The sequence below is a fragment of the Ranitomeya variabilis genome, chromosome 4 (genome assembly GCF_051348905.1).
Source record: "Ranitomeya variabilis isolate aRanVar5 chromosome 4, aRanVar5.hap1, whole genome shotgun sequence".
In the NCBI taxonomy this organism is placed as follows: domain Eukaryota; kingdom Metazoa; phylum Chordata; class Amphibia; order Anura; family Dendrobatidae; genus Ranitomeya; species Ranitomeya variabilis.
In genome coordinates, this window is record NC_135235.1 from 662,428,063 (window position 1) to 662,572,241 (window position 144,179).

General features: G+C 45.1%; 1 pseudogene across 1 annotated transcript; it reads right to left on the reverse strand.

The window, feature by feature from the left end:
• Window positions 1-34,822: 34,822 nt before the first annotated feature.
• Window positions 34,823-113,573, reverse strand: LOC143766232 (uncharacterized; annotated as a pseudogene). The gene is made up of 7 exons (XR_013213547.1): window positions 113,499-113,573; window positions 113,190-113,369; window positions 112,989-113,112; window positions 112,808-112,905; window positions 112,519-112,609; window positions 82,439-83,350; window positions 34,823-38,937 (listed from the first exon to the last, which is right to left on the reverse strand). The product of XR_013213547.1 is annotated as an uncharacterized LOC143766232 (transcript).
• Between the last annotated feature and the right edge of the window lie 30,606 nt (window positions 113,574-144,179).

Here is a 144,179-nt window from a genome sequence, read left to right on the forward strand (position 1 = left end):
TAAACAACAACCCCAAGACTGATTTCTTCAACCCAGGTATCATTTTCATTTTCAGCATAACAGCACCAACCTGACAATGCCTGTTGTCAGGTTGGTGACCTCTGTAACTTTATACGGACTTATAAACTGGAGTCCAAACTTCAACGAAGGTACTTTAAAGCAAACCTGCCAGCAGTTTTGGCCAATATAAGACACGGCCACTGCCTTTCAGGGCTTATCTACAGCATTCTATAATGCTGTAGATAAGTCCCCGGTCTGACCTGAAAGATAAGAAACATAAGTTTTATTATACTCATCTAGGGGGTGGTCCGGTGTGATCCGATGGATGTCACAGGTCTGGTGCCTCCCACTATCTTGCATAGCCATCCTCCAGTTGCTTGATTGCTCCCCGGCATCACGCTCCTGCACAGACATACTTATCTGCCCTGTTGAGGGCAGAGTAAAGTACTGCAGTGCGCAGGCGCTGGGCCTCTCTGACCTTTCCCGGCACCTGCGAGCTGCTGTACTTTCCTCTGCCCTCAACAGGGCAGATAAGTACGCCTGCGCCGGAGCGTGATGCTGGGGAGCGATAAAGTAACAGTAGGACGGCTATGCAAGAAGATGGGAGGTGCCGGACCCGGACTAGCGACACCCATCGGACCAGACGGCACCAGACCGCCCCATGAGTATAATAAAACTTATTTTTCTTATCTCTCAGGTCAGACCGGGGGCTTATCTACAGCATTATAGAATAAACCCTGAAAGGCAGTGGCCGCAGCTTATTATATCAGCCAAAACTGCTGACAGGTTTTCTTTAAAATACCTTCGTTGAAGTTTGGACTCCAGTCTATTAGTCTGTATAAAGTTACAGAGGTCTTTAAACCTGTTGCTTTTCCTCTGGCAATACTTGTATCCTTTAAAATTCGTAATGTTTTTCACAGGTCTCTTTTAAAAAAATATATGGCTTTTGAAACCTCTCTTCCCTTACCACCACCTCTCGTCCTAGTCGATGGGTCATTAGTTTCAGGTATCCAAAATTGTCGATTTTTATTTCATTGCAGTATTTGGTTCATTGGCAGGTTATGGTCCTGAGGAGAGGACTTGGGTACCAGCCTCTGAAATCCATGCTGAACATCTGCTTAGGTCCCTTCATCGTCTTAATCTGGATAAACCGTGTCCTGAGGTTACAGGGGCCCCTCTTAAAGGTAGGAGTACTGTCACAATGAGGTTTTTTCGCAAGTGTCATCGACTGTCATGGTGGCATCATGGTCTGTGGAATCCACGGATTCTTACACCCTTCCTTTTAACTCCTTTTTATGGCTATGATCAGCACAGGGTGACTTGGGCGTCGACTCAAAGACATGTCGCTCCTAGGCAGGTTAGCAAGAGTTAAATATTTGCTGGGCTACGTTGTTAATCTCTTTTAGGCTGGTTTCACAAGTCAGTGGCTCCGGTACGTGTGGTGACAGTTTTCTCGCGTACCGGAGACACTGACTCACGTAGACACATTAAAATCAATGTGTCTCTGCACATGTCAGCGTGTTTTCACGGACCGTGTGTCCGTTTGAAAAACACGGAGACATGTCAGTGTTCGTGGGAGCGCACGGATCACACGGACCCATTAACGTCAATGGGTCCGTGTAAAACAGGTACCGCACATGGATGCTGTCCGTGTGCCGTGCCGTCCGTGTGCCGTGCAGGAGACAGCGCTACAGTAAGCGCTGTCCCCCCAGCTTGTGGTGCTGAAGCTGCCATTCATATCTTCTCTCCAGCAGCGTTCGCTGGAGAGAAGAAATTAAAAATCATTGTTTTTTATTTTTTTTGTGTTTGAAATAAAGATCCTTGTCACCACCCCCCTCCCACCCCCTGTGCGCCTGCCCGCTGGAAATAAAATACTCACCCGACTCCCTCGATGCTTCCTCTCAGCGCCACAGCTTGTCCTGTATGAGCGGTCACGTGGTGCCGCTCTTTACAGTGATGTATATGCGGCTCGACCTCCCATAGGGGTGGAGCCGCATATTCATCACTGTAATGAGCGGTACCACGTGACCGCTCATACAGGAAGAAGCTGAGACGCTGAGAGGATAGTTATCAGTAGTTCATAGAATAAAAGAACAATTTACATTTTACTGAAAAATCAGACAAACTGAAAATTTTGCAGTGGTCTCTCATTTTTGCCAGAGCTGTATAACGATGTGAAATATTCAGTGCAGATAGAATTTTGCTTTTTATTTGCCTATTACATGAAAGGTATTAACAACTGCAGATATTTTTAATTCTAATTATACAGTTCTATGTCTGTATTTTTCGGACAATAAGACGCACCCCAGGTTTATACAGTAGAAAATAGAAAAACATTATTTCTACTAATTAAATCTTCCCTGGTGTAAAGTGGAGGGGTCAATATCACTAATTGTAATGCATTGGGGTAAAATAAGGAAGTAATAAATCTATTGCTAGTGTTTCTCTGCACCATGTGTTATATTTACATACAGATCACAGCACGGATATTAACCCCTTCAAGACCCAGCCTGTTTTCACCTTTCTGACCCTGCCAATTTTTTACACTTCTGACCACTGTCACATTATGAGGTAATAACTCTGGAACGCTTCAACGGATCCCGATGATTCTGACATTGTTTTCTCATGACATATTGTACTTCATGTTAGTGGTAAAATTTCTTTGATATGACTTGCGTTTATTTGTGAAAAAAATGGAAATTTGGCAAAAATTTTGAAAATTTTGCAATTTTCAAACTTTTAATTTTTATGCCCTTAAATCAGAGAGTCATATCACACAAAATAGTTAATAAATAATGTTTCCCATATGTCTACTTTACATCAGCACAATTTTGGAACCAACATTTTTTTTCGTTAGAAAGTTACAAGGGTTAAAAGTTGACCAGCAATTTCTAATTTTTTCAACAAATTTTACAAAACCATTTTTTTTAGTGACCACATCACATTTGAAGTCACTTTGAGGGGTCAATATGAAAGAAAATACCCAAAAGTGACACCATTCTAAAAACTGCACCCCTCAAGCTGATCAAAACCACATTCAAGAAGTTTATTAACCCTTCAGGTGCTTCACAGCAGCTAAAGGAACGTGGCAGGAAAAAATGAACATTTAACTTTTTAGTCACAAAAATGATCTTTCAGCAACAATTTTTTTATTTTCACAATTGTAAAAGGAGAAAATGGACCCCAAACATTGTTGTGCAATTTCTCCTGAGTACGCCAATACCCCATATATGGGGGAAAACCACTGTTAGGGCGCACGGCAGGGCTCGGAAGGGAAGGAGCACCTTTTGACTTTTTGAACGCAAAATTGGTTGGAATTGATAGCGGACGCCATGTTGCATTTGAAGAGCCCCTGATGTGCCTAAACATTGGAAAACCCCCACAAGTGACCCCATTTTGAAAACTAGACCCTTCAATGAACTTATATAGCTGTGTGGTAAACACGTTAAACCCCAAGGTGCTTCACAGAAATTTAGAATGTAGAGCCGTGAAAAAAAAAAATCATATTTTTTCCACAAAAATGATTTTTCAGCAATGATTTTTTTATTTTCACAAGTGTAAAAGGAGAAAATTGACCACAAAAGTTGTTGTGCAATTTCTCATGAGTACGCCGATACCCCATATGTGGGGGAAAACCACTGTTTGGGCGCGCAGCAGGGCTCGGAATGGAAGGAGTGATGTTTTGGATTGCAGATTTTGATGGAATGGTCTGCAGGCGTCATGTTGTGTGTGCAGAGCCCCTGATGTACCTAAACAGTGGAAACCCCTCACAAGTGACCCCATTTTGGAAACTAGACCCTTCACGGAACTTATCTAGCTGTGTGGTGAGCACTTTGAACTGCCAGGTGCTTCACAGAGGTTTAGAACATAGAGCCGTAAAAATAAAAAAATCACATTTTTTCCACAAAAATGATTTTTCAGCAATGATTTTTTTTTTATTTTCACAAGTGTTAAAGGAGAAAATGGACCACAACAGTGGAAACCCCTCACAAGTGACCCCATTTTGGAATCTACACCCCTGAATGAATTTATCTAGAGGCATAGTTTTATAGTATTGATTATAATGCTTTTTGTTTTAATGGTGTATGAATTTATAATGTGGTGTTATATGTAAGCTGTGCGGGGTACATCAGATTTATAATAGTGTGTTGTGTCAACAGGGTATAAACAAATTTTATTAATTTGCGGACGTGTGGTATGCTTTAAAGCAATCCTTAATGCAAAGGCCAGGTTTCTCAGGGCAGGTTTCACAATGGTAAATTGTGTCCTTTCGGATACCCCTCTTGGAGCATACTGGGCAGCACGGTGGCACAGTGGTTAGCACAGCAGCCTTGCAGCGCTGGAGTCCTGGGTTCAAATCCCACCAAGGACAACATCTGCAAAGAGTTTGTATGTTCTCTCTGATTGCGTGGGTTTCCTCCGGGTACTCTGGTTTCCTCCCACATTCCAAAGACATACTGATAGGGAGTTTAGATTGTGAGCCCCCAACAGGGACAGCGATGATAATGTGTAAAGTGCTGCGGAATATAGCGCTATATAAAAAATAAATATTATTATTATACTCTGCACAGTTTTTGTGATCGTCGTGTCCTCGCTGTTTGGGGAACCTGTCCTGGGAAATGTTGACCTGGGACAATACGGGCACTATCAGATTCAGAAGTACTGGGAAGGGTGCTGTTGTCACGGTGTATGGTGGTCAGGATAAGGACATCCCTTTTGTCCTTATACTTGACTACTTGACCACCAGCATGTTGTCGCTGCACTGGGCTCTGCTTTCCCCTTTTCTCAGCATTTTCCCAATTAGCGGCTTAGGGAGGCCTCGCTGATTTTTCGCACGGTGCCACATGCAGCTGTACCTCTGGTAGAGAGGGCCTTGAAGAGTGGGACGCTGGTGTAAAAGTTATCAATGTAGAGGTGATAACCCTTATCCAGCAGTGGGTGCAGCAATTCCCACACAATTTTCCCACTCACCCCCAGGACGGGGGGCATTCAGGGGGGTTAATTTGGGTGTCTTTCCCCTCGTAGACCCTAAATCTGTGGGTGTACCCTGAGGTACTCTCGCATAGTTTGTACAGCTTTATTCTGTACCTGGACCTCTTACTGGGCAGGTATTGTCGGAATTTTAGCCTCGCTTTGAAGTGAACGAGAGATTCATCAATAGCGATGTCCCTCTGGGGTATGTAATCCTCAGCAAATTTTCTGCTGAAGTGTTCAACCACTGGCCGAATTTTATATAGACGATCAAAGTTAGGATTGTCTCGGGGAGGACACTGCGCATTATCATTATAATGCAAAAATGTATGGATCCCTTCAAATCGTGTCCTTGTCATGGCCATGCGGAATACCGGTGTACTGTAGAGAATATCAGTACTCCAGTATTGACAAATCTCTGTTTTTTTTTATTATGCTCATATGCAGCAAAATTCCCCAAAATGTCATCATCTCTGCTGCATTTACGGGGGTCCATCTGGCGTATGATGACGTGGGATTTTGGGTGAAAAATTGCTGGGCATACAGGTTCGTCTGGGCCACCATAAGATTTATTGTTTCATCACTGAAAAATAATTTGAAGAAGTCAATTTCAGTGAGGCCAGTGGTGTCAAACTGGATTCCTGAGCTGCTGCTGAAATCCGGAATGACGGGATGAAAATTTTCAGGGGGTGCAATCCATATGGGATCGATTGCTGCAGGAGTTGCCTGGGTCCTAGGGCGCCTTGTTGGGGGTCCTTCCTCACCAGATGGGGAAGAGAAGGAATAGAAGAATGTGGGATCTTCCTCACTGGCTGAATCCGTGTCGGACGCAAGGATGGCGTAAGCCTCCTCTGGTGAATAGCGCCTTGTTGACGAATGGGCCATGTTTATTTTTTTTCCCAAACCCTGGGGATGTGGGTGTAAGTGGTGCTTTTACACGTGTAATGTGTGGGGCTTGTGTAATAGGGTACTCTTCATTATAACTAAAAGGAGAGAAAAAAGTAGAGAGATAAAATGTAGAAAAGAAAAAAATGAAAGGAAAAATCAGATGTTAAAAAAAAAAGTTTGTAAAAAAAAAAATTAGATGTTCACTACACTAATGCCCTCCCTATAAATTTACCCACCGCAAATAATTATTTTTACAAAAGAAAAACGGACGACAGCAACAATGTGACGTACGCTCCCCTAATGCATTCACTAAAAAGTTAATCGACGCAAATAATTCTTTTTTTTTTTACAAAAGAAAAACGGACGTCAGCAACAATGTGACGTACGCTCTCCTAATGCACTAGAAATTACCCAGCGATAGCAACAAACACTGACGCCGGCAAAACCTAACACACTACCTATAAAACTCCTTTTTTTTTTCTGTAAAAGATCGACCATCACTAACGCTGTGACGCTACCTTGCTACATCTAAAACTATGCTGCACTAACTACTATAATTATCTTTTTCTAAAAAAAAAAATCGGACGTCACTTAGACTGTGATGTCCCTACACTAACTAGCTAAACAGAGAAAAATCCCTGTGGCGCAGTCTCTGATCAGGAAAAACCAAACCAAATAAATTCGGAGCATATAATTATTTAACAACCAAAAAAGACCAAAATATGCCCCTAAAATATAACTTTTATTTAATCAGGTAAAAATGACCTGTTAGGGTCAGGAGACAGTAATTACTTAACCATATAACTAAATACTAAAAAAGGATAGAGGTAATAGGTGAGGGGGTGCTCTCTTCCTACCTCACCCTACCTTACCGCGGAGGTTGGCACCCTAAGTTCGACATGGCGCCCCCACTCAACGACGGCTCTCCCTTAAGACCCTACCGGGGACTTACCAAAGAAACACCACCACCGACACCAGTATTGATAATTAAAGTGCTAATGTGCTAAAAAAGTGCTTAAATAACACCTGCAAGGTATCTATTAGTTTTGTCATATACCAGATGTTTTTATTATTATTTCAGGATTCATTAATAAGAGTCCTGATGCTTAATAACTCGGGTGCAGTTTGTGAGCAGAGATCGATGGTTTTATGATATGTGCCTGATATTAAGATAGGTATTAAGATGAAAACTGATACATCCTATCTAAAACCAGTTGAAGGCTAATACATCTTATCAGATATAGATGTTAGACAACATACAAGGAAAGATATTCCCAATATATGGCAGTGGCACCTTTAAATTCTCAGAAAATAAAGAGATATATTCATAAATGTCAAAAACACCATCTTGTTCGAGGATGCTTATAAGTTATTCCTATACATCATAATAGTTAGTATACCATAATGTGAATATATAATGGCCAGCCAATAATTCAATGCATCATAATAGTTAGTATACCATAATGTGACTATATAATAGCCAGCTAATGATTCAATACATAATCACACTGCCTAGTGTCATAAATCAGAATATAGTCCTAGCTATAGAAGGCACAAAAACCGCTCACAAAAGCTCAATCAAGGATAACAATAGATACCCAGTTATATGGCACACTGCAGGGATTTCAGGTGATCCATAGTTAGATCATGGTCATAGAAAAATAGTACAAATAGTACTTATCGGTTTGTTGCCCATCCCGACGCGTTTCCCCCCGGGGTATAGACCAGGGTTCATCAGGGGACCAAAAAAGGGCTTGTTTCCCGAACCGGGGGCTGCTACGATGTGCTGCACCTCGTCCTGACCGCTCACTATGAAGGGTTACCTGATCCTCGCTGTCCTGTTTAAATAACATCCGCCGCCATATTCAGCGTGTCCTCCCGCCGGACATGACGTATCGCTAGTACAGGCAGTAAGCCGGTCCTGCGGTGGGAGGTGCTTAGGCGTGCCTGTCGCGAGGAAAGCTTTTTCAGTAACACTCGGCATTGGAACGCAATGCATACCACCTCGCGCAGGCGCATTGGATATATGACGTATCGCAAGTGTACAGCCTTGCAGAGAGGGAAGCATAAATATACCTGCTTGAGAAAAGTATTTCAGATCCCTCGGTAAAGATAAACTCTGCATGCTAATTTGCACAATAAAAGGGAAGATGTCCATAGCTAATTTTAAGGACTAGAAATTCTTACAGATGCGATCTCAAGTAAGATACCCCCAAACAACCCTTAGGGGACACATTTAATAAGTCATATATACCATCGAACAAGATGGTGTTTTTGACATTTATGAATATATCTCTTTATTTTCTGAGAATTTAAAGGTGCCACTGCCATATATTGGGAATATCTTTCCTTGTATGTTGTCTAACATCTATATCTGATAAGATGTATTAGCCTTCAACTGGTTTTAGATAGGATGTATCAGTTTTCATCTTAATACCTATCTTAATATCAGGCACATATCATAAAACCATCGATCTCTGCTCACAAACTGCACCCGAGTTATTAAGCATCAGGACTCTTATTAATGAATCCTGAAATAATAATAAAAACATCTGGTATATGACAAAACTAATATATACCTTGCAGGTGTTATTTAAGCACTTTTTTAGCACATTAGCACTTTAATTATCAATACTGGTGTCGGTGGTGGTGTTTCTTTGGTAAGTCCCCGGTAGGGTCTTAAGGGAGAGCCGTCGTTGAGTGGGGGCGCCATGTCGAACTTAGGGTGCCAACCTCCGCGGTAAGGTAGGGTGAGGTAGGGAGCAGTCTCTGATCAGCAGCGATACTGATCAGAGCGCTGCGGACACAGAAGAGCACAAATGCTCTGTGCAGGACGCAGCGCACACAAAAAAAGCGCAAAAAAGTGCGCTAAAAATTCAATTGGAGGTGGGGAAGGGGGTACTGGACAGGGAGGGGGGATGGGAAAGGGGACGTCACCAAACACTGACGCCGGCTACACTACGTCTAAAACTACACTGTACTAACTACTATTATTATTTTCTAAAAAAAAAAAAAAAAATCGGACTGCGAAGTCCGCTATGCTAACTATCTAAAAAAAGAAAAATTCCCGTGGCGCAGTCTTTGATCAGCAGTGATACTGGTCAGAGCGCTGCGGACATGGGGATGAATGCTCTGCGCGGGACGCTGCGCACAGGAAAAAAGCGCAAAAAAGTGCGCTAAAAAAATCACTTGGAGGGTGGGGGAGGGGAGGTGGGTACTGGAACAGGGATAGGGGATGGGAAAGGGGTGGGAGAGGTGCTGCTGCTCTGCTGTGATCACAGGCCTCACAGCAGGCAGATGGCAGCAGAGAGCACACAGCAAAGAGAACAAGATAGAGCAGGACGCTGCAGAAGGAGGCAGGAGATCGCCGGGTTGACCACACTGGCCACCAATGGATTCTCTCTCTCAAGGTACACAGAGGGGCTTAGACCACCGCTCCGCACGCCAAATCTGAGGTAAAGATGGCGTGCAGGGCAGTGATTGGCTAGAAGCTATTGTTCAGCCAATCAGCGCCCTAGGGGTTAATCAGGTGAGGTGACGTGGGGATCACCCCACCCACTGTGATGGCTGTGATTGGTGCTACGTCACTCAGCACAGATCACAGCCGGTCACATGCTTTTTTTTTTTTTTAGTAACTTTATTGTTTTATTGCTGTGATTGGCTGGTCAAAATTGACCAGCCAATCACAGCGATCGCCGATGTGGGGGGGCGGTGCAGCCCCCCGGGGCTACGTGCGGTGATGGTCTGCTGTCATGGACAGCAGCCATCGGAACCCGGTCACCGCGCGATGCCGCGTGGTGACCGGAAAATGGCGGTGCCGTACTAGTACTGCGCTGGTCAGAAATGCACCTCCAGCAGCGCAGTACTAGTACGGCGGAGGTCAGGAAGGGGTTAATGATCACCCTGGCCACCAATGGATTCTCTCTCTCAAGGTACACAGAGGGGCTTAGACCACCGCTCCGCACGCCAAATCTGAGGTAAAGATGGCGTGCAGGGCAGTGATTGGCTAGAAGCTATTGTTCAGCCAATCAGCGCCCTAGGGGTTAATCAGGTGAGGTGACGTGGGGATCACCCCACCCACTGTGATGGCTGTGATTGGTGCTACGTCACTCAGCACAGATCACAGCCGGTCACATGCTTTTTTTTTTTTTTAGTAACTTTATTGTTTTATTGCTGTGATTGGCTGGTCAAAATTGACCAGCCAATCACAGCGATCGCCGATGTGGGGGGGCGGTGCAGCCCCCCGGGGCTACGTGCGGTGATGGTCTGCTGTCATGGACAGCAGCCATCGGAACCCGGTCACCGCGCGATGCCGCGTGGTGACCGGAAAATGGCGGTGCCGTACTAGTACTGCGCTGGTCAGAAATGCACCTCCAGCAGCGCAGTACTAGTACGGCGGAGGTCAGGAAGGGGTTAATGATCACCCTGCAGCGCACATATACACACAACAAAGTACATTTACAAGCACGCTCAGCTCTGCTTCATATGCACATCTACCAACACACAGCTTTGTTACATATACACATTTAGGCCGGTTTCACACGTCAGTGGCTCCGGTACGTGAGGTGACAGTTTCCTTACGTACCGGAGACACTGACACACGTAGACCCATAAAAATCAATGCATCTGTTCAGATGTCATTGATTTTTTGCGGACCGTGTCTCCGTGTGCCAAACACGGAGACATGTCAGTGTTCGTGGGAGCGCACGGATTACACGGACCCAATAGAGTCAATGGGTCCGTGTAAAACACGGACCTCACACAGACGTTCTCCGTCTGGGGTCCGTGTGCGTGCAGGAGACAGCGCTACAGTAAGCGCTGTCCCCCCCACATGGTGCTGAAGCCGCGATTCATATGTTCCCTGCAGCAGCGTTTGCTGCAGAGAAAATATGAATAATAGTGTTTAAAATAAAGATCTATGTGTCCGCCGCCCTCCCACCCCCTGTGCGCCCCCTCCGCTGTCCTGAAAATACTCACCCGCTCCCACGTTGGCTGTCACTCCTTCCTCTCTGCCCCGCGCCTCCTACTGTATGCGGTCACGTGGGGCCGTTCATTTACAATCATGAATAGTCGGCTCCGCCCCTATGGGAGGTGGAGCCACATATTCATGACTGTAAATGATCGGCCCCACGTGACCGCATACACTAGAAGCCGCGGCCAGACCAGGAAGCAGCGAGGGAGGCGGGTAAGTATTTTCAGAACAGCGGGGGGGCGCACAGGGGGTGGGAGGGCGGCGGACACATAGATCTTTATTTTAAACACTGTTATTCATATTTTCTCTGCAGCAAGCGCTGCTGCAGGGAACATATGAATCGCGGCTTCAGCATGATGCAGAGTGGGTACCACACGCTCTGTGTGGTACCCACTCGCCATACGGGCGGCACACGTGTGCCGCACGTATGGCCTCCGTGAGTTCCCAGGCACACGGACACGGATAATTCCGGTACCGATTTATTCCGGTACCGGAATTATCTGGACGTGTGGGACAGCCCTGAGGGGGGATGGCGGTACTGAGGGAACATTATACTGTGTGTGGGGGGATGGAAATACTGTGGAAACATTATACTGTGTGTAGGGGGGATGGTGGTACTGTGAGAACATTATACTGTGTGTGGGGGGATGGCGGTACTGTGGGAACATTATACTGTGTGGGGGGATGGCGGTACTGTGGGAACATTATACTGTGTGTGGGGGGATGGCGGTACTGTGGAAATATTATCTGCGGTTTTGTAGAGAAAACCTGCTTTAACTTTCCAAACAAAACGGATGTGATTTCAAGAATACTTATGACCATGGCCATACAGGCGGCACACGTGTGCCGCACGTATGGCCTACGTGAGTTCCCAGGCACACGGACACGGATAACTCCGGTACCGATTTATTCCGGTACCGGAATTATCTGGACGTGTGGGACAGCCCTTACATACACACAGTTCTGCTACTAACATATATTTACATACAGTCATAGATATAATTGTAAAATCTATAATGTTCTCATATTAACATTGAAACATGGATTAAATGGAGCAAAATCTAGCTCTATGACCTCCACATGACCCCTATATTCAGCTGAGACCCTTTAAGGGTATGTGCACATGTCAGGATTTCTTGCAGAAATTTTCCTGACAAAAACCAGACATTTCTGCCAGAAATCCGCATGCGTTTTTTCGCGTTTTTTGACGCTTTTTTTGTGCGTTTTTTCCCAAATGCATAGAATTGCGGGAAAAGCGGAAAATCCGCAAAATTAATGAACATGCTCATTTTTTACCATGGAAAAAAAACGCACCATGTGCACAAAACATGCAGAATGCATTCTAAATGATAGGATGCATAATGTATGCATTTTTACTGAGTTTTTATATCGTTGTGTATGACACGCAGCAGCGATCAGGATCCTGCTGTGATATCGCTGGTCGTTGATTAAAGTCCAGAACTTTATTTGGTCGTCAGATCGGCGTGTATCGTCGTATTTGACACCAAAAGCAACGATGCCAGCGATGTTTTACAGAGGTAACCAGGGTAAATATCGGGTTACTAAGCGCAGGGCCGCGCTTAGTAACCCGATGTTTACCCTGGTTACCAGTGTAAAATGTAAAAAAACAAACAGTACTTACTCACCTTCGCGTCCCCCGGCGTCCGCTTCCTGCACTGACTGAGCTCCGGCCGTAAAGTGAAAGCACAGCACAGCGGTGACGTAAGTCAGTATGTACTGTTTGTTTTTTTACATTTTACACTGGTAACCAGGGTAAACATCGGGTTACTAAGCGCGGCCCTGCGCTTAGCAACCCGATGTTTACCCTGGTTACCCAGGGACCTCGGCATCGTTGGTCGCTGGAGAGCTGTCTGTGTGACAGCTCTCCAGCGACCAAACAGCGACGCTGCAGCGATCGGAATCGTTGTCTGTATCGCTGCAGCGTCGCTTAGTGTGACGGTACCTTAAACGACTTTGCAGCGAGAATGACAACAATCCGTGACGTTGCAGCATCCTGGATAGCGATATCGTTGAGTTTGACACGCAACAGCGATCTGGATCCTGCTGAGATGTCGCTAGTCGTTGCTGAAAGTTCAGAACTTTATTTGGTCGTCAGATCGGCGTGTATCGTCGTGTTTGACATCAAAAGCAACGACGCCAGCAACGAGCATAGGGGCCATCGCAGCGTCTCGTTCGGGCCATGTAGGCGTTGTACATTACAAAAGGAGACGCCTTTAAACAGCAATGTCGCTCGTAATAGATTTTCATGTGTGGTTGCTGACAGAACTATAAAAACATATTTTAAAAAGTGCAATAGAAAAATATAAATGTATCTTGATCGCTTAAAACTACCATGCTATGACAGCAAAATTCCAACACATATAGACTGATTATTAATACAATAAAATATGACAAATAGCACAATACTATTACCAAAAAATATCACCGCCCTGTTACCGAACAATACTGAAATGCAATGACTGAAAGGATAGAGAACCGCACAGTGATAAAGTATTTCATTAAAAAAAAAAACCAAAAAAAAAAAAACTGCAATAACATTTCTAAAGGAGACCCTATTACATTACTTTACAAAAGGAGAAGCCCTCTGTCGCGACCGCCTGGGAGGTGGTGTGAACATTCCATGAAGGGCTGTCCCACACGTCCAGATAATTCCGGTACCGGAATAAATCGGTACCGGAGTTATCCGTGTCCGTGTGCCTGGGAACTCACGTAGGCCATACGTGCGGCACACGTGTGCCACCCGTATGATGAGTGGGTACCACACGGAGCGTGTGGTACCCACGCGTGTGGTACTCTGCATCGTGCTGAAGCCGCGATTCATATGTTCCCTGCAGCAGCGTTTGCTGCAGAGAAAATATGAATAATAGTGTTTAAAATAAAGATCTATGTGTCCGCCGCCCTCCCACCCCCTGAGCGCCCCCCCGCTGTTCAGAAAATACTTACCTGCCTCCCTCGCTGCTTCCTGCTCTGGCCGCGGCTTCTAGTGTATGCGGTCACGTGGGGCCGATCATTTACAGTCATGAATATGTGGCTCCACCTCCCATAGGGGCAGAGCCGACTATTCATGATTGTAAATGAGCGGCCCCACGTGACCGCATACAGTAGGAGGCGCGGGGCAGAGAGGAAGGAGTGACAGCCAACGTGGGAGCGGGTATTTTCAGAACAGCGGGGGGGCGCACAGGGGGTGGGGGGGCGGCGGACACATAGATCTTTATTTTAAACACTATTATTCATATTTTCTCTGCAGCAAACGCTGCTACAGGGAACATATGAATCGCGGCTTCAGCACCATGTGGTGGGGACAGCGCTTACTGTAGCGCTGTCTCCTGCACGCACACGGTTCCCAGACGGAGAACGTCCGTGTGAGGTCTGTGTTTTACACGGACCCATTGACTCTATTGGGTCCGTGTAATCCGTGCGCTCCCACGAACACTGACATGTCTCCGTGTTTGGCACACGGAGACACGGTCCGCAAAAAATCAATGACATCTGAACAGATGCATTGATTTTTATGGGTCTACGTGTGTCAGTGTCTCCGGTACGTGAGGAAACTGTCACCTCACGTACCGGAGCCACTGACGTGTGAAACCGGCCGAAGGGGGTATTTACAATGCATTACAAATTACAAAAGGAGATGCCTTAATTACATTATTACATTAAAAAAGGACACCCCTTTACATTCCATTACAAAAGGAGAAGCCCTCTGTCGCGACAGCCTGGGAGGTAATGTGTACATTACAATATGGGGGTCTTTACATTTCATTACATTACAAAAGGTGACGCTATAACGTTATACATTCCATTACAAATAGTGGTTGTGACATCGTCTCACTGTGAACGCTGATAGGTCACAGCAGGGTCATCTATAGCTGCGTTCCGAAATATAAACCGCGACTCTACTGCATGTTCGTTCTCCATCATCCATCACGTTAGCGTCCTGGTTGGAAATCAAGATCTTTGCAACGTCTGCGTTCTGTAAACCTCTCGTGAGCGTCTTGTTTGGAGATCCTGAACTTTGCAGCGTTCTCTATTAGTTCATCAACGGTAAGTATATCTTTGTGCTGAACTCATTGCCATGCAGCAATACTAATTTATGTGTATAGAAAATGGATGTATACTACATCTCTGCAGTCATTTGTTAGAGCTTTCAAGTTTGTAAACAAATACGCTTTAGCGCTGTAGTATTGCCCGTTAGTGGTAATTACAATGATTTGGTGATGTGGTGTGTTAACATGTTCACAAACAAATTGGCCACCGCCAAATTATAATTAGCCATCCACAAAATAGCTACCATTAGAATTTACACCTTTTCAACGCACAAAATGGCTGCTAGCAATAGGGAAAAGCACACGGCCCCCATCCCATCCCCAAAATGCTGGCTAACAATAGGAAATTGCCCACAGCCCATCCCATACAAGAAATGACTGCTAACAATAGGAACGGCATACGGCCCATCACTTTCTTGCTTGCTGTTGCTTAACTTTTTTTTTTCTTTTTTCCAGATGTCTACAAATGAGCAGGACTGTGTTCGGGCACTCATAGAGAAGTACCGCTCCCTGCCCTGCTTGTGGAAGATAAAGTCGGCGGATTACAGTAACCGCAACAAAAAGAAAGATGCGTATGAGAAGCTGGTGGCCATCTACAGGGAGCATCATCCCACAGAGACAGTGGATGAAAATATTGTGCGGAAAAAGATCCAGGCTCTACGCACAGTGTTCAAAAAAGAGGTCAACAAGGTAGAAAAGTCGCTGAAGTCTGGGGCTGGAACTGACGACGTCTATGTGCCCAAGTTGTGGTACTACGACCTGCTGGCATTCACTAGAGACCAGGAAATCCCTCGCCCATGCCAGACTGTCACAAGCATTTGTGCACCATCGCCTGAAGAGAACCTGCCCGAGTCTCCTGACGAGCATGTAAGTACTCCCAAGCTTCCCTTCTTGTAGCATGCCGTGTGTCTTGTATGTTTAGGAGACTGCACGGTTTACAATAATAATGAGTCACGTTTTTCATGTTTAATCCCCCCGATAATAACAGTTGCCACTTCCTGTTCAGATAAGTATGTCCAAACCATCCGTCCCCTCCGTAAAATGCTGTTTTACTATTGCAAAAGTCTATAACATAAAGATAAATAAAATTACATATTGTGTCTTCTGCACATTCGTACAGTATTGCTGGCCAATGTAGTTCAGCACAGCTCTGAAAGCTCTGTAACCCCTGTGGTTTGCTACCAAGGTAACTGTTCCTCATAGCTTCCCATGGACGGGCATAGAGGTGTAGGGTAGGTGGGGGCTCTCTAGGGCTGTGTGGAAGAATCGTTTGTATGTTATTGATTTTTAATTTTTCTTTTCCTGGTATCGCAGGTGCCTCTGCAACAGCGGGAAACAACGGAAGGTAACGATGTCCAATCCCCTCAGTCCTCCAGAAGCCCGTCTCTCGAGGAGCAGACACGTTCACTGCGGCCATCTCTCAAAAGAAAGTCAACAGCGGGAACACCTGGGGATCTCCTGGCATTGGCCAACACCATCTTGTCCAAGCATGCCACAACCAAACTCTCCCCATTCACATCCTTGGTTGAGGAACGGTTCAACCGATTGGACGATACCCAACGATCTCACGCGGAGAGAATAATGTTTGACGTTATAACAGCGGCAGCCGCAGAAAAACTGAGCGACACATCAACATTGAACATCGGCGACTGTCAGCCCAGTGCCCAGTTTTATTGGGGACACCAACAGGAGCCCATGCACAGCACTCCTGTCCGCAGACCTGGCCAACATCATTCTCACTTCCGGACACCACCTGCACCCCCTTCTTTTGGTGACTTTTCACAAGGACCTCCTACGGCCACGCACCAGTACAGTGAGATGGACACCTACTACCAAAATTTGTAGGGATCTTGTCTTTCAAATAATAGAGACTTGTGTTTTATATGCTCCATAATCCCCTATGCCTACGCCCCTGCAGGCATCGGCCCGGCACCCGGTCATTAATCCCCTATGCCTCATCAACATTAAAAATGTCTTGTAAAAAATAACAATAAAATTTTTTGTATTTACATTTGTCTCTATACTGCGTGGTTTCTGTGGCTGGGCAATAAACGACGTCGCTGGGCAATATACTACGTGGCTGGGCAATATGCTACGTGGACATGCAAATTCTAGAATACCCGATGCGTTATAATAGGGTCACCATTAGGGTTGAGCGACTTTTATTTTTATAGGATCGGGTCGGGTTTCACGAAACCCGACTTTCTCAAAAGTCGGGTCGAGTGAAATCGGCCGATCCTATAAAAAGTCGGGGTCGGCCGAAACACGAAACCCAATGCAGTGCAATGGGATACTATGGTTCCCAGGGTCTGAAGGAGAGGAAACTCTCCTTCAGGCCCTGGGATCCATATTAATGTGTAAAATAAAGAATTAAAATAAAAAATATTGACTCACCTCTCCGACGCAGCCTGGACCTTACCGCTGGTAACCGGCAGCCTTCTTTGCTTAAAATGAGCGCGTTCAGGGCCTTCCATCACGTCACGGCTTCTGATTGGTCGCGTGCCACTCATGTGACCGCCACGCGACCAATCACAAGCCGTGACGTAATTCTCAGGTCCAAAATTCCTAGAATTAGGAATTTAGGACCTGAGAATTACGTCACGGCTTGTGATTGGTCACGTGGCGGTCACATGAGCGGCACGCGACCAATCAGAAGCCGTGACGTCATGGAAGGCCGTAAACGCGCTCATTTTAAGCAAAGAAGGCTGCCGGTTACCAGCGGCGATGTCCAGGGGCCTCCGGAGAGGTGAGTATATCAATATTTTTTATTTTAATTCTTTATTTTACACTTAAATGTGGATTCCGATACCGATTTCCGATATCGCAAACATATCGGAACTCGGTATCGGAATTCCGATACCAGATTCAGAAGATCGCCGACCTCATGGCCGACCCCACACAGGGGTCGGGTTTCATGAAACCCGACTTTGCCAAAAGTCGGCGACTTCTGAAAATGGCCGACCCGTTTCGCTCGACCCTAGTCAAAATCTACTATATATATATGATCATCAGGAAAGCGCTAGTGCAGAGGATGCTGCCGACTCACAGGTTTCATATGTTTGATACAGAAGTAGAGTATGTTCATAGATAGATATATTTATTGGTATGTATGAAAAATAACAAGAGAATGTACATAAATAGATATATCGTTATGTAGACATTTGTTACAGATAAAGGAATTGCATGGGTCATCCAAAAAATGTTACACAAGAGCACTTGAACCCCCCAAAAAATGTAATCCTTAATACATGGTAAAAGTTATGGCTACAGTTACGCTACTGCTGTTGATGCTGCCATGGGACAGCCCCTGGCCAATTGAAAAAGTCACAGTACTTCTCCCTGCTATTCGTCGCATCATCATAGTTCCTTCCGGATCCTAGACTTTCCAAGCCTGAAACCCTGTGCTCGTCGAGACGCCATTCGCCCTGGGTTACATCTCCGTTAACAGGGTCAACAGAGTCAACATATTGTGGAGGGCTGTATGCACTGGCATCACGGCGGCGTAGATAGTTGTGGAGGATGCAACAAGCAAGCACCACAGAGTCAATAGACGATAGTTTCATGTTCAGTGCAGTGTGGAGAACCCGAAATCGGTTTGCCATAATTCCAAAAGCATTCTCCACAACGCGTCTAGCTCTGGAAAGTCTGTAATTAAAAATGCGTCGCTCCGGTGTCAGAGTTTTCTGGGAGAAGGGCTTCAGAAGGTTGGGATGGAGTGGGAATGCCTCATCTCCGACAAACACAAAGTTCATGTTTTCAGTTGTGTCGCTGTTGGGCAGCAAGGCAAGTTTATTTTCCTTCAAGCGTTCCCCAAAATCTGTGTGCTCCAAAACTCCGCCATCAGATACTCTCCCGTTGATCCCTACAGCCACACTTACGAATTCATAGTTAGCATTAACGAGGGCCATGAGAATAACGCTGAAATAACCCTTAACTTGTAAAAAAAAGAGCCAGAGTGTGGTGGTTGGGTGATGCGGACATGTTTCCTGTTGTGAAATTGGATTCTGGGCTCCCCCGGTGGCCACTTGTGGAATTGAACTTGTGTGCATCATCCCCTCTGTTCACCTGCTCCTATCAGGATGTGGGAGTTGCTATATAACCTTGCTCCTCTGTCAGTTTCTTGCCGGTCAACAATGTAATCAGAAGCCTTCTGTGCTTGTTCCTGCTACTAGACAACTCCCAGCTAAGTTGGACTTTTGTCCTTGTGTGTTTTTGCATTTTGTTCCTGTTCACAGCTGCTGTTTCGTTACTGTGTCTGGAAAGCTCTTGTGATCGGAAATTGCCACTCTGGTGTTATGAGTTAATGCTAGAGTCTTAAAGGAATTTCTGGATGGTGTTTTGATAGGGTTTTTCTGCTGACCATGAAAGTGTCCTTTCTGTCTTCCTGCTATCTAGAAAGCGGACCTCGATTTTGCTAAACCTATTTTCATACTACGTTTGTCATTTCGTCTAAAATCACCGCCAATATATGTGGGGGCCTCTGTCTGCCTTTTGGGAAAATTTCTCTAGAGGTGAGCCAGGACTGTCTTTTCCTCTGCTAGGATTAGGTAGTTCTCCGGCTGGCGCTGGGCATCTAGGGTTAAAAAACGTAGGCATGCTACCCGGCCACTTCTAGTTGTGCGGCAGGTTTAGTTCATGGTCAGTATAGTTTCCATCTTCCAAGAGCTAGTTCTCATATATGCTGGGCTATGTTCTCTCGCCATTGAGAATCATGACAGTTTGACCGGCCCAAAAAAGGGTTAAATTTCTGGCTGAGAAAGGAGAGAAAAAAGAAGTCTGCTACAATTTTTTTTTTTTTTCCTCTAGTTCTGAGTGTGCTCTTAATTGAATCACTTGCTAGTCTGCCTATACTGCAGCCTTCCTCTCTTTCTCTCCTTCTAATCCTTGAATGGCTCTGTGTTCACCTGTTTCAAATGGATCTTCAGAGTGTAGCTACAGGTTTGAATAATCTCGCCACAAAGGTACAAAATTTGCAAGATTTTGTTGTTCATGCACCTATGTCTGAGCCTAGAATTCCTTTGCCTGAATTCTTCTCGGGGATAGACCTGATCGTTGCCCACCTGGTAGACTGTTTGTTCCTGATGATTGGACCAGTAGAGCCATCTCTGAGGTTCATTCTTCTGCGTTGGCAGGTCATCCTGGAATCTTTGGTACCAGGGATTTGGTGGCAAGGTCCTTCTGGTGGCCTTCCCTGTCACGAGATGTGCGAGGTTTTGTGCAGTCTTGTGACGTTTGTGCTCGGGCCAAGCCTTGTTGTTCTCGGGCTAGTGGATTGTTGTTGCCCTTGCCTATCCCGAAGAGGCCTTGGACGCACATCTCGATGGATTTTATTTCGGATCTGCCTGTTTCTCAGAAGATGTCTGTCATCTGGGTGGTGTGTGACCGTTTCTCTAAGATGGTCCATCTGGTTCCCTTGCCTAAGTTGCCTTCTTCTTCCGAGTTGGTTCCTCTGTTTTTTCAAAATGTTGTTCGTTTGCATGGTATTCCTGAGAATATCGTTTCTGACAGAGGGACCCAATTTGTGTCTAGATTTTGGCGGGCATTCTGTGCTAGGATGGGCATAGATTTGTCTTTTTCGTCTGCTTTCCATCCTCAGACTAATGGCCAGACCGAGCGGACTAATCAGACCTTGGAGAAATATTTGAGGTGTTTTGTGTCTGCGGATCAGGATGATTGGGTTGCTTTTTTGCCTTTGGCGGAGTTCACCCTCAATAATCGGGCCAGCTCTGCCACCTTGGTGTCCCCGTTTTTCTGTAATTTGGGGTTTCATCCTCGATTTTCCTCCGGTCAAGTGGAATCTTCGGATTGTCCTGGAGTGGATGCTGTGGTGGAGAGGTTGCATCAGATTTGGGGGCAGGTGGTGGACAATTTGAAGTTGTCCCAGGAGAAGACTCAGCTTTTTGCCAACCGCCGTCGTCGTGTTGGTCCTCGGCTTTGTGTTGGGGACTTGGTGTGGTTGTCTTCTCGTTTTGTCCCTATGAGGGTTTCTTCTCCTAAGTTTAAGCCTCGGTTCATCGGCCCGTACAAGATATTGGAGATTCTTAACCCTGTGTCCTTCCGTTTGGACCTCCCTGCATCCTTTTCGATTCATAATGTTTTTCATCGGTCATTGTTGCGCAGGTATGAGGTACCGGTTGTGCCTTCCGTTGAGCCTCCTGCTCCGGTGTTGGTTGAGGGTGAGTTGGAGTACGTTGTGGAAAAGATCTTAGACTCTCGTGTTTCCAGACGGAGACTCCAGTATCTGGTCAAATGGAAGGGATACGGTCAGGAGGATAATTCTTGGGTCACTGCCTCTGATGTTCATGCCTCCGATCTTGTCCGTGCCTTTCATAGGGCTCATTCTGATCGCCCTGGTGGTTCTGGTGAGGGTTCGGTGCCCCCTCCTTGAGGGGGGGGTACTGTTGTGAAATTGGATTCTGGGCTCCCCCGGTGGCCACTTGTGGAATTGAACTTGTGTGCATCATCCCCTCTGTTCACCTGCTCCTATCAGGATGTGGGAGTCGCTATATAACCTTGCTCCTCTGTCAGTTTCTTGCCGGTCAACAATGTAATCAGAAGCCTTCTGTGCTTGTTCCTGCTACTAGACAACTCCCAGCTAAGTTGGACTTTTGTCCTTGTGTGTTTTTGCATTTTGTTCCTGTTCACAGCTGCTGTTTCGTTACTGTGTCTGGAAAGCTCTTGTGATCGGAAATTGCCACTCTGGTGTTATGAGTTAATGCTAGAGTCTTAAAGGAATTTCTGGATGGTGTTTTGATAGGGTTTTTCTGCTGACCATGAAAGTGTCCTTTCTGTCTTCCTGCTATCTAGAAAGCGGACCTCGATTTTGCTAAACCTATTTTCATACTACGTTTGTCATTTCGTCTAAAATCACCGCCAATATATGTGGGGGCCTCTGTCTGCCTTTTGGGAAAATTTCTCTAGAGGTGAGCCAGGACTGTCTTTTCCTCTGCTAGGATTAGGTAGTTCTCCGGCTGGCGCTGGGCATCTAGGGTTAAAAAACGTAGGCATGCTACCCGGCCACTTCTAGTTGTGCGGCAGGTTTAGTTCATGGTCAGTATAGTTTCCATCTTCCAAGAGCTAGTTCTCATATATGCTGGGCTATGTTCTCTCGCCATTGAGAATCATGACAGTTTCCCATCCAAGGCCCCACCGCAATTTGGGAACTGCCACTGCTGCTCAAATCCCTGGGAAATCTGTTTCCAATCATCCGGGGTCTCCGGGAAAGGCATGTAAGTGTGGTGTAAAGCAGAGATAATTGCTTTACATGTCTCTGGGATGAGGACGCTGAGCAGGGTTCGGGAAATAGCTGCGCAGTAATGCAAGTCTTGCATAGGCCTGCCAGTCGCCAGGAACCGCAGCGTGACAGCCAGTCTCTCATCCACAGGGATAGCAGCTCTCATCTTGGTATTTTGCCGCCTGATATAAGGTTCCACACCTGCAAGCAGCACATTAAATGAATCCTCAGACATTCGCAGGTAGTTCCGGAAATCATGCGGGTTGTTCTCCTGCAGTTCCCTTATAAGGCCCATATGGGACAATTGATTCCTCTTCTGCAGCCACTGTCTGGTCCACATGCGGCCCTGTCGCTTTGCACGATTGTTTCGCGCTTGAGCCTCCAGCAGGTTGTGAGCTTCTACCAACAACGCAGCCGCAACAATCACAGGTACATCCGAAAGAGACATGGCAACCTGAGAAAGGAAAAAAATAAAAATAAAAAATTAGTACATATGATTTGCTAAACTGACACAAGACATTCAATACTGTAATGTAGCGTTCACACATATTTTTTTTGCCGCTTATAAGGCAAAGGTAACATTAGCGTTGCGTTTGGCGCTTCCGCGGCGATGCATGTGTCATGCGCCCCTATATTAAAGATGGGGGCCGCATGGACATGTGTTGCCCTAGCGTTTTGTGATGCATGCGTCAGGGCGCAGAGGACGCCGCATGATGCAGTTTTTTGGTGCCCCTAAAACCATTTCAAAGTGAATGCATGTGTCACAAAACGCTGCATTGGTAATGCGTTTACATTTGCATTCTGCGTTGCGTGTCCGACGCTGCACCGCTCAACAAAAAATGTTAACATAAGATTAAAGGTACAATACATATACATGGCTAATAAACAGCGTTGACACAAAAGCCGTACCCCATGGATACCCAAGCCACTGAAACAAGGACGATGAGCGCTGCGGCTTGATAACAAGAACGCCAAAAAGGTATTTCTGGAGCCGGCGTCACAACCGCGACGCTGTGCAGAAACGGAGACGCTATAGCGATGCGGATCGCGCGCCATCACGCCTGACTCCCTCCTCTGGGCGTGGTTAGGTGGTTCAGCGTCGTTACAGGCAAAATGGCGGCGCGCCAACGTTCAGCTCCTCTGAGGCGGCCTGAACTTGTATTTTTTGTGCAAAAAATGTATGCCCTGGATTATGAGGGCCTGGAGACTGGACCTGCCCACCCGAACCTCCACAAGCAGGAGGTGCTGCGCCGCATTGGGCATATGATGGAGAGGAGGTTCGGCATCCGCCACAGTGCGCTGCAGCTGCGGAAGAAGTGGGCTGACCTCCGCTACAAGACCCCACAGCTTCTGGCAGAGTTGCGGGCGGAGACAAGGCGTGGTAAGTACCAGTATGGGGGAATCGGGAGCGGCGCGGTGTGTACGTCGTAGTGTGTGCGGCGCGGTGTGTACGTCGTAGTGTGTGCGGCGCGGTGTGTACGTCGTAGTGTGTGCGGCGCGGTGAGTACGTCGTGTGTGCGGCGCGGTGTGTGCTCCGTATTGTGTGTGACGCGGCGCTGTGTGTGCTCCATATTGTGCACGGCGCGGTGTGTGCTCCATATTGTGTGTGGCGCGGTGTGTGCTCCATATTGTGTGCGGCGCGGTGTGTATGCCGTAGTACTGTGTGCGGCGCGGTGTGTGTGTGTGTGTGTGTGGGGGGGGGGGGGGCGCCGAAATGAATTCTTGCCCCGGGTGCCAGAAACGCTAGATACACCTCTGGGTTGGAATGTGAAAAATGGTCAGGTCAGGGGTTACAGAATCTCCACCAAGATATTAAATTTTGGGATGTCCGCAATTGCCGTGCGGGGGGAATCAGGAGACGCGCGCTGCCGTGAGGCGCTTCCTAGTTATGCAATAATACGTGTCTCAGGCCAGGCAGACCATTCAACACCAGAGCCCCCAGACAATGCAGAGTCTAGCATCACTGGGAAGAGTGATCTCTATTTTCTATATATGTACGTACATTTGGCGACTAAAAAATTCATTTGGCTCCTAACTTTTGCCGCCAATGGCGCCTAGGTATTTTTTTTAATTCTGGAGCCCTGCACTTTTGGTGTCTAAATATTGCGGTTCTTTCATGTTTGTGTAGAGAGACATCGCAGGCAACAGGCACCAGCACCGGCCAGCACGCCTCCATCCATCACCAGCGGCGGCCCACAGCCCGGGACATCACGTATGTTAACCATCATTCATTGTAATTTTATTACTGCATACGGGACATTAGAGGGGAGCATTTCATTTGGCTCCTAACTTTTGCCGCCAATGGCGCCTAGGTATTTTTTTAAATTCTGGAGGCCTGTACTTTTGGTGTCTAAATATTGCGGTTCTTTCATGTTTGTGTAGAGAGACATCGCAGGCAACAGGCACCAGCACCGGCCAGCACGCCTCCATCCGCCACCAGCGGCGGCCCACAGCCCAGGACATCACGTATGTTAACCATCATTCATTGCAATTTTATTACTGCATACGGGACATTAGAGGGGAGCATTTCATTTGGCTCCTAACTTTTGCCGCCAATGGCGTCTAGGTATTTTTATTGATTCTGGAGCCCTGTACTTTTGGTGTCAAAATATTGCGCTTCTTTAATGTTTGTTTAGAGAGACGGCGCCGGCAACAACCAGCCAGCACCAACCAACCAGCGGCAGCCCACAGCCCGGGACATCACGTATGTTAACCATCATTCTTTGCAATTTAATTAATGCATACGGGACATTAGAGGGGAGCTGAAATATTGTATACATTACAGACGCAGTAAGGACCAGGCGCGATAGCACCCCACTGCAGGCCACAGCACCACCCTTCCGCCACTCATCATCCTCCCCCGGGTCGGCAGCATTCTCCCCAGAGGCCACCATTCGTAAGTGACCAAAACTGCGAGCGCTTCACCACAGCGTGTTCAATTGTTAACCAGATATGTATTTGCTTCCTTTTAGCTGCGGCAGCTGTGGCACGAGCGAGGGGATGGGAGGTGAGCAGCTCTTCCACCTCTTCCGGGGATGAACAGCCGGTGTCCCTTCTCCGTAAGTATACAGAGTGGGAGGGGTTATCGGTGGGATGTCACATTTGACTAGTGTTGAGCATTCCGATACCACAAGTATCGGGTATGGTATCGGCCGATACTTGCGGTATCGGAATTGCGATACCGAGTTCCTATACTTTTGTGGTATCGGGAATTGGTATCGGATCCATATTCATGTGTAAAATAAAGAATTAAAATAAAAAATATGGATATACTCACCTCTCCGGAGGCCCCTGGACCTTACCTATGTAACCGGGAGCCTCGGTTCCTAAGAATGAGCCCGTGAAGGACCTGCGATGACGTCGCAGCTTCTGATTGGTCACGTGAGCAGTCACATGAGCGGTCACGCGACCAATCAGAAGCCACGACGTCATCGAAGGCCCTTCACGCGCTCATTCTTAGGAACGGAGACTCCCGGTTACATCGGTAAGGTCCAGGGGCCTCCAGCGAGGTGAGTATATCCATATTTTTTATTTTTTTATTTTACACATGAATATGGATCCCAGTGCCTGAAGGAGAGTTTCCTCTCCTTCAGACCCTGGGAACCATTCCGATACTTTGCGTCCCATTGAAATGCATTGGTATCGGGTATCGGTATCGGCGAGATCCGATATTTTGCCGGTATCGGCCGATACTATCCGATACTGATACCAATGCATATCGGAAGGTATTGCTCAACACTACATTTGACAACGACAAGAACGATAAAAAAATAAAAAAAACGTTCTCGCCCTCTGGGACAGGACCAAATTGAGTGTGTAGTAAATCTCAGGGTATGTTCACACATGCCGTATTTGCAGCGTAATCACCGTCCGTTCTCCGACCTCTTTTATCCACAGAATCGACGACCGTGAGAGAGCTGCTGGCCAAGCAGAAGCGGCTGGAGGGGAGAGCAGCGCGCCTGCTGAAGCAGGTGAAACAGCAGGGACGCACGCTGCGACACCTGTTAGCCCACCGCCGTGGGAGGATGTAGTTTTTTTTGTTTAAAAAAAAAAAATTGTTTAAAAAGTTGTCTTAAAAAAAAAAAGTTATTATTACCTTTATTTTGTGTGCTGTTTTAATTTACTAGCGGAGCAGGCCAGGGCCAGGCAAGCCAAAGCAGACACAAAAGAGTTGGTTTACCTTTCCATAAAGTGTGCAAAAAAAAATGTCAGACAGCGCAAAAGAGTTTGCAAACAACATCCTAAAGTGCCTCCATCTTGTGCGTCCGCTTGCCAGATGCACAAGATGGCTGCCAGAGATGTTTTATACATCATTATACCGTGTACGTAGATAAGCATTGCTGCATAGCCATAACTATACACAGAAGAAACAAACAACAACTCAAAGATTTTTCATACCGTTGATGTGCAAGAAGAGAACCGATGAAGACGCTGGCAGTATAGAGTACGGTGTTCCGGACAGAACGTTCACGGGAGAAGAGGATCGTAGCTGGCGAAGGACGCTGGAAAGGCAGAAGAACGTGAAGACGCAGCTCTCAAACAATATGAATCAGTCGCTGTACAGTCGCGGTTTATATTCCGGGACGCCGGAACGTCACATCCTGGGTGTCTCCCAGTGGAAAAACACACCTATCTGGCTACGTTGGCAATCTGTCAGATCGTTACCACTGCTGTTTGACATGGAGCAGACAACCAGCGAGAACGATCCGTGAGTCGCTGTTACGTCACTGTATCGCTCCTGCATCGTTCGGAAGTTGGTGTGTTTGACGTCTCTACAGCGATCTAAACAGCGACGCTCCAGCGATCAAGTTTCAGACGTATCGTTGTCTATATCGCTGCAGCGTCGTTTAGTGTGACGGTACCTTAAGTCCCCTTTCTGCAAACAGGTAATTCAAGTTGGTCATTGGATGAATCACAGACAGAAATTCCAATCCCAGCTTGTAGAACAATAGGGGAGGTGACAGATTTATGGCCAGTAGAGATAACTCCTCACCTTTATCCTCAGAATGACAGGAAAGGGAAGCAGATTATGTTGAGCTCCTTTGTTCCATTCCCGTTATATTGTTTTTTTTTATACACAGCAGGGATCCAAAAGAGTCTCAGTGGGCCTTGATAACACATACCATGATTCATGATGCACAGATACGGCAGAGAAATATAGGGATAGTACAATGCGAAAGATTTCACTTACTTCTTACATTACATGAGTGATATCTACTGTAAATTCTACAATAGCTCACAATGCGCACAATGTATGCTCCAGGGGTATTCAAAAGTCTGAAGTTACACATAACGACTGCAGACTTTTCATTTTAGACCAGACAGTATAGTCCTATATACATTATTATGGGCATTACATAGTCCTCCATACAGTATTATGGGCCTCACATATCATTCCATACAGTATAATGGTTCCTCATAGTGCTCCAAACAGTATAACGGGCTCCATATATTGCTCCCTGCAGTATAATGGGCCCCATATATTGCTCTATACAGTATAATGGGCCATATATATTGCTCCATACAGTATAATGGCCCCACATAGTGCTCCATATGGTATAATGAACCGCATACATTGCTCCATACAGTATAATGTGCCCCACATAGTGCTCATACAGTATAATGGTAAAAACATAATGCATAAAGTAAAATGGGTCATTTTGCTACATACAGAATAAGGGGCCCCATATATTCCTACATACAGTATAATGGGCGCCATATATTGCTACATACAGTATAATGGGCTACATATACTGCATGGGACAATATAAAGGCCCCATATATTGCTCCATACAGTATAATGGGACCCATATAATGCTCCATTCATAAAAAAATAAATAATTACTCACCTCTACCAGTTCCCCACTGCTTCGGTCTCCTCTGTGTCTTCTGACTCGCTGCAAAGAAATACGTGGATTTTGTCCGCGCTGCCCAAATGATGAGATTCCAGAAAGTTATTAAAGTTTGACAGTGGTTTATTCTACGCGTTTCAAGGTTTTCTGCAACCTCTTCTTCAGGAAATACCACATGAAACGTAAATAGGTGGAGCATTAAAAACACACAGATTTTAAAAAAACGGGAGCCAGGCAGTCAGATTACAGTCAGATGATACATGTCAAAGTGTAAAGTTAGCTGACAGTATGCTATTATTTGCATCAAAGTTCATAGTAATAGATAGAAGCTGTTCTTATATTAACATGTCTATTTTAAACACAAGGAGAAAAAAATATAAGAAAAATTAAAAAACACATATACTGAGCAAGAAAATTACATCTTTGACACGAACTCCAAAAGATATGCCTCAGCTTTCTCAAGATCCGCCGCCCGACAATTAGACCACTCAGCTATACTAACAAGTTCCTACAAGTGTACCAATGCGAAAGAGACACATGTTGAAATAAACCATTAGTTAAAAAAATTAAATTGTATGGATCTAAATTTTAATCAAGTAAAAATAATTATCTTATTAATATAATATATCAACCTGGGGATTGCAAATCATGTCTTTAGAACAAAGGAATGATTGGTTGTATAAGATTATTTCAAAGAGGAATATTAACAAACTTAACAAGAATATATAGATCTTAAAAATACCCCAGTAATTATTTATATAATTATACTGGGGTCCAGGGACCGTCCGGAAAAGAGAAGACGAAATGATGCTCTGTAGAACTACTGTTTCTCCGAGTAGAGATAGAATAGAAAAATTGAAAAAAAAGGGGTTTAGTGATTTCCCTCACCCGCTCTGCGGGAATGAAGTTATATTTATAATTATGGTGTAAATTGTATCAGGGAAAACCAAGAACACCTAACAAGGGGTACCATTACCTAGCTTGCGTTACTCATTCAAACCGCAGCACCGACAATTTAATCCTATTACTGTAGAGCGCTTAAAAATTTCTACATTTAAAAAGCCTATTGGACATAAAGGAGTATAAGAAATATATTTAAAATACATGAAAATGCTTCCCTTATGAATCATGAAAAAGATATTTTTCAACAATTAAATAATCAACCCATCAAGTATTCCTGGTGGAATTCTTAAAAAACTCCCATAGAAAAAATATATTAAATATTAAAGACACCCATAATTATAAAAATTATTAACAAAATATCAATAAATACATACAATGCCTACAAGTAGTATTCAACCCCCTGCAGATTTAGCAGGTTTAATAAGATGCAAATAAGTTAGAGCCTTCAAACTTCAAACAAGAGCAGGATTTATTAACAGATGCATAAATCTTACAAACCAAAAAGTTTTGTTGCTCAGTTAAATTTTTATAAATTTTAAACATAAAAGTGTGGGTCAATTATTATTCAACCCCTCGGTTTAATATTTTGTGGAATAACCTTTGTTTGCAATTACAGCTAATAATCGTCTTTTATAAGACCTGATCAGGCCGGCACAGATCTCTGGAGTTATCTTGGCCCACTCCTCCATGCAGATCTTCTCCAAGTTATCTAGGTTCTTTGGGTGTCTCATGTGGACTTTAATCTTGAGCTTCTTCCACAAGTTTTCAATTGGGTTAAGGTCAGGAGACTGACTAGGCCACTGCAACACCTTGATTTTTTGCCTCTTGAACCAGGCCTTGGTTTTCTTGGCTGTGTGCTTTGGGTCGTTGTCTTGTTGGAAGAGGAAATGACGACCCATCTTAAGATCCTTGATGGAGGAGCGGAGGTTCTTGGCCAAAATCTCCAGGTAGGCCGTGCTATCCATCTTCCCATGGATGCGGACCAGATGGCCAGGCCCCTTGGCTGAGAAACAGCCCCACAGCATGATGCTGCCACCACCATGCTTGACTGTAGGGATGGTATTCTTGGGGTCGTATGCAGTGCCATCCAGTCTCCAAACGTCACGTGTGTGGTTGGCACCAAAGATCCCGATCTTGGTCTCATCAGACCAGAGAACGTTGAACCAGTCAGTCTCAGAGTCCTCCAAGTAATCATGAGCAAACTGTAGACGGGCCTTGACATGACGCTTTGAAAGTAAAGGTACCTTACGGGCTCGTCTGGAATGGAGACCATTGCGGTGGAGTACGTTACTTATGGTATTGACTGAAACCAATGTCCCCACTGCCATGAGATCTTCCCGGAGCTCCTTCCTTGTTGTCCTTGGGTTAGCCTTGACTCTTCGGACAAGCCTGGCCTCGGCACGGGAGGAAACTTTCAAAGGCTGTCCAGGCCGTAGAAGGCTAACAGTAGTTCCATAAGCCTTCCACTTCCGGATGATGCTCCCAACAGTGGAGACAGGTAGGCCCAACTCCTTGGAAAGGGTTTTGTACCCCTTGCCAGCCTTGTGACCCTCCATGATCTTGTCTCTGATGGCCTTGGAATGCTCCTTTGTCTTTCCCATGTTGACCATGTATGAGTGCTGTTCACAAGTTTGGGGAGGGTCTTAAATAGTCAGAAAAGGCTGGAAAAAGAGATAATTAATCCAAACATGTGAAGCTCATTGTTCTTTGTGCCTGAACTACTTCTTAATACTTTAGGGGAACCAAACAGAATTCTGGTGAGTTGAGGGGTTGAATAATAAATGACCCTCTGAAAATACTTTTCACAATTTAAAAAAAAAAATAAACAAAGAAATAACATTCTTTTTTGCTGCAGTGCATTTCACACTTCCAGGCTGATCTACAGTCCAAATGTCACAATGCCAAGTTAAATGTGTAAACCTGCTAAATCTGCAGGGGGTTGAATACCACTTGTAGGCACTGTATATCCAACTCTATTAATTAAATAAAAAACCTCTGTGATCCCATTAAGACCCTGTGGTTTGAGGCTTCTTAATTTGTAGATCCAATACACCTCTTTCCTGTTTAATTTTGTAATCCTATTTGGAATGTGAGCAGGGATATGATCAATAGGAATAATTTTAACTTATTAAAATCTTTATTATGAGCTAAGGTATAATGTCTCGAAAAAACGTGGGTGAGAAGACCTTTTTTTATGTTGTGTCTGTGGGAATTCAGATGTAGATGAAGTTGTTTTGAAGTTCTTCCTACATATTGTCTTCTGCACTAAAGTTCAGGCAGAGGGAGCGCACTAACCACGTCACCGACCCCTCTGACATGAGCATCACTGCAGAAGATGCTGAAGATGGAGCGGCGCCGGAACGAGGAGCAGGTGAATATTGCGCAGCGCTCCCCTCCCCGTTATGCTCACCTGCTCCTGCGCTGTGCAGTCCCTGCTTCCCCGGCACTGCAGCTTCTCCCTGTACTGAGCGGTCACCGTTACCGCTCATTACAGTAATATGTGGCTCAACCCCTATGGGAGGTGGAGCCGCATATTCATTACTGTAATGAGCGGAACCAAGAGACCGCTCAGTACAGGAAGAAGCAGGGGCGCCGGGGAGCCAGGGACCACGCCAGGAGCAGGTGAGTATAATTAGATAGCCCCCGCTCCCCCTCCCCTGCCGACCCCTGGGTGTGACTCGAGTATAAGCCGAGAGGGGGACTTTCAGCCCCAAAAAATGGGCTGAAAATCTCGGCTTATACTTGAGTATATACGGTATATTTAATTTTTCTTTAGTGGAAAAGGAGATAATATCCATCGTCTTATGCCCAATATTCGGGCAGCACAGTTATTAGTTCCAGATTTAAAAGCCCCTTTAATAGTGTTTGAAATATGCCCCTCATGGCTGTTGATTACTGGCTTAGTTGGTGCTCTCCGGTACGTTATCCTAGGATTTCTTGGGAGGATTTTACTGAGGACAGGGTCATCAAGTAGGATGTACCAATTTTTCTGAAAAACCTCGCGGATTTCCTTATGTTGATTGCTATATTGAGTTATAAAATTCATGCAAAATTTACTATCAGTACTAATTTTAACATTATTCTCTAAGAGCACTGTCTGTTCCAATTTCATAGAATTTTTATAGGCATATTTTACCAAATGTGAGGGATATTTCGGATATGTTCCTTCTGATACGGCGAAATTGATTGTTCGGGATATTTTTCAGCCATTTAGGATAGTGCCCGCTACTGAAGTGGATATAGCCATTAGAGTCTACTTTCTTAAAAAAGGTTTTTCTACAGATCTTATTATTTTCTACGAAAAGAGTGACATCTAAAAAGTTGATACTAAAAAATCATACAAGACAGTAAAAGAGATACCCAAGTTGTTATTGTTCATTTGTTGGATAAAATCATTGATATTGTTTTCTGTATTGTTCCAAAAAAATTAGGTCATCAATAAATTTCTTATAAAATACAATATATTTTTGCCAGATTTCATTAAAAACAAATATTTCTTCAAATATTCTACAAATATTTATTGAAAAGATTCGCAAACGTAGGCGCCCATCGCAGTTCCATTTGTTTGATGGTAAAAATCATTTTCAAACGTAAAATATGTATTCTTTAATATAAATTCTAGTCCTTTTGCTAAAAAGTTTTTTGTAAAATAGAGAGTCTCTCATCGAATTTAAGAATGTGATAAAAGCACAGTAGTATTGGAATATAGTGATGCAACGTCCATGGTTAAAAAAACATAACTGGTTTTCCAAGGGATATTTTGAAGGAGCGAAGGTAGATGAGAGGAGTCTCGAAGATGACTCTTGAGGTTAAAAACATGTATTAGCATGGTTCTATCAATGTATTGTGCCAAATTTTAAGTCAATGAGTTTATTCTGGCGATAATTGGTCTGCCTGGGGGGTTTGGCATGTTTTTATGTATTTTTGGAAGATAATAAAAAAATGGGACAATAGGGTTTTTTATGCTTAAAAAAATTCCTTTCTTTTTTATTAAAAATATCCAACTCAAAATTTTCTAAAATAAATTCATTGTATTTTGCTATAGACGAGGTGTATTCTTTAAAGGGAGGGTGCCGTGATTTTAATTTTTGTATTAATAATTATTGATTATATAATCAATTATTTTTAATACAAAACTAAATGTACTACTTTCATACTTTTTTATTTATTCCCTTTTACTTTGGCCACTGGAGGCCGCCATTTTCATTAGTGTGGGTGTAAGTGTCTGGGCACGACACTTGCACTCCTCACTTACGGCAGCCATGTACATAGGAGCCAACGGTCGGACTCCGACCGCATCTCCTGCCTCACAGCTGTGACTTGGGCACGCCCACTGAGCTGCTACGTCACAGCTGTGAGAGGAGATCGCGGCCATTTTGTTTGCTGTGGGCTGCGATGACCGAAGATGTTGGGGAGAAGCTGCTGGGAGCGAGGGTCCAGGGTAAGTATCTGCAGTGCTAGCAGTGATCGCAGCCTGTAATTAGTATTACAGTACAGGCTGCCATCACTGCCGACCTGCACTGTCTTGCTGAAAGCTTCCTCCCTCAGTCCAGGGGCCAGAAATCCCCCAGCAGCAGCGTGTCTCCCTGTACATGGAGCGTTATGTCTGCTGCTTCTCTGTGCAGCACTGATTTGCGGCTGGAGCCTGGATGTGTTGCACCTCATCACACTCACACAGTGACTGTAGGTGCAGCCTGGAGTCCGTGTTTCTAAAAATAGAGCAACTCTCTGGGGATCCCTGGGTGGTTACAAGGGGCGGCACCCAGGCTGGCCAGTAATGGTTAACCCTTCGCTGCCTGCTGTGCATGGTGCAGGAAGATCAGTGTGCAGGCAGGCAGCAGTCTGGGGGCTTCACCTATGGATCAGGTGAAAGGTCTGCACAGTGTAAAGAGGTGGGCTATGGTTGGCACAATAATATTGTTCTAACACTTGGGCTATGGTTGGCACAAGGAAGCAGACCCCAGGGGGTGATGACACTCAGCAAGCTCTAGCTGCTGTGTCACTACAAGTCCCAGCATGCCAGGACTGAGCTCCTAAGTGTCGTAGTCCTGCAGCTCCTCAGGTCTCCTGCCTGATCTTCCTACTATACATTCCAGAGCAGAGGGCAGGTGGCAGCAGCCTGAGACTAGTGATCCAGGGAGCAGAAGAGGAAAGACTGTGGCTGGGCCCTGACACCCACCCCATACTCACTGACACTCGCCCCATGCCCCCTGACACCCACCCCATACTCCCTGACACTCACCCCATACTCCCCGACACTCACCCCATGCTCCCTGATACCCACCTCAATCTCACTGACACTCTCCCCATGCCCCCTGATACCCACCCCATACTCCCCGACACCCATCTCGTGCTCCCTGAAACCCACCTCAATCTCACTGACACCGCAAGCCTCGTGTCTTTCAGGACAAGCTGTGAGGATCGTCACCAAGGGCGTACATACAAATCATAGGGCGACAAAGCATATGGTCTATTTGCCCACCCCCCAAAAAAATAAAAATAAAATAAATATAATAATTGTGGGGGTCACAGAAGGGCATAGCTCACAACTTTCCTGCCTTTGCATAATAAATATACCACCATATATATTTATTACATAATACTGCCATATAGGTCATACATAATGCCGCCATATATATTTTATAACATAATACTCATAAAGACCACACATTATACCTCCACATATATTTATTACATAGTACTGCCATATAGGTCATACATAGTGCCGCCAGATATATCTATTACATAATACTGTAATATGGACCGTACGTAATGTTGCCATATATATTTTTTACATAATGCTGCCATATAGATCAAACATAATATTGCTGGATATATTTATTACATAAAACTGCCATATAGATCACACATGATGCCACCATATAATGTATATTTTTAACATAGCACTGCCATATAGACCACACTTGATGCCGCTAATTATGTGTGACCTGTATGATGGCATTATGTGTGATCTATATGACAGTATTATATGTGATATGTATGGTTGTATTATGTTTGATCAGTATGGTGCAATAATATAAGAACTATATGACGGGATTATATGAGAACTATATTGTGGGATTATGTCTGATTATCTATGTGGCAGTATTATGTGAGAATTATATGGTGGTTTTATGTATGATCTACATGGCGGTATTATGTGTGATCTATATGGCGGTATGTGTGATCTATATGGCAATATTATGTGTGATCTGTATGGCAGTATTATCTTCATAAAGGGGACCCATTCTAGGGTTGTTCTGGCTGAGCACCTGCACGCGGGTCTGGGGTAATAGAGGGGGCAGCATGACCTCCAGTTAGGTGCAGTCAGGGCTGGTGAGGCAGCTGAAGAGAGGGGGCTCATTTTTATCGTTACTATATGGCTACATTTCCTTCCCAGCGTCACCCCGGACTGCGCCTGTTGTCTCACTTTCACACATCGCCAGGACAGGATGGAGAAGACAGGATCTGAGGAGGGGAATGGGGTCTTTGCATGCAATGGCTGGATCAGAACAGGCCATCAATCCGCAGAAATGTTTCCTGGATTTCTGTGGAGCAGACGGTCCATCCATGTGTATAAAAGACAGCGCTCTATGTACAATCCCTGGCTGCTCCGCGCACTGAACAGGGTGCACCGCCATAGACCAGCACACTGCTCTCCTGAAATACTCTGTGCTGCTGTCACCCTGCTCCCTCCACCACATATCTCCCAGAATCCTTGCTGCCTGCTATCCTCGGTGACTGTCTACTTGTCAGTATAAGGCTGCCGTCACACTAGCAGTATTTGGTCAGTATTTTACCTCAGTATTTGTAAGCCAAAACCAGGAGTGGGTGATAAATGCAGAAGTGGTGCATATGTTTCTGTTATACTTTTCCTCTTATTGTTCCACTCCTGGTTTTGGCTTACAAATACTGAGGTAAAATACTGACCAAATACTGCTAGTGTGACGGCAGCCTTACTCTGCAGTCACCAACAAAATGGCTGCTCACTGTGTTCCTGAATATCATCCGCTCTTATCCCTTAGCAAACACCCAGAAGGGGAGGAGAGGAGACATCACACAGGTCAGCAGACTCCGCCCATAATTACTGCAGTGCAGTAATGTGAGCTAGTTGTACACGAGGTTTTTGTCAAATTTCAGTAGCTGCTCCCCCTAGTGTTTAAAAGTGGAAATGCCAAACCTTTTAAAATTATTTTTCATATTTTACTAAATTATAAACAAACGAAAATATTTTTTAAGAAAATGTAAACATTAATTCTTTACAATTTTTCAATTGCTGGAAAAAATTTTTTTTTTATGGCACCTTCCCTTTAAGGGTGCTTTTTTATAATAATTATCATCAGAAAGAAACCTCATAGCTTCACTAATATAATCCTCGTGATTTTGTATCACTATTCCTCCACTTTTGCCGGCTGATCTAATTACAATATTTTTATTAGAGGCCAGGGATTTCATTGCTAGTTTTTCAGCCGAACTTAAATTACGTTTTTTATTCCCACTATTGATTGAAGTTTTGTTCATTGTTATTTTTTCTAGTTGTTTTAGTACAATGTCACAAAAGGCACTGATATGATGACCTTTATCTTCTGCAGGATAAAAATTTGATTAAACTGGAACATCTAGTTGAAAAAAATTATCCGTTTCAGATTTAGTTTCAACTGCTGTATTAATATTCTTACTTTCCTTTAATAAAAAATGTTTGTAAGTCCATAAAAAGATCAAATTCTTTGGAACTATTAGTTGGGCAGAAGGATAAACCTTTACACAATAATGAACTTTCATTTTCCGTTAAAGCATGTTCAGACAGGTTAGAAATGCTGGATTTTGCCTTTCCTTCCACAGAAGAGGATTCCTTTATGAGGAAGCTATTTTCCCTTTTTATATTTTTGTTTCTCCCTCCCCTGAAACCTCTGTGACGCTTTTTCTTTTGTCCGATCTTGGAAGAAAAAAATGATTTGTTTGGGAATTTTTCTGACATGTTTTGAACAGCTGACATGTGCCCGCAATAGCAGCGGGTGGTATCGCGATCCACCCACACCTATTAACTAGTTAAATTCCGCTGTCAAACGCTGACAGCAGCATTTAACAAGCGTTTCCGTCCATCGGGGGTCAGTGTGATCGGGAGTCAGCGGTGCGTTGGCATAACAACCAGAGGTCTCCTGAAGACCTCTATGGTTGTTGATGCCAGATTGCTGTGAGCTACACCCTGTGGTCGGCGCTCATAGCAATGCAGCAATTCTACTACATAGAGGCGATGTGAGCATCGCTCCTATGTAGCAGAGCCAATCAAGCTATGCCTGCTTCTAGCCTCCCATGGAGGCTATTGAACCCTGGCAAAAGTAAAAAAAAAAATGTTTTAAAAAATATGAAAAAAATATATAAAAGTTCAAATCACGCCCCTTTCGCATCATTCAAAATAAAACAATAAAAAAATAAAACCTACACATATTTGGTATCGCCGCGTTTATAATCGCCCGATCTATCAATAAAAAAAGGATTAACCTGATCGCTAAACGGCGTAGCGACAAAAAAGTAAAAACGCCAGAATTACATTTTTTTAGTTCACCGCGACATTACATTAAAATGTAATAACGGGTGATTAAAAGAACATATCTGCACCGAAATGGTATCATTAAAAACGTCAGCTCGGCATGCAAAAAATAAGCCCTCACCTGAGATCATGAAAAATGGAGACGCTACAGGTCACGGAAAATTGCACATTTTCTTTTTAGCAAATTTTGGAATTTTTTTTCACCACTTAGATAAAAAATAACCTAGAGATCTTTGGTGTCTATGAACTCGTAATGACCTGGAGAATCATAATGGCTTGTCAGTTTTAGCACTTAAAGAACCTAGCAAAAAAGCCAAACAAAAAACAACGGAGAGATTGCACTTTTTTTCCCAATTTCACCGCACTTGGAATTTTTTTTCTGTTTTCTAGTACACGACATGGTAAAACCAATGATGTTGTTAAAAAATACAACTCGTCCCGCAAAAAATAAGCCCTCACATGGCCATATTGCCAAAAAAATAAAAAAGTTATGGCTCTGGGAAGGAGGGGAGCGAAAAACGAAAATGCAAAAAAGCTCCAGGGGTTAAGGGGTTAAAAGCTGCATTTTGTGATTACTTGTGTTATCTTTGTGTAATATTTAAATTTGTTCTGTGATCTGAAACATTTAAGTGTGACAAACATGCAAAAAAATAGGAAATCAAGAGGGGGTAAACACTTCTTCACACAACTGTATAAGCTAGACTTTTTCTTGGTAAAAGTGTGTCATATTGTTGAAAAAATACAGTAAGTTCTAAAATAATGTCTTTCTTATTTAATTATATGACTATCTGTTATATGATTTTTTTTTACAGTTTGTCAATAAAATATATTTCTTCCAGTGTGAGTTATTTTGGATAGTCAACAAAATATGAATTTCGAGTAATTCATTTTCACATTCTAGGTATGATAATGGATTTTCTATGTGTACGGTTTTTGATGTTTAAGAAAGTGCCATTTTCGGTTAAAACATTTCCCACATTCTGAACATGAAAAGTGCTATTCATGTTTCTGATGACTAACAAGAACTGATATCTGGACAAAACAATTTCCACATTCAGAACATGATTATAGCTTCTCCCCTGTGTGAATTCTCTGGTGTGTAACAAGAAATGCTTTATTTGTAAAACCTTTCCCACATTCTGAGCATGAATATGGCTTCTCCCCTGTATGACTTCTGTGGTGTCTAACAAAGTTTGATTTCTGGTTAAAACATTTTCCACATTCTGAACATGAAAAAGGCTTCTCCCCTGTGTGAGTTCTCTGGTGTGTAACAAGATGTGATTTATGTCCAAAACATTTTTCACATTCTGAACATGCAAAAGGCTTTTCCCCTGTGTGAGTTCTCTGGTGTGTAACAAGATGTGATTTCTTGTTGAAACATTTTCCACATTCTGAACATAAATATGGCTTCTCCCCTGTGTGAGTTCTCTGGTGACTAACTAGCACTGATTTCCAGTTAAAACATTTCCCACATTCTAAACATGAAAAAGGCTTCTCCACTCCTTGAGTTCTCTGCTGTGTAACAAGATGTGATTTCTCGTTAAAACATTTTCCACATTCTGAACATGAATGTGGTTTCTCCCCAGTATGAATTTGCTCATGTTTAACAAGAAGAGATTTCTGGTTAAAATAATTTTCACACAATGAATGAGATAGGGCCTGTTTCAAAGGATCAGGTGACAGATTTTTTTTGCTTGGATAGGATGGTATATCTGGAGTAATGGCATTCACTTCAATTTCAAGGTCATCTGGTTTAAAAATTGAAGATGTCAGATGTTCCTCTGATATTCTGTTACCGTCATCTGCAAAGAATAAAACCAACTATTATTTTGGAATCAAATATCCTTGAAATGTATATTTTTGAACATTTCAACTCAAAATGTCCATGGAAATGAGAAGATATTTAGTAAAATGATACTAATAAAAACTTTTACTCATTCCAGTAAAAAAACAAGCCCTCACTCAGGGGTTAAAATAGTCACTACTCCTATAGATTAGTTCACTGATGTTTATAATTTCTAAAATGGAATCACTTCATGGGGATTTTCTTCTACTCTAGTTTTCTGCCATTGAGTAACATAAGGGCTTCTGCAAACGGTGTGTCACATCTCCTCTGGGATCTGCCACCATCATTCATTTTGCAAGTGGTGCAGTTGATGGAACAGACACTGTAACCAGAAGCTCTGGGCAGCACAGGCTGCTGTCCAGCAACTAAGAATACAGTGGCTGAGACCAGTAGTACAATCCAGTCTGGCAGTATGGATGTATGCGATATCCAGTTGGAACACTCAGTTCCCTGCTTCAGGTAATTGGAAACACACCCTACTAAAGCTCGAAGCATATTGTCGGAAGCTGCCAGATACAGCCGTGTTCTCCTCTGGTTCAGTTCTGTGTGGTTGATCCTATTGTAATTCTGATCTGTTTACTGGCTACTTTCGTGTCTTTGGATTTTCTATTTTCACTAACCTCCTTGTTCCATCTACACCTCAATGCAATTTCAAAAGTAATTTCTTACCCCCAAAAAATGGTTTTGTAAATATAAATGAACATATAAAAACCTGTTGCTAAACCTGTAATCTTTGTATCACCCGAAAAAAAAAAAAAAAATGTTGAAAGAATATATCGGCATGTTGAAAAAATGGGGGGGACAATATTTTCTGTCAGACGAGTTTCTTGAAGAAATATTATATTTTTAAGGAGAAATTTTTACAATAGTTCAGAACTGAGGTGTCTTATATTTCAGGAATTAGGCAGAGGAAATGGAGACTTTTTTTTTAAATCTACCAGGGAGTTGCAGACTCGCATAAGTCAAGGCGAATTCCACCACAATCACACATAGAATACAGAATGAATCTGTAACAAAGGAGACATAGGATAAAAGAAGAGAGAGCTCTAACACTAAGCGGAAGTTGCACTCATTTATGATGGAGCATTGGAGTGTCTATGAGTTTCGACCAGAAAACTTGAGAAAGTATTAGTGGTCCTCATTACAGGAGAGATTGTGCAGTAATCCATGAAACCAGGGCTCGAGCCATGCCAACACATGTCCTGCAAATGTGAATAAATGTATATTACAGCCATCAAAGGGAAAGGCAAAGGGAAACTGTTGTTATTGTACAGAAATTCACTTTTGGCCCTCACTGCACATTTAATGTTGTCGATCATAAAAGTAAAGTTGGCCAAAAGACTGGAACTTGTCTTGTAGAGGCCATATGAGCACATTCAGCAGCACAGAAGGGAGAAAAGGTAGATTCATCCAATAAGATATCATTGTAACAGCATCATTACCCTCTGCTTTCTTTTAGAGGCCCATCATAATTTTTTTCTTGTGATTTTCTAACTTGTGAGCACATTCTACGTACGCTTGTCTTTTGGCTTTCTAGTTTAAAAATCTGGGCAGATAAAAGTCAGTGTCTTCTAATTCCAGGGGGTAGGTGGATCCTCAGGGTTGCAAGTTTTATAGAACAAGGGCTTTCAATGCCCTAAGTAATTGAAACAGTTTTGGGGGAGGGAAAATGGTGATCAAATGATTGTGAATTGTGATATGTCCGGACTTCACCACTGCCACAGCCTGTGACTGGGAAAAATCAGTGACTTCTCTACATTTAGTTGTTACTACTCACCTGGGTAGTTATATGTAGGAATCTCCTCATTACACCACTCACCACCAATCACATATGTCTCTATAGCATTAATATGGGTCAGATCTTCACCCTGAAACAAATATTGGAAATGTCACAGACAGAAGTCACATCTATGGTCAGCTCTAATCCTGCCATCTCCACCATTCTCATTACACAAGTATAAAACATATAATACTGGTGGATAAAACAAGACTGAGCACAAGATCTTCTCCCCTATTATATGTAGGTGGCTGTGATCTCATGACTTCTCTCCATCTACCTGATGATCCTGAGGAACATTGTGATTTTCTTGTTTACAGTCCTGTGGAAGAAGAGGACGAGGACAGCTCTCTGGTGTTGTCCTTTTACTGGATAGAGCTAAAGGAAACACATACAGGGACTGAATTCATTCTCTACATATAGATAATTATAGGCCATGTGTATTTGATCCTGTCTATTACCTGGTGATGTGAGGGGTTGGGGAACTTCCATCATGACGTCGTTATACAGATCTTTGTATCCTTCTAAATACTCCCACTCCTCCATGGAGAAATAGACGGCAACGTCCTGACACCTTATAGGAACCTGACACATACAATGATATCGTCATTCCACCGATCCCTTCATTGTGTTACTGTATAATGTCCCAGCATTCACTGCAGTGTCACCTCTCCAGTCAGCAGCTCAATCATCTTGTAGGTGAGTTCTAGGATATTCTGGTCATTGATGTACTCATGTATCAGGGGGTGAGGTGGAGGCCCTGTGATTGGACTCAGGGGTCTTCCCCATCCCTCAGACTCCAGGTCCTGACAGCGCTCACTAGAGGTCTTCTTCACTACTGTGTAATCCTGGTTATGGAGAGACACATTAATAAATCTCACTACAGACATTTCCAGAGTCCTCACCTCTCCAGTTCTTTCCATTTGTTATTCCCATTGATAAGAATGATGTAATGTAACGTCATCAGAATCTCTCACCTCTCCAGTAAGCTGGAAAAGAATCTCTAGGGTGAGGTGTAATATCCTCTCCACCATCTTGTTCTTGTCCATATCCAACCTTGAAAGATAAATCAGAAAAATTATCTTAATATAGAAGATCTCCACTTAGAGGATCTGATATATTAGGAATCTGAACGGGAAGAAGATCAGCCGATGAAACCTCATAAAGATCCCATGTAACAATACAATTACTGGAGAAAATAAGGGGAAACATCAGGAGATGGAACGTGTAGATGTTTTCTCTCTTATCTCGCATGGTCTGCAACATAAGTTAAATTGCTGAATAAAACCTCTCCATGCTCCCAATCACTGGCTATGTTGGCAATTACTTTGAGAACTGATTGGCTCTAAGAATCACAATTTCTTTGGGAACTGGTTGATTATAATCTGGAATGTTGAATCTCAGAAGCTGATCCTTTTGTTCTCTCTGGAGTTAGGGTACCGTCACACATTGAAATTTCCATCGCTACGACGTTACGATTCGTGACGTTCTAGCGATATCGTTACGATATCGCAGTGTCTGACACGCAGCAGCGATCAGGGATCCTGCTGAGAATCGTACGTCGTAGCAGATCGTATGGAACTTTCTTTCGTCGCTTGATCACCCGCTGACATCGCTGGATCGTTGTGTGTGACAGCGATCCAGCGATGTCTTCGCTTGTAACCAGGGTAAACATCGGGTAACTAAGCGCAGGGCCGCGCTTAGTAACCCGATGTTTACCCTGGTTACAAGCGTAAACGTAAAAAAACAAACCGTACATGCTCACCCGTCGGTGTCCTTCAGGTCCCTTGCCGTCTGCTTCCTGCTCTGAGTGCCGGCCGGAAAGTGAGAGCAGATCACAGCGGTGCTGCGATCTGCTCTCACTGTACGGCTGCACTCAGAGCAGGAAGCAGACGGCAAGGGACCTGAAGGACACCGACGGGTGAGTATGTACTGTTTGTTTTTTTACGTTTACGCTGGTAACCAGGGTAAACATCGGGTTACTAAGCGTGGCCCTGCGCTTAGTTACCCGATGTTTACCCTGGTTACCCGGGGACTTCGGCATCGCTCCAGCGCCGTGATTGCAACGTGTGACCGCAGTCTACGACGCTGGAGCGATATTCATACGATCGCTGCGACGTCACGGATCGTGCCGTCGCAGCGATGAAAATTTCAATGTGTGACGGTACCCTTAGGGTACTGTCACACAGTGGCACTTTGGTCGCTACGACGGTACGATCCGTGACGTTCCAGCGATATCCATACGATATCGCAGTGTCTGACACGCAGCAGCGATCAGGGACCCTGCTGAGAATCGTACGTCGTAGCAGATCGTTTGGAACTTTATTTCGTCGCTGGATCTCCCGCTGTCATCGCCGGATCGTTGTGTGTGACAGCGATCCAGCGATGCGTTCGCTTGTAACCAGGGTAAACATCGGGTTACTAAGCGCAGGGCCGGAAAGTGAGAGCAGATCACAGCGGCGACGTCACCGCTGTGATCTGCTTTCACTTTACGCCGGCACTCAGTCAGTGCGGGAAGCAGACGGCAAGGGACCTGAAGGACACCGGAATGTGAGTATGTACGGTTTTTTTTTTTTTACTTTTACGCTGGTAACCACGGTAAACATCGGGTTACTAAGCGCGGGACCTCGGCATCGTTGGTCGCTGGAGAGCGGTCTGTGTGACAGCTCTCCAGCGACCACACAACGACTTTCCAACGATCACGGCCAGGTCGTATCGCTGGTCGTGATCGTTGGAAAGTTGCAGAGTGTGACAGTACCCTTAATCCTCAGCTGGATGAATCTGCCAAAGACTCTCACCACCAGAAAACTGGGCCCAGTAGAACAGTGGCGTGTGGGGGAGTCGGGAGGGAAAGCTGTCACCAGAATGATTGTTCATCCTACAGTTATCTCATGTGTATGGGGCCATTATTATTACACCGACAGGCAGGGATAATATCCCGCACTACAGTAGTACAGGGAATTACCAGAGCCATCAGAGTCATCTATGTTGTATGATCGCACTAATGAGGACTGGTGAGAAAAAATCAAGAAAGTTTTGAAGAGATAAAAAAAAGATAACAGTTTTAGCAAGAGAGAAAGAGAACATTTTCCATTATTGATGAACACAGAGAGAAAACATCTTCTATATATTTCAGGTAGCTGAAAAAGAGCAACTATTATTTTATTTGAAACAGAAAGAAAGATGGAGAGATAGAGCCCCTCATACATATAGAGCACCTGCCTACCGTCCCAGATCCATAATTTACAGCCTTGTGATACTGATCCAGGAGGTCGCGGGTATGTGCCGAATTTATGTGTATCTTCATGAAGAATGGGGATAAGTGAGGATTTATTTATAAGCCATTGGAGTAGGTGGTACAATATTGTGGGGGGCAATTTGCACTATCATAAAGAGTGTGGGGGTGAAGGTGGTACTGTGGGAAAATTATACTGTGTGTGGGGGATGGCAGTACAATGGGAACATTATATTGTGTGGGGGAATGGAGGTACGGTGGGAACAGTATACTGTGTGTGGAGGGATGGTAGTCCTGTGGGAACATTATATTGTGTGTGGGGATGGCGGTACTGTGGGAACATTAGACTGTGTGTGGGGGGATGGTGGTACTGTGGGAACATTATACAGTGTAGGGGAGATGGCGGTACTGTGGGAACAAGGAAAATACACACGGCACTCGAGGTTCCTATGTGGTGCTCAAGTCGGGTTTCCAGCCCGTAAGTCCAATAATCAAAATAACTTGGCACTCAGGAGAATGTTTGCAAGATGATTATTCCATTTTATTTGTGCATCCAGTTAAAGAATAAACGTTTTCGGTCCACACATCAGACCTTCATCAGAAATTCCTTCTTATCAAACTGGAAAAACTGCACGTAGGTGTATCAGTGCCAAATAGGCCTGCTTTGGGTGCCCCGGGACCAAACGGAGAGAGGCAAAAACGCCTCTGTATTCCTGAGGAGGCTGTGCTGGGTGCTGGCGCCAAAACCGCCACTATGGATGGCGCTTATAATGCCAGCTATGTGGCGTGGATGCAGAGGTTCCCGGAGACCGCTGAAATACTTACCCGGGTCCCCCGTCGGCTGTCGCTCCTTCCTGGTCTGGCCGCGGCTTACTGTATGCGATCACGTGGGGCTGATCATTTACAATCATGAATAGTCGGCTCCGCCCCTATGGGAGGTGGAGCCACATATTCATGACTGTAAATGATCGGGCCCACGTGACCGCATACACTAGAAGCCGCGGCCAGACCAGGAAGGAGCGACAGCCGACGGGGGACCCGGGTAAGTATTTTCTGACCAGCGGGCGGGCGCACAGGGGGTGGGAGGGCGGCGGACACATAGATCTTTATTTTAAACACTATTATTCATATTTTCTCTGCAGCAAACGCTGCTGCAGGGAACATATGAATCGCGGCTTCAGCTTCAGTTCCCAGGCACACGGACACGGATAACTCCGGTACCGATTTATTCCGGTACCTGAATTATCTGGACGTGTGGGACAGCCCTGAGGGGGGATGGCGGTACTGTGGGAACATTATACTGTGTATGGGGGATGGCGGGACTGTGGGAACATTATACTGTGTGTGGGGGGATGGAAATACTGTGGAAACATTATACTGTGTGTAGGGGGGATGGTGGTACTGTGAGAACATTATACTGTGTGTGGGGGGATGGCGGTACTGTGGGAACATTATACTGTGTGGGGGGATGGCGGTACTGTGGAAATATTATCTGCGGTTTTGTAGAGAAAACCTGCTTTAACTTTCCAAACAAAACGGATGTGATTTCAAGAATACTTATGACCATTTAGGGACTAAAGACGATGCTGAATTGTTCAGTTTCAGTTTTTCCACTATAGTCTTGTATCAAGAGCCTGTAAAAAATATGTATTAGGATATGTGCACACGTTGCAGATTTGCCTGTGGAATTTTCTGCACAGATTCTTCCTCTCTTGGCAGAAAACGCAGGTAAAAATCAGTGCGGATTTGATGCGTTTTCAATGCGTTTTTTTCGTGTAGATTTGTATGCGTTTTTGTATGCTAAATAACGATCTATTATTTAACAACAAAAAAAGAATTGTGATGTCATTTCTTGTCCAACCTCTTCATTTACATACTCCATTGAAGAATAATGTTTACACACATAGATAGCTACATATGAGATAGATAGATCTATAGATACATAGATAGATATGGGATAGATAGATCTATCTATAGATCTATCTACAGTATCTATCTATCCCATATCTATCTATCCATCCCATATCTATCTATCTAGCTATCCCATATCTATCGATCTATCTATAGATCTAGCGATCAATATATCTATCTATCTATAGATATATCTAAATATCTATATATAGATATATCTATAGATAGATGTATATATATATCTATAGATAGATCGATAAATACCAAGCCCGATGTTTAGTAATAAACGTAATAAAATGGTACATAGAGAGTTAAAGAAAGACACACACACAAAATCTGATTTAGGCCGGGGTCACACTTGCGAGAAACTCACACGAGTCTTGCACCTCAGTATCCGGCACTTGGGACCAGAGTGTTCAGCTGCATAGAAATACATGCAGCCGCACACTCCGCTCCCGAGTGCTGGGTACTGAGGTGCGAGACTCGTGCGAGTTTCTCGCAAGTCTGACGTGATATCTGTTTAATTAAAAAAAAAAATAAAAAAAATGGTGTGCAATTTTTTGAGCCAGAGAGGAAAATCCAGTGACTGGGGGCTGATGTTTTTAGCCTAGGAAGGGGTTAATACCCATGGATATTCCCATTCTATGAATATCAGCCAGCAGCTGTATATTTAGCCTTTACTGGCTATTCAAATAGTGGGACCCCCTCAATAAAACGTTGTGAGGTCTCCCTATAATAGCCAGAAAAGGCTATGCAGACAGCTGCAGACTGATATTCATAGCCTAGGAAGGGGCCATGGATATTACCCTCCCTCCCTTACTACAAAAACCAGCTCACAGCTGCCCCAGAAATGGCGCATCTGTAAGATGTGCCAATTCCGGCACTTAGCCTCTCTCTTCCAACTGCCCTGTAGCAGTCACCTTTGAATTGTAAGGTAACTCAAGCCGGCTTAGTAATGGAGAGGCATCAATAAGACACCTATCCATTACTAATCCTATAGTTGTGAAAGGGTTAAATAAACACAGCCAGAATAAAGTATTTTAATTAAATAAAACACTACACAGTTTTCCCATCTTTATTTCACGCTTAATCCATGCTACACTCTCGATCTCCTGCAAAAAAGAAATAAAAATAAATAAACCAACACAAATACTCCCTGGTCTGATGCAGTCCATTTAATAAAGAGTGTCCCACGATGATCTCCCCTATAGAGCTGTCACATCAGGAGATGTTCACTCTACAGGGCCTCTACAGGGCTAACACTGTGGCAGGCATAGCCAGATGGGACTAGTAGTCACATCGGCTGATGGCTGCATACACACAGACACACACACACACAGAGATATGCACATCTTCTCCGCACACACAGACTCCTCCCACACACTCTTCCCCCTCCCGAACTGCAGCGTTTCTCGCAGGCACATCCGCAGCAAAACCGCAGATCTTTTTACACCAGCGGTTTTGCTGAGGACTCAATGGAAGTCAATGGGTGCAGAAACGTTGCAGATCCACAAAAAGAATTGACATGCTGCGGAAAATAAAATGCTGCAAATCCGCGCTTTTTTTCCACAGAATGTGCACACCAATTCTCAATTTCCCGTTGACTAACATCGGTTGTGCACTACACAGCGGATTTGATGCAATTCCGCATCCAACCATCCTGGATACAGAGGGAAGGGCCCCGATTTCTCTTGCACCCTGCTGTCCCCCATGTCTGCTGTATGTCCCTCACTGCATCCACCTTCTGACAACTCCTTCCGAGGATAAAGAGATAAGTGACAAAGGGGTGTGGTCAGGGGCGTGGCCAAAATTATAGTGCTGGACCTAGTGTGTCCTTCTGTCACTCCAGTAAGGGCTCGTGCACAAGTTGCAGAATTGGTGTTTTTATGCAGTGCAGATTTGCTAACAAAATCTGAAGCAATCCTGATGCCAGCAAAGTCGAGATTTGGTGCAGAAAACAATCTGCTGCTTGTCAGTTCCCTGTGCGTTTTCACCATAGAACTCACCCAAAACCGCATCAAAAACACACATTTTCTCAGTTAGGCTGGGGTCACACTTGGCGTAAGACAATACGCCACGTATTATACGTCCGTACTACGGCCGTAATACGGAGAAATGTTCCCAAAATATTGATCCGTAGTCAGGGTGTGTCAGCGTATTTTGCGCATGGCATCCTCCGTATGAAATTCGTATGGCATCCGTACTGCGAGATTTTCGCGCAGGCTTGCAAAACCGACATCTAATGGATTTATGTGCTCAAATGTTCATTAAAACATATATACAGTATATATATATATATATATATATATATATATGTCATTGAGACACATATATATATATTCTGTATTTAGATTTCATTCAGCGCGATATCTGTGAAAAGCCGGTAATTCAATTGCCGGCTTTTCATTTCTCCTTCCCAAACCCGACATGATATGAGACATGGTTTACATACAGTAAACCATCTCATATCCCCTCTTTTTTTGCATATTCCACACTACTAATGTTAGTAGTGTGTATGTGCAAAATTTCAGCGCTGTAGCTGCTAAAATAAAGGGTTAAATGGCGGAAAAAATTGGCGTGGGCTCCCGCGCAATTTTCTCCGCCAGAATGGTAAAGCCAGTGACTGAGGGCAGATATTAATAGCCAGGAGAGGGTCCATGGTTATTGGCCCCCCGTGGCTAAAAACATCTGCCCCCAGCCACCCCAGAAAAGGCACATCTGGAAGATGCACCTATTCTGGCACTTGGCCACTCTCTTCCCACTCCCTGTAGCGGTGGGATATGGGGTAATGAAGGGTTAATGCCACCTTGCTATTGTAAGGTGACATTAAGCCAGATTAATAATGGAGAGGCGTCAATTATGACACCTATCCATTATTAATCCAATTGTATGAAAGGGTTAAAAAACACACACACACACACATGATTTAAAAGTATTTTAATGAAAGAAACACAGCGGTTGTTGTAATAATTTATTGCTCTCTCAATCCATTTCCAGGCCCTCGCTTGGAAAAATAATAAACGCACAAGATACATACCCTCAGCTGAACCGTCACGTCCCACGACGTAATCCATCTGAAGGGGTTAAAATATTTTACAGGCAGGAGCCCTGCAAATGCACCTGTGCTCCGTGCCTGTAATCTCCGGCGAATGAATGAAATGTAGGTCATTGACCTACATTTCCTTCAGTCGCGGTGATGCGCCCCCTGGTGGATGTCCTTATATGACCTGGAGCGTAAGAAAAAGTTCCCAGGCTGCAGTTCATGAGAACATCCAGCAGGGGCACATGACCGCGACTCAATGTAAGTACAGATCCAGCTTTCCTTTCAGCACCCGGGGATTACAGGCACGAGCGAGTGGTTTATCGCAGCTCGTGCCTGTAATATTAGTTAACCCCTTCAGATGGATTACCTCGTTGGACGTGATAGGACATCAGAAGGTATGTATCTTGTGCGTTTATTATTTTTCCAAGCGAGGGTGTTGCTGATGGATTGAGAGAGCAATAAATTATTAAAACAACCGCTGTGTTTCTTTCATTAAAATACTTTTAAATCATGTGTGTGTGTGTGTTTTTTAACCCTTTCATACAATTGGATTAATAATGGATAGGTGACATAATTGACGCCTCTCCATTATTAATCTGGCTTAATGTCACCTTACAATAGCAAGGTGGCATTAACCCTTCATTACCCCATATCCCACCGCTACAGGGAGTGGGAAGAGAGTGGCCAAGTGCCAGAATAGGCGCATCTTCCAGATGTGCCTTTTCTGGGGTGGCTGGGGGCAGATGTTTTTAGCCAGGGGGGGCCAATAACCATGGACCCTCTCCTGGCTATTAATATCTGCCCTCAGTCACTGGCTTTACCATTCTGGCGGAGAAAATTGCGCGGGAGCCCACGCCAATTTTTTCCGCCATTTAACCCTTTATTTTAGCAGCTACAGCGCTGAAATTTTGCACATACACACTACTAACATTAGTAGTGTGGAATATGCAAAAAAAATGGGGATATGAGATGGTTTACTGTATGTAATCATGTCTCATATCCTGTCGGGTTTGTGAAGGAGAAATGAAAAGCCGGCAATTGAATTACCGACTTTTCACTAACACCGCTGCGTATTTCTCGCAAGTCACACTGCTGGTCCGTGTGGAATCCGTATTTTTCTCGCCCCCATAGACTTTCATTGGTGATTTTTTTGCGCAATACGCTGACAAACGCAGCATGCTGCGATTTTGTACGGCCGTAGAAAGCCGTATATTACGGATCCGTAATATACGGCTGATAGGACGAGACCCATTGAGAATAATTGTGCTGTATGTAATGCGAGTTTTACGGACGTAGTTTCTGCGCTCTTACGTCCGTAAAACACGCATGTGTGACCCCGGCCTTACGTTTTTCCTGCCAAGAGATGAAGAAATTTCTGCTTTCATTTACTCAACGTGTGCACAAAGCCTAACACTTATGAGGTGGGCACATTATACTGTGTGGGGGCAAGAAAGGGGCAATGTACTATGGGAGCAATACAGGTCATATGTATCTATGAGAGGGAAAGGAGCAAAACGTCAGGAGTCATATAAAGGAGGAACAGAAAACACCAAAATAGTCTCAGCACTGAAGGGGTTACTGCCCAGTAATGGGGAATCTCCAGCACCTACCTCCACCTGCAGAGCCGCACACCACATATATGGCTGTTCTGTGTGCACAGGACCTGTGATGAGGTCACAGGAGGGGAGGAGTCAGGGGTCACATGATCAGGGGCCTCAGTGTATGCAGGACTCTGCTGTGCTGGTTGTCATGGTGCTGGATGAGGGGAAGTTTATGTGTGGGGTCAGGAGGGGTTTACAGGGTGGATGTAGCAGAGCCGTGTTTGTACGAGGTGTACGGAGCAGAGCCGAGTGTGTACGAGGTGTACGGAGCGGAGCCGTGTGTGTACGAGGTGTACGGAGCAGAGCAGTGTGTGTACGAGGTGTACGGAGCGGAGCCGTGTGTGTACGAGGTGTACGGAGCAGAACCGTGTGTGTACGAGGTGTACGGAGCGGAGCCGTGTGTGTACGAGGTGTACGGAGCAGAACCGTGTGTGTACGAGGTGTACGGAGCGGAGCCGTGTGTGTACGAGGTGTACGGAGCGGAGCCGTGTGTGTACGAGGTGTACGGAGCGGAGCCGTGTGTGTACGAGGTGTACGGAGCGGAGCCGTGTGTGTACGAGGTGTACGGAGCAGAGCAGTGTGTGTACGAGGTGTACGGAGCGGAGCCGTGTGTGTACGAGGTGTACGGAGCAGAACCGTGTGTGTACGAGGTGTACGGAGCGGAGCCGTGTGTGTACGAGGTGTACGGAGCAGAACCGTGTGTGTACGAGGTGTACGGAGCGGAGCCGTGTGTGTACGAGGTGTACGGAGCAGAACCGTGTGTGTACGAGGTGTACAGAGTGGAGCCTTGTGTGTATGAGGTGTACGGTGCGGAGCCGCCTGTGTACGAGGTGTACGGAGCGGAGCCGTGTGCGTACGATGTGGTTCAAACCACTAGAGCGCTGCACATTAATCACTCTCACTACAGAAGTAGGTTCGATACTACTTTTTTATTCTTGTCAAACTATTTTTGTCTGTTCCCCTTTTTTATTTACAGCACTTTTATCTTCTATTGCATTTTTCTTTATTTCCTCGTCAAGATTATGTAATTGTTCTTCATTGTTATACAGGTCTGTACCACAGGACTGACGTATAGCAAATGTGGTGCCAATATTCAAAAAGGGGACAAAAACTGAACTCGGTAATTATAGGCCAGTAAGCTTATCCTCTACTGTGGGTAAAATCCTGGAGGGCATTCTAAGGGATGCTATACTGGAGTATCTGCAGAGGAATAACCTCATGACCCAGTATCAGCACGGGTTTACTAGGGACCATTCCTGTCAGACTAATTTGATCAATTTCTATGAAGAGGAAAGTTCCGGACTGGACCAAGGGAACGCAGTGGACGTAGTGTATATGGACTTTTCAAAAGCTTTTGATACACACAAAAAGTTGATACATAAAATGAGAATAATGGGGATAGGGGAAAATATGTGTAAGTGGTTTAAGAGCTGCTCAGGGATAGGAAACAAAGGGTGGTTATTAATGAAGCACACTCGGACTGGGACGCGGTTAGCAGTGGGGTACCACAGGGGTCGGTATGGGGCCCTCTTCTTTTTAACATATTTATTAATGACCTTGTAGGGGGCATTCAGAGTAGAATTTCAATATTTGCAGAGACACTAAACTCTGCAGGGTAATCAATACAGAGGAGGACAATTTTAAATTACAGGATGATTTATATAAACTAGAAGCTTGGGCTGATAAATGGCAAATGAGCTTTAATGGGGATAAATGTAAGGTCATGCACTTGGGTAGAAGTAATAAGATGTATAACTGTGCTTAATTCTAAAACTCTGAGCAAAACCGTCAATGAAAAATACCTAGGAGTATGGGTGGATGACAAACTCACATTTAGTGGCCAGTGTCAGGCAGCTGCTACAAAGGCAAATAAAATAATGGGATGCATTAAAAGAGGCATAGATGCTCATGAGGAGAACATAATTTTACCTCTATACAAGTCACTAGTGCGACCACACTTAGAATAATGTGTACAGTTCTGGTCTCCGGTGTATAAGAAAGACATAGCTGAACTAGAGCGGGTGCAGAGAAGAGCGACCAAGGTTATTAGAGGACTGGGGGGGTCTGCAATACCAAGATAGATTATTACACTTGGGGCTATTTAGTTTGGAAAAACGAAGGCTAAGGGGTGATCTTATTTTAATGTATAAACATATGAGGGGACAGTACAAAGACCTTTCTGATGATCTTTTTAATCGTAGACCTGAGACAGGGACAAGGGGGCGTCCTCTACGTCTGGAGGAAAGAAGGTTTAAGCATAATAACAGACGCGGATTCTTTACTGTAAGAGCAGTGAGACTATGGAACTCTGGACTGGATGCGTTTCTTGAAAAGTATAATGCTGCAGGTTATATATACTAGATTCCTTGATAGGGCGTTGATCCAGGGAACTAGTCTGATTGCCGTATGTGGAGTCGGGAAGGAATTTTTTTTCCCCAATGTGGAGCTTACTCTTTGCCACGTTTCTTTTTTTGCCTTCCTCTGGATCAACATGTTAAAGCATGCTAGGTTAGGCTATGGCTTGAAGTAGATGGACTTAAAGTCTTCCTTCGACCTTAATAACTATGTTACTATGTTACATTATTTTCTACAAGATTATTATTATTATACATTTTTATAGCGCCATTTATTCCATGGCGCTTTACATGTGAATGGGGCAAATATAGACAAGTTCAATAAACTTGAGTAAATCAAGGCACACACAAGTACAGGAGGAGAGAGGACCCTGCCCGCGAGGGCTCACAGTCTACAGGGGATGGGTAAGGATACAATAGGAGGGTAGAGTTGGTCGTGCTGCGGTTCAGTAGGTTGAGGTTCACTGTAGGCTTGTCGGAAGAGGTGAGTCTTCAGGTTCCTTTTGAAGGTTTCAGTGGTAGGCGAGAGCCTGATGTGTTGGGGTAGAGAGTTCCAGAGTATAGGGGAAGCACGGGAGAAGTCTTGGATGCGGTTGTGGGAGGAAGAGATGAGAGAGGAGTAGAGAAGGAGATCATGAGACGATCGAAGGTTGCGTGTAGGTAGGTAACGGGAGACCATGTCACAGATGTATGGAGGAGTCAGGTTGTGAAAGGCTTTATATGTCATTTTTAGTGTTTTGAACTGTAGCCTCTGGGCAATATGAAGCCAGTGAAGGGCCTGGCAGAGAGGAGAGGCTGGAGAGTAACGGGGAGACAGGTGGATCAGTCGGGCAGCAGAGTTTAGGATGGATTGGAGTGGTGCCAGAGTGCTACAGGGGAGGCCAGAGAGTTGGAGGTTGCAGTAGTCGAGGCGGGAGATGATAAGGGCATGTACTAGTGTTTTTGTGGTTTCATGGTCAAGGAATTCACTGATCCGGGAAATGTTTTTGAGTTGAAATCGGCAAGAGGAGGCAAGGGCTTGGATATGTGGCTTGAAAGAGAGGGTAGAGTCAAGGATCACCCCGAGGCACCGAGCGTGCGGGACCGGGGAAAGTGAGCAGCCGTTGACATTTATGGATAGGTAGGGTGGAGGGGTAGAGTGAGATGGGGGAAAGATGATGAATTCTGTTTTGTCCATGTTTAGTTTTAGAAAACGAGCAGAAAAGAAGGATGAAATAGCAGACAGACATTGTGGGATTTTGGTCAGTAAGGAAGTGAGGTCGGGTCCAGATAGGTAGATCTGCGTGTCATCAGCGTAGAGATGATATTGTAAACCGTGGGATTCTATGAGCTGTCCCAGGCCGAAGGTGTAGATGGAGAAGAGTAGGGGTCCTAGAACTGAGCCTTGGGGAACACCGACAGACGGGGCGAGATGAGGAGGTGGTGAGGGAGACACTGAATGTCCGGTCTGTTAGATATGATGAGATCCAGGATAAGGCCAAGTCTGTGATGCCAAGAGATGAGAGAATCTGTAACTGGAGGGAGTGGTCCACAGTGTCGAAGGCAGAAGACAGGTCCAGGAGGAGGAGGACAGAGTACTTGCTCTTGGCGGTTAGTAGGTCATTGGTCACTTTAGTTAGGGCAGTTTAAGTTGAGTGATGTGGTTGGAAGCCAGATTGTAACCGGTCAAGGAGGGAGCAGGAGAGGTGGGAGGACAGTTCAAGATGGACATGCTGTTCCAGTAGTTTTGAGGCATAAGGAAGAAGGGATATCGGGTGATATCTGGACACAGAGGATGGGTAGAGGGATGTTTTTTTGAGGATAGGTGTGATTGATGCGTGTTTGAAGGATGAGGGGAAGACACCGTTTGTGAGAGGTTGAAGAGTTGTATTAGGGTTGGGATGAAGACTTTTGCAAGGTTAGGGATGAGGTGGGACAGGAGCGGGTCAAGAGTACAAGTGGTGAGATGTGATCTTGACAGAAGGATGGAGAGCTGATCGTCTGTCATGGTGGAGAAGCTGGCTTTGGAACAGGGCTGAGAAGTCAAGAGGAGGGGCATTGGGGGCTGCGGGCCAAAGCTTTGTCTGATGTTATCAATCTTCTGCTTAAAGAAAGAGGCAAATTCTTCAGCCGAAATGACAGGGGAGGGAGGAGATGCTGGGGGATGGAGTAGAGAATTTAAAGTGTTGAAGAGCTGTTTAGGGTTGTGAGTCAGGGAGGATATGAGAGATGAGAAGTAAGTTTGTTTTGCGGCATTGAGTGTGGACTTGAAGCTGGCGAGGGACTGCTTGTATGCAGTGAAGTGCTCAGCAGAATGAGATCTCTTCCATCCCTGTTTTGCTATGCATGAAGGGGCGGCCGAATCGAGTGTTGCTGTTATTGTGGTGTTATAAAAAGTGGCAGCAGCATCTGTGTCAAGGAAGGAAGCTATGTCTATAAGAGGAAGAAGGGGGAAGAGACTTCTGCAAGGGTGAGTGAGTTTGTGGAGTGGAGGTTGCACACTAGGAGGGGAGAGGAAGAAAATGTCAGTAGGTTGTGGTCAGACAGGGGGAGGGGTGAGTTAGTGAGATTAGTAAGGGAACAGAGGCAGGTGAAGATGAGGTCCAATGTGTGGCCATCTTTATGGGTGGCTGCAGATGACCATTGAGTGAGACCAAAGGAGGCAGTGAGCGATAAAAGTTTAGAGGTGGCTAAGGTGGAAGTGTCAATGGGGGTATTGAAGTCACCCATGATGATAATGGGGATGTCGGCTGAGAGGAAATGAAGTAGCCAAGTGGTGAAGTGGTCAAGAAAGGTGGAGATGGCTAGTTTTTGTGGGGCGGTAGATGACAGCCAGCTGGAGGTTGGAGGGGGAGTAGATGCGTACGGAGTGCACCTTAAACGAGGGAAGAGTAGCGGAAGGTGATAGTGGAATTGGAGTAAAGGAGCAGGAGCAAGCCAACCCCTCCACCACGTTTGTTGCTGGGGCGAGGGGTGTGAGAGAGGTGGAATCCACCGTAGGAAAGCGCGGCTGGAAAGGCTGAGTCAGAGGGGGTGAGCCAGGTTTCAGTGATGCCGAGGAAGGAGAGTTTGTTATTGATAAAGAGGTCGTGTATAAATGACAGTTTATTGCAGACAGAGCGTGCTTTCCATAGTCCTCCAGGTTGGGGGAGTGGGGGCTGAATGAATGGGTATGAGGTTACTGTGGTTGCGAAGACGTGTAGAGGATCGTGGCAGGGGATTAGAAATAAGTGTGGGGATGTGTTGAGGAGGGCCAGGATTTGGGAATATGTCGCCAGCAATGAGGAGCAACAGACAGAGCATTAGAAGGTGTGAGCTGGATAGGTCATGATGTGGCCGTGTGTGCCTGGAGAAAAAGGATTGTATGTGGAGGAATAGTTCTGTGGAGGAGGTGAGGTGGCTGGGGAGGATGGAGGAAGAAATGACTAGTTCCTTACTAGTTCTCTAAACTGGATCTTCGTGGGGCTTATAATTTGGTGCGTATTCGTCCAGGGGATGAGTGGAAGACAGCATTCAGATGCCGGTATGGACACTTTGAATATCTTGTAATGCCCTTCGGGCTTTGTAACGCTACCTGCAATGTTTCAACACCTTGCTACTGACATTTTCAGAGATTTGTTGGACCAGTTTGTGGTGATCTATTTGGACGATATACTAATGTTTTCTGACTCTTTACAGGAACATGAAGAACATGTCGAAACTGTTTTAAGACGTCCGAAAGAGAACCATCTGTATATTAAGCCGGAGAAATGCGAGTTTCATCATTCTGAGATACAGTTCTTAGGTTATATCATCTCTCCCCAGGGGCTGAACATGGAATCTGGTAAGAGTCAGGCTATCCTTGACTGGCCGGTACCCAAGAACGTTAAGGAGGTCCAACGTTTTATTGGTTTTGCAAATGTCTACAGACGCTTCATTCGAAATTTTTCTGATATTGTCCGTCCCATTACTTCTTTGACAAAGAAGGAAAAGCCCTTTAAGTGGTCATCACAGGCTCAAGAAGCTTTTGATCGGCTTAAGATCTTTTTCACATCTGCACCGCTGTTGATACACCCAGATCCAACACTTTCTTTCATTGTGGAGGTGGACTCTTCTGATAATGCTTTGGGTGCTATTCTCTCCCAAAGAACTGGAGAGAAGGGTCTGCTACATCCTTGTGCTTTCTTTTCCCGTAGACTAACCTCAGCAGAGAAGAATTATGACGTGGGAGATAAGGAATTGCTGGCTATTATTGCGGCTTTCAAAGAATGGAGGCATCATCTGCAAGGAGCTGCACAACAGATCATAGTGCTAACTGACCATCACAATTTAGAGTTCCTTAGATCCGCTAGATGTCTTTCTCCTCGTCAGGCTCGTTGGAACTTATTTTTAAATCAGTTTAACTTTGTTATCTCGTACCGTCCAGGTTCTCGCAATGGGAAGGCTGATGCTTTATCCCGAATCAATGCTGCATTTTCCGTACCTGGAGCCCCGTCCAAGACCATTCTATCTGATGCCAATTTCATCGGAGTTATCCACGATCAGGACTTGTGGAAGGAGTGCAGGGAGGCCTATGACAGTGATGTATTTCTGGCCAACCCACCTGTGGATATTAATCTTGTCTTTAAGGGTGGCATGTGGTTCAGAGATCGACGTATCTACGTCCCTGAGGTCGTCCGTCTGCAGATCCTCAAGTTGGTACATGACTCCAAGTTGGCTGGTCACAGGGGGGTACAGAAGACACAAGAGTTCCTGAGCCGATTCTTCTGGTGGCCAACTTGCCTGAAGGATACCAAGTACTATGTTCTCTCTTGCGAGGTATGTGCTCGTTACAAGACTCCTCATGTGGCACCTACGGATCTTCTACAACCATTACCTGTCCGTCCCGCCCTTGGGGGTCTATATCAATGGACTTTATTGTGGAGCTGCCTACATCGGGGGGAATGAATACAATCATGGTGGTAGTTGATCGCCTGCCTAAAGCTGCTCATTTTGTTCCGTGCACCAACCTCCCCTCAGCTAAAGATACAGTGAACTTGGTTATACAGAATGTCTTTCGGTTGTATGGGGTTCCGGATGAGATCATCTCTGACCGTGGAGTACAGTTCACTTCAAGATTCTGGAAGGGGTTTTGCTCTTCACTCAATATTAAAGTCTGTCTCTCTTCCGCTTACCATCCCCAGACAAATGGTCAGACTGAGCGTACCAACCAGACGCTGGAACAATATCTAAGATGCTATGTCAGCCATCTCCAGGATGATTGGTTGGAGTTGCTGCCATTAGCCGAATTTTCATATAACAATTCTCAGAGCGCCGCCACTAAATTTACACCTTTCTTTACCAATCTGGGTTATCATCCGTGTTGTGAATTCCGTTCTTGGGCTCCATCCTGTGGTTGCGAATGGTATTTTTGGGAGTTCTGCTCTTTGGCTCCCTCTGGTGGTTTCAAGTGGAACTTAGCAGCTGCGTTCACTAATCGGTTTCCTGGCCTTGTTATTTAACTGGGCTTTTGGCTTTAGTGGATGCCAGCTGTCAATGTATTTCCTGTGGATTCAGTCCTTTCCTGGAAGTTCTCTGTTGGCCAGTCCATTTTCAGCTTAAGATAAGTCTGCTACTTTTTGGGTGTTTCCCTGCTTATGACCTTCTGTTCAGTTCAATTTATGTCTCTTTTGTCCAGCTTGTCATTATGAAATATTCCAGCTAGTTGGAAGCTCTGGGGTCGCAGATTTGCCCCTCCACACCGTGAGTCGGTGTGGTGGTTATTTTTGTAAACTCTGCGTGGACTTTTAGTTTTTATACTGACCGCACAGTAGCCTTTTCTATCTCTGTCTATTTAGGTAGTATTGGCCTCCTTTGCTAAAAAATCTAGTTTCATTTCTGAGTTTGTCATTTTCCTTCTCCACTCACCGTCAATATTTGTGGGGGGCTATGTTCCTTTGGGGTTTCTCTGAGGCGAGATAGCTTTCCGTTTCCATCTTCAGGGGTAGCTAGTTCTTAGGCTGTGCAGAGGCGTCTAGGCAGAGATAGGAACGCTCCACGGCTATTTCTAGTGTTGGTGTTAGGAGTATGGATTGCGGTCAGTAAAGTTACCACCTCCTCAGAGCTAGTCCTATTTTTGTTTTACCCACCAGGTCATTTCAGTGCTGCTCCTTAGCGAGTTCATGATTGGTTTTGCCCACCAGGTCATCTCAGTACCGCTCCGTACCCACCAGGTCATAACAGTACAGCTGGCCCACAATGTGTTAAATGCATCTCAAAAGAGGGAAGAGAAAAGTTCTGAGTCATTTTTTTTTTTTTTTTTTGTGTTGCTTGTTTTGTCCTTTTTTTTTTCCCCTTGATTTTTGGATGGTGCAGGAGCTTGGTGCTGATATGGAGGTTCAGGGTTTGTCTGCGCGTGTTGATCATCTCGCTGCAAGGGTACAGAGTATCCAACACTATGTTGTTCAAACTCCTGTTTCTGAGCCTAGAATTCCTATTCCTGATTTGTTTTCTGGGGATAGATCTAGGTTTTTGAATTTTAAAAATAATTGCAGATTATTTTTTGCTCTGAGACCCCGTTCTTCTGGTGACCCCATTCAGCAGGTGAAGATTGTTATTTCTCTGTTGCGTGGCGACCCGCAGGACTGGGCATTCTCCCTTGAGCCAGGGAATCCTGCATTGCTCAATATAGATTCGTTTTTTCAAGCACTTGGACTGCTTTATGACGAACCCAATTCTGTGGATCAGGCAGAAAAAATTTTGCTGGCTCTGTGTCAGGGTCAGGAAGCAGTAGAGATATATTGTCAGAAATTTAGAAAGTGGTCTGTGCTTACAAAATGGAATGAGGATGCCCTGGCGGCTATTTTCAGAAAGGGTCTTTCTGAAGCTCTTAAAGATGTCTCTGGCCATTCAGATTGATCAGCGCTTACGTGAACGTAAGGAGATGCACCATATGGCGGTGTCCTCTGGGCAGAGTTCTGAGCCTATGCAATGCAATAGAGTTTTGACGAGAGCAGAACGGCAGGAGTTCAGACGTCAGAAGGGGCTGTGTTTTTACTGTGGTGACGCTACTCATGCTATCTCTGACTGCCCGAAGCAAACTAAGAGGGTTGCTGAGTCGGTTACCATCAGTACTCTACAGCCTAAATTTCTCTTGTCTATTACCCTGATTTGCTCATTGTCGTCCTTTTCTGTAATGGCATTTGTGGATTCTGGCGCTGCCCTGAACTTAATGGACCTGGAATTTGCCAAGCGCTGTGGTTTTTCCTTGGAGCCGTTGCAGAGTCCTATTCCCTTGAGGGGGATTGATGCTACGCCATTGGCCAAGAATAAACCTCAGTACTGGACACAGTTAGCCATGAACATGGCTCCAGCACATCAGGAAAATATTCGCTTTTTGGTGTTGCATAATTTGCATGATGTGGTTGTGCTGGGGTTTCCATGGTTACAGGAACATAATCCAGTGCTGGATTGGAAATCTATGTCCGTGACTAGTTGGGGTTGTCAGGGGATACATAGTGACGTTCCTCTGATGTCAATTTCCTCGTCCCCTTCTTCTGAAGTTCCTGAGTTTTTGTCAGATTTCCAGGATATGTTTGAGGAGCCTAAATCCAGTTCTCTGCCTCCTCATAGGGACTGTGATTGCGCTATTAATTTGATTCCTGGCTGTAAGTTCCCTAAGGGTCGACTTTTCAATCTGTCTGTGCCAGAGCATACCGCTATGCGGACTTATGTAAAAGAGTCCTTGGAGAAGGGGCATATTCGCCCGTCTTCGTCACCGTTGGGAGCGGGGTTCTTTTTTGTTGCCAAGAAGGATGGCTCCTTGAGGCCCTGTATAGATTATCGCCTTCTCAATAAGATCACGGTCAAATTCCAGTACCCTTTGCCTTTGCTCTCTGATTTGTTTGCTCGGATCAAAGGGGCTAGCTGGTTTACCAAGATTGACCTTCGAGGGGCGTATAATCTGGTCCGCATCAAACAGGGTGATGAATGGAAAACAGCATTTAATACGCCCGAAGGCCATTTTGAATATCTTGTGATGCCTTTCGGGCTCTCTAATGCTCCATCTGTGTTTCAGTCCTTTATGCATGATATTTTCCGGGAGTATTTGGATAAATTTATGATTGTATATTTGATGATATTTTGTTTTTTTTCCGATGATTGGGAGACTCATGTGAAGCAGGTCAGGATGGTATTTCAGATTCTTCGTGCTAATACACTGTTTGTGAAGGGGTCTAAGTGACTTTTTGGAGTTCAGAAGGTTTCTTTTCTGGGGTTCATTTTTTCTCCCTCGGCTATTGAAATGGACCCTGTTAAGGTCCAGGCTATTTATGATTGGACTCAGCCCACATCTGTGAAGAGCCTTCAGAAATTTTTGGGCTTTGCTAATTTTTATCGCCGCTTCATTGCTAATTTTTCTACTGTGGTTAAACCTCTGACCGATTTGACCAAGAAAGGTGCAGATGTGGTGAATTGGTCCTCTGCGGCTGTGGAGGCCTTTCAGGAGCTTAAGCGTCGTTTTACTTCTGCCCCTGTGTTGCGTCAGCCAGATGTTTCTCTCCCTTTTCAGGTTGAGGTTGACGCTTCTGAGATTGGGGCAGGAGCTGTTCTGTCTCAGAGAAGCTCTGATGGCTCTGTGTTGAAGCCGTGTGCTTTCTTCTCCAGAAAGTTTTCGCCTGCTGAGCGTAATTATGATGTCGGCAATCGGGAGTTGTTGGCTATGAAGTGGGCATTCGAGGAGTGGCGACATTGGCTTGAGGGAGCCAAGCATCGTCTTGTGGTCTTGACCGACCATAGGAATCTGATGTACCTTGAGTCGGCCAAGCGCTTGAATCCTAGACAGGCTCGGTGGTCTTTGTTTTTCTCCCTTTTTGATTTTGTGGTCTCGTATCTTCCGGGATCTAAGAATGTGAAAGCTGATGCCTTGTCTAGGAGTTTTTTGCCTGATTCTCCTGGGGTCTGTGAGCCGGCTGGTATTCTCAAGGAGGGGGTGATTCTTTCTGCTATCTCCCCTGATTTGTGGCGAGTGCTTCAGGAGTTTCAGGCTGATAAACCCGACCGCTGTCCTGTGGGGAAATTGTTTGTTCCTGATAGATGGACTAATAAGGTAATTTCTGAGATCCATTGTTCGGTGTTGGCTGGTCATCCTGGGATCTTTGGAACCAGAGATTTGGTGGCCAGGTCCTTTTGGTGGCCTTCTTTGTCACGGGATGTGCGTTCCTTCGTGCAGTCCTGTGGGATTTGTGCTCGGGCTAAGCCCTGCTGTTCTCGTGCTAGTGGGTTGCTTTTGCCCTTGCCTATCCCTGTGAAGCCCTGGACGCATATTTCCATGGATTTTATTTCCGATCTTCCTGTGTCTCAGAAGATGTCTATCATCTGGGTGGTTTGTGACCGGTTTTCTAAAATGGTCCATTTGGTACCTTTGCCTAAGTTGCCTTCCTCCTCTGATTTGGTTCCTTTGTTTTTCCAGCATGTGGTTCGTTTGCATGGTATTCCGGAGAATATTGTGTCTGACAGAGGTACCCAGTTTGTTTCTAGGTTTTGGCTGTCCTTTTGTGGTACAATGGGCATTAATTTGTCTTTTTCTTCGGCATTTCACCCTCAGACAAATGGACAGATGGAGCGAACTAATCAGACCTTGGAAACCTACTTGAGATGCTTTGTGTCTGCTGATCAGGATGATTGGGTTACCTTCTTGCCGTTGGCCGAGTTTGCCCTTAATAATCGGGCTAGTTCGGCTATTTTGGTTTCGCCTTTTTTTTGCAATTTCGGTTTTCATCCTCGTTTTTCTTCAGGGCAGGTTGAGCCTTCGGACTGTCCTGGGGTGGATTCTGTGGTGGACAGGTTGCAGCGGATTTGGACTCATGTGGTGGACAATTTAACATTGTCTCAGGAAAAGGCTCAACGTTTTGCTAACCGCCGTCGGTGCGTTGGTCCCCGGCTTCAGGTTGGGGATTAGGTCTGGTTGTCTACTCGTCATGTTCCTATGAAGGTGTCTTCCCCTAAGTTCAAACCTCGTTTTATTGGTCCTTATAGGATTTCGGAAATTATCAATCCGGTGTCTTTTTGTTTGGCCCTTCCAGCTTCGTTTTCCATTCATAATGTGTTCCATAGATCTTTGTTGCGGAGATATGTGGTGCCCATGGTTCCCTCCGTTGACCCTCCTGCTCCGGTGTTGGTTGAGGGGGAGCTGGAATATGTGGTGAAGATTTTGGATTCTCGTCTTTCAAGGCGGAAACTTCAGTATCTGGTCAAGTGGAAGGGTTATGGCCAGGAGGATAACTCTTGGGTTTTTGCCTCCGATGTCCATGCTGCCGATTTGGTATGTGCTTTTCATTTGGCTCATCCTGATCGGCCTGGGGGCTCTGGTGAGGGTTCGGTGACCCCTCCTCAAGGGGGGGTACTGTTGTGAATTCCGTTCTTGGGCTCCATCCTGTGGTTGCGAATGGTATTTTTGGGAGTTCTGCTCTTGGGCTCCCTCTGGTGGTTTCAAGTGGAACTTAGCAGCTGCGTTCACTAATCGGTTTCCTGGCCTTGTTATTTAACTGGGCTTTTGGCTTTAGTGGATGCCAGCTGTCAATGTATTTCCTGTGGATTCAGTCCTTTCCTGGAAGTTCTCCGTTGGCCAGTCCATTTTCAGCTTAAGATAAGTCTGCTACTTTTTGGGTGTTTCCCTGCTTATGACCTTCTGTTCAGTTCAATTTATGTCTCTTTTGTCCAGCTTGTCATTATGAAATATTCCGGCTAGTTGGAAGCTCTGGGGTCGCAGATTTGCCCCTCCACACCGTGAGTCGGTGTGGTGGTTATTTTTGTAAACTCTGCGTGGACTTTTAGTTTTTATACTGACCGCACAGTAGCCTTTTCTATCTCTGTCTATTTAGCTAGTATTGGCCTCCTTGGCTAAAAAATCTAGTTTCATTTCTGAGTTTGTCATTTTCCTTCTCCACTCACCGTCAATATTTGTGGGGGGCTATCTTCCTTTGGGGTTTCTCTGAGGCGAGATAGCTTTCTGTTTCCATCTTCAGGGGTAGCTAGTTCTTAGGCTGTGCAGAGGCGTCTGGGCAGAGATAGGAACGCTCCACGGCTATTTCTAGTGTTGGTGTTAGGAGTAGGGATTGCGGTCAGTAAAGTTACCACCTCCTCAGAGCTAGTCCTATTTTTGTTTTACCCACCAGGTCATTTCAGTGCTGCTCCTTAGCGAGTTCCTGATTGGTTTTGCCCACCAGGTCATCTCAGTACCGCTCCATACCCACCAGGTCATAACACATCCGTGTATCTTACCTAGGTCTCCAATTAATTCTCTGGTTCCGGCAGTGGAGGAAAGGCTGACTGCGATGAGGCAAAATCTGGAGGTTCTGAAGGAATCCCTAACCACAGCTCAAGAACGTTATAAGAGATCGGCTGATAGATTCCGTAAACCTGCACTCATGTTCAAGGTAGGAGATTCCGTGCGGTTAGCAACTAAGAATCTGAAGTTAAACGTTCCTTCACAAAAACTTGGACAGAAATTCATTGGCCCTTTCAAGATCTACGGTATTGTGAGCTCTGTGGCCTGCCGGCTGAAGCTGCCTAGGACTATGAAGGTACATCCAGTTTTTCATGTATCTTTACTAAAGCCTGTATCTCCTAATACCTTCCAGGGATGTGTTGTGCCACCTCCGCAGCCTGTGGTGATTGATGGGCAAGAACAATTTGTGGTGGAGGAAATTGTTGATTCCAGGATTTGCAGGAATTGGCTCCAATATCTGATAAGATGGCAGGGATATTCCCCTGAGGAAGACTCCTGGGAACCTGTGGAAAACATCAATGTCCAACGGAAGATTTCTCGTTTTCATCAGAGATTCCCTGAGAAACCAGGTCCAGGATCGTCGAGACTATTACCCAGGCCTCCCTGGTTGTGCTAAGATATTATTTGAACTGCCTTATAAGCATATCTATCTGTGTGTGGACTAAGACAAGGACTTATTCGTGTCAAGTATCCTCAAGAATAACTGTGCTTCATAGACTTTCTGCGTGTTTGCATTTTCCTCTGATGTTCCCTATAGACTGCTAAGCTGCGTTTAATATTTACACCAAGTGTTGTGGACTTGAGTTTCTCTCTGCACCTGTTTGAATCACCGTGTGATAATATAGACTTTACCACTTATAAAACTGTGTCCTGTAGTTGTCTTGTTCCACGCTAAGAATCTCCTGAGTTATCCCCTATAATTATTACACTAATTCATAGTAATTAAAAATCTGCAATTTAAAAGATGGAATTTCAAAGATGGTCAGACATGTCTGGTCAGACTCATGGCTTTGAATTTATGATGATGATGTAGTGTGCCAGCCATATGACCACAGTGGATCGTTTCTGCGCTCCTCTTTTTTTAAAATCTGTTTTCCATTTATTCCCATATTTTTGCAAGTTGTGCTCGATCATTGTGGTTTGTCCTGGTGAAGAGGTAGGATTACTTCGAAATGCGTGGACAAATAAAAAACACCTCTATGTAACATCTTTGCCCGGTGCCCCTGTATAGTTCCCCTCCTTCCCCCATGCAGGGACGCCGGCATACTCACTGCCCCGACCACAACAGCTTCCTCATGATCCTCCTTTCCTATCCAATCCACACTGTTTTGGTGGCGTGTCTACACTGTGTTCCAAATTATTATGCAAATAATATTTCCTCATATTTTCTCTAAATTACCTTTCTGAATTGCAGTCATTGTTATTTTCCAGTCATCTACTATTCTAGTATAATTGCAATGTTTTGGAACAAACTGCCTATGAAAACAGTATCTTTTAAAAAAAAAAAAAACACTCAAAATGCATGTTCCAAATTATTATGCACAGCAGAGTTTTCAACCTTTTTTTTTATTTTGAACAAAAAAATGGTCAATTATGAAGTTATAAGCATTATCAGCTTATTACAAAATGAAATCAAACAGTTTTCAAGTGAAAACTTTATTCTAGGTGATGTTACATTTGCACATAGGACCCCTTGTTCAAAAGAAGCTTCTGAACTCTCTCGTCCATTGAATTTGTCAGTTTTTGGATGCTTTCTGCTTCAATTGTTTTGCATGTGGACAGAGTACCCTCCCAGAGCTGTTGCTTAGATGTGAACTGCCTCCCGCCATCATAGACACTCCTTTTGATGATGCTCCAGAGGTTCTCAATGGGGTTGAGGTCAGGGGAAGATGGTGGCCACACCATAAGTTTGTCCTCTTTTATGCCCATAACAGCCAGAGATGCAGATGTGTTTTTTGCAGCATGAGACGGTGCATTATCATGCATGAAAATGATCTTGCTGCGGAAAGCACGGTTCTTCCTCTTGAACCATGGCAGGAAGTGTTTTAGAAACTCCACATAGATTATGGAGTTCATCTTTACCCCTTCAGGGATCATAAAGGGGCCGACAATCTCTCTCCCCATGATTCCAGCCCAAAACATTACTTCACCTCCTCCTTGTTGGTGTCTTAGCCCTGTTTTCATGGGGTGTCCATCAACCAGCCATCCTCCACTCCATCCATCTGGACCATCGAGCGTTGCACGGCACTCATCGGTGAACAAAACAGTTTGTAAGTCCATCTTCATGTATCGTTTGGCCCACTGGAGCCGTTTCTGCTTGTGTGCAGTGGATAGAGTGGTCGACAGGATGGCTTACGCACAGTTGTAAACCTCTGAAGGACCCAGCATCTTGTTGTTCTGGGGACATTGGAGGCACCAGCAGCTTCAAAAACTTGTCTGCTGCTATGACAAGGCATTTTTGCAGCTGCTCTTTTAGGCCTCTTTCACACGTCAGTGTCTCCGGTACGTGTAGTGACAGTTTTCTCACGTACCGGAGACACTGACACACGTAGACCCATTCAAATGAATGGGTCTATGCACATGTGCGTGTTTTCACACGGACCGTATGTCCGTGCTGAAAACACGTCGACATGTCCGTTTTCCACCGGCAGCACGGACCACAATACGGACAGCACACGTGCACACGGAGAACAGTGTGCACTCTCCTCCGTGTGCACGTACCGCCCGCTGGAGAGACAGCGCTACACTAAGCGCTGTCCCCCCCGCGTGTGGTGCTGAAGGCGGAATTCATCTCTTCTTCCCCGCCGGAGAGAAGAAATGAAAGTTGTTTTTTTTTGTTTTGTTTTTTTTGGGGGGGGTGAAAAATAAAGTTTGCATGTGCCCCCGCGTCCCCCCCCCCCCCAGTGCTCCTGTGTGAGCGGTCACGTGGGACCGCTCATTACAGTCAGGGATTATTCACTGACTGTAACCACGTGACCGCTCACACAGGAGAAGCTGGCAGCGCGGAGAGGACACAGGAGACATCGCAGGAGCTGGCCGGGTGAGTACTTCTGCGGCAAGAGGCCAGGTGGCGCACTGGGGGGGGGGGGGACGCGGGGGCACATGCAAACTTTATTTTTCACCCCCCCCCCCCAGAAAAAAAAAAAAAGATCTTTCATCTCTTCTCTCCGGCGGGGAAGAAGAGATGAATTCTGCCTTCAGCACATGCGGGGGGGACAGCGCTTAGTGTAGCGCTGTCTCTCCTGCACGGTCCGTGTGGTCCTCAGGGGGCACACGGGCGGCACACGGATGCCGCACGTATGTGCCACTTGAGCATACGGACACGGATATCTCCGGTACCGGTTTTTCCCGGTACCGGAAATATCAGGACGTGTGAAAGAGCCCTTAACCTTACGCAATTGCCTGTTGGAAAGAGTCCTCAATTTTTCCATATCAGCACGCACACGTGTGTGCTGGGAATCAGCTACGTACTTCTTGATTGTGCCATGATCACGATGAAGTGTCTTGGCAATGTTGATTGTAGTCATGCCTTGACCTAAATACTCCACAATTTGTTGCTTCTCAGCAGTTGACACATCCTTTTTCTTTCCCATTTTGGCAAAAAATGTAGGCTGCTTAATAATGTGGAACAGCCTTCTTAAGTAGTCTTGCCTTCATTTGGACACACCTGCCAAACTAATTTGCACAGGTATCTGCAATTGCTTTCAGTGATATAAAGAGCCCTGACACACATCACCATCAATGAGTTTAAATGACAAACAAAAAAATTCTAACCCTATCACTCATAAACTCTTTGTGCATAATAATTTGGAACACTGTAGTGTACGCACTCCCGTTCTTAAAAATAATTGATCTATATATAATGTTGAGTGTATGTATGTGTGTGTATGTATCAAGCCAAGACCATGCCACATAGCCCCGCCCACTCCACATGCAAAGCGCCGGGTCCACACTGCCCACGTTAGCGCACACAGGCAGAGACACATTCACCTCAAAAGCCACCATGCAAAACTCACCTGCTGCGACGTCCCAGCCACTGCGAGCTACAACCAGGGCTGCCTTCTTCAAAGTATCAGTGCGCGGCAGGCACAAGCTACATCTAGCTCAGTCTTGTCTAGAATCGAGTTGCTCCTGTGAGGCATGACATCAAGGGAAAGGGAGGAGCCTCATGGATTACACCGCTATGCTCATAACAGGAAGTTTCTGTGCACGTGTGAGGGGAACAGAGGAGTGAGGGGAAAATGAGAGGCGTGAGGGGAAAATGAGAGGAGTGAGGGGAAAATAGTGGAGTGTGGTGAAAATGAGAGGTGTGTGGTGAAAATGAGAGGAGTGAGGTGAAAATGAGAGGAGTGAGGTGAAAATGAGAGGAGTGAGGGAAAAATAATAATAATAATAATTTTATTTATATAGCGCCAACATATTCCGCAGCGCTTTACAACTTATAGAGGGGACTTGTACAGACAATAGACATTACAGCATAACAGAAATCACAGTTCAAAACAGATACCAGGAGGAATGAGGGCCCTGCTCGCAAGCTTACAAACTATGAGGAAAAGGGGAGACACGAGAGGTGGATGGTAACAATTGCTTTAGTTATTTGGACCAGCCATAGTGTAAGGCTCGGGTGTTCATGTAAAGCTGCATGAACCAGTTAACAGCCTAAGTATGTAGCAGTACAGACACAGAGGCTATTGACTGCATAAAGTGTATGAGAACATGATGCGAGGAACCTGATTATTATTATTTTTTTTTTAAATTTGGCCACACAGGGATAGTTAGGTTAATGCGTTGAGGCGGTAGGCCAGTCTGAACAAATGCGTTTTTAGGGCACGCTTAAAACTGTGGGGATTGGGGATTTATCGTATTAACCTAGGTAGTGCATTCCAAAGAATCGGCGCAGCACGTGTAAAGTCTTGGAGACGGGAGTGGGAGGTTCTGATTATTGAGGATGCTAACCTGAGGTCATTAGCGGAGCGGAGGGCACAGGTAGGGTGGTAGACTGAGACCAGAGAGGAGGTGTAGGGTGGTGCTGAGCCATGGAGTGCTTTGTGGATGAGGGTAGTAGTTTTGTACTGGATTCTGGAGTGAATGGGTAGCCAGTGTAATGACTGGCACAAGGTAGAGGCATCGGTGTAACGGTTGGTGAGGAATATGATCCTGGCAGCAGCATTCAGGACAGATTGGAGCGGGGAGAGTTTGGTAAGAGGGAGGCCCATTAGTAGAGAGTTACAATAGTCCAGACGAGAATGAATAAGTGAGACAGTAAGAGTTTTTGCAGAGTCAAAAGTAAGAAAAGGGCGAATTCTAGAAATATTTTTGAGATGCAGATAAGAAGAGCGAGCCAGTGATCGGATGTGGGGGGTGAATGAAAGCTCGGAATCAAGGATGACCCCAAGGCAGCGGGCATGTTGCTTGGGAGTAATGGTGGAACCGCACACGGAGATGGCAATGTCAGGCAAAGGTAGGTTAGTAGAGGGAGAGAACACGAGGAGTTCAGTTTTTGACAGGTTCAGTTTCAGATAGAGGGAGGACATGATGTTAGAGACAGCGGTAAGACAATCACTGGTGTTTTCTAAGAAGGTCGGAGTGAAAGCAGGAGAAGAGGTGTATAATTGGGTGTCGTCAGCATAGAGATGGTACTCAAAACCAAATCTACTGATTGTTTGTCCAATAGGGGCAGTATACAAAGAGAAGAGGAGGGGGCCTAGGACTGATCCTTGAGGAACCCCAACAGTAAGGGGAAGGGGAGAGGAGGAGGAACCAGCAAAACATACAGTGAAGGATCAGTCAGAGAGATAGGAGGAGAACCAAGAGAGAACGGTGTCCTTGATGCCGATGGAGCGGAGCATAGTGAGGAGGAGCTGATGATCCACAGTGTCGAATGCTGCGGAAAGATCCAAGAGAATTAGCATGGAGTAGTGACCATTAGATTTAGCTGTTAGTAGGTCATTAGAGACTTTAGTGAGGGCAGTTTCAGTAGAGTGTAAAGAGCGGAAGCCAGATTGAAGAGGGTCGAGAAGAGAGTTATCTGAGAGATGAGTTTAGAGATGAAGGGAAGATTAGAGACAGGTCTATAATTAGCGGCACAGTTTTGGTCGAGGGAGGGTTTTTTAAGTAATGGATGTATGATGGCATGCTTAAATGAGGAGGGAAAAATACCGGAAGTGAGGGAAAGGTTGAATATTTTTGTTATGTGAGAGGTGACAGCCGGGGAAAGGGACTGGAGGAGATGTGACGGAATGGGGTCACTGGTGCAAGTGGTCGGGCGAGAAGATGCAAGGAGCCTGCTTACTTCTTCTGTAACTGGTTCAAAGTCAGAGAGTGAACTAGATGCAGTGGGGGAGGGAGGACAGTGTCTGGTATGAAGAGATTGGGAGATGATTTCCTGTCGAATGGGATCAATTTTTTCTTTGAAGTAATTGGCCAGATCGTCAGCGCGGAGATCTGTGGTTGGGGCCTGCTCTCTTGGGTTGAGTAGGGACTGGAAAGTGTCGAAGAGACGTTTAGGGTTATTGGACAGTGAGGTGATGAGGGTGTTGAAATAGGTTTGTTTGGAGAGGTGAAGGGCAGAGTTGTATGTTTTTAGCCTGAACTTTTAATGGATGAAATCTTCGGGTAGATTTTCTCCACAGACGTTCGGCGCACCTGGAGCACCGCTGCAGGAAACGTGTTTGCAGCGTGTGCCACGGTTGTCGCCGTCTGTGTCGAGTTGCTCTATGTATAGGAGGAGCAGCTTCATCCAGGGCACTTTGCAGGGTTTCATTGTAATGCTTCAGAGCAGAATCAGGACATGAGATGGAGGAGATTGGGGCCAATGAGGACTGCAAGTTTTTCATAAGTTTCTGGGTGTTAATGGCCTGTATGTTTCTATAAGTGTGGAAAGTGGGGGTGACCTGAGCCGGGTGAAAATGAAGAGGTGTGAGGGGAAAATAGTGGAGTGATCGGAAAATGACAGATACGAGGTCAAAATGACAAGTGTGAGGGGAAAATGAGAGGAGTGAGGGGGAAAATAATAGTGAGGGGAAAATGAGAGATGTGAGGGGAAAAATGAGAGGCGTGATGGGAAAATGAGAAGTGTGGTGCTGCTATATATACTTCTATACACAGTATGAGGCTGTGTATAGAGAAGAGTGAGGTGCTGCAGGTGGAGGCTGTGTATAAGGCCACAGTCACACGTTCAGTATTTGGTCAGTATTTTACCTCAGTATTTATAAGCCAAAACCACGAGTGGGAGAAAAATACAGAAGTGGTGACGTGTTTCTAATAAACTTTTCCTCTGATTGTTTTACTCCAAGTTTTAGCTTACAAATACTGAGGTGAAAATACTGACCAAATAACGTGTGAACGAGGTCTAAATGAGAAAAGTGTGGTGCTGCAAAAGAAGTAGGTTGTGTATACGATACGCTGTATTGCAATTAGTGCAATTTCTCTCGGGATCAAGTATTTCCAATTGTATATGGAAGAGGAGTGTGAGGTGCTGCCGGAGGAGGCGACTATAAAGGAGAAAAGCTGTGCTGCAGAAAAATGCTGTGCATAAAGGAGGAAGTGGGGTGCCGGAGGAAGCTGTGTACAAAGGAGCATGACGTGCAGGAGGAATAAGGCCCCTTAACCGCTGCCGTTAAAAGTTGTATCGGCAGTCGTTAAGGGGTTAATATTGTGTTAAAAAAACCTTTTGCTTCAACAAAATGGCGCCGGTTGTGTTTCGTGTGCCAGTGCGGGAGCTGTTGTGAATTCCGTTCTCGAACTCCCTCCTGTGGTCATGAATGGTACTTCGGCGAGTTCTGTCCGTGGACTCCCTCTGGTGGCTGTGAGTGGAACTGCTGGTTCTGAGGTTGCTTACTCAGCTGCCCTCGTTTGCGGCTAGGCTGGCTTCCCTATTTAACTCCACTCAGATCGTTACTCCATGCCAGCTGTCAATGTATCAGTACTGGTTCAGATCTCTCTCGGATCTTTCTGATGACCTGTCTACTCCAGCAAAAGCTAAGTCCCTGCCAGTTCATTTGTTGTTCATTGTGTACTGAATATATTTCTTAGTACCTGCTAAGTTCCAGTCCAGCTTGCTATCATGATATTGCCTTGCTAGCTGGAAGCTCTGGGTTGCAGAGTGGCACCTCCGCACCGTGAGTCGGTGCGGGGGTCTTTTTGCACACTCTGCGTGGCTTTTTGTAGTTTTTTGTGCTGACCGCATAGACCCCTTTCCTATCCTCAGTCTATTTAGTAAGTCTGGCCTCCTTTGCTGAAACCTGTTTCATCCCTGTGTTTGTGACTTTCCTCTTAACTCACAGTTAATATATGTGGGGGCTACCTTTACCTTTGGGGAATTTCTCTGAGGCAAGGTAAGGCTTATTTTCCTATCTTTAGGGGTAGTTAGCTCTTAGGCTGTGAAGAGGCGTCTAGGGAGAGTTAGGTACGCTCCACAGCTATTTCTAGTGTGTGTGTTATAGGATTAGGATTTGCGGTCAGCAGAGTTCCCACTTCCCAGAGCTTGTCCTGTCTTCTAGTTTAACCATCAGGTCATTCCAGGTGCACCTTACCACCAGGTCCATAACAGGAAGCGTAGCTATTTTCAAAAGGACATTTTCATTCTAAGAATTCCACCCATTCCATTTGATTTGCCTTTTGATTTTAAACTCCTCCAGTTTACAGTTCCACTGGCATTTGCAATGTCCATTATCAAGGCTCAGGGACTTGAAAGTAGTAGGGATCAATTTGCAATCTCCATGCTTTTCTCATGGTCAATTTTATGTGGCCTGTTCAAGAGTTGGAACTGCCAAAAATCTGTTCATCTTTGCACCGGAAGGAAAAACCAAAAATGTTTATCAAAAGGCTCTTGAATGAGTCGAAAATAAAATACTATCAATACTTGGGTAAACATTTAGTTAATTTATGTTGCAAATCTAGTGTTAATTATATGATGTGAAATGTTTTTATGTGCAATATAATCATTATAATTTGTTATAACTAGCCACAGTTAGTTACTATGCCTGGGCAACGTTGGGTTTTTCAGCTAGTTATATAGTAAAATTATTAATATAAAAATTGAGTGGCTTAAATAACGTTATGACCCCACACATATAGTTATTGGTAATGATGGCACATAGATTTATGTATGAGCTGTGTGTAGGGGGATCTGATGCTGGGGGCCAGACTTTGACAGAGTTAATAGAAGATTGAGGTCAGAGAGCGGGAGGGGAGAGATAGTAAAATCATCTGATCAGAGGTGGGAGAAGTATAGGACCAGTATATTCCCGTCTTCATGAGGTGGAGAGATAGTAGCTGAGAAAGGCCGAGAGAAGGTTAGAGATAGATGATGAGTAGCAGATGGGGAGAGCGGATTATCAGTGGGGATGGTAAAGTCTTCGCCGTCTGCTATACAGCTCTTGCAAAAATTAAGAGACCACTGCAAAAATTTCAGTTTGTCTGATTTTTCTCCTTATATCACCGATCCTTCTCCAAATTTTACAGTGGGTGCAAGATACTGTGGCTTGTACGCCTCTCCAGGTCTCTGTTTAGATGACCAGGTGTTGATCTCGGGATGCTTCAGCAGGGCTGGAATTGGGCAGGTTAATCTTTGCAAAGGACGTATGAATCAAGCCACATACAAGGTTATCTTTGAAAAACAGTTGATTTCTTCTGCTCAGACAATGTTCCCCAACTCTGAGGACTGGTTTTTCCAGCAGGACAATGCACCATGCCACACAGCTAGGTCAATCAAGGTGTGGATGAAGGACCACCACATCAAATCCCTGTCATGGCCAGTCCAATCTCCAGACCTGAACCCCATTGAAAACTTCTGGAATGTAATCAAGAGGAAGATGGATAGTCACAAGCCATCAAATAAAGAACTGCTAAAAATTGTGTACCAGGAGTGGCATAAGGTCACCCAAAAGCAGTGTGAAAGACTGGTGGAAAGCATTCCATGATGCATGAAAGCTGTGATTAAAAATCATGGTTATTCCACAAAATATTGATTTCTGAACTCTTCCGGAGTTAAAACATTAGTATTGTTGTTTCTAAATGATTATGAACTTGGTTTTTTTTTGCATTTTTTGAGGTCTGCAAGCAATGCATTCTTTGGTTATTTTGACCAGTTCTCATTTTCAGAAAATAAATACAAAATGTATTGCTTGGAACTTCGGAGACAACTACTCTTGTCAGTAGTTTACAGAATATAAGAACAAATTACATTTTATTCAAAAATATACCTATAAAGAGAAAAATCAGACAAACTGACATTTTGCAGTGGTATCAATATTGACAGAGCTGTATAAGGTCCATGGGCTCAGTAATAGGTATTTGTGATTTCCATTGTGGGCACAACTGCTTCTTTATGGTGAATGATGGTGATGACTTGGCTTGCCCCTGACCATGTTCTTCAGTCTTCTCCCTATCCTAACTCTCTGCCTATTTGACCACTGTAGTTCAGCGGTGTCCTCACTCTGCAGCGATGAGGCAGTGACCCAAGCAAGTTCAAAACAAAAATGTGTTTAATGTCCAAAAACTCTGTACGCAGGGGTGCCAGACTCTTTGGCTCCTCACACAGGGAGTGCTCTGCGGACGAACTGCTCTGTCTGCTTGCAAGACCAAAACTGACAGACCCCAAACTCTCCCTGCAGGTTTTTTTTTTTCCTTCTGCTAGACTCTGTGGCCATGGGCCACTTGTAAGATCCGGGCTGGAAGAAATGGACCACTACCACTACCTTCCTGCAGTCCGTTTAAAAAATAAAAGCCAAAACCGGTTTTCTTGAACAACTCCTTGGTCAAATAGCTTGACCAGGTTTAAACTTACTTTTATTCTGCCTAGTGACTCACAGGCAACCAGCTGTGAACACAAGGCACTCCAGCGGATCTAATACACTTCTGAGCGCATCCTGGGGGACACATAGCGACCCTCAAATATGACACCGGTCGCTGCCTCACATACCCCCCCTTTCAAACTTGTGGGGTTGAACATGTGTCACCATACAGGGGGCCCGTGACAGAGCATCCGCATTTCCGTGTGATTTCCCCGCCCGATGTTTCACTGAAAAACTAAAGTTTTGTAGGGACAGGAACCATCTGGTGACTCGGACATTCCTCTCTTTTGCGTTTCTCGACCAGACTTGGGGAGAATGATTCGTTACCAAACGAAACTGATGCCCAACCAAATAGTAGCGTAGTGACTCCAAGGCCCATTTAATCGCCATGCACTCCTCCACTACGCTATAATTTTTCTCTGCCAGTATCAGTTTCCTGCTCAAGTAGGTGAGTGGATGCTCATTCCCGTTCACCTCTTGCGACAGCATCGCTCCGAGGCATCGGTTTGTACAATAAAGGTCTTTTTGAAGTCGGTTTCGGCTTCCGGGATGGCTGTGGAGGTGTGCGCATCTGCGGCACCATGTAACTATGGCGCCCCTGATTTACAATGATATGCAGCTGTATTTTGCACTATTTAACATTGCTGCACCCTACCCACATCACTCCCTGACGAAGTGGTAGCGAAACATGCGTTGGAGCAGTACATCATACCGGTTGGTATTTGTGGCTGGTTTTCAGATCCTCTTATTCATTTGCATTCTGCCTATGTAGGCTTTTTTATGCACTGTCACTTTCATGCATTTGCACTTTACTTTTGAGAATTGTTGAGGCACTGGCACCTTTCTAAAGGATTTTCATTCCCAGTTTCATATTTATGTGCATTTTTGCGTTCATTACTTATTTGTTTTTTATAAATGATTATGAGTAAGTTCACAATTTATTTAATTGATTATTATTGACTCATATTCACCTGCATTTTTTTATATAACCAGCCATTATGTCAATATGGTAACTTTTTCTCTATTATTAAATATGCTAATTTCCTTTACCAATTGATCTGATGTACCCTGCCCTCCGCATACTAGTCTCTATTATTATATTATTTTATATTATATTTTTTTTTATAAAATTCCATATCTCTGATTATTTTTTGTCTTATTTTTTAATGATGTATTGTGTCATTTTTGTATGATTTATTAATAAAATAAAATATTATATTTATATGCTTGATGAATATTTCTTTTGGGTTTATATACTTTTTGAAGTCGGGGCTGATGAGGACCTGCTGTCCACACAATGCCGACTTCATGGACTGGAACGCTTCCTCCGCTTGAGGATTGCATCAGACCATCATCGACTTTTTACCTTTTAACAGGTACATTAGGAGTACTGATTTTCCTGCAAAATTGGGTATCAACCGACGGTAGTACCCAATGATGCCCTAACCTGTTTGTTACTTAAGGGCTTGGGCCAGTTTTGGATGAAAACCAAGAAAACAAATAATGAAAGGGTATACTCAATATGTCAACCAAAAAACGAAAAAAAAAAACTTTTAAAAATACCTTTATTATATTCTAATTAAAATATAGTATTTAGGAAACAAATAAAAAGAACATCTATTCTGAAGCCACTGCAGCTTGTTCCCAATTGGTCCCCTGATGAGCCCCTATACCGGGAAGGGGCGAAACACGTAGGTATGGAAATATGGGACATACTTATGTCACGTTTATTCAGATAAGTAACATCTTTTGACAATAGCAGCCTGTGTTTTGAATCTCGTGTCAGGACTATTTAATGTATTTTGCGCAATAGGCTATAGCGAGGTAGCCACGTTAGTTAGTGAAATTGTTTATCTGTGTGAGGCTTCTATTCATGTCTGCTTTAGTGGGATGGGGATATGGGACACACTATGTTGTATACATCTAGCTACATAGCTCATAGTGATTACATTATCCTGTGTCTAGGTACTCCCTGGCAGAGTTGTTTTTCTCTTTGTTTATTATTAAAACGTGTGCCATTGTGTTGCACGGTGTGGGTGTGGGCAGAAGTGAGGGTCCGACTAGGGCCAGAAGGGACAGCCGACGTTGAGTGGGGGCGCCATGTCGACTTATAGGGTGCCAACCTCCACTGCCAGGAAGGTTTAAAGCCTACTAGGAGTATAAATAGGGACTTTGTCAGGAATACATTCCCCAAAAAAGTTCATGCTGTTATTTGGCTAGCCCCTCACCCCGCTCATACCTTCGTTTTGCGGTGTTGGTAGTTTTTTATTTCTTTCCTAAATACTATATTTTAATTAGAATATAATAAAGGTATTTTTAAAGGTTTTTTGTTTTTGTTTTTTGGTTGACATAGCCAGTTTTGTATGGCCTTGATCTTGTTTACTTTGGGTTTGATCACCTTGCGGCCAATCACGTAACCTAACTACCGAGCTTCAGTGAGCCCTATCGCGCATTTCTTTGGGTTTGCTGTTAACTCGTCGACTCTGACTCTAGCACGGCTTGTACCTGGGACAGGTGGGTCTCCCAGTTGGTACTAAAGATGACTATGTCATCTAAATAGGCCGATGTCTATTTCCGATGCGGTTCTAACACTATGTCCATCAGCCTCTGGAATGTGGCCGGAGCCCAATGTAACCCAAAGGGCAAGATGACATAGTGAAACAGACCCTCTGGTGTGATAAATGCAGTCTTCTCTTTAGCCGATTCTGTCAGGGGACCTAAATGTATCCTTTGCTGAGATTGAGCGTGGTGAAGTACTGGGTCTTCCCCAGTCTTTCAATTAGCTCGTCCACCCAAGGCATTGGATAGAGGTCAAATTTTGACACCTCTTTTAACTTCCTGTAGTCATTACAAATTCGTAACGACCCACCCGGTTTAGGTATTAACACAATGGGGTTAGCCCACTCACGCCTGGACTCTTCAGTGACTCCCAATTGAAGCATTTGCTTCACTTCCTCCATTATTGCTTGCCTCGGGGCTTCTTGCACTCGGTATGGTTTCATCCGTACCCTTACCTGGGGCTTGGTGACCATGTCATGCTGAATCACAGAGGTTCACCCCGGCAGCTCTAAGAATACATCTGTATTCTGCTGCACCAAAGCTCAAGCCTCCCATCGCTGCTGTTTTGTGAGGGCGTCACTTACTTTTACCTCACACCCGGCTGTGTCCTTGGCCAGTGCCAGAGGGACCCCCATTTGTACTACTGGAGTCGCTTCTGTGACCAAACATTCTCGGTCCTTCCAGGCGTTTAGCAGTTTTACATGGTACAGTTGCTCGGGTTTCCTTTTGCCGGGTTGGTGCACTTTATAATTCACTTCCCCCACTTTCTCCCATATCTCATAAGGCCCTTGCCACTTGGTCATGAGTTTACTCTCTGGGATGGGTACTAGTGCCAACACCCAGTATCCTTCTTTAAAAGTGCTGACCGTGGCCCTTTCATTATACGTGCGGCTCTGAGTGGCCTGGGCATCCAACAGATGCTTCTTTACTATGGGCCGCACGACCGCAATCCAAACCTGCATACCTGCCACATAATCGATGACACTGTTGTGTGGAGTGGGCTCCTGTTCCCACTTCTCTTTGGCTACATCCTGCAATCCCCTTTTTTAGCATGGCTTTGAAGATCTTTTTAAACCTCTCCACCAACCTGTCGGTTTGTGGATGGTACATTGACATACGTAGCTGTTTTATTTGGAGCAGCTTACATAGCTCCCTTGCCACCTTAGACATAAAAGGAGTTCCCTGATCCGTAAGGATCTCCTTGGGTAATCCAAAGTGACAGAACATGGCGAACAGTTCATGGGCTATTAGTTTAGCCGAAGTGTGGTGGAGTGGTATCACTTCTGGGTACCGGGTGGCGAAGTCTACAACTACTAATATGTGCTGGTGGCCCCGGGCGGATTTTACTAATGGTCCTACCAGATCCATCGCAATCCACTCAAGAGGTACCTCTATAATGGGCAGAGGCAATAATGGACTCCAGTAGTTTGTGGTGGGTGAGGTTGGCACTCAGGACATTTCGCAGTACCTTTTGACCTCAACGTAGACACCAGGCCAAAAAAACGCTGCAATATGCACTCTAGCGTCTTTTTGGCCCCCAAATTCCCTCCCAACATGTGAGTGTGACCCATGTCGCGCACCGCCCAATGATAGGATTGGGGCACTACCAGTTGTTCTACCACCTCATCCCTGATTTTAGCAACCCTGTACAGGAACTCCTGGTTGATCATCATCCGGGGAAACTCAGAGCTCAATTTTTGTCTTATCTGACCACAGCACCTTCTCCCAGTCACACATAGAATGATCCAGTTCATTGGCAAGCGTGCCTTCTTGAGCAGGGGGACCTTGCGGGCACTGCAGGATTTTAAACCTTTACGGCGTAACTTGTTACCAATGGTTTTCTTGGTGACTGTGGTCCCAGTTGCTTTGAGATCATTAACAAGTTCCCCTCCTTGCCTAGTTTTAGGCTGATCTCTCACCTTCCTCATGATCAAGTGTACCCCACGAGGTGAGATTTTGCATGGTGCCCCAGATCAATGTCGATTCAGTCATTTTGTATTTCTTCCATTTTCTTACTATTGCACCAACAGTTGTCTCTGTCTCACCCAGCCTCTTATGTATAGTTATGTAGCCCATATCAGCTTTGTGCAGGTCTATGATCTTGTTCCTGACATCCTTAGAAAGCTCTATGGTCTTGCCCATGTTGTAGAGGTTAGAGTCTGATTAATTGAGTCTATGGACAGGGGTAAACAGTGGTTTACCCCCACATATGGAGTATCAGCGTACTCAGGACAATTTGGACTACAACTTTTGTGGTCCAATTTCTCCTCTTACCCTTGGAAAAATAAAATTTTGGGGGCTAAAAAATTATTTTTGTGAGAAAAAATGATTTTTTATTTTTACGGCTTTGCGTTATAAATTTTAGTGAAACACTTGGAATGTTCAAAGTTCTCACAACACTTCTAGATAAGTTCCCTGGGGGGTCTAGTTTCCAATATGAAGTCACTTGTGGGAGATTTCTACTGTTTAGGTACATCAGGGGCTCTGCAAACGCAACGGGACGCCCGCAGACCATTCCATCAAAGTCTGCATTCCAACACGGCGCTCCTTCCCTTCCGAGCTCTGCCATGAGTCCAAACTCTGGTTCCCTCACACATATGGGGTATCAGCGTACTCAGGACAAATTGCACAACAACTTTGGCGGTCCATCTTCTCCTGTTACCCTTGGGAAAATAAAAAAATGGGGGAGAAAAGATCATTTTTGTGAAAAAAATATGATTTTTTATTTTTACGGCTCTACACTATAAACTTCTGTGAAGCACTTGGGGGTTCAAAGTGCTCACCATACATCTAGATAAGTTCCTTAGGGGGTCTACTTTCCAAAATGGTGTCACTTGTGGGGGGTTTCCATTGTTTAAGCACATTAGGGGCTCTCCAAATGCGACATGGCGTCCGATCTCAATTCCAGCCAATTTTGCATTGAAAATTCAACTGGCTCTCCATCCCTTCCGCGCTCTGCCATGCGCTCAAACAGTGATTTACTCTGACATATGATGTATCAGCATACTCAGGACAAATTGCACAACAATTTTTGGGGTCCAATTTCTCCTGTTACCCTTGGGAAAATGAAAAATTGGGGGCGAAATGATCATTTTTGTGAAAAAAATATGATTTTTTATTTTTACTGGCTCTACATTATAAACTTCTGTGAAGCACTTGGGGGTTCAAAGTGCTCACCACACATCTAGATAAGTTCCTTAGGGGGTCTACTTTCCAAAATGGTGTCACTTGTGGGGGGTTTCCACTGTTTAGGCACATCAGGCGCTCTCCAAACGCAACATGGCGTCTGATCTCAATTCCAGCCAATTTTGCAATGAAAAAGTTACACGGCGCTCCTTCCCTTCTGAGCTCTGCCATGCGCCCAAACAGTGGTTTACCTGCATATTATAGGAGGTATCAGCATACACAGGACAAATTGTACAACAACTTTTGGGGTCCAATTTCTCCTGTTACCCTTGCTAAAATAAAACAAATTGGATCTGAAGTAAAATTTTTGTGAAAAAAAGTTAAATGTTCATTTTTTTTTAAACATTCCAAAAATTCCTGTGAAGCACCTGAAGGGTTGATAAACTTCTTGAATGTGGTTTTGAGTACCTTGAGGGGTGCAGTTTTTAGAATGGTGTCACTTTTGGGTATTTTCTATTATATAGGCCCCTGAAAGTCACTTCAAATGTGATGTGATCTCTAAAAAAATGGTTTTGTAAAATTTGCTGAAAAAATGAGAAATCGCTGGTCAACTTTAAACCCTTATAACTTCCTAACAAAAAAAATTGGTTCCAAAATTGTGCTGATGTAAAGTAGACATATGGGAAATTTTATTTACTAACTATTTTGTGCGATATAACTCTCTGATTTAAGGGCATAAAAATTAAAAGTTGGAAAATTGCGAAATTTTCAAAATTTTGGCCAAATTTTCGTTTTTTTTTTCACAAAAAAATGCAAGTCATATGATGGAAATTTTACTGATATAATAAAGTACAATATGTCACGAGAAAAATAATCTCAGAATCAGTGGAATCCGTTGAAGCGTTCCATAGTTATTACCTCATAAAAGGACACTGGTCAGAATTGTAAAAATTGGCCAGGTCAGAAAGGTGAAAACAGGCTGGGTCGCGAAGGGGTTAATGGTTGGTAGGGGGATCAAATACTTATTTCTCACTGAACAATGCAAATAAATTTATAAAAAATTTATACAATGTGATTTTCCGGATTTTATTTTTTATATTCTATCTCACAATGTTAAAATTACCCTACCTTTAAAATTATAGACTGTTCATGTCTTTGTCAGCGGGCAAACTTATAAAATCAGCAAGGGATCAAATAATTATTTCCTTCACTGTATCTACTGTAAATTCTACAATAGCTCAGAAACCGGTGAATCCTGGCTGTGCACAATGTGTGCTCTGGCGGTATTGAAAAGTCTGCAGTTACACAGTGACTGCAGACTTTTCATTTTAGACCAGACAGTATAGCCCTCTATACAGTATTATGGGCACCACATAGTCCTCCATACAGTATTATGGGCACCACATAGTCCTCCATACAGTATTATGGGCACCACATAGTCCTCCATACAGTATTATGGGCATTTTGTGAATTTTCTGGTGACTAACAAGAACCAATATCTGTACAAAACATTTTCCATATTCTAAACTTGATTATAGCTTCTTCCTTGTGTGAATTATCTGGTGTTTACCAAGAGATGATTTATTTGTAAAACATTTCCCACATTCTGAACAAGAATATGGCTTCTCCCCTGTGTGACTTCTGTGGTGTATAACAAGATGTGATTTCTGGTTAAAACATTTTCCACATTCTGAACATGAAAAAGGCATTTCCCCTGTGTGAGTTCTCAGGTGTGCAACAAGATGTGAATTCGTGCTAAAACATTTACCACATTCTGAACAAGAATATGGCTTCTCCCCTGTGTGACTTCTGTGGTGTAAAACAAGATGTGATTTCTGGTTAAAACATTTTCCACATTCTGAACATGAGAAAGGCATTTCCCCTGTGTGAGTTCTCAGGTGTGCAACAAGATGTGAATTCTTGTTAAAACATTTTCCACATTCTGAACATAAATATGGCTTCTCCCCTGTGTGAGTTCTCTGGTGTATAACAAGATGTGATTTCTTACTAAAACATCTTCCACATTCTAAACATAAATATGGCTTCTCCCCTGTGTGAGTTCTCTGGTGACTAACTAGAACCGATTTCCACTTAAAACATTTCCCACATTCTAAACATGAAAAAAGCTTCTCCAATCCATGAGTTCTCTGCTGCGTAACAAGATGTGATTTCTCATTAAAACATTTTCCACATTCTGAACATGAATGTGGCTTCTCCCCAGTATGAACTCGCTCATGTTTAACAAGAATTGATTTCTGGTTAAAATTATTTTCACACAATGAATTGGAAGATGGGGCCTGTTTCAAAGGATCAGTTGACAAATCTTTGTTGTGAGGATAGGATGGTATATCTGGAGTAATGGCATTCATTTCAATTTCAAGGTCATCTGGTTTAAAAATTGAAAATGTCAGTTGTTTCTCTGATCTCCTGTTTCTGTCATCTGCAAAGAAGAAAACCAATTATTATTTTTGAATAAAATATCCTTGAAATGTATATTTTTAAACATTCCAACTCAAAATGTCCATGGAAATTAGAAGATATTTAGTAAAACTATACTAATAAAAACGTTTACTCATTCCTGAAAAAAACAAGCCCTCACTCAGGTGTCAAAATAGTCACTACTCCAGTAGATTAATTCACTGATGTTTATAATTTCTAAAATGGAATCACTTCATTGGGGTTTTCGTCTGCTCTAGTTTTCTGCCATTGTGTAACATAAGGGCTTTTGCAAATGGTGCATCACATCTCCTTTGGGATCTGCAGCCATCATTCATTCTGCAGGTGGCGCCGTTGATGGAAGAGACATTGTAACCAGAAGCTTTGGGCGGCACAGGCTCTGTCCAGCCACATAAAATAGAGTGGCCTGGACCAGTAGTACCACCCAGTCTGGCAGCATGGGTGTGTGTGCTATCCAGTTGTAATAATCAGCTCCCTGTTTCAGGTAATTGAAAGCACCACAGACTACGAAAGCTCGAAGCATATTGCCTGAAGCTGCCAGATACAGCCCTGTTCTACTCTGGTTCAGTTCTGTGTAGTTGATCCTATTGTGATTCTGATCTGTTTACTGGCTACTTTTGAGTCTTTTGATTTTGTATTTTCTCTAACCTCCTGCTTCCATCTACCCCTCAATGTAATTTCAAAAGTGATTTCTAACCCCCAAAAAATTGGTTTTGTAAATATAATTGAACATATAAAAACTTGCTAAACCTGTAATCCTTGTATCACCTGAAAAAAAATAAAGTAATGTTTAAAGAATAAAACGGCATGTAGGAAAAAATGCTGCCGACCTAAAGAAGAAATATGGTTAATTATTAACTATTTTTTCTGGCATCACTATCTGATTAAGGAGCAAATCTCAGGGGCCAATATTTTCTGTCAGATGAGTTTCTTGAAAAAAATATTATACATTTAAAAGAGAACCTTTTATAATAGTGCAGAACTGATGTGTCTTAGATGTCTGGAATTTGGCAGAGGAAATGGAGACTTTTTTTTTTTTTAAAGACTACCAGGGAGTTGCAGACTCAAATAAGTGAGGTGGGCAAATCCCACCACAATCACACATACAGTGCCTTGCAAAAGTATTTGGCTCCCTGGAACTTTTCAACCTTTTCCCACATATCCTGCTTCACACATAAAGATACCAAAAGTAAATTTTTGGTGAAGAATCATCAACAAGTGGAACACAATTGTGAAGTTGAACGAAATTTATTGGTTATTTTAAATTTTTGTGGAAAATCAAAAACTGAAAGGTGGGGCGTGCAATATTATTTGGCCCCTTTACTTTCAGTGCAGCAAACTCACTCCAGATGTTCATTGTGGATCTCTGAATGATCCAATGTTGTCCTAAATGCCTAATGATGATAAATATAATCCACCTGTGTGTAATCAAGTCTCCGTATAAATGCACCTGCTCTGTGATAGTCTCAGGGTTCTGTTTGAAGCACAGAGAGCATCATGAAGACCAAGGAACACAACAGGCAGGTCCGTGATACTGTTATGGAGAAGTTTGAAGCCAGATTTGGATACAAAATGATTTCCAAAACTTTAAACATCCCAAGGAGCACTGTGCAAGCGATCATATTGAAATGGAAGGAGTATCATACCACTGTAAATCTACCAAGACCCGGCCGTCCCTCTAAACTTTCACCTCAAACAAGGAGAAGACTGATCAGAGATGCAGCCAAGAGGCCCATGATTACTCTGGATGAACTTCAGAGATCTACAGCTGAGGTGGGACAGTCTGTCCATAGGACAACAATCAGTCGTACACTGCACAAATCTGGCCTTTATGGAAGAATGGCAAGAAGAAAGCCATTTCTCAAAGATATCCATAAAAAAAGGGAATTAGACCTACTGGTAATTCGGTTTCCTGGTAGTCCCTTAGGACAGCACCATGGAGGACGTCCTTCCTTGACCTATAGCGGGACAGGATCATAGAGAGGTTAAAAGGACCCTCCCACCTCCACCCTCCAGTGTTCTTTCAAAGTACCACCGAAGGATGGAAATAAATGGTCTAAACATGCCTTACAAACACGTGTGAAATAACCATTAAACGGCTTCATCTTAATTTCGAGCCATGGTGACCCAAAGGACGAACGATCTGCCGGTAGATTAATCCCGAGCAATCCTAAAAACAGAAACATAAGGGAGGGAACTATGGGTGCTGTCCTGAGGGACTACCAGGAAACCGAATTACCGGTAGGTCAAATTCCCTTTTTCCATTACGTCCCTCAGGACAGCACCATGGAGAATACCTAAGCAACTCTCCCAGGGTGGGTACAGAAGCCCAGGAATCAAAGTCCCAGGCAAAAACCAGACTAAATATATAAAGGATCTGAAAGATCAGAAAAACCATAAATATTCTAAAGAGATCCGCAAAGAAAATCACCTTAGTGAGTGTCTGATATACATCTATAATGGCCAATTTCAGTATGAATGTGGTAAATGAAATAAGCATCAGAAGCAGAGAGTGAGATACACCCACTGTACTCCAATACCAATAATAAACCACAGCAAGTTATTTATTGTGATAGATACTTATAGACATTGCAGTCCCAGAATAGGGTTAGAAAACCTTATTGCCCAGCAAAATATGGTGAAAGTCACAGCCACCACACAATGAGGACTGTACTGACCAATAATAAGCTGCATGTGCTTATAACCCAGGACTATACCATCATCGGTCCTTCTGGGCTCAGGTTAAGCCTTGGTTACAGACCAGCTTACCGTACTACAAGGAGACCTGCAGGACAGAGGCCCTGGACTGCAGGAAGATCAAACCAATAACAGTTAGTACATGGATAATAGCAGAGCATTGGGATGTACACACATTACTCATCCAGGAGATCACATCTATTCCAAATCCTTAGATGTCTAACCCCAAGTACGGGTTATATATTATTGAAACTAAGGAATACACCATCCGGCAGGTAATATCTCCTGCCATTGCTAACGTCGGGCTTCTCATTATAAGCGCTGAAAGAGAAACGTGGATCATCACTCCTGTTTTACTTGATGTTAGACACAGGGAGTCTGGACTCTGAATCGATGAAGGTGGTGGTGGTAGTGCTAGTAAAAATCTTCCGACACTTGAAATTATTCGAAACTGCATTTATACGAGTCATTAGTCCAGACATTATAAGTATGTCAACTTATTTGTCCATATATGCATATTAACCACTTACATATCCCAAGAGGCAATTTTCTCAGGGATCTTTATATTATAGACTCAGACTGCCATTGTGGGAGTAACCATATTCCAGGACTAGAGAAAAAGTAGGTTTCTTCCTCATCACAGTGGGAGATTATCTACTGTGAAGCAGAGAGACTATGGGGTCTTAACAGTAAGAGCCCTGGATACAGTTTAATTTATCTTAGGAGCCGTGACTGCTGTAAGAGCCGCGAGTATGGGATCCTCTGCCACACGACACAGTGCTGCTGCTTCGCCACAACATACAAAAGGCAGTGCTGATGTCCCTGATAAACAAAACGCAACAGACTTATGGGACAATAATCTGTCTGATTGCCGAATGTGGAGTTTGGGAAGGATTAATAATAATAACAACAATAATAAACTTTTATTTATATAGCATCAACATATTCCGCAGCGCTTTACAGTTTGACAGTCTCAAACACAACAGTCATAAGTAACAACCATATAATAATTAAAGCAAAATAAAAACCACCTTGCTCGTGAGAGCTTACAATCTACAATGAGGCAGGGAAGATACAAAGTACAGGTGTGTATCAACAATGTTTTATTTACATAGATGGCACAGCCATCTTCAGGGGGTGGGGGACAGATGGAGATAGTGAATGGGCTACACACACACACACACACACAAACATAAAATGACTGATTAGGGAACGTGGTAGGCTGCTCTGAACAAATGTGTTTTGAAGGTGCCCCTAAAACTATGCAAATTGTAGATGGTCCTAATATCTTAGGGCAAAGCATTCCGAGGCGGAAGGAATCCTTTCTTTTAACTCGTGGGATTTTCCGCTCCCAGGACAGTAGTATGTCCTTTTATAAGATGTACCAAAATGACGTATGTCATCTTTTACAGCTAATTATGCAATAGACTTGCCTTTAGCACTCAAAGTAGAACCTACCTGAGAGATCTGTTCCAAACAGAAGAAATGCAGGTTTTACTAAGCCAATTCAAGCATATCTGTTTGCTTGACTAAGCCCTGTTGTAAAGAATGAAGTAACAGAAGCTGGATCTGGGTCTAAAAACACAAGGACTCCATATCCAGAGTTGAGGCCCAAGACAAAAAAGTGAAGTGGCAGGCCCATGATACAATGTGCGGCCACACAACAAGGCACCAGACAGAAGATCTGACCCAGTGGCTCACAGCAAGAGGCAAAAAAGGCACCAAGCCTGACACACTAATGATACCCTCTGAGGCAAAGGCACCGAAACCCTATGATGCAATATGATGCATATAGGGACTATGAAGCAATATAATGCAATATGATGTCCAAAGGCACTATCAATTAATCTGATTCAATACGATGCAATATGATGCACATAGGAATAATGAAGCAGTATGATGCATGAAGTAACTATGAAGAGCTATGGTGCATATAGGAACAATGAAGCAATATGATGCATATAGGAGCTATGAAGCAATATGCTGTAATATAATGCAGAAGCTTGAAGCAATATGATGCATAAAGGCAATATGAGCACTATGATGCATATAGGAACCATGATGCAATATGATGCAGAAAGGCAATAGGAAGTGTTATGGTTCTCAATGGCAAGAGAACATAGCCCAGCATACATAGGAACTAGCTCTTGGAAGGATGGAAACTTAAACTGACCATGAACTAAACCTGCCGCACAACTAACAGTAGCCGGGTAGCGTAGCCTGCGTTTTATCCCTAGACGCCCAGCGCCGGCCGGCGGACTAACTAATCCTGGCAGAGGAAAATATAGTCCTGGCTCACCTCTAGAGAAATTTCCCCGAAAGGCAGACAGAGGCCCCCACATATATTGGCGGTGATTTAAGATGAAAATGACAAACGTAGTATGAAAATAGGTTTAGCAAAATCGAGGTCCGCTTACTAGATAGCAGGAAGACAGAAAGGGTACTTTCATGGTCAGCTGAAAACCCTATCAATACACCATCCTGAAATTACTTTAAGACTCTAGTATTAACTCATAACATCAGAGTGGCAATTTCAGATCACAAGAGCTTTCCAGACACAGAAACAAAACTGCAGCTGTGAACTGGAACAAAATGCAAAAAACAAACAAGGACAAAAGTCCGACTTAGCTGGAAGTTGTCTGGTAGCAGGAACATGCACAGAAAGGCTTCTGATTACAATGTTGACCGGCATGGAAGTGACAGAGGAGCAAGGTTAAATAGCGACTCCCACATCCTGATGGGAACAGGTGAACAGAGGGGATGATGCACACAAGTTCAATTCCACCAGTGGCCACCGGGGGAGCCCAAAATCCAATTTCACAACAGTACCCCCCCCCCTCAAGGAGGGGGCACCGAACCCTCACCAGAACCACCAGGGCGATCAGGATGAGCCCTATGAAAGGCACGGACCAGATCGGAGGCATGAACATCAGAGGCAGTCACCCAAGAATTATCCTCCTGACCGTATCCCTTCCATTTGACCAGATACTGGAGTTTCCGTCTGGAAACACGGGAGTCCAAGATTTTTTCCACAACGTACTCCAACTCGCCCTCAACCAACACCGGAGCAGGAGGCTCAACGGAAGGCACAACCGGTACCTCATACCTGCGCAACAATGACCGATGAAAAACATTATGAATAGAAAAAGATGCAGGGAGGTCCAAACGGAAGGACACAGGGTTAAGAATCTCCAATATCTTGTACGGGCCGATGAACCGAGGCTTAAACTTAGGAGAAGAAACCCTCATAGGGACAAAACGAGAAGACAACCACACCAAGTCCCCGACACAAAGCCGAGGACCAACCCGACGCCGGCGGTTGGCAAAAAGCTGAGTCTTCTCCTGGGACAACTTCAAATTGTCCACCACCTGCCCCCAAATCTGATGCAACCTCTCCACCACAGCATCCACTCCAGGACAATCCGAAGATTCCACCTGACCGGAGGAAAATCGAGGATGAAACCCCGAATTACAGAAAAAAGGAGACACCAAGGTGGCAGAGCTGGCCCGATTATTGAGGGCAAACTCCGCTAAAGGCAAAAAAGCAACCCAATCATCCTGATCTGCAGACACAAAACACCTCAAATATGTCTCCAAAGTCTGATTCGTCCGCTCGGTCTGGCCATTAGTCTGAGGATGGAAAGCAGACGAGAAAGACAAATCTATGCCCATCCTAGCACAGAATGCCCGCCAAAATCTAGACACGAATTGGGTTCCTCTGTCAGAAACGATATTCTCCGGAATACCATGCAAACGAACCACATTTTGAAAAAAACAGAGGAACCAACTCGGAAGAAGAAGGCAACTTAGGCAGGGGAACCAAATGGACCATCTTAGAGAAACGGTCACACACCACCCAGATGACAGACATCTTCTGAGAAACAGGAAGATCCGAAATAAAATCCATCGAGATGTGCGTCCAAGGCCTCTTCGGGATAGGCAAGGGCAACAACAATCCACTAGCCCGAGAACAACAAGGCTTGGCCCGAGCACAAACGTCACAAGACTGCACAAAGCCTCGTACATCTCGTGACAGGGAAGGCCACCAGAAGGACCTTGCCACCAAATCCCTGGTACCAAAGATTCCAGGATGACCTGCCAACGCAGAAGAATGAACCTCAGAAATGACTTTACTGGTCCAATCATCAGGAACAAACAGTCTACCAGGTGGGCAACGATCAGGTCTATCCGCCTGAAAATCCTGCAAGGCCCGCCGCAGGTCTGGAGAAACGGCAGACAATATCACTCCATCCTTAAGGATACCTGTAGGTTCAGAATTACCAGGGGAGTCAGGCTCAAAACTCCTAGAAAGGGCATCCGCCTTAACATTCTTAGAACCCGATAGGTATGACACCACAAAATTAAACCGAGAGAAAAACAACGACCAGCGCGCCTGTCTAGGATTCAGGCGTCTGGCGGACTCAAGATAAATTAAATTTTTGTGGTCGGTCAATACCACCACCTGATGTCTAGCCCCCTCAAGCCAATGACGCCACTCCTCAAAAGCCCACTTCATGGCCAAAAGCTCCCGATTCCCAATATCATAATTCCGCTCGGCGGGCGAAAATTTACGAGAAAAAAAAGCACAAGGTTTCATCACGGAGCAGTCGGAACTTCTTTGCGACAAAACCGCCCCAGCTCCGATTTCAGAAGCGTCGACCTCAACCTGAAAAGGAAGAGCAACATCAGGCTGACGCAACACAGGGGCGGAAGAAAAGCGGCGCTTAAGCTCCCGAAAGGCCTCCACAGCAGCAGGGGACCAATCAGCAACATCAGCACCCTTCTTAGTCAAATCAGTCAATGGTTTAACAACATCAGAAAAACCAGCAATAAATCGACGATAAAAGTTAGCAAAGCCCAAAAATTTCTGAAGACTCTTAAGAGAAGAGGGTTGCGTCCAATCACAAATAGCCCGAACCTTGACAGGATCCATCTCGATGGAAGAGGGGAAAAAAATGTATCCCAAGAAGGAAATCTTTTGAACCCCAAAAACGCACTTAGAACCCTTCACACACAAGGAATTAGACCGCAAAACCTGAAAAACCCTCCTGACCTGCTGGACATGAGAGTCCCAGTCATCCGAAAAAATCAGAATATCATCCAGATACACGATCATAAATTTATCCAAATAATCACGGAAAATGTCATGCATAAAGGACTGAAAGACTGAAGGGGCATTTGAAAGGCCAAAAGGCATCACCAAATACTCAAAGTGGCCCTCGGGCGTATTAAATGCGGTTTTCCACTCATCCCCCTGCTTAATTCGCACCAAATTATACGCCCCACGGAGATCTATCTTAGAGAACCACTTGGCCCCCTTTATGCGAGCAAACAAATCAGTCAGCAGTGGCAACGGATATTGATATTTAACCGTGATTTTATTCAAAAGCCGATAATCAATACACGGCCTCAAAGAGCCATCTTTCTTAGACACAAAGAAAAAACCGGCTCCTAAGGGAGATGACGAAGGACGAATATGTCCCTTTTCCAAGGACTCCTTTATATATTCTCGCATAGCAGCATGTTCAGGCACAGACAGATTAAATAAACGACCCTTAGGGTATTATCTACCTAGAATCAAATCTATGGCACAATCGCACTCCCGGTGCGGAGGTAATGAACCAAGCTTAGGTTCTTCAAAAACGTCACGATAGTCAGACAAGAATTCAGGAATCTCAGAGGGAATAGATGACGAAATGGAAACCAAAGGTACGTCCCCATGCATCCCCTTACATCCCCAGCTTAACACAGACATAGCGTTCCAGTCGAGGACTGGGTTATGAGATTGCAGCCATGGCAATCCAAGCACCAACACATCATGTAGATTATACAGCACAAGAAAGCGAATAATCTCCTGATGATCCGGATTAATTCGCATAGTTACTTGTGTCCAGTATTGTGGTTTATTACTAGCCAATGGGGTGGAGTCAATCCCCTTCAGAGGTATAGGAGTTTCAAGAGGCTCTAAATCATACCCACAGCGTTTGGCAAAGGACCAATCCATAAGACTCAAAGCGGCGCCAGAGTCGACATAGGCATCCGCGGTAATATATGATAAAGAACAAATCAGGGTCACAGATAGAATAAACTTAGACTGAAAAGTGCCAATTGAAACTGACTTATCAAGCTTCTTAGTACGCTTAGAGCATGCTGATATAACATGAGTTGAATCACCACAATAAAAGCACAACCCATTTTTTCGTCTAAAATTCTGCCGTTCGCTTCTGGACAGAATTCTATCACATTGCATATTCTCTGGCGTCTTCTCAGTAGACACCGCCAAATGGTGCACAGGTTTGGGCTCCCGCAGACGTCTATCGATCTGGATAGCCATTGTCATGGACTCATTCAGACCCGCAGGCACAGGGAACCCCACCATAACATCCTTAACGGCATCAGAGAGACCCTCTCTGAAATTCGCCGCCAGGGCGCACTCATTCCACTGAGTAAGCACAGACCATTTACGGAATTTTTGGCAGTATATTTCAACTTCATCTTGCCCCTGAGATAGGGACATCAAGGCTTTTTCCGCCTGAAGCTCTAAATGAGGTTCCTCATAAAGCAACCCCAAGGCCAGAAAAAACGCATCCACATTGAGCAACGCAGGATCCCCTGGAGCCAATGCAAAAGCCCAATCTTGAGGGTCGCCCCGGAGCAAGGAAATCACAATCCTGACCTGCTGAGCAGGATCTCCAGCAGAGCGAGATTTCAGGGACAAAAACAACTTGCAATTATTTTTGAAATTTTGAAAGCAAGATCTATTCCCCGAGAAAAATTCAGGCAAAGGAATTCTAGGTTCAGATATAGGAACATGAACAACAAAATCTTGTAAATTTTGAACTTTCGTGGTGAGATTATTCAAACCTGCAGCTCAACTCTGAATATCCATTTTAAACAGGTGAACACAGAGCCATTCCAGGATTAGAAGGAGAGAGAGAGAGGAAGGCTGCAATATAGGCAGACTTGCAAGTGATTCAATTGAAAGCACACTCAGAACTGAAGGAGAAAAAAAAAAAAAAAAAATTTTTTCAGCAGACTTCTTTTTTCTCTCCTTTCTCTGCCAATTAATTTAACCCTTTGTGGGCCGGTCAAACTGTTATGGTTCTCAATGGCAAGAGAACATAGCCCAGCATACATAGGAACTAGCTCTTGGAAGGATGGAAACTTAAACTGACCATGAACTAAACCTGCCGCACAACTAACAGTAGCCGGGTAGCGTAGCCTGCGTTTTATCCCTAGACGCCCAGCGCCGGCCGGAGGACTAACTAATCCTGGCAGAGGAAAATATAGTCCTGGCTCACCTCTAGAGAAATTTCCCCGAAAGGCAGACAGAGGCCCCCACATATATTGGCGGTGATTTAAGATGAAAATGACAAACGTAGTATGAAAATAGGTTTAGCAAAATCGAGGTCCGCTTACTAGATAGCAGGAAGACAGAAAGGGTACTTTCATGGTCAGCTGAAAACCCTATCAATACACCATCCTGAAATTACTTTAAGACTCTAGTATTAACTCATAACATCAGAGTGGCAATTTCAGATCACAAGAGCTTTCCAGACACAGAAACAAAACTGCAGCTGTGAACTGGAACAAAATGCAAAAAACAAACAAGGACAAAAGTCCGACTTAGCTGGAAGTTGTCTGGTAGCAGGAACATGCACAGAAAGGCTTCTGATTACAATGTTGACCGGCATGGAAGTGACAGAGGAGCAAGGTTAAATAGCGACTCCCACATCCTGATGGGAACAGGTGAACAGAGGGGATGATGCACACAAGTTCAATTCCACCAGTGGCCACCGGGGGAGCCCAAAATCCAATTTCACAACAAGGAAGCACTCTGATGAATACAGGAACCATGCAGCAATAGGATGCAATATGATACATGAAGTCACTATGAAGCGCTATGATGCATATAGGAACCATGAAGCACTATGATGCATATAGGAACAATGAAGCACTATGATGCATATAGGAACCATGAAGCAATATGATGCAATATGATACATGAAGTCACTATGAAGTGCTATGATGCATATAGGAACCATGAAGCAATATGATGCAATAAGATGCAGAAAGGCAATATGAAGCACTCTGATGCATAAAGGAACCATGAAGCAATATGATGCAATATGATGCATAAAGGCAATATGAAGCACTATGATGCATATAGGAACAATGAAGCACTATGATGCATATAGGAACCATGAAGCAATATGATGCAATATGATACATGAAGTCACTATGAAGCGCTATGATGCATATAGGAACCATGAAGCAATATGATGCAATAAGATGCAGAAAGGCAATATGAAGCACTCTGATGCATAAAGGAACCATGAAGCAATATGATGCAATATGATGCACAAAGGCAATATGCAACAGTATGATGCCATATAATGCCATTGAGGCACTCAATATGATGCATAGAGGCACTATGATGCAGTCTTATGCACAGAGGCACTCAATATGATGCATAGAGGTACTATAATGCAGTATGATGCATGGAGGCACTCAATATGATGCATAGAGGCACTATGATGCAGTATGATGCACGGAGGCACTCAATATGATGCATAGAGGCACTATGATGCAGTATCATGCACAGAGGCACTCAATATGATGCATAGAGGCACTATGATGCAGTCTTATGCACAGAGGCACTCAACATGATGCATAGAGGTACTATGATGCAGTATTATGCATGGAGGCACTCAATATAATGCATAGAGGCGCTATGATGCAGTATTATGCACGGTAGCACTCAATATGATGCATAGAGACACTATTATGCAGTATTATTCACGGAGGCACTCAATATGATGCATAGAGGCACTATGATGCAGTATTATGCACAGAGTCACTCAATATGATGCATAGAAGCAGTAGGACTTACACGTTTAAGCAAAAGAGCCATCTATCAGAGTTCCAGATAAATCTCCACTCTGAACAGTACATCTCATTTGTCAGACTGACTCCACCCGAAGGGGCTAATTAATGAGCAGCAGCTGGAGGGAAGTCTTCATGGAGACAATCTGCTGACTTAACACCTTGTGTTTTCCTCTGGATGGAGTAGTTAAGTTGCAAAGAAAAGTGAAACACTTGCTTATTGAACCAGAAAATGGAAAGCATGCTTCCAAAAAGTCACTCTGAAGCCCAATTATAAGGCACTGTGCAGACAAGACCTGCAACTAACTGAAGTCCAGTCATGAGATGTAGCCTGGACATATGGCCCTACCATAGCCTAGAGGTCCAAGGCCTAGCTGCAAATGTGTTCCAGGTACAGCTTTGGCACAAAGGCATGAGACTAGAGTCAGCCCAGAGGCCCAGGCCATCAATGCAACATTAAACCATGCACTCACCTGTGCTGGCTCCATACCTGCTAGAAGACAGGGGGAGCTGGTAACGCCGAGAGCCTACCGTGGAAGGAAGCGGCATCCCGTCAGGAATGCTGCATTACTGCCTGTGCCCCCTTCCGTGTTCCATTGTGGAACGCACGCCAATCCTATGTGCCGGCGCCCCTTTCTGACGTCACCGGAAGCGCGATAGCCTTCTCCACCACACGACTTTCAGAAGTAGTGGTGTTTTGCCGGTCGGAGTCCGAGCCGAGAACCCCCACCGGGAGGAAGCGGCTCTACCCAGGAGCCCGTCCGCTCGACTGGTCTCTGGGGCTGAGGGACTCCCCACCGGGGAGATTCCACCCTGGGTTACTTGACAGGGGGAAGGATTGGACCTGCCACACGATCCCCCTAAGCCCATTGCACAGGCTGACAGTTGGCTGAGGAACCTCTCAAAGAGGAGTCGGCCACGGTCCGTCTGACCAGGAAAAGGGAAGGTTGAGACTCCCAAACTCTGAGTCCATCTGGTACAGCACTGATAGCTGAGGGACCTCTACCCAGTGAGGTGTCGGCCACGGACCACTTGACAGGGGAAAGAGAATCCACAGGCTATCTTCGCTCTAGGAGCAACCTCTCATACATCTGTCCCTGTAGGGACAGGAAAAACACTGGAGGGTCCTTTTAACCTATGATCCTGTCCCGCTATAGGTCAAGGAAGGATGTCCTCCATGGTGCTGCCCTGAGGGACGTAATGGAAAAGTCTCGTTTAAAGTTTGCAACAAGCCACCTGGGAGACACACCAAACATGTGGAAGAAAGTGCTCTGGTCAGATTAATCCAAAATCAAACTTTTTGGCAACAATGCCAAATGATATGTTTGGCATAAAGGCAACACAGCTCATCACCCTGAAGACACCATACCCACTGTCAAACATGGTGATGGAAGCATCATAGTTTGGGCCTGCTTTTCTCGAGCAGGGACAGGGAAGATGGTTAAAATTGATGGGAAGATGGATGGAGCCAAATAGAGGACCATTCTTGAAGACAACCTGTTGGAGTCTGCAAAAGACCTGAGACTGGGACGGAGATTTGTCTTCCAATAAGACAATGATCCCAAACATAAAGCAAAATCTACAATGGAATGGTTCCACTTGTTGATTCTTCACCAAAAATTTACATTTGGTATGATATGTGGGAAAAGGTTGAAAAGTTTCAGGGAGCCGAATACTTTCGCAAGGCACTGTAGCATACAGGATGAACCTGTAAAAAAAGGAGACATAGGATAAAAGAAAAGAGATGTCCAACACTAAACATAAGTTGCACACATTTATGATGGACCATTGGAGTGTCTGAGTTTTGACTAAAAAAGTATTAGTGCTCCACATTACAGGAGAGATTGTGCAGTAATCCATGAAACCAGGGCTCGAGCCATGCCAACACATCTCCTGCAAATGTGAATAAATGTATATTACAGCCATCAGCCACCAACAGCTTTGTTTTATGTGTAGTTTATCGCAATCCTAAAGTGAAGTTAGTCAGTTTTAAAAGAAACTGAAAAGTCAGGGCAAGGGAAAATCTGTTGTTATTATACAGAGATTCACACTTGGCCTCACTGCACATTTAAAGTTGTCAATCATAAAAGTGAAGTTGGCCAGAAAGACTGGACCTGGTTGTGTAGAGGCCACATGAGCACATTCAGCAGCACAGAAGGGAGAGAAACTATATTCATTTAATTAGATATCAGGATTCTAGAAATGTAACAGCATCATTACCCTTCGCTTTCTCTTAGAGAATAATTCAAAAATTCAAATGTTTTTTATTGAATTTTATAAAGATTAACACAAAGAGAAAAACAACAATAACCAAACAAACACTGAAGAAACACAGCTCTCCGCGCCCAACTTTAAGAAACATTATTATTATTATTATTATTATTATTTATTTATATAGCACCATTAATTCCATGGTGCTGTACATGAGAAAGGGGTTACATACAGGGTTATAGATATCATTTACAGTAAACAGGTTTACTTTATAAATCTTGGCTCTGCAAAACCAGTATAATTGTATGAACAAATATTTGAAGAAAGTAACAGTAGTCAAACCAATTACAGATAGCTTGTGAAAACATGAATAACATTTTTATTTATTTTCAAATAAGTTTTATTTGAGGCATCATATAAACATAGCTCAAAGCAAGCCGATGCGAAATCTCCTCAATTCCCTAGATGTTGAACCAGAGCTATCGATCCATAGACCCCACATCTGGTCAAATTTAGAGATAGCATCTTTTTGGTATATGTTTTTTTCCAAATTTACTAACCAGTTAACTTTATCAATAAATTCTGATATCATAGGCTCCTGATCAGCTATCCATTTTTGGGCTATCAATTTTCTTGCTATATATAATATACGTGCCGCGTAATTTTGCCGTACTCATCAATAGACAGATCTTCAACATATCCCAATATACATAGTAATGGTGTAAGCTCTACATCAACTGAATAAACCCTGTTAATCGTTGCTACAACACTCCTCCAAAAGGACACCAAGTTAGGACAGTTCCACATCATATGAAACATATTATAATATTAGCGATTGGATAAAACTTAACCTTTATTAGGTATAAATATAAAAATACACAACTACAAAACATAAAAAACAGGGGAAAGGGGAAGAACCCTTGTGCTATAGTGAACCCTAACCAACACAGAAATGGGGAAGGAAAGAAAAACAGGAACAATATTACTGACAGTGCTATTTGGTCACTAAATATACCACATTCTAGTGTCAGATACCATACCAGACAAAATCACCATGTAAAATGTCCAGTATAGGCAGTAGGCGTAGTGACCAGTACCTTTACTGTACACAATAATACCCGTAACTGTCAAATGGCCCCAGAGAAATGGTGAGATACTCATAGGTGGTTCATACAGGTATCCCGGGGTATTGTCCCTTTGTACCGTGGAAATACCTATCCCACACAAGTGTCAATAGTCATTGAATAATAATCATTTATGATGATCACTGACTCAATTATCCCGGTATACCATTTTTTTATACCGTGGATTCTCTATCTCACATATGTATCCATAAGCACTCACAATGGCCTCTGGCCCAAAATATATCCAAACCATATAATTGTAACCCTAAAAGTTACTGAGTATGCATATTTTGTAAATTAGCCACTGTCAATAAATTATAGCAGCACTTTTCAAACAAATCTTGACCGAAAAAGTATGACCAAACTTAGAAAAACTAGGATCATGCTGCCCCATGAGACTTCGTCATGAGCGTCCCTTTTGATCATTATGATACGGTCAATATATTTTTTTTTTTACACCTGACTCTGTTACCATCAGGCACCAGTATGTGTGGATTTGTCAAATATATAAAGCCCATCCGAATAGGTAGATCTCACCCGAGGTTGGAGAGAGTCATCTTGTCTTCCCAAGGGGTGAGAAAGCCTCCATTAGACATGGTGTCCCCGACGCGTTTCATCCGATAGGACTCATCAGGGGAGTGTGACAACCTTTAGTGGCCGCTTTACAGGTCTCCCCATATCTGTGGTTTAAAAGCACTGAACACGGAGGTGTGCCCGCGAGGCTCCGCCCCTAGCGGGTGACGCACTTCCAGTGCTTTGCGAGGTACTTCCGGTATTTCGGAGCGCTCGTCCGGACTGTGAAGCGCTGGGTGCCATGGAGGAAATTCAATTACAAAACTCATTAGAGAGATTTCAATACCATTTAAAAGAGAAAAAACATAAATTCTTTATAAGATATCTCCAAGAATTCAAAGAAAACAAAGCGTACTCTTTTTCCACAGCTAGATTTACCCGAAGAACTGAGACAGATATCTCTTCTTCAGAGGCTGGGGTCTCACATTGTGATACTAGATCAAGTGGACAGAGAGGTAGGGGAAGAGGAAAGAGAAGAGGTAACAGCTGGGGGCGAGGCGGCAACAAAAGATCACCTCCAAAAAACAGTTTTTTAGAGTTAAGCTACCCCCTCAGAAACCGCACCAATCCTCCGACATAAACATACAGGTCATTAATTTATCATCTAGACCCCTCAATGTAGAGGAGACACTCCTATTGAGTAAGGGTCTGTCGTTCGTTCCCACCTCAGATATGGACATCTTTGAAGTAATTAAGGATCTTAATTTATTTGTGAGACGTCTGAAATGGAAGAAATTCTTCCTGAAAGAGGATAAGAGAAAGTGTGCAGAACTTGGCATTTCGGATGATTTGCTTCAAGATGTGCAGCTATTATTTCATTTGAGTGATCCTATTCAGAATCAGGATGGTACTGGCCCCTTTACAGATTTGAGAAACAAGAGTTCCAAGATGCCCCCTCCAATGGGTGATCTTGGCTCTATCGACATCTTTTCTAACCTAGTTACTGAAGACATCATGAAATTGTCAGAAATACAGAGGAGAGAGCAGTTTAACCTGTCCAGGAGTGAAATGGCATGTGTATGTAATCTTGAAAAATACCACAGCATCACAATAAAACCCTCGGACAAAGGGGGGAATGTGGTTGTCATGGACACCACTGATTATCGGTCCATGTGCCTTTCACTGTTGGACAGGAAAGACGAATACAAGGTTTTGAGTCATAATCCATTGGGATTCTTCTTGACTGAGTTGAGTGTGATCAGTGAGGGAGGTTTTAGAGACGGTGTAGTAGGGAAGGAGGAGAGAGACTTTCTTTTACCAAAAATCCGGTCACCCCCACTTTCTATTGTCTCCCCAAAATACACAAGGGGACAACTCCCCTTAAAGGAAGGCCTATAGTCTCAGGTAACAACAGTCTTAAAGAGAGACTGGGGATATATGTAGACAAAATACTCAAACCTTTTGTGTATGCCTTAAACTCCTATGTATGGGACACCACCGACCTCTTGAGTAAACTTGATGGAGTCTATTTAGAACAGAACATGATATAAGCCAGCATAGATGTGGAGGCGTTATACTCTTCAATCCCACATGACAAAGGTCTGATGGCTGTGAACCATTTCCTTAGCACTAGGGGTAGGCAATATGACAGACATAATAAATTTGTTTTGGAGGCCCTGGAATTTTGCCTCAGCAAGAACGTGTTCTTATTTGACCATAAGTACTTCCACCAGCTCAGGGGCACTGCGATGGGCAGCCCTTGTGCGCCTTCGTATGCAAATCTGCTCCTGGGCTGGTGGGCGGAAACAATCGTTTTTGGGGACACTGCCTCCGGCCCAGATGAGAGGATAGTATTGTGGCTAAGGTACATCGATGATGTGCTGGTCATTTGGAGGGGGAGCATTGATGAATTTGGCATTTTTGTAGATGGATTGAATGTGAACAACATAGGCCTTCACTTTACATACGAGGCCAGCCCAACAAAATTGGCGTTCTTGGACATCTGTATAGAAAAGGACAGTAACGGGGCAATTTCTACCAAAACCCATAGAAAAGACACAGCTACCAACTCCCTTCTTCGATGGGAGAGTAATCATCCAGCCCCATTGCAAAGAGGGATCCCCAAGGGCCAATACTTGAGAATTCGGAGGAATTGCTCAAATCAGAGCTCTTTCCAGGAACAAGCCAATGACCTCCGAAGTAGGTTTCTAGATAGAGGTTATCCCGAGGGAGTAATGAAAAGAGCCTATAAAGAAACTGTAAGGAGAGAAAGAAAGGAATTTCGTAAAAGGGTAGGTGAGCATCTTCGAGATATTGTTAACAAGAGAGAAACCCCAGTGGCAACCCATATGAATTCTTTCCATCAGGGTAATCCGAAAAAAATTACTTTCGTGGGGATAGACAGAATTCAGCCACCCGTGAGAGGAGGTGACTGGGACAAATTAATTCTCCAAAAAGAAAGCAGGTGGATATTCAATCTGAAAACGGTCCAACCACTGGTACTGAATGAATTACAGCCTTTTAGCTGTTTCTTGTAGGCCCACATTTGGATACACAAACTTGAGATCATTTGCTGCCTTATCCCCTTTAACCCCCTATTCTCCTCCCTCCCCCTCTTTCGCACTAGGGACAACTAGGGAGGGACAGCCATCGATGAGTGGGGGCGCCATGATGTAAGGTTTTAGGGTGCCAACCCCCGCGTTAGGCAGGATCTCAGTTGTCTGCATTTAACATTATATAGGCACATATACTCAATTCCCCCCTTTAAGATATTAACCATCATGACTGTCCCATATATCCCCTATTGTTTCTTTATTAGTTTTTGAAGTATCTTCTTTCAACTCTATCTATCCTAACATAGGGACAACAGGGACAGCTAGATAGGGATAGCCCACGTTGAGTGGGGGGCGCCACATGCGCAGGCTATATTAGGGTGCCAACCTCCACATCAGGTAGGGATCAGGAGAATAGTGGTTCTGGGTAGGGCATAATAGGGCGCCTTCTTTCATCTCTTTTTAACTCATGATGGGGTTGTTTGTGGTGTCCCGTATTCCTTTTAATTCTCACATATATATATATTCACCATTGGTATTCCCCTAAGTTATACATCTTATTTAGGTACATCATAGTTTGGCTCCTCCTCTTTCCCCGCGAAATGCAACCTCTCAAGGAAGGGTCTCTCTTAGTAGGGAACCCTCACTCAGGTCTTTCATTAATTTACATCTGGTCTCCTGGAACTATTTGTTTGGAAATGTGTCTTTTAAAATGGTTAAGAAACAATGAATCATATCAATGGGTGGACAGGACAGGGTTAAAAATAACATGTCCGTCCTTTGAAGTGCCGTGCCTAACAGTTAAGTCTATTATTTTATTTGGACATGTTCTGGTATGCACGTAGCACAATATGTGATAGGCTCCTTGAGGGTCTCACATCTATCAGGTATGAAGTTCATCCTGAGTTATAGGTATGGAGCTTACTTAGCCATTGGGCCGGGCAGCGCTTGGTTGCTGAGTGGAGCGCTTGCGTTTCATCTCCACTGCACCCAGCGCTTCACAGTCCGGACGAGCGCTCCGAAATACCAGAAGTACCTCGCAAAGCACTGGAAGTGCGTCACACGCTAGGGGCGGAGCCTCGCGGGCACACCTCCGTGTTCAGTGCTTTTAAACCACAGGTATGGGGAGACCTGTAAAGCGGCCACTAAAGGTTGTCACACTCCCCTGATGAGTCCTATCGGATGAAACGCGTCGGGAGACGCCATGTCTAATGGAGGCTTTCTCACCCCTCGGGAAGACAAGATGACTCTCTCCAACCTCGGGTGAGATCTACCCATTCGGATGGGCTTTATATATTTGACAAATCCACACATACTGGTGCCTGATGGTAACAGAGTCAGGTGTAAAAAAAAAATATTGACCGTATCATAATGATCAAAAGGGACGCTCATGACGAAGTCTCATGGGGCAGCATGATCCTAGTTTTTCTAAGTTTGGTCATACTTTTTCGGTCAAGATTTGTTTGAAAAGCCTCCCAAAACATGCATACTCAGTAACGTTTAGGGTTACAATTATATGGTTTGGATATATTTTGAGCCAGAGGCCATTGTGAGTGCTTATGGATACATATGTGAGATAGAGAATTGTTATGATCTGGTGGCCTAGGAGTAGCATTGGACGTACTCTGGAGAAGGTGGTATCTGTACTGACCGCGGACCCTGAACTTAACACCGCAACTAGAAGTAGCCGTGGGATGTACCTACTGATCCTAGACACCTCGACACAGCCGGAGGACTAATTAACCCTATAGATAGAAAAGGGAAAACTATCTCGCCTCAGAGAAAATTCCCAAAGGATAGGCAGCCCCCCCACAAATATTGACTGTGAGAGGAGAGGAAAAAACATACACAGGCTGAAAACAGGATTTAGCAAAGGAGGCCAATCTAGCTAAATAGGAAAGATAGGACAGAGAACTATGCGGTCAGTATTAAAATACTAGGAAATATCCACCACAGAAAATACAAAAAAATCCACATCTAACTAAAGACATGGAGGGTATATCTGCCTCTCCAGAGATTCCAGCTTGACTGCATAAATCCTTACACAGATTAAGCTGGACAAGAAAAAAACATGAAATGCACTGAACAATGAGGCCCACAAAATGTGGGCTGCAAAACAAGCAGAACTTATCTTGGTGAAAAGACCAGGAAGCAGGAGAAACCATGAAGGGATGTGAATCCTCCAGAAACAATGGACAACTGGCACTGACTAAAGGGTGAAACCAGACTAAATAGCCCAGTCCAGAGTGGACACACCTGATAACTGCTGTGTAGGACAGACAGCAGCGCTACCACTTATAACCACCGGAGGGAGCCCAAGAACAGAATTCACAACAGAGAATCCACGGTATAAAAAAATGGTATACCGGGATAATTGAGTCAGTGACCATTATAAATGATTATTATTCAATGACTATTGACACTTGAGTGGGATAGGTATTTCCACGGTACAAAGGGACAATATACCGGGATACCTGTATGTTATGGTTCTCAATGGCAAGAGAACATAGCCCAGCAAACATAAGAACTAGCTCTTGGAAGGATGGAAACTAAACTGACCATGAACTAAACCTGCCGCACAACTAACAGTAGCCGGGTAGCGTAGCCTGCGTTTTATCCCTAGACGCCCAGCGCCGGCCGGAGGACTAACTAATCCTGGCAGAGGAAAATATAGTCCTGGCTCACCTCTAGAGAAATTTCCCCGAAAGGCAGACAGAGGCCCCCACAAATATTGGCGGTGATTTTAGATGAAATGACAAACGTAGTATGAAAATAGGTTTAGCAAAATTGAGGTCCGCTTACTAGATAGCAGGAAGACAGAAAGGGCACTTTCATGGTCAGCTGAAAACCCTATCAAAACACCATCCTGAAATTACTTTAAGACTCTAGTATTAAAGGTACCTTCACACGAAACGACATTATAACGATATCGCTAGCAATCCGTGACGTTGCAGCGTCCTCGCTAGCGATATCGTTTCGTTTGACACGCAGCAGCGATCAGGATCCTGCTGTGATGTCGCTGGTCGCTGAATAAAGTCCAGAACTTTATTTGGTCGTCCGATCGCTGTGTATCGTTGTGTTTGAAAGCAAAAGCAACGATACCAGCGATATTTTACACTGGTAACCAGGGTAAACATCGGGTTACTAAGCGCAGGGCCGCGCTTAGTTACCCGATGTTTACCCTGGTTACTAGCGTAAAATGTAAAAAAAACAAACAGCACATACTCACATTGCGTCCCCTGCAGTCTGCTTCCTCCTCTGACTCAGCGCCGCAAAGTGAAAGTGAAAGCAGCACAGCGGTGACGTCACCGCTCTGCTCTCACTGTACGGCGCTCAGTCAGTCAGGAAGTGGACGCAGGGGGACGTGAATGTAAGTATGTGCTGTTTGTTTTTTTTAGATTTTACGCTGGTAACCAGGGTAAACATCGGGTTACTAAGCGCGGCCCTGCGCTTAGTTACCCGATGTTTACCCTGGTTACCAGGGGACCTCGGCATAGTTGATCGCTGGAGAGCGGTCTGTGTGACAGCTCTCCAGCGACCAAACAGCGACGCTTCAGCGATCGACATCGTTGTCGCTATCGCTGCAGCGTCGCTTCGTGTGAAGGTACCTTAACTCATAACATCAGAGTGGCAATTTCAGATCACAAGAGCTTTCCAGACACAGAAACGAAACTACAGCTGTGAACTGGAACAAAATGCAAAAACAAACAAGGACTAAAGTCCAACTTAGCTGGGAGTTGTCTAGCAGCAGGAACATGCACAGAAAGGCTTCTGATTACAATGTTGACCGGCATGGAAGTGACAGAGGAGCAAGGCTAAATAGCGACTCCCACATCCTGATGGAAACAGGTGAACAGAGAGGATGATGCACACCAGTTCAATTCCACCAGTGGCCACTGGGGGAGCCCAAAATCCAATTTCACAACAGTACCCCCCCCTCAAGGAGGGGGCACCGAACCCTCACCAGAACCACCAGGGCGATCAGGATGAGCCCTATGAAAGGCACGCACCAAATCGGAGGCATGAACATCAGAGGCAGTCACCCAAGAATTATCCTCCTGACCGTATCCCTTCCATTTGACCAGATACTGGAGTTTCCGTCTGGAAACACGGGAGTCCAAGATTTTTTCCACAACGTACTCCAACTCGCCCTCAACCAACACCGGAGCAGGAGGCTCAACGGAAGGCACAACCGGTACCTCATACCTGCGCAATAATGACCGATGAAAAACATTATGAATAGAAAAAGATGCAGGGAGGTCCAAACGGAAGGACACAGGGTTAAGAATCTCCAATATCTTGTACGGGCCGATGAACCGAGGCTTAAACTTGGGAGAAGAAACCCTCATAGGGACAAAACGAGAAGACAACCACACCAAGTCCCCGACACAAAGCCGAGGACCAACCCGACGCCGGCGGTTGGCAAAAAGCTGAGTCTTCTCCTGGGACAACTTCAAATTGTCCACTACCTGCCCCCAAATCTGATGCAACCTCTCCACCACAGCATCCACTCCAGGACAATCCGAAGATTCCACCTGACCAGAAGAAAATCGAGGATGAAACCCCGAATTACAGAAAAAGGGAGACACCAAGGTGGCAGAGCTGGCCCGATTATTGAGGGCAAACTCCGCTAAAGGCAAAAAAGCAACCCAATCATCCTGATCTGCAGACACAAAACACCTCAAATATGTCTCCAAGGTCTGATTCGTCCGCTCGGTCTGGCCATTAGTCTGAGGATGGAAAGCAGACGAGAAAGACAAATCTATGCCCATCCTAGCACAGAATGCTCGCCAAAATCTAGACACGAATTGGGTACCTCTGTCAGAAACGATATTCTCCGGAATACCATGCAAACGGACCACATTTTGAAAAAACAGAGGAACCAACTCGGAAGAAGAAGGCAACTTAGGCAGGGGAACCAAATGGACCATCTTAGAGAAACGATCACACACCACCCAGATGACAGACATCTTCTGAGAAACAGGAAGATCCGAAATAAAATCCATCGAGATGTGCGTCCAGGGCCTCTTCGGGATAGGCAAGGGCAACAACAATCCACTAGCCCGAGAACAACAAGGCTTGGCCCGAGCACAAACGTCACAAGACTGCACGAAGCCTCGCACATCTCGAGACAGGGAAGGCCACCAGAAGGACCTTGCCACCAAATCCCTGGTACCAAAGATTCCAGGATGACCTGCCAACGCAGAAGAATGAACCTCAGAAATGACATTACTGGTCCAATCATCAGGAACAAACAGTCTACCAGGTGGGCAACGATCAGGTCTATCCGCCTGAAACTCCTGCAAGGCCCGCCGCAGGTCTGGAGAAACGGCAGACAATATCACTCCATCCTTAAGGATACCTGTAGGTTCAGAATTACCAGGGGAGTCAGGCTCAAAACTTCTAGAAAGGGCATCCGCCTTAACATTCTTAGAACCCGGCAGGTAGGACACCACAAAATTAAACCGAGAGAAAAACAACGACCAGCGCGCCTGTCTAGGATTCAGGCGTCTGGCGGACTCAAGATAAATTAGATTTTTGTGGTCAGTCAATACCACCACCTGATGTCTAGCCCCCTCAAGCCAATGACGCCACTCCTCAAAAGCCCACTTCATGGCCAAAAGCTCCCGATTCCCAACATCATAATTCCGCTCGGCGGGCGAAAATTTACGCGAGAAAAAAGCACAAGGTCTCATCACGGAGCAATCGGAACTTCTCTGCGACAAAACCGCCCCAGCTCCGATTTCAGAAGCGTCGACCTCAACCTGAAAAGGAAGAGCAACATCAGGCTGACGCAACACAGGGGCGGAAGAAAAGCGGCGCTTAAGCTCCCGAAAGGCCTCCACAGCAGCAGGGGACCAATCAGCAACATCAGCACCCTTCTTAGTCAAATCAGTCAATGGTTTAACAACATCAGAAAAACCAGCAATAAATCGACGATAAAAGTTAGCAAAGCCCAAAAATTTCTGAAGACTCTTAAGAGAAGAGGGTTGCGTCCAATCACAAATAGCCTGAACCTTGACAGGATCCATCTCGATGGAAGAGGGGGAAAAAATATATCCCAAAAAGGAAATCTTTTGAACCCCAAAAACGCACTTAGAACCCTTCACACACAAGGAATTAGACCGCAAAACCTGAAAAACCCTCCTGACCTGCTGGACATGAGAGTCCCAGTCATCCAAAAAAATCAAAATATCATCCAGATACACAATCATAAATTTATCCAAATAATCACGGAAAATGTCATGCATAAAGGACTGAAAGACTGAAGGGGCATTTGAAAGACCAAAAGGCATCACCAAATACTCAAAGTGGCCCTCGGGCGTATTAAATGCGGTTTTCCACTCATCCCCCTGCTTAATTCGCACCAAATTATATGCCCCACGGAGATCTATCTTAGAGAACCACTTGGCCCCCTTTATGCGAGCAAACAAATCAGTCAGCAGTGGCAACGGATATTGATATTTAACCGTGATTTTATTCAAAAGCCGATAATCAATGCACGGCCTCAAAGAGCCATCTTTCTTAGCCACAAAGAAAAAACCGGCTCCTAAGGGAGATGACGAAGGACGAATATGTCCCTTTTCCAAGGACTCCTTTATATATTCTCGCATAGCAGCATGTTCAGGCACAGACAGATTAAATAAACGACCCTTAGGGTATTTACTACCCGGAATCAAATCTATGGCACAATCGCACTCCCGGTGCGGAGGTAATGAACCAAGCTTAGGTTCTTCAAAAACGTCACGATATTCAGTCAAGAATTCAGGAATCTCAGAGGGAATAGATGATGAAATGGAAACCACAGGTACGTCCCCATGCGTCCCCTTACATCCCCAGCTTAACACAGACATAGCTTTCCAGTCAAGGACTGGGTTATGAGATTGCAGCCATGGCAATCCAAGCACCAACACATCATGTAGGTTATACAGCACAAGAAAGCGAATAATCTCCTGGTGATCCGGATTAATCCGCATAGTTACTTGTGTCCAGTATTGTGGTTTATTGCTAGCCAATGGGGTGGAGTCAATCCCCTTCAGGGGTATAGGAGTTTCAAGAGGCTCCAAATCATACCCACAGCGTTTGGCAAAGGACCAATCCATAAGACTCAAAGCGGCGCCAGAGTCGACATAGGCATCCGCGGTAATAGATGATAAAGAACAAATCAGGGTCACAGATAGAATAAACTTAGACTGTAAAGTGCCAATTGAAACAGACTTATCAAGCTTCTTAGTACGCTTAGAGCATGCTGATATAACATGAGTTGAATCACCGCAATAGAAGCACAACCCATTTTTTCGTCTAAAATTCTGCCGTTCACTTCTGGACAGAATTCTATCACATTGCATATTCTCTGGCGTCTTCTCAGTAGACACCGCCAAATGGTGCACAGGTTTGCGCTCCCGCAGACGCCTATCGATCTGGATAGCCATTGTCATGGACTCATTCAGACCCGCAGGCACAGGGAACCCCACCATAACATCCTTAATGGCATCAGAGAGACCCTCTCTGAAATTCGCCGCCAGGGCGCACTCATTCCACTGAGTAAGCACAGCCCATTTACGGAATTTCTGGCAGTATATTTCAGCTTCGTCTTGCCCCTGAGATAGGGACATCAAGGCCTTTTCCGCCTGAAGTTCTAACTGAGGTTCCTCATAAAGCAACCCCAAGGCCAGAAAAAACGCATCCACATTGAGCAACGCAGGATCCCCTGGAGCCAATGCAAAAGCCCAATCCTGAGGGTCGCCCCGGAGCAAGGAAATCACAATCCTGACCTGCTGAGCAGGATCTCCAGCAGAGCGAGATTTCAGGGACAAAAACAACTTGCAATTATTTTTGAAATTTTGAAAGCAAGATCTATTCCCCGAGAAAAATTCAGGCAAAGGAATTCTAGGTTCAGATATAGGAACATGAACAACAAAATCTTGTAAATTTTGAACTTTCGTGGTGAGATTATTCAAACCTGCAGCTAAACTCTGAATATCCATTTTAAACAGGTGAACACAGAGCCATTCCAGGATTAGAAGGAGAGAGAGAGAGAAAGGCTGCAATATAGGCAGACTTGCAAGAGATTCAATTACAAGCACACTCAGAACTGAAAAAAAAAAAAAAAAAAAATCTTCAGCAGACTTCTCTTTTCTCTCCTTTCTCTGTCAATTAATTTAACCCTTTGTGGCCGGTCAAACTGTTATGGTTCTCAATGGCAAGAGAACATAGCCCAGCAAACATAAGAACTAGCTCTTGGAAGGATGGAAACTAAACTGACCATGAACTAAACCTGCCGCACAACTAACAGTAGCCGGGTAGCGTAGCCTGCGTTTTATCCCTAGACGCCCAGCGCCGGCCGGAGGACTAACTAATCCTGGCAGAGGAAAATATAGTCCTGGCTCACCTCTAGAGAAATTTCCCCGAAAGGCAGACAGAGGCCCCCACAAATATTGGCGGTGATTTTAGATGAAATGACAAACGTAGTATGAAAATAGGTTTAGCAAAATTGAGGTCCGCTTACTAGATAGCAGGAAGACAGAAAGGGCACTTTCATGGTCAGCTGAAAACCCTATCAAAACACCATCCTGAAATTACTTTAAGACTCTAGTATTAACTCATAACATCAGAGTGGCAATTTCAGATCACAAGAGCTTTCCAGACACAGAAACGAAACTACAGCTGTGAACTGGAACAAAATGCAAAAACAAACAAGGACTAAAGTCCAACTTAGCTGGGAGTTGTCTAGCAGCAGGAACATGCACAGAAAGGCTTCTGATTACAATGTTGACCGGCATGGAAGTGACAGAGGAGCAAGGCTAAATAGCGACTCCCACATCCTGATGGAAACAGGTGAACAGAGAGGATGATGCACACCAGTTCAATTCCACCAGTGGCCACCGGGGGAGCCCAAAATCCAATTTCACAACACCTGTATGAACCACCTATGAGTATCTCACCATTTCTATAGGGCCATTTGACAGTTACAGGTATTATTGTGTATTGTAAAGGTACTGGTCACTACACCTACTGCCTATACTGGACATTTTACATGGTGATTTTGTCTGGTATGGTATCTGACACTAGAATGTGGTATATTTAGTGACCAAATAGCACTGTCAGCAATATTGTTCCTGTTTTTCTTTCCTTCCCCATTTCTGTGTTGGTTAGGGTTCACTATAGCACAAGGGTTCTTCCCCTTTCCCCTGTTTTTTTATGTTTTGTAGTTGTGTATTTTTATATTTATACCTAATAAAGGTTAAGTTTTATCCGATCGCTAATATTATATTATTCCTCTTGGATTAGTTACCCAGCTTATTATATATATATATCATATGAAACATATCTGCTATGTTAGTTTTGCATCTAGGACAGTGGGGACTTGACTGAAATCCTATATTAAATAAGAATTGAGGTGTCCTGTATACCTGGTGTATCACATATATATGGGACAGTCTATGGGATCTGCTTAAAGACAGCTGTGGAACTCTTTCCAGTATATCTGACCAGTGATTTTCCTCTATAGGTCCCATTGCACTCTCCCATTTCTCTTTTGATCGCATCGGCTGGATTGTCAATATAATGTCTAAGAGAACGTTATAAAGCAATGAGATCAGTCCAGAAGAACTATGTAAATTAGATATTCTCTGTATTATTGAGTTTCGGGGTACTCCTCCTTACAAAACAATGCCTTCCGCCTGATATGAATGTCTAAATTGTAAGTATTTATAGAATTCCGAGGAAGGTAACCCATATTTGTTTTGCAGCTGTGAGAATTCCTTAATCACATCACCTTTCAGAACTTGATTAAGTCTGTTTAAACTCTTGGCACTCCAGGAACCAAATCCCACCAGTTGGTGTAGATTTGGAAGCCATGGAGTGTTCCATAATGAGGTAAATTGTGAAACACGTTCCATTCCTTGTCATTTTTCACCGTCCCCCAAAGTTTGACATAACAGCATAGTCGGTATTTTGCCTCCAAGTGTCCTAAACTTATGCACCTCCAATACCTCATAGAGTTTATCCGATTGGAAATAGTGCTGCAGAAATGCACGCTGAGCTCCTCCTCCCCCAGGATTGTCCCATCCCCGAATATGTTGAAGCCGAGATGCCACATAATATACCCATGGGTTAGGGATCGCAAGCCCTCCCATTGTTTTATTTCTTTGCAATGTTTCCAGTTTAATACTCGGAGTCTGTTTGCTCCATATTAATTTTTTAAACTCCTGATTGACTCTAAAGAAAAACCTCTGATTTATCCATACTGGGGAGTTGTACAGAACATACAGCAATTGTGGCATCCAAATCATTTTGACAAGGTTAGCGCGTCCCACAACCGACAACGGTAACTTAGACCAAGAGCCCAATTTACCTCCAAATTTAATTAAGACTGGATCAAGATTTAACCTCTCATAATAATTTATTTTTGCCAATGTATTGATGCCTAAATATTTAAACTCTGATACCACTTGTAAACTCGAGTTAATGTAGTGGGAAGCATTCTCATGTGTATTATCCAATTGAAGTATAACTGATTTGCTCCAGTTTATCTTTAGACCAGAGAATTTTCCAAATGTTTCTATCGTTTCCATTGCTATAGGAAGATTTAGCCAGAAATAATAAAGTGTCATCAGCATATAACACGACCCTCTCTTCACTATTCCCTCTACGAAACCCAACTATTCCTGGATGCTCCCTGATAACCGATGCCAGGGGTTCAATGGCCAATGCAAAGAGCAGGGGAGACAATGGGCACCCCTGCTTCATACCTCTTCTCAGTCCAAAAGCCGGGGAGATGTATCCATTTACCCGAATTCTAGCCATCGGCCTACCATACAGCAATTAACCCATGAAATAAAACTAGGTCCTATACAAAACTTTTCCAACACCGCGTTTTCTTGTGATTTTCTAACGTGTCAGCACATTCTACGTACGCTGTCTTTTGGCTTTCTAGTTTAAAAATCTGGGCAGATAAGAGTCAGCATCTTCTAAATCCAGGGGGTAGGTGGATCCTCAAGGTTGTAAGTTTTATAGAAGGGCTTTCAATGCCCATAGTAATTTACACAGTTTTGGTGGAGGCAAAATGGTGATCACATGATTGGATATGTCCGGACTTCACCACAGCCACAGCCGGTGACTGGGAAAAATCAGTGACTTCTCTGCATTTAGTGGTTACTACTCACCTGGGTAGTCATATGTAGGAATCTCCTCTTTACAATGCACATCACCCCTCACATATGGATCTATAGTATTAATATGGGTCAGATCTTCACCCTGAAACAAATATTGTAAAAGTCACAGACAGATGGAGAAGTCACATCTATGATCACCTACAATCCTGTCATCTCCACTGTTCTCATTACACAAGTATAAAAAATATAATACTGGTGGATAAAACAAGACTGAGCACAAGACTTTCTCCCCTATTATGTGTAGACGGCTGTGATCTCATGACACCTTCTCTCCATCTACCTGATGATCCTGAGGAACATTGGGATCTTCTTGTTTACAGTCCTGTGGAAGAAGAGGACGGGGACTTCTCTCTGGTGTTGTCCTCTTACTGGATAGAGCTGAAGGAAACACATACAGGGACTAAATTCATTCTCTACTTTCATATAATTCTAGGCCATGTGTATTTGGTCCTGTCTATTACCTGGTGATGTGACGAGCTGGGGAACCTCCATCATGACATCCTTATACAGATCTTTGTGTCCTTCTAAATACTCCCACTCCTCCATGGAGAAATAGATGGTGACATCCTGACACCTTATAGGAACCTGGCACATACAAAGATACAGTCATCACCCCAATCCCTTCATAGTGTTACTGTTGTATAATGTCCCAGCAATGTCACCTCTCCAGTCAGCAGCTCAATCATCTTGTAGGTGAGTTCTAGGATCTTCTGGTCATTGATGTCGTCTTGTATCAGGGGGTGAGGTGGAGGGCCCGTAATTGGGCTCAGGGGTCTTCCCCATCCCTCAGACACAGGGGCCTGAAAGCGCTCACTAGAGGTCTTCTTCACTACTGTGTAATCCTGGTTATGGAGAGACACAGTAATAAATCTCACTACAGATGTTTTCAGAGTCCTCACCTTTCCAGTTCTGTCCATCTGTTGTTCCCATAGATAAGAATGATGTAATGTGACGTAATCAGAATCTCTCACCTCTCCAGTAAGCCGGAAGAGGATCTCTAGGGTGAGGTGTAATATCTTCTCCACGATCTTGTTCTTCTCCATATCCAACCTTGAAGGATACATCAGAAAAAATATCTTAATATAGAAGATCCCATGTAATAATACAATTACTGGAGAAAATATGGAGAAACTAATTAGGAGATAGAGAGTACAATATCGACATGTTCTATTGTCTCGCATGGACTGGAACACAAGTTAAATTGCTGAATAAAACCTCTCCATGCTCCCAATCACTGGCTATGTTGGCAATTACTTTGAGAACTGATTGGCACAATTTCTTTGGGAACTGGTTGATTATAATCTGGAATGTTGAATCTCAGAAGCTGATCCCTTTGTTCTCTCTGGAGTTAATCCTCAGCTGGATGAATCTGTCAAAGGCCATGTTCACACTTTGCGGTTTTTACCGCGGAACCGCCGCAATTTTGATGCTGCGGGTCCGCAGCAGTTTCCATAGCGTTTCCATTTACATGTAAACCCTATGGAAACCGCAAACCGCTGTGCACATGCTGCGGGAAAAACCGCGCAGAAACGCAGCGGTTTAAAACCCGCAGCATGTCACTTCTTTGTGCAGAATCGCTGCGATTCTGCACCCATAGGAATGCATTGAACCGCTTACTTCCCGCATGGGGCTGTGCCCACGTTGCGGGAAGTAAGCGGCTAATGTGCGGGTGGTACCCGGGGTGGAGGAGAGGAGACTCTCCTCCAGGCCCTGGGAACCATATTTAGGGTAAAAAAAAAGAATAAAAATAAAAAATCATGTTATACTCACCTCTCAGTGCTGCACGCGGCCGGCCGGTCAGATATACTGAACGAACAGGACCTGCGGTGACGTCGCGGTCACATGACCGTGATGACGCCGCGGTCACATGACCGTGACGTCACGAAGGGTCCTTCTCGCACATCATCTTTGGAACCGGACCGCCGGGTGCAGCGCCGAGGAGATCCGGACATCAGAGGGTGAGTATAACCAATTTTTATTATTTTTAACATTACTATTGATGCTGCTTATTGCTGCATATGCAGCATCAATAGTATAGGCGGAAACCCGCAGCGGAAACCGCGGAACAAACCGCAATAAATCTGCAGGGATAACCACAGCGGTTTTGCCCTGCAGATTTATCAAATCCGCTGCGGGAGAACCTGCAGAGGGACGCCGCAAAGTGTGAACATGGCCAAAGACTCTCACCGCCGAAAAGCTGGGCCCAGTAGAACAGTGGTGTGTGGGGGAGTCGGGATAGACAGCAGAATGATTGTTCATCCTACAGCTATCTCATGTGTATGAGGCCATTAGTATTACACTGACAGGCAGGGATAATACCCCGCACTACAGTAGTACAGGGCCTCACCGGAGCCATCAGAGGCACCTATGTTGTATGATCGCACTAATGAGGACTGGTGAGAAAAAATCTAGAAAGTTTTGAACAAAAAAAAAAAGATAACAGTTTTAGCAAGAGAGAAAGAGAACATTTTCCATTATTGATGAACGCAGAGAGAAGACATCTTCCATATATTTCAGGTAACTGAAAAAGAGCAACTATTATCTTATATGAAACAGAAAGAAAGATGGAGAGATAGAGCCCCTCATACATGTATAGCACCTGCCAACCTTCCCAGATCCATAATTTACAGCCTTGTGAAACTGATCCAGGAGGACGCGGGTATGTGCCGAATTCATGTGTATCGGCATGAAGAATGGGGATAAGTGAAGATTTATTCATAAGCCAGAGGAGTAGGTGGTACAATATTGTGGGGGCAACTTGTACTATCAAAGTGTGTGGGGTGATGTCAGTATTGTGGTAAAATTATACAGTGTGGGGGGATGGTCATACTGTGTGAAAATTACACTTTGTGTGGGGGAATGGAGGTACGGTGGGAACGTTATACTGTGTGTGGGGGGATGGCGGTACTGTGGGAACATTATATTGTGTGGGAGGATGGCGGAGCTATAGGAACATTATACTGTATGTAGAGGATACAGGTACTGTGGGAACATTATACTGTGTGGGGAAATGGTAGGTGGTACTGTGGAAACATTATATTCTGTGTGGGGGGGATGGCGTTACTATGAGATTATACTGTGTGGGGGGGGATGGCGGTACTGTGCGAACATTATACTGTGTGGGGGGCTGGTGGTACTGTGGGAACATTATACTGTGTGTGGGGGATGGAAGTACTGTGGGAACATTATACTGTGTGTGGGGGATGGCGGGACTGTGGGAACATTATACTGTGTGTGGGGAGATGGAGGCAATGTGCGAACATTATACTGTGGGGGGGATGGCGGTCCTGTGGGAACATTATACTGTGTGTGGGGAGATGATAGGCAGTACTGTGGGAATATTAGTATGCGGGGGGATGGCGGTACTATGGAAACATACTGTGTGTGGCGGTATGGTGGTACCGTGAAAACACTATACTGTGTGGGGGGAATGGCGGTACTGTTGGAACATTATACTGTGTGTGGGGGATGGTGGTAATGGGGAAAAATTATACTGTGTGTGGGAGGGATGATGGTACTATGGAAACATTATCTGTATAGAAAACCCGCTGTGTTTAACTGTCTAAACAAAACGGATGTGATTTCATGAAAACTTATGACCACTTAGGGACTGCTGAATTGTTCAGTTTCAGTTTTTCCACTATAGTCAGGAGCCTGCAAACAAATATGTATAAGATGCATGTAAAACACTCTGTAACTTTTCAGTATTATAAAAAAAACATTAACACCGCAGCTTCAAATCTGCACCAAAAAGGCATTAAATAATGGGGAAAACACAGAAATAAAACACAATAAAAATGCAATAGCCTAGATTGTTATTGTGTAGTTTGGTGTAAACACCTGAAGAAAACAAGGAGGAAAACTGCAGCATTTACGCTACTTGTGAACACGGCCTTACAGATGTGATAGGCACATTATGTTGCACATATCCCAAAGCTTGGATAGTGAAGCTCCATATAAATGAAAAGGTTCCGGCTGCTACAACTATGAATGAGCAGAAATAAATGTATTGCTCCTAACCATCCTGGATACAGAGGGATGAGACCTGATTTCTCCTGCACCCTGCTGTCCCCTGCGTCTGCTGAATGTCCCTCACTGCATCCACCCCTCTGACAACACCTCCTGCCGGGGAGAAAGAAATGGGTGACAAAGGGGTGTGGTCAGAGGCGTGGCCGAAATGCTTAGTTACTTACCAGTAATGATGTTCTTTGGAGCCCATGACAGCCCCACGAGAGAGAGGTTCCGCCCTTCAAGGACAGGAAACCTACAGACATAAAAGGGTGGCACCTCTCTCCCGCACCAGTTGGATTACAAAGCATGAGAGGACCTCCAAGGTTAGTAGCAATATATACATATTCCGTACACAAAATAACTTTCCAGATGTGAATATGCTACGGCAAAAGAAAGTGCTCACCCACACGTGAAGGGAGGGAACCGTGCTCTCATGGGCTCCAAAAAACACCGTTACTGGTAAGTAACTAAGCATTTATTCGGTCTCCCATGACAGCACCAGAGAATTACAGAGAGGTAAGGAAATTAGGGACCACAGCCTGAGGCACCCTTTTCCCAAATATGAGATCAGAGGAGACACCCATATCAAGTCTATAATGTTTGAAAAATTTTGAGAGAGAAGACCAAGTAGCCGCCTTACATATCTCCTCAATCGACACCTCCTATCTCTCCGCCCAGGAAGTCGCTACGACCCATGTGAAGTGAGTCTTCAGACCCTCTGGAACTGCAACACCACTCACTGTATAGGCCAAAGAAATTGCCTCCCTGATCCACCTAGCTTAGGTGCTCTTGGAGACTCTAAGCCCCTTCCTAGCTCCCTGAATGGCAACAAAGAATTCTCTTTCTTCCAAGGGTCAGTTATTGAAATATAACTAAGCAGGCACCTCCTAACATCTAGTGATTAGAGTTTGTCATACTTTTCATATCCGGAGTTGGCACAGAAGGAAGGAAGAACAATCTCCTGCAGTCTGTGGAACTTAGAGGCTACTTTTGGTAAATACGAGGGATCTAGCTTAAAAATAACTCTATCCTCACTAAACTGGGTATATGTTGAATGTCTGGATAGGGCTTGAATGTCACTAACCCTATGGGCTGATGTCAATGCAACCAGAAGGGCTGTTTTGAGAGAAATAATTTTTATTGGTTTTTATTGGGGCTACCTCAATGGGCTCAATTGGAGATTCCATCAATGCAGTTAGTACTAAATTCAAATCCCAAGGCATTGACCTCTGTCTAAGGATAGGCCTAGACCTAGCCGATGCACTGATAAACCTAGATATCCAATAATTGCCTGCTAGATCACAATTATACAGGGCCCCTAGAGCCGACACCTGAACTTTGAGGGTGTTTATGGATAGACCCAATCCTAGGCCCTTTTGTGGAAACTCCAACACCTGGCCTATCTGAATCTTTCCTCCAACTTTCACCCCTGATACCGATAGAAACTTGCTCCAGGTTCTGGCGTGTATTTTTTTCATGGATACTTTCCTACTTTTAGGTAAAGTGTTCACAAGATTATGAGAAAAACCTTTCCTTCTTAACAGTGCCCTCTCAAATTCCACACCGTCAGATGTAAACTGGACACACGTGGGTGGAGGATTGGTCCCTGGGAGAGGAGGTCTGAGAGTTCCGAAAGAACCCATGGGTTGGTTATGGACATCTTCAGCCAGGAAGACCACGGCCTCTTGGGCCAAAAAGGGGAGATTAGGATATCACGTGCATTGTCTTCCCATATCTTCAACACCAATGGAACCAGGGCTATACCAATGGAACCAGGGCTATCGGAGGAAAGTCATAAGCCAGCTTGAAATCCCATGGGATCAAGAGAGCATCTACCACATGTTGACCTTCTCTGGAGTTCAGAGAACAGAACCGACGCACTCTCCTGTTCCCAGGACTGTACATAGATGGATTGTTCACTGCCTTCAGAACTTGACTCTGAATAACGTCTACTTTGGACCCCAGTATTCGACACTCCTGAATCTCAAAAGTCCAGCACAAGACCCAGAAATTCCTGCACTTTTAAGGGCTGTAAACATGACTTTTTGATATTCACAAGCCACCCCAACCCTTCTAGTGTGGACATTACCCCTTTCATTTGAGTGGTGCAGTGCCGGACTGAACTGCCTACAATTAAAAAGTCATCAAGATAGGGGACCACCACAACGTCCTTCTCATGGAGATGTTGCCGTGACTTCTGCGATCACCACGGTAAAAACAAGTCGAGCAATGGCGAGACCTAACGGAAGGGCTCTAAACTGGAAATGTTTTACTGCACCCCCAGCGATACTGCCACTCTAACGAACTGCAGGTAATCGGCATGTATAGCTACAGTTGTGCTCAAAAGTATACATACCCTGGCAGAATTTTTGCTTTCTTGGCCTTTTTTGCAGAGAATATGAATGATAACACCAAAACTTTTTCTCCACTCATGGTTACTGATTGGGTGAAGTCATTTATTGTTAAACTACCGTACTGTGTTTTCTCTTTTTAAATCATAATGACAACCCTAGCAAAATCTGAAGCAATCCTGATGACAGCAAAGTGAATGAGATTTGAGAATTTTTGACTTGCAGATTAGGTGCAGAAAACAATCTTTTGCATCTCAATTCTCTGTGCGTTTTCACCATTGACCTCACTCAAAAACGCATCAAGCATCAAAACACGCATTTTCTCAGTTGCGTTTTTGCTGCCATGAGATGAAGAAATGGTGCAGAAATTTCTGCATCCATTTACTCACCGTGTGCACAAAGCCTAACACTTATGAGCTGGGTAGTGATGAGCGAGTGTGTTCGTTACTCGAGTTTTCCGAGCATGCTCGAGTCTCAACCCGGCATGCCCCGCATGGTTTAAAGAAAGTTGCAGGGATTGCCTGCCATACATGGTTAAACTGTAGCCATGTTTATTGGCTGTATTTCAGCCACGAAACATACGGGGCAGGGATCTAAGCATTACATCCGAGCATCGGCAATACTCGAGCATGCTCGGAAAACTCGAGTAATGAGCACACTCACTCATCACTAGAGGTGGGAGCATTATACTGTGTGGGGGCAAGAAAGGGGCAATGTACTATGGGAGAAATATGGGTTTTTAGGTTCCCGTCTTCCATAGTTAAGTTGTATGCAGTAGAATAGCTACTAGGGGGGGCAGAGTGTGCTGAGCTACAATACGCTTAATTATATCACAGTGCACAACCCGCCGATATAGTTAAGCTCCGTGGTAGAGCAAGGAGATTCGATCTCCTACTCTGTCCCTATTGCTAGTCACTGCAGTGTCAGCAGCAATAGTGGATATGCTTCAGTGGCTGGTATCTGGACACTTATCATTTAAAAAAATATATGAATTAACACATGTGGAATTATATACTTAATAAAAAAGTGTGAAACAACTGAAATTATGTCTTATATTCTAGGTTCTTCAAAGTAGCCACCTTTTGCTTTGATGACTGCTTTGCACACTCTTGGCATTCTCTTGATGAGCTGCAAGGGGTAGTCACCGGGAATCGTTTTCATTTCACAGGTGTGCCCTGTCAGGTTTAATAAGTGGGATTTCTCGCCTTATAAATGGTGTTGGGATCATCAGTTGTGTTGTGCAGAAGTCTGGTGGATACACACCTGACAGTCCCACTGAATAGACTGTTAGCTGCTTTTTTCTTGCAATAATACAAATTCTAAGTAAAGAAAAACAAATGGCCATCATTACTTTAAGAAATGAAGGTCAAGCAGTCCAAAAAATTGGGAAAACTTTGAAAGTGTCCCCAAGTGCAGTGGCAAAAACCATCAAGCGCTACAAAGAAACTGGCTCACATGAGGACCGCCCCAGGAAAGGAAGACCAAGAGTCACCTCTGCTTCTGAGGATAAGTTTATCCGAGTCACCAGCCTCAGAAATCGCAGGTTAACAGCAGCTCAGATAAGAGACCAGGTCAATGCCACACAGAGTTCTAGCAGCAGACACATCTCTACAACAACTGTTAAGAGGAGACTTTGTGCAGCAGGTCTTCATGGTAAAATAGCTGCTAGGAAACCACTGCTAAGGTCAGGCAACAAGCAGAAGAGCCCTGTTTGGGCTAAATAACACAAGGAATGGACATTAGACCAGTGGAAATCTGTGCTTTGGTCTGATGAGTCCAGATTTGAGATCTTTGTTTCCAACCACCGTGTCTTTGTGCGACGCAGAAAAGGTGAACGGATAGACTATACATGCCTGGTTCCCACCGTGAAGCATGGAGGAGGAGGTGTGATGGTGTGGGGGTGCTTTGCTGGTGACACTGTTGGGGACTTATTTATTTTTCAACAGGACAATGACCCCAAACACACCTCCAGGCTGTGTAAGGGCTATTTGACCAAGAAGTAGAGTAATGGGGTGCTACACCAGATGACCTGGCCTCCACAGTCACCAGACCTGAACCCAATCGAGATGGTAAATATATATATACACATATGGTATATATATATATATATATATATATATATATATATATATATACATATATATATATATATATATATACACACACAGTCATGGCCAAAAGTATTCACACCCCTGCAATTCTGTCAGATAATACTCAGTCTCTTCCTGAAAATGATTGCAAACACAAATTCTCTGGTATTATTATCTTCATTTAATTTGTCTTAAATGAAAAAAAAAAAAAAGAATTGTTCTAAAGCCAAATTGGATATAATTCCACACCAAACATAAAAAAGGGGTGGACAAAAGTATTGGCACTGTTCGAAAAATCATGTGATGCTTCTCTAATTTGTGTAATTAACAGCACCTGTAACTTACCTGTGGCACCTAACAGGTGTTGGCAATAACTAAATCACACTTGCAGCCAGTTGACATAGATTAAAGTTGACTCAACCTCTGTCCTGTGTCCTTGTGTGTACCACATTAAGCATGGAGAAAAGAAAGAAGATCAAAGAACTGTCTGAGGACTTGAGAAACCAAATTGTGAGGAAGCATGAGCAATCTCAAGGCTACAAGTCCATCTCCAAAGACCTGAATGTTCCTGTGTCTACCGTGCGCAGTGTCATCAAGAAGTTTAAAGCCCATGGCACTGTGGCTAACCTCCCTAGATGTGGACGGAAAAGAAAAATTGACAAGAGATTTCAATGCAAGATTGTGCGGATGTTGGATAAAGAACCTCGACTAACATCCAAACAAGTTCAAGCTGCCCTGCAGTCCGAGGGTACAACAGTGTCAACCCGTACTATCCGTCGGTGTCTGAATGAAAAGGGACTGTATGGTAGGAAACCCAGGAAGACCCCACTTCTTACCCCGAGACATAAAAAAGCCAGGCTGGAGTTTGCCATAACTTACCTGAAAAAGCCTAAAACGTTTTGGAAGAATGTTCTCTGGTCAGATGAGACAAAAGCAGAGCTTTTTGGGCAAAGGCATCAACATAGAGTTTACAGGAGAAAAAGAGGCATTCAAAGAAAAGAACGCGGTCCCTACAGTCAAACATGGCGGAGGTTCCCTGATGTTTTGGGGTTGCTTTGCTGCCTCTGGCACTGGACTGCTTGACTATGTGCATGGCATTATGAAGTCTGGAGACCACCAACAAATTTTGCAGCATAATGTAGGGCCCAGTGTGAGAAAGCTGGATCTCCCTCAGAGGTCATGCGTCTTCCAGCAGGACAATGACCCAAAACACACTTCAAAAAGCACTAGAAAATGGTTTGAGAGAAAGCACTGGAGACTTCTAAGGTGGCCAGCAATGAGTCCAGACCTGAATCCCATAGAACACCTGTGGAGAGATCTAAAAATGGCAGTTTGGAGAAGGCACCCTTCAAATATCAGGGACCTGGAGCAGTTTGCCAAAGAAGAATGGTCTAAAATTCCAGCAGAGCACTGTAAGAAACGCATTGATGGTTACCGGAAGCGGTTGGTCGCAGTTATTTTGGCTAAAGGTTGTGCAACCAAGTATTAGGCTGAGGGTGCCAATACTTTTGTCTGACCCATTTTTGGAATTTTGTGTGAAATGATCAATGTTTTGCTTTTTGCTTCATTCTCTTTTGTGTTTTTTCATTTAAGACAAATTAAATGAAGATAATACCAAAGAATTTGTGTTTGCAATCATTTTCAGGAAGAAACTGAGTATTATCTGACAGAATTGAAGGGGTGTGAATACTTTTGGCCATGACTGTATATATAGATAGCTCTGGCAAAAATTAAGAGACGACAGCAAAATATTCAGTTTGTCTGATTTCTCTCTTTATAGGCATATTTTTGAGTAAAATGTAAATTGTTATTTTATTCTAGAAACTTATGACAACACGTATCCGAATTTCCAAGCAATAATTTTTGTATTTTTTTTTCTAAGAAAAATGGTCAAAATGTAAAAAAACAGTGCTTTCAGACCTCAAATAATGCAAAGATAACAAGTTCATAATCATTTAGAAAAAACAATACTAATGTTTTAAAGGGAATCTGTCACCTACAGAATGCTGTAGATAAGCCCTAATGGCGGTGGCCGCACCTTATATACGAAAAAGTAGGTGGAAGATTCCCTTTAACTCAGGAAGAGTTCAGAAATCACTATTTTGTGGAATAACCATGATTTTTAATCACAGCTTTCATGTGTATTGGCATGCTTTCCACCAGTCTTTCACACTGCTTTTGGGTGACTTTATGACACTCCTGGTTCAAAAATGTAAGCAGTTCTTCTTTGATGGCTTGTGACTATCCATCTTCCTCTTGATTACATTCCAGAGGTTTTCAATGGGGTTCAGGTCTGGAGATTGGGCTGGCCATGACAGGGAATTGATGTAGTGGTCCTTCATCCACACATTAGCTGACCTAGCTATGTGGCATGGCGCATTGTCCTGCTGGAAAAACCAGTCCTCAGAGTTGGGGAGCATTGTTTGAGCAGAAGGAAGTAACTGTTTTTCCAGGATAACCTTGTATGCGGCTTAATACGTTCTTCGCAAACATTAACCTGCCCAATTCCAGCCTTGCCGCAGCACCCCCAGATCACCGATCCCCCACCAAATTTCACAGAGGGTGCAAGACACTGTGCCTTGCATGCCTCTCCAGGTCTCCTTCTACCCAGTAGATGACCAGGTGTTGGGCAAAGCTGAAAATTAGACTTATCAGAGAAGATTACCTTACTCCAGTCCTCTATGGTCCAATCCTTATGGTTAGTGATGAGAGAGTGTACTCATTGCTCAGGTTTTCCCGAGCATGCTCGGGTGGTCTCCAAGTATTTATGATTGCTCAGAGATTAAGTTTTCATCGCCTCAGCAGCATGATTTACAGCTATTAGCCATCTTGATTATATGTGGGGATTACCTAGCAACCAGGCAACCCCCACATGTACTCAGCCTGGCTAATAGCTGTAAATCATTCAGCTGCCATGATGAAAACTAAATCTCCGAACACTAACAAATACTCTGAGGTCACCCGAGCAACGAGTACACTCGCTCATCACTACTTATGGTCTTTGGCTAACTTCAGCCTGGCTCTCCTTTGCTTCTCATTGATGAAAGGCTTTTTTCTAGCTTTACTTGATTTGAGCCCTGCCTTTAGGAGCCTGTTACGAACTGTTCTTGCTGTGCACTTCTCCCCATCTCCCATTTGCCTTTCCTTTTGTAGGTCACTTGTTGTCATCCTGCAGTTGCTGAGTGACAGTCGAATAAGATGACGGTCAACCCAGTCAGTGGAGAGTCGTTTTCGCCCTCTGCAGGTCTGTAGCTTCGTTGTCCCCAATGTCTGCTGCTGCAGGTCTGCTGCAATGTCTTAGAAATTTTAAGGATGGATGCAACATGACACTGACTGTGTCCCTCTGCTAGTAAAGCCAGAATTGAGCCCTTCTTTTCCTCACTCAAGACTTTTCTTTCTAAGGGTACGTTCACATTTGCGTTGTGAGCCGCTGCGTCGGCGACGCAACGCACAACGCAAACAAAACCGCAACAAAACGCACGCTAAAACGCTGCGTTTTGCGACGCATGCGTCCTTTTTTGCCGAAAGTTGGACGCAAAAAAAATGCAACTTGTTGCGTTCTCTGCGCCCAACGCTTGCGGCCATGTGTCGCAAAACGCAGCACAACGCATGTCCATGCGCCCCCATGTTAAATATAGGGGCGCATGACGCATGCGGCGATGCTGCGGCGCCCGACGCTGCGGCGCCGAACGCTAATGTGAACGTAGAATAACTCCTTTGGCATGGTTAAAAGTTATTTTTTCACTCCTTTTTATTACTTTTGGGATATTACTAGCACTTATTTTGCCATCCAGCTTGTCCTATTGCAAGAGGATTGTGAACACCGCAGCAATGATTTTTATACTTTCCTTTGCTAAATAAGATTTGGTTCAGGTGATCATCTAATCAGAAGTACATTAAGTAGAATGAGGTGTACTCTGGTTGGAAGTCAACTGACACTAGTGTGTGCGTCACCCGACCTCCTCTCTTCCTGTCTCGTCGCCAGCTCCTGATTCTCGCCGGATGCGCATGCGCACTTCGCTTTCCAACTCCAGCAGCGCACGCGCATCTCCACAGGCTGGTCTTTGGTCGCTCTGTTCTTCCTTTCTATGATCCTGGAGGTTCCTGACCCGGAAGTCCTGGGGTACTCTTCCTATATCAGGTAGCCTCTCCCCCTGTTCTGTGCCTGACTGTCAATTGTGTTTCATGCTTGATCCAGGTCCCTAGCTTTCCAGCGCTTTTCTGTATACCTGCCTGCCAGTCCTGTATTTTGCCCTGCCTTGTATCCTGTGCCACCCTAGCCTATTACATCTCTTGTGTGCTCTCCGTCCGTCCCTGTCTGCTCCTTGCCTGTCCCGTGTCTCCAGTCCCTCCTGAGTGTTCCTCCTCCGTCATCCCCTGTCGGATCCTTAGCAGGCCTTCCTGTAGTCTCCACTACCTGTTTCTTTGTCTGCCTTTTCGTGTGTCTCCTACCTCCTGTCCCCGGGTATCAGCTTCCACTGCAATGGGACTGCACCTGACGCTCCCTGTATAGGGGGTGGTCCACCAGGCCAGCTCACCCTTGGGAGGTTCGTGTTCGCGGTCCTGTGGGTTCACCTTAGGAGATCCACAAACCTCACATGAGGGAGGAGATGTGTGGGGGTGCTGCACTGTGGAGAGCTTTGTGGGTGAGAACAAGTACTTTGAATTGTATCCTGTAATGAATGGGCAGCCAGTGTAATGACTGGCGAAGAGCGGATGTGTCCGAGTAATGATTAACTTGATGGACAACCCGGGCTGCTGCATTAAGGATAGACTGGAGAGGGGAAAGTCGAGTGAGGGGGAGGCCAATTAGTAGAGCATTGCAGTAGTCCAGGCGGGAGTGGATTAGGGTGACAGTGAGGGTTTTTGTTGTTTCCATGGTGAGAAAAGGGCGGATTCTAGAGATGTTCTTTAGGTGTAAGCGGCACGAGTGGGCAAGAGATTGTATATGGGATGTGAAGGAGAGATCGGAGTCAAACATAACACCCAGACGGTGCCCTGCTGCTGGTGGTGTTATTATGGTGCCACCCACGGAGAGGGAAATGTCAGATTTAGGGAGGTTAGTAGATGGCGGGAGCAGAAGTTGTTCAGTTTTGGAGAGGTTGAGTTTCAGATAGAGAGCGGACATGATGTCAGAGACTGCGGACAGACAGTCACTGGTGTCCTGTAGTACAGAGGGGATAAGGTCAGGGGATGACGTTTATAGTTGTGTGTCATCAACATAAAGATGGTACGGAAAGCCAAATCTGCTGATGGTCTATCCAATTGGGGCCATGTAGACGGAGAAGAGAAGGGGGCCAAGGACTGAGCCCTGAGGTACCCCAACAGCGAGAGGAAGAGGAGATGAAGTAGAGCCAGAGAACAGAACACTAAAGGAGCGGTCAGAAAGATAGGAGGAGAACCAGGAGAGAGCAGTGTCCTTAATGCCTAGTGACTGGAGCCTAAAGAGTAGGAGAGAGTGGTCAACAGTGTCGAAAGCTGCAGAAAGGTCACATTACCAGATTGCCCTCATCATAAGTAGTGTACTGAGAGGGGTGAGGGGGCCCAGACACATTTCTTGCACAGAGGCCCCAAGCTCAACAAAATATTGAGATTAACTTTTGTTAATGACCAAATACTTATTTTCCGTAATATTTTGCAAAATAAATCTTACCAAATCAGACAAGGTGATTTTCTGGATTTTTTTTTCTCATTTTCGCTCACATATATTACATTATATATAACACTGGTCTAGTAGGATCGGGCCCCGGCTATAGGATAGATTATGTATACAGCTCTTGCAAAAATTAAAAAACTAAGAGAAAAAATTTAGAGACCACCATCACCACCACCACATCAAAACCCTGTCATGGCCAACCCAATCTCCAGGCCTGAAACCCATTGAAAGCCTCTGGAATGTAATCAAGAGGAAGATGGATAGTCACAAGCCATCAAAGAAGATCTGCTTAAATTTGTGTACCAGGAGTGGCATAAGGTCACCCAAAAGCAGTGTGAAAGACTGGTGGAAAGCATTCCATGACGCATGAAAGCTGTGATTAAAAATCATGGTTATTCCACAAAATATTGATTTCTGAACTCTTCCTGAGTTAAAACATTAGTATTGTTGTTTCTAAATAATTATGAAAAGCTGTTTTCTTTTTTTAATTTTGACTATTTCTCCTTTTCAGAAAAAAATACAAAATTTATTGCTTGGAAATTCAGAGACATGTTGTCAGTAGTTTATAGACTAAAAGAACAATTTACATTTTACTCAAAAATATACCTATAAAAAGAAAAATCAGACAAACTGAACATTTTGCAGGGTCCTATCAGTCAAGTGTTTGCATGATCTCATATCAGTAAAGCCAAGGTGCTAAACACGAAAAACCCATTATAAAACCTTTCATTAAAAAAAAAGTTGAGGCAGAATATATATGATAAATAGCCAGACAGAAAATAGAAACAGCAAGTAGGGGCGTATAGAAAAACACATATTGGTGCAGGCCCCTGAACATATACTCAGTCTAGACAACAAGACCCCAAAGGGGGAGAAGAAGAAAAAAAGAGAGAAACAGATGAGCCAGAGGGTGTACTTTTTTCTTTAGGTTGGTAATATTCTACCTCCCCCTCTTCTTGTTCCATCGTTTCCATTTCCCTCTTTGAGTTCCTGTCCACACAAGAGTATTCCTTTAGGGTTACCTGGATACAATCAGGGAGCTATACCCATATGCTGGTCTCTATACACACTAGCTGTTTCAATTTTCTTCTACATAGCTCTTGGTCATATATATCAGGGCTTTGCAAGTAGCAGCCCACAGAAAAGGGACATACAGTGACCAGAATCTAAGGAGTGGGAGCTATTGCTGGTTCCATTATACAATGTGGGAGCTAATGCGGGGGTCATTATACAGCATGGGAGCTAATGTGGGGGTCATTATACAGCATGGGAGCTAATGTGGGGGTCATTATACAGCATGGGAGCTAATGCGGGGGTCATTAAACAGCATGAGAGCTACTGCGGGGGTCATTATACAGTGTGGGACCTACTGTGGGGGCCTGTAAAGAGTTTGTGGCTACTGTGAGGGCACAAAGGAGACATTTTACTATGTAAGGGAACAGTGGTGGCATTACTACATGAAGCAGTATGAAGAGCACTGCTTTTGTACCACACAGCAGGTGCAGTAATAGGGACACATATGGCAGCGGCTCAGTATTGGGCTACAGGCAGGATAAGGAGTTTGTGCAGGTTGGGAATAGATGGGGACAGTGCAGAAAACATACCTCCCAACCTTTGAGGAAGGGAAAGTGGGACAAAGCCAGCGGCGCGCATAGCGCGCAGCGGCAAATTTTAGGCCACACCTCTGACCACACCCATTTCACAACTAGCCACGCCCCAACCACACCCATTTAGCACTTCTGATCACAATGTTTCATAAACCATAATTATGAACAAAAAAATATGGCCACACACGACGCTCCATACTGTACAATGGCCACACACGACGCTCCATACTGTACAATGGCCACACACGATGCTCCATACTATACAATGGCCACACACGACGCTCCATACTGTACAATGGCCACACACGGCGCTCCATACTGTACAATGGCCACACACGACGCTCCATACTGTACAATGGCCACACACGACGCTCCATAGTGTACAATGGCCACACACGACGCTCCATACTGTACAATGGCCACACACGGCGCTCCATACTGTACAATGGCCACACACGACGCTCCATACTGTACAATGGCCACACACGATGCTCCATACTATACAATGGCCACACACGATGCTCCATACTGTACAATGGCCACACACGGCGCTCCATACTGTACAATGGCCACACACGACGCTCCATACTGTACAATGGCCACACACGACGCTCCATAGTGTACAATGGCCACACACGACGCTCCATACCGTACAATGGCCACACACGACGCTCCATACCGTACAATGGTGACACACGACGCTCCATACTGTACAATGGCCACACACGACGCTCCATAGTGTACAATGGCCACACACGATGCTCCATAGTGTACAATGGCCACACACGATGCTCCATACTGTATAATGGCCACACATGACGCTCCATACTGTATAATGGCCACACATGACGCTCCATACTGTATAATGGCCACACATGACGCTCCATACTGTATAATGGCCACACATGACGCTCCATACTGTACAATGGCCATTGGCCACATTATGCTCCATACTGTATAATGGCCCCACGTGATGCTGCGTACAGTATACTTGCCCCACGTGATGGTCCATACAGTATAATGGCCCCACATGATGCTTTGTACAGTATAATGGCCCCACACGATGCTGGGTATAGTATAATGGCCACACATAATGCTGGGTACAGTATAATTGCCCCTCACGATGCTCCATACAGTATAATGGCCCCACACAATGCTGGGTGCAGTATAATGGCCACATATGGTTACCCCACCCCCATCATTGCCTTCTCCATCACTACACACAGACACCTTTCACCGCGCTCCCTCGCAGCAGCCGGCAGCTTCCACTCCCATGGCGCTGAACATGGTGTCATCCAGCTGCACCACTGACTGCTCACATCGCTGCAGCTGTGATACGCCACTGATAAAGACCTCCTGTGCCAGTCAGTGTCAGAGCGAGGAGCAATATCTGCTCCTTTCCGACACAGCCAGCGTCTGCTCCGTACACCTCGTACACATGCGACTCCGCTCCATACACCTCGTACACACACGACTCCGCTCCATACACCTTGCACATGCGGCTCCGCTCCATACACCTCGTACACACACGACTGCGCTCCATACACCTAGCACATGCGGCTCCGCTCCGTACACCTCGTACACACACGGCTCCGCTCCATACACCTCATACACACACGGCTCCACCCCGTACACCTCATACACACACGGCTCCGCTCCGTACACATTGCACACGCTGCTCCGCTCCATATACCTTGCACACACCCGGCTCCGCTCTGTACACCTCATACACATACGGCTCCTCTTCATACATCTCGTACACACACGACTCCGCTCCATACACCTTGCACATGCGGCTCCACTCCGTACACCTCGTACACACACGGCTCCGCTCCGTACACCTCGTACACACGGCTCCATACACGTCTTACACACACGACTCTGCTCCATACACCTTTCACACGCTGCTCCGATCCATACACCTTGTACACACACGGCTCTGCTACATCCACACTGTAAACACCTCCTGACCTCACACATACTGTATGCTTACCTTCCAGCGTCATGACAACCAGCAGAGTCCTGTACACGGAGGTCCTCCTAATCACGTGACCCCCTGACTCCTCCCATCCTGTGACTTCATCACAGGTCCTGAGCCTGTGCGCACAGAGCAGCCAATATGCTGCAGTTCTCTGCGGGACAGGTGCAGGGGCTCAGGGACTGACCGGGTGATATTACACACCTCCCAACCAGTGCGGGACAACTAATGTCCCACCCGGGATCGCGGGGCTGACTGTCAAAATCGGGACAGTCCCGCTGAATCCGGGATGGTTGGGAGGTATGGAGCAGCACACGACAGGTGGGGGCGCAGGATAGGAGCAGCACATGACAGAATAGGGGCACAGGATGGGAGCACATGACAGGATTGGGACGCAGGATGGAAGCAGTACATACCAGGATGGAGACCATATACCAATATAAATGCTCGCCACCCAGGCGTAGAACGGGTTCAATAGCTAGTCCATCTATATACACACACTGGTATATGTCCCTTATACTGGGCCTCATCTTGGTATATATATCCCCATCCTGGTAATATATATCCTTTATCTTGGTATATGCCCCCCCCCATTCTGGTGCTGTTCTTTAACTCCTTTATTACCTATGCCGTAATAGTACGACATAGGTAATAAACCCCGTTTCAGCGCGGGCTCCGGCGCTGAGCCCACACTGAACTGATCACGTCAGCTGATCTATACAGCGGAGCCGCGTGTGTGTACGAGGTGTACTGAGCGGAGCCGCGTGTGTACGAGGTGAACCAAGCGAAGCCGCCTGTGTGTGTGTACGAGGTGTACCGAGCGGAGCTGCGTGTGTGTGTGCGAGGTGTACCGAGCGGAGCCGAGTGTGTGTGTACGAGGTGTACCAAGCGGAGCCGCGTGTGTGTACGAGGTGAACCGAGCGGAGCCGCGTGTGTGTGCGAGGTGTACCGAGCGGAGCCGCTTGTGTGTGTGTACGAGGTGTACCGAGCGGAGCCGTGTGTGTGTGTGCGAGGTGTACCGAGCGGAGCTGTGTGTGTATTTAGTGTACCAAGCGGAGCTGTTTGTGTGTAAGAGGTGTACCAAGCGGAGCCGCGTGTGTGTACGTCCCTCATTGTGCGGGATTGTCCCGGATTTGATTTTTTGCCGTGCTGTCCAGCGCAGGACGCTCCTATCCCGGGAGACAGCAGGAGAACTCCCGTCACACCCCCTTTTGTTAGGCCACGCCCCTTCCCCATGTTCCTGAGTCTCCCAGCGTCACTGTTCAGAGAGGGAGAGAGAGGGGACTCACTTCTAGTTTGAGGTACGTAGTAACAGCCGAACACAGCCTGGGTGCCGGCGGCAATGTAAGCAGCAGACCAGTGTGAGTGGACTGGAGCTGCTAATTATAATGCCTGGCTAGTAATCGTGCGTGGAATGAGTGGGGCTGAGCAGGGAGGGACAGACACACTCAGCCGCTTGTGTGTGTGTACGAGGTGTACCGAGCGGAGCCGCGTGTGTGTGTGCGAGGTGTACCGAGCGGAGCTGTGTGTGTACGTAGTGTACCAAGCAGAGCGGTGTGTGTGTACGAGGTGTACCGAGCGGAGCCGCGTGTGTGTACGAGGTGCACCGAGCGGAGCCACGTGCGTGTACGAGGTGTACCGAGCGGAGCCGCGTGTGTGTACGAGGTGCACCGAGCAGAGCCACGTGTGTGTGTGCGCGAGGTGCACCGAGCGGAGCCGCGTGTGTGTGTGTACGTAGTGTACCAAGCGGAGCTGTGTGTGTGTACGAAGTGCACCGAGTGGAGCCACGTGTGTGTCTGTGTACCGAGCGGAGCAGCGTATGTGTACTGAGCGGAGCTGCTTGTAATTTTTGTGTAGAGCAATGAATTAATTGTGCCATGATTTGCTGTCTCATTATAGCACATGATGATACAGTATCAGAATGTCACAGGGGTTTTGGCTTAGGCTACGTTCACATTAGCGTTAAGCTAATGTGCGTCGGGTTTGCGTCGGCGACGCATGCGTCATGCGCCCCCTATACTTAACATGGGGGACGCATGCGTTTTTTTTTGTTGCGTTGTGCCACACATGCGTCTTTTTTGCCGCAAGCGTCGGACCAAGAAAACGCAACAAGTTGCATTTTTCTTGCGTCCGATTTTCGGCAAAAACCGACGCATGCGTCGCAAAACGCAGCGTTTTTGCGTGCGTTTTGCCGCGTTTTTGCGTGCGTTGTGCGTTGCGTCGCCGACGCAGCGGCGCACAACGCTAGTGTGAACGTAGCCTTAGCCCTTTTTATGCGTGGGGAAATAGCAGCCACAATAGCGTCCTGTCGTCACCCTCTCCCAGGGAGCTGCAGCTGCTCCTCCTCAAATGCACTGACTGGAGACAGACGTGTCAGTGAGTCATCGATCTGTGACATCGACTACTCACTCGCACTGATCTGCATCTGTCGCTCTGCAATAACACAGAAGTGAGCACTGAGCAGCCGAGGCGAACAGAGGGAGGCTGTGAGTGTGTCCGTCCCTCCCTGCTCAGCCCCACTCATTCCACGCACGATTACTAGCCAGGCATTATAATTAGCAGCTCCAGTCCACTCACACTGGTCTGCTGCTTACATTGCCGCCGGCACCCAGGCTGTGTTTGGCTGTTACTACGTACCTCAAACTAGAAGTGAGTCCCCTCTCTCTCCCTCTCTGAACAGTGACGCTGGGAGACTCAGGAACAAGGGGAAGGGGCGTGGCCTAACAAAAGGGGGTGTGACGGGAGTTCTCCTGCTGTCTCCCGGGATAAGAGCGTCCTGCGCTGGACAGCAGGGCAAAGAATCAAATCCGGGACAATCCCGCACAATGAGGGATGTACACACACGCGGCTCCGCTCGGTACACCTCGTACACAAACAGCTCCGCTTGGTACACTACGTACACACACACACAGCTCCGCTCGGTACACCTCACACACACACACACGGCTCCGCTCGGTACACCTCGTACACACACACAAGCGGCTCCGCTCGGTACACCTCGCACACACACATGCGGCTCCGCTCGGTACACCTCGTACACACACACAAGCGGCTCCGCTCGGTACACCTCGCACACACACACGCGGCTCCGCTCGGTTCACCTCATACACACACGCGGCTCCGCTTGGTACACCTCGTACACACACGCAGCTCCGCCCGGTACACCTCGCACACACACACACGGCTCCGCTCGGTACACCTCACACACACACACACGGCTCCGCTCGGTACACCTCGTACACACACACAAGCGGCTCCGCTCGGTACACCTCGCACACACACACGCGGCTCCGCTCGGTTCACCTCGTACACACACGCGGCTCCGCTTGGTACACCTCGTACACACACGCAGCTCCGCCCGGTACACCTCGCACACACACACACGGCTCCGCTCGGTACACCTCACACACACACACACGGCTCCGCTCGGTACACCTCGTACACACACACAAGCGGCTCCGCTCGGTACACCTCGCACACACACATGCGGCTCCGCTCGGTACACCTCGTACACACACACAAGCGGCTCCGCTCGGTACACCTCGCACACACACACGCGGCTCCGCTCGGTTCACCTCGTACACACACGCGGCTCCGCTTGGTACACCTCGTACACACACTCGGCTCCGCTCGGTACACCTCGTACACACACACACACACGCGGCTTCGCTCGGTTCACCTCGTACACACGCGGCTCCGCTCAGTACACCTCGTACACACACGCGGCTCCGCTGTATAGATCAGCTGACGTGCTCAGTTCAGTGCGGGCTCAGCGCCGGAGCCCGCGCTGAAACGGGGTTTATTACCTATGTCGTACTATTACGGCATAGGTAATAAAGGAGTTAAAGAACAGCACCAGAATGGGGGGGCATATACCAAGATAAAGGATATATATTACAGGATGGGGATATATATACCAAGATGAGGCCCAGTATAAGGGACATATACCAGTGTGTGTATATAGATAGACTAGCTATTGAACCCGTTCTACGCCCGGGTGGCGAGCATTTATATTGGTATATGGTCTCCATCCTGGTATGTACTGCTTCCATCCTGCGTCCCAATCCTGTCATGTGCTCCCATCCTGTGCCCCTATTCTGTCATGTGCTGCTCCTATCCTGCGCCCCCACCTGTCATGTGCTGCTCCATATCTCCCAACCATCCCGGATCCAGCGGGACTGTCCCGATTTTGACAGTCAGCCCCGCGATCCCGGGCGGGACATTAGTTGTCCCGCACTGGTTGGGAGGTGTGTAATATCACCCGGTCAGTCCCTGAGCCCCTGCACCTGTCCCGCAGAGTACTGCAGCATATTGGCTGCTCTGTGCGCACAGGCTCAGGACCTGTGATGAAGTCACAGGATGGGAGGAGTCAGGGGGTCACATGATCGGGAGGACCTCCATGTACAGGACTCTGCTGGTTGTCATGACGCTGGGAGGTAAGCATATGTGTGAGGTCAGGAGGTGTTTACAGTGTGGATGTAGCAGAGCCATATCTGTACAAGGTGTATGGATCGGAGCAGCGTGTGAAAGGTGTATGGAGCAGAGTCGTGTGTGCAAGACGTGTACGGAGCCGTGTGTACGAGGTGTACGGAGCGGAGCCGTGTGTGTACGAGGTGTACGGAGCGGAGCCGCATGCAAGGTGTATGGAGCGGAGTCGTGTGTGTACGAGGTGTACGGAGTGGTGCCGTGTGTGTACGAGATGTATGAAGAGGAGCCGTATGTGTATGAGGTGTACAGAGCGGAGCAGTGTGTGCAATGTGTACGGAGCGGAGCCGTGTGTGTACGAGGTGTACGGAGCGGAGCCGTGTGTGTGCGAGGTGTACGGAGTGGAGCCGTGTGTGTATGAGGTGTACGGGGTGGAGCCATGTGTGTATGAGGTGTATGGAGCGGAGCCGTGTGTGTACGAGGTGTACGGAGTGGAGCCGTGTGTGTGCGAGGTGTACGGAGTGGAGCCGTGTGTGTATGAGGTGTACGGGGTGGAGCCGTGTGTGTATGAGGTGTATGGAGCGGAGCCGTGTGTGTACAAGGTGTACGGAGCGGAGCCATATGTGCTAGGTGTATGGAGTGCAGTCGTGTGTGTACGAGGTGTATGGAGCGGAGTCGCATGTGTACGAGGTGTATGGAGCGGACGCTGGCTGTGTCGGATCGGTGCAGATATTGCTCCTCGCTCTGACACTGACTGGCACAGGAGACACAGGAGGTCTTTATCAGTGGCGTATCACAGCTACAGCGACGTGAGCAGTCAGTGGTGCAGCTGGATGACACCATTCAGCGCCATGGGAGTGGAAGCTGCCGGCTGCTGCGAGGGAGCGTGGTGAAAGGTGTCTGTGTGTAGTGATGGAGAAGGCAATGATGGGGGTGGGGTAACCATGTGTGGCCATTATACTGCACCCAGCATTGTGTGTGGCCATTATACTATACCCAGCATCGTGTGGGGCATTATACTGTACAAAGCATCATGTGGGGCCATTATACTGTATGGACCATCACGTGGGGCAAGTATACGGTATGCAGCATCACGTGGGGCCATTATACATTATGGAGCATAATGCGGCCAATGGCCATTGTACAGTATGGAGCGTCGTGTGTGGCCATATTTTTTTTGTTCATAATTATGGTTTACGAAACATTGTGATCAGAAGTGCTAAATGGGTGTGGTTGGGGCGTGGCTAGTCGTGAAATGGGTGTGGTCAGAGGTGTGGCCTAAAATTTGCCACGGCGCGCATAGCGCGCCGCTGGCTTTGTCCCTCTTTCCCTTTCTCAAAAGTTGGGAGGTATGCTCTGGTCGTATGTATCAATCAGGTGAAAAGGAGAAAAACGTCAGGAGTCATATACAGAAGCAACAGAAAACACCAAAACAGTCTCAGCGCTGAAGGGGTTACTGCCCCCGCCCAGTAATGGGGAATCTCCAGCGCCTACCTCCACCTGCAGAGCCGCACACCACATATATGGCTGTTCTGTGCGCACAGGACCTGTGATGAGGTCACAGGAGGGGAGGAGTCAGGGGTCACATGATCAGGGGCCTCAGTGTATGCAGGACTCTGCTGTGCTGGTTGTCATGGTGCTGGATGAGGGGAAGTTTATGTGTGGGGTCAGGAGGGGTTTACAGGGTGGATGTAGCAGAGCCGTGTGTGTACGAGGTGTACGGAGCGGAGCCGTGTGTGTACGAGGTGTACAGAGCAGAGCCATGTGTGAACGAGGTGTACGGAGCGGAGCCATATGTGTATGAGGTGTACGGAACGGAGCGAGGTGTACGGAGCGGAGCCATGTGTGTGCGAGGTGTACGGAGCGGAGCCGTGTGTGTACGAGGTGTACGGAGCGGAGCCGTGTGTGTACGAGGTGTACGGAGCGGAGCCGTGTGTGTACGAGGTGTACGGAGCGGAGCCGTGTGTGTACGAGGTGTACGGAGCAGAGCCATATGTGTATGAGGTGTATGGAACGGAGCGAGGTGTACGGAGCGGAGCCATGTGTGTGCGAGGTGTACGGAGCGGAGCCGTGTGTGTACGAGGTGTACGGAGCGGAGCCGTGTGTGTACGAGGTGTACGGAGCGGAGCCGTGTGTGTACGAGGTGTACGGAGCGGAGCCGTGTGTGTACGAGGTGTACGGAGCGGAGCCGTGTGTGTACGAGGTGTACGGAGCGGAGCCGTGTGTGTACGAGGTGTACGGAGCGGAGCCGTGTGTGTACGAGGTGTACGGAACAGAGCCGTATGTGTACGAGGTGTACTGAGCGGAGCCATATGTGTATGAGGTCTACGGAGCGGAGCCGTGTGTGTACGAGGTGTACGGAGAGGAGCCATGTGTACAAGTTGTGCGGAGCAGAGATGTGCGTGTATATTACTGTGTCCCCCCTTAGCACACCCAGTTTCCCCCTTACAGCCCCATTTATTACAGTGATGAATATGCGGCTCCACCCCTATAGGAGGTGGAGCCGCATATTCATCAACAGTAATGAGCGGTACCATGTGACCGCTCATACAGGAGAAGCTGCGAGGCGGAGAGCAAGCGTCGAGGGAGGCGGGTGAGTATTTTAATGCCGGCGGCCGGGCGCACAGGGGGTGGGAGGAGGGAGGATGCCCGAAGGTTTATTTTAAACCAAAAAAAACAAAAAATATATATTTTTCATCCCTTCTCCCCAGCGAACGCTGCTGGAGAGAACGGATGAATGGTGGCTTCAGCACCATGCTGGGGGGACAGTGCTTACTGTAGCGCTGTCTCTCCTGCACGCTCCGTGTGGTACCCAGGCGCCGTGTGCCACACGGATGGCCTACGTGAGCTCACGGACACGGATAACTCCGGTACCGATTTTTCCGGTACCGGAATTATCTCGACGTGTGAGACGGGCCTGACTGCTACAGAGGTCCTGGATGTACAGGGTGAAGGCAGCCATGAGTCAGCAAGCAGTGTCAGTCAGCATGGTGGACCTGGTTAACCCCTTCACCCCAAAGCCTGTGTTCACGTTCCTGACCGGGCCAATTTTTACAATTCTGACCACTGTCCCTTTATGAGGTTATACAGTAACTCTGGAACACTTTAACGAATCCCACTGATTCTGAGAATGTTTTCTCTTGACATATTGTACTTCATGTTAGTGGTAAAAGTTCTTTGACATGACTTGCAATTATTTGTGAAAAAAAAAGAAGAAGAAATTTGGCAAAAAATTCACAATTTTCAAACTTAATTTTTATGCCCTTAAATCAGAGAGTCATCATATCGCACAAAATAGTTAATAAGTAACATTTCCCACATTTTTACATCAGCACAATGTTGGAAACATTTTTTTTTTGTTAGGAAGTTATAAGGGTTAAAAGTTGATCAGCGATTTCTCATTTTTACAACAAAATTTGCGAAACCATATTTTTTAGGGACCACATCACATTTGAAGTGTCGATGAGGGGTCTATATGACAGAAAGTACTCATACATAACACCATTCAACTGCACCCCTCAAGATGCTCAAAACCTCATTCAAGAAGTTTATTAACCCTTCAGGTGCTTCACAAGAATTTTTGGAACGTGGAAGGAAAAAATAAACATACAATTTGTTGTGCAAAGTCTCCTGAGTACGCCGATACCCCATATGTGGGGGTAAACCACTGTTTGGACGCATGGCAGGGCTTGGAAGGGAAGGAGCGCCGTTTCACTTTTTGAATGTAAAATTTGATTGAATAATTAGCGGACGCCATGTCGCGTTTGGAGAGCCCCTGATGTGCCTAAACAGTGGAAACCCCCACAAGTGACACCATTTTGAAACTAGACCCCTTAGGGAACTGATCTAGATGTGTATTGAGCACCTTGAACCCACAGGTGCTTCATAGAAGTTTAGACGTTATGCAGTAAAAAAAAAAAAATGAAAAATCACGTTTTTCCAGCGAAAATCTTTTTTAGCTCCAAATGTTGTATTTTCACAAGGGTAACAGGAGAAAATAGACCCCATTTGTTGGGCACTGTCTCCTGAGTTCACTGATACCCCATATGAGGTCGAAAACTACTTTTGAGGCTCAGTGCTTAGCTCAGAATGGAAGTAGTGCCATATTACAGTGCATTTTGCTGCACTTGTTTGAGAGTGCGATGTTACATTGGCAGAGCCCCTGAGGTGCCAAGACAGCAGAACCCCCCATAAGTGACCCCATTTTACAAACTAAACCTCTCAATTAACTCAAGTATTGGTGCAGTGATTATATTGATACCACTGGTGTGTCACAAACTTTTATACCATTGGGCAGTGAAGAAAAAATAATTTACACTTTTATCACCAAGATTGTGTGTTAGCCCCAAGTTTTACATTTTCACACTGGGAAGTGGGTAAAAACGTAGACCCCCATATGTGGCTGTACAATACTGCTTAGCCATAAGTAGAGACTCGGGAGGGACGGAGCGCTATTTGCCTCATAGAATGCAGATTTTCACAGTTTGCGGACTCCTGGTACGGAGAACCTAAGTGCTAGAAAAGCAGAATCCCCCTCAAGTGACCCCATTTTGGAAATTATTACCCCTTTGAGAAATAAATCTACAGATGTAGTGTATTTTGACTCTATGGGCTCTCATCACTACAGAAATGCCAAACATGTGGGCGCTATGTGTGGTTTAGGTACACTGTGGGGATCTGAAGGGAGGGAGCATTTGGATTTGAGAGCGGAGAATTTGCTGAATTTCTTTTGGAGGATGAGCAGCCATTTCGCTTTTCCAGAGCATTTGTGCTACCAGTCAGGCTGGTTTCACACTTGCGTTTTTGAACGCATGCGTTTTTTAAAAAAAACGCATGGTGCAAAAACGCATGTAAACGCATGTAAACGCTGCGTTTTTTAGACGCATGCGTTAAACGCGTGCGTCAAAAAAACGCAGCGTTTACACGCGTTTACATGCGTTTTTGCATGCGTTTGCGTTTTTTTGAACATTTTTCCAAAAAAAAAAAAAAAAAAAGATAACCAGACACAACCAATGGGAATAGAGAGGCCGTATATGATTGTCTCTCAATATATAGACCCTAGGGGGACAGAAATTTTCAGAGCTTGCTACTGTTTCCGGTGTCACGATGGATCTTTCTATGGATAACTTTTATTTCAAACTGGAGTTCAGCTTCAAGATTTTCCTTGCCTGTGTTTTTGCTTGGGAGCAAGACCGAAACCGCCAAAGATGGAGAAGGAGACAGCGTCGGCGTTTTTGGAGGCACCCCATCATTGAAGTGCGTGAGAGCCGTGGAGCATATCACACGCTCTATGCGGAGCTGAATGCCAACCCGGAGAAATTCCAGGATTATACCAGAATGTCTCAAGATTCTTTCCGGGATTTACTGGCTCGTGTTGAAGGATCCATAAGGCGACAGGACACACGGCTCCGTAGAGCGATTCCACCTGAGGAACGTCTGTTAGTGACATTACGGTACGTTCCAAAACTAAACCAATGACCGTCAACTTTGTTGTTATGACATGTTTTCTATGTTTTTTTTTTTTCTTTTTTTTTTTAAAAACACCATTAGAGCCGATTTTAAATTTTTTTGTTTTTGTTTCTTTTTCTTCTAGATTTCTTGCCACAGGAGAGAGTTTATCTTCCCTGCACTTCCAATACCGCCTTGGAATCTCAACCCTCTCCGGAATTGTTGTGGACACCTGTCGTGCGTTATGGAATGCACTCCGTGAGGAGTTTATACCCGTACCCACCGTGGACATGTGGCGGGAAATTTCAACTACATTTTTGAACGTGTGTGATTTCCCAAACTGTTTAGGGGCGGTGGATGGAAAGCACATCCGCATTGTCAAACCTGCCAGAACCGGATCTGAGTTTTATAATTATAAAAAATATTTTTCGGTAGTGCTTATGGCAATAGCGGATGCGGAGTGTCGCTTCATCGCCGTGGATATTGGAGCTTTTGGCCGTGGCAATGATTCCCAAACCTTCAAGAGCTCGGATATGGGCCGTCGGTTGTATGGCAACAATTTTAATTTTCCCCCTCCACAGCCTCTCCCCAACACTCAAGGCCCACCGCTGCCATTTGTTATGGTTGGGGATGAGGCCTTCCAGATGTGTGAAAATCTCCTGAAGCCCTATTCTAGTAGGGACTTGGACCACACTAGAAGAATATTCAACTACAGACTGACCAGGGCCCGAAGAACCGTAGAGTGCAGCTTTGGCATTCTTGTTGCTAAATGGCGCATTCTTGCAACAGCCATCAATCTAAAAGTGGAAACAGTGGACGAGGTGGTCAAAGCCTGTGTGGTGCTACACAATTATATAATGGCTAAGGAGCGACCCCACATTGAACTTGATGAACCTGTTGCACACCCATTGCCTGATTTTCAGCATCACCCGATGCGGTCAACTGCAGCCGTTGGTCTTATGCGGGACCAATTTGCGGCCTATTTTGTGTCCGATATTGGACGTGTGTCATGGCAGGACAATGTTGTGTAAATGTCCTGTTGTATGTTTATGTTTACCAATTATTAAACACTGATACAAATTTTTCTAATTAATAAACTTTTTTGTGTTCACCATGTCTACTATCTTTTTCCTCTCTAAACAAAGGTTGACCAAAGATGGGCAGTAGATATGTATATCATATTTTGTAATCCAAAACCAGGAGTGGGTGATAGTTGTTGAGGTAATAAATTTTAATTTTTCATCGTAATTTACCTCTGTTGCACTCCCTATTTTGGTTTTCAAAGAATGATATAAACCACGGGCCCCATACTTATAATAATGGTACAAAATGTTTATTTATTAATTCTAATATTGTTGACGTCATTGCGTCAAGACTGTCACGGTCTCTATATCCATCAAGTCAAGTGTAAGCAATAATAAATTCATGATAAACATATACATGATCATGAATTCACAATTTCTGACACCTGGCCTGGTGAGCATAGATATGTAGAGTGTGAGAACAATTGTCCCATCTGTTTGACAACCATTGTCACATAATGTGCTATATAGAATATGGTGAATATACAAGGCAGTAATCAACTTAATCGGTCAGGTATATATTTTGACATCTGACCGGTTAAGTTGAGTTCTGAACTTGATTTCCACCATTTTCTCTTTGTACAGTGACACTACACTAGGTACAAAAATAAGAGTATGGAAATAAATACTATTTTTTTGGCCAACTCATATCTGTATACTAAAGAAACACATATAGATGTTGTCTGGTATTTTATACTACTGGAGATATGTGTAGGCCAAAAGAATAAGTGTGTGACGAAGTTTATTGTTGTGTATTGAGAGCGGTGAAAGACACAATAAACCAAACATAATTGTTTCAAATAAACTTTTTTTTTATTGAGGAAAAAAAAAACAAATTTATTTTTTGGTACCGCGCCGGGTTGAACCACGCCGGCTTGGGGTTGAGTGACGTAACTGGGGGGTATTCAGAACTGAAGCCTGGCTCACCGTGGAGGAGGCAGAGGTGGCAGGAGAATGGGCAACAAAACTTGAAGGGTCTGGAAGTTCGGGGATGGGGCTTAAAACATGAGGGGCTTGAGACACACTGGAAGGTTGAGACACATCGGTAGGTGATGGGGGAGGAATAATCAAAGTTTTTTGTTTTTTATGCGTTTTGCCAGTTTTACGTTGGGTTTTCCGGGTTGGGGGAAGTCTTCTTGGGCTATGTTGTAAAGTGTGGGCGGGAGACACGTCAGGACCCGTCTCCACACAGTCAGTCTCCATTGTGGAGCGCTCGGCAATGTCTGAGTCCAATGGGGGGAAAGATAAACTCCCGCCTGGGTCCTGGTGCCTCGTTGGGGGGGGGAAACAAAAACCCTTCCAGGATCCTGGTGCCTCGTTGGGGGGGGGGAAACAAATCCCATACCATTGTCCTGCTGCATTGCTGGTGGGGGGAACAGAAAGCCATGGATGGATCCTGCTGCATCAGGGTGGGTCCTGCCTGGAAAGGTATGGCTTGGTCGTGCTGCATCATGGGGGGCCCGGTGCGATACGCCATGGATGGGTCCTGCTGCATCGGGGGGTGTCCTGCCCGGAAAGCAACTCCTCGGTCCTGCTGCATCGGGGTTGGTCCGGTCAGATATGACAGGCCTCGGTCCTGCTGCATCGGGGTGGGTCCGGTCCGAAATGCCAGGCCTGGGTCCTGCTGCATCTGGGGTGGGCCGGTCCGATATTGCATGGATGGGTCCTGCTGCATCGGGAGGGTGCCGGGCCGATAAGCCACGCCAGGGTCCTGCGTCATGGTGGTGTCAGCGGAGGAGGTCCAAGCCGGAGCAGCGGTCGTCACGGTGGTGGCGGTGGGATGTCCAACAGCACTCGTCATCGTGTTGGCGCTGTAGTGGAGTACACCTGTAGAGGGAATAGAGGTGGCCGTGCAGTGGTATGCAGCAGAGGTAGGAATAGTGTTTACTTGTGACAGTGACGGCACAGTTGGATATGCCGCCACATTACGACTCTGACTCTGCTGCATAGCCTGCACAAAAGCAACATTGCAGGCCTGCATCACACTCAGCTGGAGATCAGGGCTAAGGTGTTCCGACATGCCCTCTAGGATTTGATTGAAAAAATGATGAGCTGGCTTCTTGAGGTCGGCTTTCAATTGATCAACGCTTTTGGCGACATCCTGGATGCGGCAATTTAAGAGATTATGGGTCACATCCATTCTGTCACCTAAAGCCTTGATAGCTTCATGTAAAACCGAGCTCAAGTGTAAAAACTCGGGCATGAGGGACCTATCCGAAGCCCTCTGTCGCTGCCGGGATGAGCCCGCAAAAATGGGTGCAGCGAAAGAGGACTGCGAAAGGGGAAGACCTGATGGGCCAGCCCCCTGGTCTCCAGTGAGTGTGGAAGACCCACCTGGTGCTGCGCTGCTGGATGGCTGGGACGGGTCCGTGGCTGCCGGCTGAAGGACCGCTCCAGAACCTGTGGCAACAGTCGTGCAGTGTGTGCTGTGAAAAAAGAAAACAGAAAATTAATACCAAACTATAACAAGACGGTACATCCTGTGGAATTAAAAGTGACAGATTATGTCAATGCAACACAACCGGAGGCATGTGAGAAATACTTACGTTCTCATGAGAAGGACCGGTCTCAGGAAGGCCAACACACGGTGGTATTTGTAGAGCCGGTGCCTTGCTCCGGAACCACTAGCTGCACTCTTCTCTGCACGTAGGTCCTTGTTGAAGCGGTCCTTCATGGAACGCCAACGTGTCCTTACTTTCTCCACTGTGAAATAACAATAAAATATAATGGTCAGAATAAGGACTTTTGGCCGTGCTCTCGTGACTGTGTGTGATGACAGAAACTACGAAAAGTTTCTTTCATCACACACAGTCAAGAGAGCATGGCCAAGGTCTGTTGCTTCACACTACCGTGCAATACTTACCAAATGCATTACGGACCCGTGGCGGGGAATTCTCCCAGCCATCCCACAACGCTTGGGCCACCTCACTCCACAAACGACGGAGAACACTATTGACGGCGTGCTGTTGATCCCGGCTGTCCCACAACGGGACTCGCTCCTGGA